The sequence below is a fragment of the Miniopterus schreibersii genome, assembly GCF_964146895.1.
Source record: "Miniopterus schreibersii genome assembly, chromosome: 16".
NCBI classification, from domain to species: Eukaryota; Metazoa; Chordata; class Mammalia; order Chiroptera; family Miniopteridae; genus Miniopterus; species Miniopterus schreibersii.
The window spans coordinates 12552572-12690618 of NC_138116.1; the positions used below are offsets into that span (position 1 = coordinate 12552572).

A 138047-nucleotide genomic window follows, 5' to 3' on the forward strand; every position below is an offset into this window, starting at 1 on the left:
GATAGAGTACTCAGCTGCCTGATGCTCTCTGGATGCAGGCTTTCCTGCACTCCAGGCTGTGACATGACCTCTGAGGGGGTCCTGCACCTATCCAGTCTCTCCTCTGTCCATAAACAACCCAGCATCAGGAGCCTTCTCACTCCACCTGGGGCAGCAGCAGGGCACCATCTTAGGGTTCCCTTCTGCAAGAGGGGCTGGGCTGCAGGACTGTAGCCCTGGCTCCTCCAGCTCAGTGAGGCGGGAGTCAGGCAGAGACCCAGGGAGCAGGAATAAGGGATTTCCTTGGCAATGGCCTCTCCCAAGTTGTTGGAAAATGGTGAGAAATCTATGAGCAGAGGGCCTGCTCCAACACCCTCTCTGAGGTGTGCCCAGCTGCCCTCCCCACAGGAATCTGCCATCCTGGGAGGGAAAAATCCATTGCCCAGTTTACTATCAGTTCCCGGAAGGTGTGGCCAGCTGGAGGGAGAGGGAGATGGCTAAAAGGAGGAAGTGGTAGTGGCAGTCTTGGCCCTGCTTTTGTCCACCCTTCTCTCTTGGTCTGTCTCCCTGAAGTAGGTGGGTTAGGGGTAGGATCACCAGACCTAGTACATACAAATACAGGACACCCAATTAAATGTCATTTTCAGATAAACAACAAATAATGTTTTAGTCTAAGTATGCGCCATGCAATTTGGGAGATATAGTTACACTAAAAATATTTGTTTAGCCCTGGCCAGTGTTGTTCATTTGGTTGAGTGTCATCCCATGCACCGAAAGGTCGCAGTTACCTTCCCGGAGGGGGGGTGGGGGGGTGTAGGAGGCAACCAATGTTTCTCTCTCTATAAAATCAATAAGAACATATTTTTGAGAAAAAAAGTTATTTATCTGAAATTGAAATTAATCTGGTAACCCTAGATGGGTGCAGATCTTGTGCTAGGCAGGGGAAGACTGCAGCAAATCCAGACCGTACAGGTCCACTGGCAGGGAGCCAGGGACACAGCCAGGGACGAAGAGAGGGACACATCGGAGGGCACACAGGAAACCTGCATCATCACAATGAGTGACCTTTCACTGAGCCTGGTGGCCAGACCAGCACAGCCAGCAGGAAGCTGACTCCACACTGCTATGTGGAATTTGGTGATAGTTTAAGTTCAGGAAGAGGGGAGAGGCTGGCCTGTGCTCCAAGATGAAGAAAGGGTTTCCTAGTAAACTATCAATGCAAAAAGGATTACAGGTGGAGTGTTCCACGCAAGTCTTTGCCAGGTGTATTTCTCATGTCACCACCTCCGAAAGGGTGTTGCCTGGACAGTGCAGCAGGCCCTTGATTTCAGCGTTTCTTTTTAAATCAGTTATGGAGTTTAGATTTTCCTCCAAATGTATACTGGTTATGTCCCCAGAATCCAAATTAGACAACTTTTCTCTCCTCTCTATTTCCCTTGTTCTTTCTTTCTCTCTCTCTCTCTCTCTCTGACATATATCAGCTTTGGATTGAGGCCTAGCATTTCCATTATCATCAAAAGGGAGAGATGAGAAAACCAAAGCTGGTTTCATAAAGCCTGGGGGAAGACAATGGCTGCCTCTTTGGGTCTCAGCACAGCCAGGAATGAATGGAAGGTAACTGAGGAGTCTGCCTGTTGTGTGATGGGCCTCTCATGATGGCCGGATGGACATGTGGTATTTGGTTTAGAGCCCGGGTTTATGGGAGCAAACACCTGGGTATAAACAGTCAAACTCAATTGTTATCCCTCCCTTCCCAGGGAAGGCCAGGAAAGATAAGGCCTCGGCTTAAGGGAGGAGGTATTGTCCTCAGTGGGTTAAACAACAGCAGGTAGCCCAGTCTGGCAGGGGGCCAGCAGGGAGCAAGGGAATCTCATGGCTGCTGTGACTGGTGGCGGCCTTCCCAAGAACAGCTCATTAAATCCTTTCCCACCTGGCCGGGCGTGGCTCAGCGGTTGAGCATCAACCTAGGATCCAGGCGATTGGGGTTCGGGTTCGATACCTAATCAGGGCACATGCCCAGGTTGCGGGCTCGATCCCCAGTGACTCTCTCATCACTGATGTCTCTCTCTCTCTCTCCCTCTCCTTTCCTCTCTCTGAAATCAATAAAGATATATTTAAATAAATAAATAAATAAATAAATCCTTTCCCATCCTACGTCTGGAACTACCATATCACAGTTAAATCCCTGATAAGATACTATTTTTAAAAAATGGAAGAGAGAAAAAATGATACTATCAGATACTTCAAAGTCCAGTTTGGAGCTAGAGGTCTTGACCTGACCCAAAGCCCTTTCTGTCACCCTTCCTAGTCCCACCTCCCCACCTCTGTCCAGCTCCTAAGGTCCCTGGGCCAACAGAAGTAAAAAGAACAAACCTAGGATGTTAGGAGATATATTTTTTTAAAAAATCATAACTACAAATTATTGAATACATCCCTTTGGCCAGGCATCTTGTTTCATCTTTACAACAATATTATGAGGTAAACACCATCATTGTCCCCACTTTACAGATGAGGAAACTGAGGCTTGGGTGAATTAAATTGCCAAAGGCACCTCACTAGCTAGTCAGAAGTGGGAGAGGATTCAAACCCAGGTGTGTGTGGTTCTGGGGCCCAGGCTCCAAGAGTAGCTGTGCCTCTCAGGCTTTTTTTTCATAAGCCTGGTACCACTGTGCCTTGCGTCTGCCCTTTGGTCAGGAGTCTTGCAGGAAGGGCACAGACTGGGATTTTTTTTGCCCTGAATCCTCAGTCCCTGGTACAGAGGAAATAATAGTGTTTGTTGAAAGACTAAATCTTGTTCCAAAATGTACCCAGATCCCTTCCCTGTTCTCTGTCCCTCTTCCTGTCCTCCCAGGCCTTGCAGTAGCCAACACTTGAAATATGAAGAGGCTTCTACGTGTCCAGTCTCAGCTGAAGCTAGGGCTCTGAGGAAGGAACTGGCTTGTAACTTCGTCTGTCCTGTGTAGCTCTCTGCTAAAGGAAGCCCCTCCCCAGGCAGGCGCCTGGGCCCTGGGACAAGTCCTTGGTCTCTAGAGGAGATAATGCCTTTGTCCCTTCTCAAATAAACAAACAGAGCCTGCTTGAAGTGTGTCGTGCAAGGTGCAGGAGCAGCGCCCCACCCGTGGAGATAGGCTTGGCCTTCCTCCCAAGGTCACGAGCTGGAGATGGGGCCAGCTAGGCTGTTAGATGCAGAGGGCACGCTTAGGCCATTGTGCAGGGAAGCCATGGCTCCATGCCTGCAAGGCCACCAACTTCCCTGCCTCTGCCCACCCACACCCCACACATGAGCACAGAGGCACACCACACAGGGTGCCAGTCACAGTGTGGTCTCTGTATAGGCACCTCCTGGAGTTTTATGACAGTGGCTTTTACAGGTACATGTGTGCATGTGCACCCATTACCACCACCACCCATGACCCTGGACCCCTATAGACCCTTACACTCTTCCTTTCCCCTCCCTTTCCCTGCCCCTGCACTGTCAGATCAGAGCCACAGGAAGCAGGGCCAGCAAGTGTGCAACCCAAGAACCAAGATGGGGCAGTTTATTTTCCAAGAATCATCTAAACACACAGGGAGTACTTTCAGGCCCTGGCTCCCACCCAGATGCCAAATCTAAACTGGGGGCCAGAAGACTGCCCTCTGGGGACACAGATCAGCCAGTGGAGACAGGGTGGGACAGGGCACTGCAGACCCCACCTTGCCCTTGGTCCTGTGTCCCTAGGATAACTGCCAAAGGCGAAGCCTGGCCCTGGGAGCCAAGTTGGTGCAGAGAAATGACTGGAGGTAGGCCCTCTTTCTGAACAAGGGGCCACTGGTAGTCCCCTATCATCTCTGTGTCAGAAGCCAGAGGGGGTCTGCTGAGGGTGGTGGGGAGCACAGAGGGGGTGAATTTACTTAGAAGAGGCGGCTCTCAAGACCACACACAGAAGGGCTGCCCATCAGTCTCAGTCTCCAGGGTGCGGGGGCCAATTCCAGTGGGGTTGGCTGCCCACCCCTGGGGTGACTGGCCCGGAGTGACCTTGCTTTGCGTGGTGTGCTGCCAGCACCTGCTCCAGTCTCCAGGCGCAGGGAGGGCAGGTGGAATGCTGGGAGGAGGCCTGAGCCCTGGGCCTCGGACAAGCTGTGCCCATTCTGGCCCCCACTGGCCAGGTTTATTATTGTTTATTATTGTGGGGTCAGGGGGATGGGGGAGGGTGGTGTGCCTTCTGCCTAGGGTTGGAGGCAAGTCTCCCCTAGTCTCTTGCAAAGAGCTGGGACTTCCTGGTTCTGCTGCCATTCACTGAATGTTGCCTTGAGGGCAAGGATGGGAGGTGGGAGTGCAGATGGGGGAAGGGGTGGTTTGGACTTCTGAGAGCCCTGAGCTGGGGGGGTGCAACTTAGATCTTAGATCCCCTGCAGGCTGCCGTGGGAACCAGAGAGAACAGGTTCAGTGTCCATATACCCCCTGCTGACGCAGGCTGCCTGCTGTTGCCATGGTGACGGCAATGCCAGTCTCCTCCCCGCAGCCACCTACAGCTGTGTGGTCACCAGTGAAAGGAGGGGGGTGCTTATTCTTGGTCATGAAGGGCAAAAGGAAGGGGGAAGCTAGTATGGAGGGGGAGCAGCCCTTTCTCCCTCTTCCCAGGCTTAGCTGGGAGCAGTCAGGGACTGAGGGCATCTGGGTAGGAGAGGGCTTAGAGGACACCTCCCCCAAACAGCTCCCCTTCAAGACCACAGCAGCCAGCACTTCTCACACTGGGTAATGAAATCCCTGTGTGCTGCCCAGCTCATGTATCTCCATGTGGGAAGTTTATCACCTCCAGACAGTAGAGCCTGTAGGTTGGTCCCACCGCACTTGGCCCTGGCCCTTGGGACACCTCTTCACCCAGCAAGGCCCGTTCTTGTCTCCTTCCCCTGCATCTCAAGGCCCAGTCTTCAAAACCCAGCCCTTCCCTGAATGATGAGGTATGAGAGCCTGGGGCCCCTCAAATCCTGGATCTGGGGGCCTGGCAGGGCTTGGGTCCCACCAGTGGGGCCCTTATTTCCTTCTCCCTTAGTTTTCTACCCACCCCCTCCTAGTCTCTCTTTCCCCTTGGGCCCTGGAGAGAAAAATCATCAGAGACACAGGAGTGGGGAGGGGGAGTTGGGGGACGGGGGCTTCACAGCTCCCAAGTACAAGGGCCAGAGTCCTTGGATTAACCTGTGACTCCTGCTTCTCTCACATCCATTTCTGACCCATCAGTTCCTGGACCATTGCAGCATCCCCCAACTGCTCCCCCTGCAGCCCCTGCTCCACAAAGCAAAGACCCTCTGGTGGTTCCCAGTCTCTCATGCCCCAAACCATCATCCCTACAAGGTCCTACTTCGAGGCCCCCCCACCCCTACACACACAGCCTCTCCCCTGCCCCTCTCCTTTCCTCCTCCCTGAACACTGGCTGGCACCAGATGGCCTCGTCCCTGGCCTTCTCCAAGTCTCCCAGATGTCCCTTCCCGATGAGGCCTTCCCTGCCCACCTTCCCTTCTGGCAGCTTTCTCCATAGCACTTACTGTCTTCTGAGACATTGTACAATGTGTCTATTTTATTGATGGGAACTCCAGGCTCAGGAAATTTTGTCTCCTTCCCTGCCATATCCCCAGTGTCTAGAATATAGACACTCCAGAAATATTTCAGCAAATAAATGAACTTGTCGAAGCCACACGTAACCCTCACTCTCCACCCCCAGTACAGAGGAGAAGGCGCTGGCTAAGGTCTTGGTCAGCTCTGCCATGGCCTCTCCGTGTGGCCTCCACCCAGCCTCTGTCCTTTCACTGTGCTGGGGCTCCAAGGTGCCTTCGCATCTCTCCACGTGGCGGGTTGACAGGGAGTTCACAACCGTGAGGGCGAGGAACTTGTGGTACCTGTTCCAAAGAAATCTCCAGGCTTTAAGGTCCCTACCCTGGAACGGGGCAGGGGTAGCTGTGGGAACTGAAAACAGACTTGAGAAAGGTTTCTCCAAAAAAATACCCGTAATTCCATCATCATCGAAGTGCAACCTGGGAAGCCCGACGAAGGGAGGCCCTAGCCTTCTGAGGGCCGAGGTCAGAAGTCAAGCTTCCAGAAGCGACCCATCACTGGAGGAAGCCAGCCAGCAGGCAGGTAAGTGCGGGGGCTAGCAGAGCGGGCAATGGCAAGGGCAGCAGTGGTCCCGGGGCCCCGGATCGGAACACCACGCGCTTCCCCCGGCGCTGCAAGGGCCTCACATTGTCTTCCATCTTCTGTCTCTTCTCCTTGTCATAGTACAGCTTCTCAGAGAACGCAAGGATCTGCAGGGGGACAGGGCTCAGCTGGGGTGGGGGACAGGTGGAGCTGGACTCCCTGCGGCGTGACCCCAGGCCAGTCCCCTTGCTTTTCTGAGCCCTCATTAGGGAAGGGGCTCGGAATCCCTACCTCTCAGGTTTCCTTGTGGATGTAAAGAATGGAAAGTGCTGGGCATTGGTGGGCACTCGATCCCCATTAGCTTCCCTTAGCCAAGTGGACAGCTTTGAGGGCCTATGCTTATCACCGCTGTCACTGCGGTTACCATAGAACAATGGTCCTCACACTTGAGCATGAGTGAATGGCATGTGGGGGGCTGGCTTGCTGGGACCCAGACTGCCAGGCCCCACCCCCAGACTTTCTGATTCAGTAGGTCAGGGGTGAGGCCTGAGAATCTGAATGTCTAGCAAGTTCCCAGATGATGTTGATGCCACTGGTCCAGGGACCACTCTTTGAGAACCACTGTCCCGGAACAAAATGCCACAAGGGCAGGGATTGACTCACTGCTGTATCCCCAGACTCTAGTGTGTTATAAGGACTTGAGGATCGTTTGTGGAATGAATGACCTGTTTTCCTACTGTGGCTACACTGACGCTCTCTCAGCTGCTCCTGGTCAGCCTGGGTCCTCCCATGCAGGCACCTCTCCCCAGGATACAAGTCCCCTGCCTTCAGCTGGCTGATTCCCACCTTCCCACCTACTTTTCAGGGTGCAGCCTTGAAGCCTTTTTCTGCCACCCCTACCACAGCCTCCCTTCCAGCCCTTAACCCAGAGATGGGACAGCTGGGACCTTTCTTGTCAGTTTCCCGCAGGGAGTGTCTGCAGATTCAACCAACAGGCCCTCAGCTCCCTGGGGCGCCCCAGCCCAGCCCAGAGGACCTCTGGGGGGATCCAGTTTGGAGAAACCGTTTCCCTGCAGCTGGGCAGGGGGAGGCTGGGCCCTGTGTACCTGGTCCTTGTGGAGTTGAATGGGGTCTGCAAATACAGTCCAGACAACCTTCTCCTCACAGCCCGGCGTGGTGAGCGAGCCCAGGTAGCGGAAATAGTGCCTCAGTTTCTCCTCCTCAGGGAGCAGGTCTGACAGGCTGATGCTCTTTTTCACCGTGGTGCTCATCGCTGGTGGGGTGGGTAAAGGGTACTGTCAGTGGAGGGGGGATCTCTGAGCCGCTGATCCCCCCTCACACACCTCACTCTGAGAGCCCAGCCCCCCTTAGTAGGAAGAAGTCTCCACCCTCCCATCACCCCCCCAGCCTCCCGCTTCTGGTCATCCTGACTCACTGGGTGTGGGGACATCAGACAGCGCCTCCACCAGGGGCTGGAAGCCATCATTCTTGGACCCAGCCTGGAACAGGAGGGAAGGGGGCTTGTGAGGGGCTTGTGGGGGCTGGTGGTGACCACCAATTCGTTCTCTGGGTCTGGGAAAGAGAGCGTAGGCAGCTCTGGTCTGAGACCCTGAGAGACTCTGAGCTCTCCACCCAGGGTATACAGTTCACTGAGAAACAGAAATTGGGGCCTCCCCAGCCCCTTCCTGTCTTGCTGGAATCCAGGGTCTCTGGCAGCCCCTCAGACCCTGGGGGATGGGGGTCCCACCTCTACCAGGAAGGCCAGCACTGCGATCTCATCTTTGGGGTCCTGGGCTTCTTTCCTGTTCTCTTTCTCATGTACTATGTGCATCTGGTGGGGGGTGAGAGAGGAGAGAGAACTTGTGGGGGCTGGGCCACCCTTCCTGCCTAAGGCAGGTACACTCAGAGCCCAGCCAAGGCACTAACCCAGGAGGGGGCCACTCACCTCCATGGCAAAGCGATCCCCATCCAGGCTGTGCTCTGACCCTGCATCCAGCACCGTGGACCAGTGCAGGTGCAGCTGCTTGGCCCGGTACCGGGAGGCCAGTCCTCCTCCAGCAATTGTGGACTCGTTCCCCAGCAACACCATCACTGAAAGGCACAGGAGGGGGCAGATCCTCGCACCCACCTCCCCTAGCCTCTGCAACCACTCTTCCCAGCTCCACCTAGGCAAGACCTCTCCTACCTCCCACCCTCCATGGGCTGTGGGTGACCTGGAGGGAGGGGACAAGATGGGAGGTGCAGCCTCAGACCTTTCCCTGGCCCCTTACTGGCCTCCCCACCTGCCTCTCCCTCTGCCCCAAACATGAAACTTGGTCGTCCCTCACCTGCTCCAGCCCCCCTCTGTGGTGCCCTGGCATCCTCAGGGGAATATCCAGCTCCTCATCCCTTGGTGATCTGCCCCTGGGCCCTCCCCGGCCTGCTGGCTGGCGGCTGGCGGCTGGGCTGGCTCAGCCCCTGCCACGGTCACTCTCTGTCCTCCATCCACACACAGGCACGTGCAGTTCCCTGAACACCCTGAGCTGTTTCATGCCTCCACACCTTTGCACATGTCCTTCCTTCGTCCTAGAACGTCCCCTCTCCAATCAACCCCAGACTGATCTGATGACAGTACTGAAAATGCTGCTGGAGTGTTCCCTGCTTTCCAAAGCCCTTTCTGTCTGCCCTCCCCTCCCCTGCACTGAGTTTCCAGCTCCTCAGCAAAGGTGGACCTGGGCTTGTGTGTCCTGCTAGTCCTCAGGGGACTCAGGGGTCCCTGGACCGAATGTCCATGCCTGCCCAGGTCCTCCAGCCTCCCCACCTGGACGCACCTGAGTGCCCATTGTTTTCGACAGACCACTTTTGCTTCTTGTCATAGCCAGAGAAGGAGAAGGGTCCCAGGTTTTCGTTCAGCTGTGCCTTTGCCGTGACAATGTTGATGGGGGACTGTCGGTCCTTCTGGCACTGTTGACCCCACTGGTCCGGCCCTGGGCAGGGAGAGAAGGTGGGCTGAGCCAGGGGTGCCTGGTGCCAAGGTGTGGCCCCCTCTGCGCCACAGAGGTCAGGCACAAGCACCCAGCTCACATGTGGCAAGGTCTTGGGATGGCTGGCAGGCTGTGTCGCAAGGGCCTTCCTGCTCAGATATGCACACAGTCACGCACACACACACACACACACACACACACGCTCACACTCACAGGCAAAGATAGCAGGTCTGCGAGCTCTGGGGAAGGGGACAACTTCATGATGCAATCCCTGGAGGAACCTACTTCCCAAACCCTGGTGACTCGTGGGCAGCCCTGTCCAGCCACCAGACAGCACTGGCAGGAAGAAAGCAGGCTTCAGGGAAATCAGTGAGCATTTGAATAGAAAGTGCAAGTCTCCATTTTGTTATGTGAAAGAGCAAAATGTACCTCCATTTGGTGCTGATGATATCATAGAGGACTTTCCTTCTTGGTGACAGTGATGGTCACTCAGGTCACTACACTCCGTCCCCTCAGCTCCAGGAGTGTGTATGTGCATGTGTGCATGTGTGCATGTGTGTGTGTTAAGAGCAGATGTGTGACTAGGGGGCACCATTATCCATCATCCTTCCCACCGTCCTTGTGTCTCCATTTCAACCTGGGCGGCCCCACCATGCGACAAGGCCTTTCTCTAAAACTCACTGGACTTACCCATGCAGTCTTTGTTGAACCTGGCTTGAATCTCGTAGCACCAGTGTGACTCTGGAGCAGAGAGAGACAGGATGTGAGGTCTGTGCCTACGTATGTACCTGTATCTGTGCACACACATCTCTATGCGCACACATGCACTGTGTGCACACAACCCACACTGTGTGTGTGTGTGTGTACACAGCAAGTCAGAGGCTGGGAATGTCCCTGAGTCAGAGACTCCCTTGCGTTGGGGTGGAGTGCACTTGGGGTCTGGGAGAGGAGACTTAAGAAGAAAGTGGGGATGGGGATGGGGGAGGGAGGCAGGACAAGCAGTTGTGACTAATCTGCTGGTCATCCCACCTGTGGCACCATTCCTGGGGCAGGCAGGGCAAACTGTCACCAGCCTCTGAGGGGGCTCCTCTGAGGCCACCCCAGGGTCTGGCCTTCACACTCCCCATTTGTTGCTCATCAGCCTCCCCCTCCCTCCTCCAACCCAACGCTGGAAGGGAGACTCCAGTGAGGGAGGAGGGGGGAGGGGGGAGGAGGGGATTAAGGCCTGACCTCCGCTCCTGGGACAGCAGAGCTGAGTTCAACCTGGCTGCCTTCCCGGAGCTGATCAGGGGGGTGATAGAGGAGATTAGGCTGGCCCTTCCCTCTTGTGTTCTTAAGATTCATTCGTGGCTAAACTTTCACAGCCCCACAGCAAGGAAGACCGCCCCCCCCCCGCCCCAGTCCTGGTGTTTGGGACCAGACAGACTCAGCTTCTAATCCTGGCTCTGCCTCAGGGTAGTAGAACCAGCATCTCTGAAAAAGGCTGCACCACACGAATGCAGGATGTTAATAGTAGGGAAGACTGTGCAGGGGCAGAGGGGCACATGAGCCCTCTGCTTTCTGCCCAGTTTTCCTGTAAACCTAAACCTGTTCTGATTAAAGTCTATTGATTTTTTTTTTTTTTAAAGGCTGGATCAGCAGGGTGGACAAAGCATTTGATCTGGAGCTGGAATTCTGGCTGAGGAGCTATGGATTTAGGAGCAAGTCACTTAATCTCTCTAAGCCTCAGTTTTATCATCTGTGAAATGGAACTAATACCGCCCACCTCACTGGGCTATGGGGAGAATTAAATGAGGTGATAGCAGTGTCCCAGGGAGCCTGGAACTGAGTAAAGTCCTGATGAGCCCTTCCCTTCCCTTTATCGCCCTCCCTCTGGCCTCCTATCAGCACACAGATGGCAAAAGCCAAGCTGGAGAGAATTCAGGGGTGAGGAAATTTCTAAGAAAAGCATAGCTTCCCACTCAGACTGAGCTCAGTCCTCTGAGCATATGTGCCTTCCCCTCGCCTTCTTGCCTGGGCTGCCCCCATCCAAACCCACGGCCTCTGGGGTCCCTGGATTGGGGACAGGGTGGGGAGGGAGCCATTCGAAGGTCAGGATCTCAGTAGGGGTGTAAGGAAGGAGTTGAGGCCAGGAGTGAGCACCCACAGAAAATTGGGTACCCTCTTGCTCTGGGTTCCCTCAGAGCCACTTTGGGTGTGTGAGTTTCCCAGATCTGGATCAAATACGTCACCTACCCTGCTCACACAGCCTCTTTCAGAGATGGACAAGCCCTGAGGGTCTTCCCCATGATAGTCCACTGCCCTGGACAGGGCCCTGCCGCCCCTAGGAGTTGCTGCATCTGGGAACCTGGAATATGGGTCAACTCTGCAGGGAGAGCGGCAACTCTCCAGAGAGCGCCCGCTCCCCTGGCTTCCTCTGCCTCTCACTTAGCGTCTGCAGGCAGGTTCGCTGACCTTCCTGAGCCCCACATCCTTTCTCAGGCAGAGGAGCTGGTGGCGTCTGAGAAGACAGCCTGCAATTCATTATACTCCTCCTGTGTCTGCACCTCTCAGAGGTCCTGAAGGCAGGAGGGGCCTCCAAGGCCAAGCTGGACTGGAGGCCCCAGGGAAAGCCCCCCCAGGGGAAGCCTTACTTAAACCAGAGTCCTGGGAAGCCAGCGGCAAAGGGTGGAATTCCCACTGAGCATCCCCACCCTATTTGGGTCAGGCCAAGCTTTTCCTAGGAATTTGCTCTTTCCTGTCAGCTACGGCTTTTGCGTTTGTGATGGTAACCTCTGATCCACTGTCTTAATCACAGAGACTTTTGACCTGCTTGGATGAATGCTCTTGTAACTACCTCTTCAGGAGGCAGGAGCCAGGAAAACACAATGTTGATGAGGCCAAGGCCAGGGGTCAGGTCTGTGTGTGGGCTGAGGGTAGGGAGCTGGCTTTTAGGCAAGAGGTGGCAGGTGACACACCAGCTCAGGTTGCTGCATTCATTCACAAGAGGGCTGCTCTTGCAAATGGTTACCAGCCCTCTGTCTCAGGCTACCTCCAAGAGGGCCTGGGGAGGAGAGAGGCTACCCACACATAGGTCTTGGCTCCAAGCTCCAGGTTCCACCTAGTCTACCTGCCCTAACCAGAAGTGGAGCAAGAGACCTAACAACCATTGCCAATCACCCAGCCACCGTTCCCCACTCTTGACTTTCCACCCCTCCTTCTTTTGAGATGGCTGAAGAATCTCCCTCTGATGGACCTTGGTCAACCCACCCTCCCACTCTGGGGGGAGGAAGGAATCCTGGAAACCAGCTCAGCGAAACCCAAATATGTTCTGGGCAAAGTCTCAGCAAGTTCTGGCCAGGAGTCTGAGATTCTGAAGGGGCCCAGTATCCTTTCCCCTCCTCTTATGGCAGCAGATGCTCTGGGGACTTCAATGTGCAGCCCTGTAGTTCTCCAGCCTCAGGTTCCCTAGGGGATGAAATGGGTGCAGGTAGACAGGGCCCAGGACTTATAAGGAGCAGTTTGTGTGAGGAGGCAGCTGAGATAAATTCCTGGTTGGCTGGCCCCAGGCCAGTGGTAGAGCCACAAAGCCATCTCACATGGAGCTCCCGCCACGTGTCACATAGCACCACACAAAGCACACCCCCTACCTTATGTGAATCCTAAACCCCACCTGAAGTTAATTACTATCCCTCTTTTGTAAATGAGAAAACAGAGTGACTTACCTAAGGCCACACACTTACAAAGCATCCAAATTAACTGCAAAACCTTTCTCTTTCTACTAAGCCCAGCTGCTTAAGTAGGTTTCAAAAGTCCAACTCTATAAATAAAAATTTTCACATCCTACTATGGGGGGGAGGAAGGGCATTTCCTCTACCCTTCTAGGATCTCTCGGCTGTCTAATAAATAGACATGAGACAGATTAACAAGAGAACATGCCCCCCCCAAAAAAAAGAGAATATGCCCAAATTTAATTACATACGTATGTGTGGGAACCCCACATACATAAGTCAGAGAGGGAAATGGAAAATGGGGGATCTATGGCTTTCTGAGCTAAGGCACTGGGGCTTCAGAGGGGAGAAAGGTGATCATGAAACAGTAAGAAGAGCAGATACTCAGTAATTAGAAGTCTGCCCTGCCTTATAGATAGGTCATCAAAAGTTAATAAAAGATAACTCTTATTATTGGCAAGGTCCCTGACTTAAATTCTTTAAGGAAGAGGTTAAGTTTTTCGATTGACTTCAGCTCAAAATAATTCACGAGCCAAAGTGCTGCATCTTGAGAAGTCCTGCACCCCTTCACTGCCTTTTTTCTTCCCTTCCCATGAGAGTTGGGCAAGTTTCCCCTCCTTCCGCCCCCCTCCCGCAACCGGCCAGCTGCGTCTGTGCTGCGACCCGCACCCACTCCCTCCTCCGCTGCTGCGGTGCCCTCACCCCGAGCTCTAAGGGCGGAGCATCTAGCTTTGGAAAAGAGGCTGGGTCGGATGGACCCAAGGGCCACGGGAGCGGCAGCTGAGCTGGGGACTGGCGGCCGGGGGCTCCCAGCGCTGGAGCTGGACCCCCGCCCCGCCGCGAGGTCGCAGAACCGGCGCTGCCCGGGTCCCTGTGCCCAGCCGTTGGAAGCACCTTCAGTTCCTTATCAAATATTAACACGTTTCTCCTGCCACCTCCCACCTCGGAGAATAATTAAGAGCTTGGCCTCACCATTAATCTTTAAACGAAAATCACTCTGGCCGGAAAGACCGGCTCAACCGGGGACCTCGGGTCTCCGGGTGCCCCCGGCCAGGCCCCCAGGACGGCGCCGGGGGCTGGCGCGGAGGCGAAGGAAGGCGGCAGCCCCCAGGGACAGGGAACGGAGGGTGGGGCCAGGGGACGCCGGGCGCCCACCACGCCCGCTGCGCCGCCCCCGCCCCAGCCCCAGCCCCAGCGGGGCGGACAGCGACCCACGGACACCCGGGGAGGACCCGCAGCCGCGCGCGGCGCCAGAAAGGGCGAGAAGCAGGCGCGCGCCAGGGCGGGCGGGAAGCGCATCCCTCTCCCAGGCTCGCGCGCTCGTCTCGCCGACGGCCGCCACGCACACGCGTGCGCACGCTTCCCCCGCACCGCACGTGTGCGCACAGGGGCTCCTCGCGCCCGCCCGCCCGCCCGCCCCCTCGGCGCGCGCGCAGCCGGGACGGGCGCGCAGCCGGCGCGCGCTGGCGGCCGGGGGCGCATCGCGCGCAGCGCGTGCGGGCCTTGGGGCGCGGGGCCGAAGCCCAGGCGTTCACCTGCGCGGGCCGAGGGCCGGGAGGCGGCGAGGGCCAGGAGCGCCAGCAGCAGCCGCATCCTGCGCACGAGCAAAGGCGCCGCGGAGCCGGGGGTCGCACGCCGAGGAGGCGCTGTGGGTGCCGCGGTCATGCGGGCCGGGGTTTTATAGCGAAGCGGGGAAGGGAGGGAGCCCCGACCCGCGGGACGCGGGTAGCGGCTCCTCCCCCTGGCGGAGCGTCCCCTCCCTCGTCCTGAAATCCACCCCCACTCCCCTCACCGACCGCGCGTCCTCTCCTCGCAGAGGGGCGCTCCCCGCCCCCACCCACTTCCACACCGCGACAGGGTAGCAACAGCGCGAGGCACTTGAGCCACACGGGGGTGGGTGCCCGGGTTCCTGCTTGGGTCGTTTTGGCCACTGAGCAACCCGAAGGGGCCTTGGGGTGCCTAGGATTGGGGGTGGGCGCTGGAGAGAGCCTTGGAGGGATGACGGCGTCCAGGGATGCTCCGCGGTGTTTGTTGAATCCGGTGTCCCCAGGTGGAGGGTGTGCGTCTTCCTCAGGCAGTGGCCGCTGATTCTCTGTCCCATTTGTTTTTCTCTTTCCTCCCAGGCTGCTCCAAACGTAATTTCCAAGCAGATCAAAAACCCTTCTTTCAACATAGCGTTAAGACGCCCCTAAATTACTGTGAGTGTTTATGTGCCGGCCAGAGCAGGGAGGGTTGAGGGGGCAGAACTGAGAAATGAACTGCAAAGGGGCTCCATGGGAGAGAAGCCCGTGGGGTCAGAGGGGGGGGGCTGGGTCCTGTTGAGCGCCCCCTCCACCCCTGTGATGAGATGGGAGGAAAAGTGATGGTGACTGAATGGACCCCTACTTCTTTCATGTGCCATGGTCTTCAGATGAGTTTAGGGAAAGAAAAATTCCCTCGAAGGAGGTCCTAGCATTTGGGGTAGTGGGATGGGGGAGCACAGAGAGGGAGCTGCCTCTGGTCTCGGGAGGGGTGCTGAGCTGCCCCCGCCCCCACCTGCTGCGGTGCCCCTAGTCTCCATGGCTAGAGGCATCGCTGCCCTGTACCTTGGGCAGCTTCCCACATGGGGCGCAGGCTTCCATGGGAGTTTGGGAAGTTCAGATTTGGGTGAGGAAGAGGGATGGGGAACCAGGCAGTGGACCTGGGTCCCCTCCATCAACAGGAAGCCCCCTGTTTTCTGTTCTAATCGCTTCCCCATCTGCTGCCAACCTCTCAGCTCCCACCAGCCTTTGAACCTGGGCTAGGGACCTCTGAAAAGGGATTGCCTCCCCAAGAATTACCTGGGTAAAGGGGCTTCCTCCTTGGTGTAGAGTCTTGGCTGACTCCCCTCTGCCTCGGACCTCCTGGCTCAGGATCACACAGCCCAAGGAGCAGCTTTGATCTTATAGAGGCAGAAGGGACCTCATGAGGCGTAGGGCCCTATTGTCTACAGTGCTTTAGACTTTAATCACCAGCTGGGGACTGTTACAGTCAGGGGAGGGATTCCACACCCCAGGGCCTTTTACTGGGGAAGTGGATTTATCTTCACAGGGTTGTAAAATAAATCTTTCAGGACTGGGGACAGGTAGGGGAGGGTTGGAAGAAGCCCATTCCTAGGAATGAAGTCCACTTCAGAGGGTCCCTATGACCCCAGGCCAGCCTCACCCCCCCAACAACTGTCAGGAGAGAGACTTGGAAACCTTTGGTGGGGTTAAGGGGCTATGACTTTCAGATTCACTTCAAAGTCCAATGCATTGGGCCCCCCAGGAGAGAGGAGCGAGGTATAGGGGGTCCTTCTGAGGCTTGGGGCAGGGGAGGAGGTGAAGGGTGGGCATCACTACCCTGTCTGGGTAGCTCAGTTGGTTAGAGCATCCTCCTGACCCCTGCTCTTCCCCTAACTCAGGGATAACCTTGGGTAATTTCCTTACCCCTCTCATTTTGAAATTTCCTCATGTCTAAGGTGGGGATGGTAATCTTTGCCTTTCTGACCTCTGCCAATAAACAGTTATTGGGCTTGCTGTGAGCAAGCCTCTGCCCAGCCCAGACTTTCACAACCAACCTCCCAGTTCCTGGGTGTCACACTGACCCATTGCAAGTACAGAGGTGAATCAATAGTTCTCATTATCTGGGGATCTGTACTCAGAAGCCCATCCTGGAAAAGGAAGGAGGCACTGGGCAAAGCAAAGGGCTTCGAGGTCAGACAACCCTGGGGTCACTTCTTGTTTCACCCACTTGCTCTGTGATGTCAGCAGAGCCTCAGTTTCCCTTATCTGTAAAATGAAAATCACACTCCTACCTTCCCTGTAGGTTACTGTGAAAATTCAGTGAGCTAAAGCCTGAGGAGGGCTGGTCCAGGCTGGGCACATTGGTACACATGACCATGACCTCTAAGTGGAGGTCCCTTTACCTGGATTAAACCTGACTCTAGGCAGGTGTGGATGTGATATCAGGTGGCAGGGGACACTGGACTAAGCCCAGGGAGGGGCTCTGGCATAATGGCTCTTCCTGGACTCGCAAGACCTGGGGAGGAACAAGGAAGGCTAAAGGGCAAAAGGAAGCCCCAACTGCATATGAGATTCGGATTCAGCCTTTCCTGGGACTCCGATTGGCAGACTGGGGCAGAGGCACCCATCTCAACACTGTGCTCCTGGTGTTCATAGGTGAGAGGAAGACCTAGAACACATCTCTAAACAGAAAACTGTGCCTGTGTTCAGGGGTGAGGTGGGCAGACAGAGTACAGAGCAGATGATTCCAATGGGCTTTGGAATGACACTGCTCCTGGGTTCACATCCCAACCTCCACACTTGCCCTTCACCTCCCTTAGGTCAGTGATCAGGGACATGGGGATAAAGACAGCACCACCCTCCCATGGGTATGGTTAGGACTCAACTAGGTGACGCTAGGTAAAGGGCCTGGTAGAGGGCCAGGCACTTAATAAGTGCTCACTAAACCTCAGCCATAATTACTAGCTGTCGAGGGGCAACAATGGCACATGCCCATGATATTATAGCTCAGGGGAGTGAGTGGCACCTAGCCCAGCAAGTAGGTGAGGAATCCTAGAAAGCTTCCTGGAGGAGGTGAGCTGAGTATTAGAAGACAAAGAAGGGAAATCCAAGCAGAGGAAACAATGGGAAAAGTCATAGAGGTGGCATGGGTGGATAGGAGCACCAAGTGAGAGGCAAGGGTGCTAAGATGAAACTGGAGAGGTATTTGGCACCAGATGGATAGGATTTGTTTGTTGGGATTAGAAGGTTGGACTGATCTTTCCATTGATGAGGAATAGATATCAAGATCCTGATTTGCTGGGCTGGTGTGGCTCAGTGGTTGAGTGTCAACCCATGAACCAGGAGGTTGAGGTTCGATTCCAGGTCAGGACACATGCCAGTGGGGGCGTGCAGGAGGCAGCTGATAAATGACTCTATCATCATTGATGTTTCTATTTCTCTCTCCCTTTCCCTTCCTCTCTCTGAAATCAATAAAAATATATTTTTTTAAAATCCTGATTTTATAGGCCAGGACACATCCTCAGTCAGTGGACCCTAGAAAGAGACAGGGATCCTCAACTACTCCTTTGAGTTACAGAAGAGGCCCTGAGACTCAGAGAGGGCAGTGACTCGCCCAAGTTGCGCAGCAAGGAGAGAGCAGAGCAGGCATTTGAACTCTGGTCTTTCCCCCCCACCATGTCCTTCCCATGCCACCTCATTTCACCCACAACACACACACCTTCCTCCCATTGGGACACCCAGCCTCCATCTCCCCTTGCTTTCTGCAGTCTCCCCTTGTTAGTAGATGAGTAGGTTTACAGAGACTGCAGTTTTCGCATCCATGGATGTCAAGATTAAACCCACATGCAGAACAAGGTTTAACCAACAGCCTCAGCTCCACCCCTCCGCAACCTGCCATATTCTAGCAGAGACAAGAAAGCTCCGTTCCTGCCAGCATCTGTGGAGGCTGCAGCCCCTCTCCCCTCACCTTTGCATCTCCCCTATTTCTCTGATCTGTAGAGAGAATTCTGGAGGAGCGGAAAGGGGGGACAGAGAGAGTGAGAGAGCTGGGATTTGTCATGGGAGGACAGGGGCTTCCTTATTAGCGGGGTTGGCAGGAACGTCTTCCCCTGAACATTTTGAAATAACAGCAGTAACAAGCATGGAATAATCCAGCACTGGAGATGACATATGTTATGTTCCTGCCCTGCAGCGTTCAGGAAAACCCCCCCATGGCTCTCCCTCCCCTCCCCGAGTCTCAGCCACAGGAGCCCAGGTTCAGCACAGGAGGAGGCTGAGATCAGACAGCGCTCCCTTGGATTTTCCTTGTGTGTTCACTTGCACTCTGGGTCGCAGTGGAAGCACCTCTGAAGAGCGAGATGAAGGTGGGACCAGGTGGGGAGAAAAAGGGAAGAGCCATCCAGGCGGCCTTGGGGGAGAGGGAACGGTCCCCACCCCATGAGTGCTGTGGCAACAACCTGTGTGTGTGTGTGTGGGGGGGGGAGGTGGTGATGTAACTTCTTCTCTGATTATCCAGATAATACCTACTCAATGTAGAATATTTGGAAAGAAGCAGGGGGGGAAAGTCACCGATAACCGTATCTTCTGAAGGCAACCATTTTATAATTTGATCTAGTTTTAAGAAAAAAAATTGTAAGGAAATAATCAACCACCCCACCTTAATTCATCTGTTTAATTTTTCCAGCTTTCTTTTTAGTCTTTACCTATATGCAAAACACTATTGAATAGCCCTTGGACACGGACAATAGTGTGGTGAAGGCCTGGGGGGGGGCAGTGTGGAGGGGGTCAATGGGGGGGAAGAAAGGGGGATATCTGTAATACTTTAAACAATAAAGATAAATTAAAAAAAAAAAAAACACACCGCACTATTGACATAGTGAACAACTTGGTGTTCTGCTTTTTAACCACATTTTACTGTAAACATGAGTCCTGTTACCTCACAGCTTTCACAAATGTCACCTTGCGGCTCCACGGTGTACCCAGTGTTAAGAAACAAAGTTGAAACAAACAAACAAAAAGAACAGAAACGAAATTCACCTGAGTAAATTTGAAGGTCTAATGGGCTTTATTAAGCAATTCATGAACTAAACTTTAAAAAAAAACACCAACCCTCCCCCACTCCCTCCCTTTGGCAACCATCAGCTTGCTCTCTGTATCTATACAGCTGTTTGTTTGTTTATTTATTTATTTTAGATTCCACATATAAGTGAGATCGTATGGAATTTGTCTTTGACTTATTTCACTTAGCATAATACGCTCTAGGTCCATCCATGCTGTCGCAAAGGGCAAGGTTTTTTTTACTGCTGAATAATATTCCATTGTATATATGTATAACCTGTTTGTTCTTTCATCTGTTGATGGACATCTAGGTTGCTTCATATCTTGGATTACTAGTAATGCTGGAGTGAACACAGGGGTACATATATCTTTCCAAATTAATGTAATTTTTTTTTCTTTTTTCTTTTAAAAATATGTCTTTATTGATTTCAGAGAGAAGAAGGGAGAGGGAGGGAGAGAGAAACATCAGTGATGAAAGAGTCATTGATCGGCTGCCTCCTGCCCGCCCTCTAACCCGGGCATGTGTCCTGATCGGGAATCAAACCTCGATCTCCTGGATCCTAGGTCGATGCTCAACTGCTGAGCCACACCAGCCAGGCTATCCAGTTATTTAGATTGTTGAATTTTGGGGGGATATAATTGCATAGTATCCTTTAATGCTTTTAAAAATTTTATTTCTGTGCTGTCTGTTGTAACTTCTTTTTCATTATGATTTTAAATGAAATCTCTTCTTTCATGATGAATTTGGCTAAAGGTTTACCTATTTTATTTATCTTTTCAAAGAACCAGCTTTTAGTTTTACTGATATTTTCTATTGTTTTTTTAGATACCTATTTTGTTTATTTTTGCTCCGATCTTAAGTATTTCCTTCCTCCTGTTTACGTTGGGTTTTGTTTGTTCTTTTTCTGATTCCTTTAGGTGTAGTTAGGTCATTTGGGATTTTTCTTGTTTCTTAAGGGAGGCCTGTATAGCGCTGAACTTCCCTCTTAGAACTGCTTTTGCTGCATCCTGTACATTTTGAAAAGTTGTGTTTTCATTTTCATTCATTCAAGACAGTTTTTCGGTTCTTGTTTGATTTCCACTTTGATCCATTGGTGGTTTAGTAGCATGTTGTTTAGTCTCCACATTTTCATGTTTTTTCATGCTGTTATAATAGAAAAGGATGCTTGATAGGGTTTCCATCTGCTTGAATTTATTGAGGCTAGTTTTGTGGCCTAAATCAGGTGTGTTAAGTAAATGACTTTGAAGATCTAATTGTCTTTATTAAGTAATTTATTGATTGGACAGCATCCCATCTAACAACTAGAAAGGTACTCTGAGGGGCTGTACAAAATGGAAGGTTTTTGTAGGAAGAAGGATAGGGCAAGGGAGCTATTAACAAAATAAAAGAGGATTATTTTGGGGCCAGGACTTTTTTTTTTTTTTTTGGTTGGGGAGAGCCTTACTGGTGCTTGACCAGAAAATTCCAGACTAGTTGATTAATATTACATTCCTGTGAGACGTTGAAACTGCACTTAGATCAGGTACTACATCTAGGTTTGGTTATAATGGGCATTATAACCCATTGATGGCATTTTGGGCCTGTGATTTTCTCTTTAGGAGGCATTCTCCCATCTAGCGAGTAGAAAGGAAGGCACTCCAGTGAGTTGTACAGTGTGGAAGGTTTTTGTAAGCAGAAAGAGGTGGGACTAAGTTAAGAGTGGATTATTTCAGGTAGGAGGCTTATGCAGATTATCTCACAAGTGTCTAATCAGGAAATTCCAGGGTGATTGGTTTAAAATTCTACTCCTGGAAGAGGCTGAAACTGAATTAGGTTAGTTATTAAGTTTTGGTTTAATGATATGGCTTTGCAAAAGTGACTGCATTTGTCCCACTTCCCCCTCCCCTCCCTCCCTCCCTCCCTCCCTCCCTCCCTCCCTCCCTCCCTCCCTCCCTCCCTCCCTCCCTCCCTCTCTTTCTTCCTTTCTTTCTTTCTTTCTTTCTTTCTTTCTTTCTTTCTTTCTTTCTTTCTTTCTTTCTTTCTTTCTTTCTTTCTTTTTCTTCTTTCTTTCTTCTTTCTTCTTTCTTTCTTCTTTCAATTGTGTCATCAGCTTACTTGCCATTGCAAATGACACTGCAGGGAACATCTTCCCAATGGAGGGGCAGGGCCACAGGCTGGGGAAGGAAACTGGGGTCCCAGCTTCTCTTCCCAGCTCCTTACTGACCAGAACTACCATTAGTTCATGGAAATTGTTTGGAGGTGGGGTAAGGCTTAAGGCAAAAGATTTGTGAGCCCCCCCCCCCCCCCCCCGCCCAGGGATCCTCAGAGGCCAGTTGGAGAATCTGAACCTGGAGTTCTAACTCTTTGATCTCTGATGTCCCTGTAAAACAGGGAATGTGGGGTGGGGGGAGTTAGGGGGGTGTTTCTGTGTAGATTTGTAGGGTAGAGATGTCACTGGAAGGGGACCGGCTGGGAGTGGGTCTCCTCAGGCCTGCTGGTAGTGTGTGGATCCTTGACTTTATGCAGGAAAGACTTCATAATATGAGTCCAGGTGATTTTGAGGGTACATTTATGAAATCTGGGAACAGTGAAACAAGGAGTTGCTTAAGATATAAGAAGCAACAGGAGAGCCCAGCTGGGCGTGGCTCAGCGGTTGAGCCGAGCCCAGCTGGGCGTGGCTCAGCGGTTGAGCATTGACCTAGGATCCAGGAGATCGGGGTTTGATTCCCGGTCAGGGCACATGCCCGGGTTGCGGGCTGCAGCCGATCAATGACTTTCTCATCATTGATGTTTCTGTCTCTCTCCCTCCCTCTCACTTCCTCTCTCTGAAATCAATAAAGATATATTTTTTAAAAAAAAAGCAACAGGAGAGAGCCTAGGTGGTGGTGCCCTTCTTTGGCTCTCTAGAAATGTCACAGGAAAGAAGTGAGCCACAGTGGGGCTGGTGTCAGAGAAAAGGGGGCCTTGGAGACAGGTTCAGGGATAACCCTGGAATGAGCCGATGCTGCCCATTGCTCCCTTGGTTGCAAGTCTCATGGGGACTTTTAGAGTTTAGGAGAAAAAAGTAAAGCTGCATACCTGAGAGGGAAGAAAGACATGAGTGTGCTCCAGAGAGAGATCTTTGCCTTTTTAAAAAATTTTTAAATATCTTTATTGATTTCAGAGAGAGGGAGATAGAAACATCAGTGATGAGAGAGTTGTCATTGATCAGCTGCCTCCTGCACGCCCCCAACTGGAGATGGAGCCCGCAACCCGGGGATGTGCCCTAACCCGGAATCGAACCGTGGTCTCCTAGATCCTAGGCCTATGCTGAACCTCTGAGCCACACCCGGCTGGGCTAGATCTTTGTCTTGAGGGTTCTTATTTGTTTTCTAAAGGCGGGGATTTTAGGGAAGGTCTTAGGGGAGAATCTCAATAGAATGTTCATAAGCTTTATGCCCAAGTGCCAAAATGAGATTTATTCCCCTGATTTAATCTGACCTTGGGTGTGGTTGGCAAGTGGCACTAGTTGTTATCTGTTATCTGTTTCCCTGAGTGGGGTGATTTAAGCTATCTTCTGGTTGGAGAGGAGAAGTGCAAACCATTTACCCTTAGTGTGCCTGCTTAAGGAAGATAAGATTTTGTGATTTACTAGATGGCAGTAAACTGCTTGTCCTTTTAATTATCTGTTTCAGTTTTCCTATTCCGCTTGTCCTGGCTCACTGACCTTGTCTGGAGAGGGTGTGAGACAAACGAGTGCCTGTGGGGACCTCCTCCCATGACTGTATTTGCACAATGGCGCCCTCTGCTGTCCCTGCTTTTCCAGCGGCTCAGGACCTTAGAGTTTGGAAGTTCTTCCCCCTGCCAGTCCTTACTTAGTGTTTCAGTTGTGGGGAAGGCATCACTTACTGATAATAAAATAGCATTCAGAGAATAGAAAAACAACTCTCTAGGTCCACTCCATACCTGATACCAAGAACTGTAGCTCATTTCCAGAGACGTTCCACTATGACTACCACATGCAACCTCTTTTAAGACCTGAACTACTGTCTCATAGATATCAGAAGGGAAATGGACACAAGCAACTGAGAATGTGTCAGAAAATCCTCTCATGACTCCACCATACCTACCTCTTCCAGGTGTGACTGTGCCTCCCCCATGCCCTGGGGAAGGATGGAGATGTCAGAGCTGCAGGAAGAAGCTGAGATTTAGCAGGGCTGCGTAGATAGCTCGCTTCCTGCTTCTGTAGGTCCTGTGCGATGGCGAGATCAATCTGCCCTGCCTCTTCCCTTATCCTGGCAAACCAGGAGGTGGGGGGCAGTGGCTCTGCCATAGTAAGTAACCCCCGAAGTTAACCTGAAATGTAGTTAAAGCCTAATAAGACCTGTATGGGATTGGGTGGGCGTCCTGGCTGTGGAAATCATGCAGTCTCCATTAGCACCAGCTCCTTGGTGAATGACGTGGAGAACAAGGGACAGGAAGGAGGATGTTGGAGTGAGCTGAACACCAGAAGTTGATCTGTGGGATTTAGTGACATTCCCATGCCTTCTCAGGCCCTCTGTCTTCCCATCTGCCTAATGGACTTGCTAATATCCACTTTGCCATTTGGGGTCACTGTGATGCCCAGGGTGACACTAGTTATTAATCTATTGCCATGGGGACCACAGTATGGGGCTCGTGTGTTGGGGTGGGGTGGGGTTCGACCTTTTCATCTGGCAGTGGACCGTCCACTACTGCCCCACACAGGTGTGTTTCTTCAACAGGCTGAGCAGTACTGCCCATCTTCAGACACCCAGGGTGCACCAGCAGGCACCCTGGGTAAGGAGAGGGGACAGGCTTCAAGAGTCAAGCAACATGATTCCCTATGCACCCTTTTGCCTCCACTGGTACCTCATCTCTCTCCCAGTCTGAACTGAGGTTGGACTGATGCTAAGGAGGTACGACTGCGCCCTGAGCTGCCATGATGGTCACCTGTGGAGTTCTGGGGTGAGCCAGGACATGGTAGGTCCAGTGTGGGCTTGGTTCTTGGCACCAGTGTAGCCACCTGGCTGCTCCTTCTGGTGTCCCACCAGCCCCTCTTTTCTGGACTAGTTTCTGCCCCAGGGGCTTTACCTAACTTCTTCATGCTGCCCAACATCACTACCATCACGATTATGATCAACTCACTGGGCATCCGTGTCATTTACTCCTTCAAAGGCAAGATTCTAGACTCCAAGTTGCAGAGCCCTTCCCTGGGGACACCTGATCTCCCCTGCCTGCCTGGATGTGGGGGGGGGGCAGTTGTGGGCATCTATGAAAATTGGGGGGGCATCCAGAGTGGAGAGAGAGGCATCTTTACTGCAAGGAATGTGTATGGGAGGAGTCCCAGGGATTGTTTCAACGCCCCCTTCAGGAAGCCTGCTAGTTTGGATGCAGGTGGGAAGAATTGAGTTCCTGGAAAGTGAGTGGGCCTTCCCCAGTTTCCCCACACAACTCATAGGACAAGTCTGGAGGGGGCAGTGGAGATGCTCATAGTGAGTGAATGTCTAGAGCTTCCAGAATGGAGCACAGGAATCGAGTACTGCCCACTCCCCTGAGCCCTGTGGCCCCTGGACAGACACTGGCATTCCCTGGGCCTCTTCAGGAAAGGTCAGATCTCCGGGGCAGTTCCAGTTTAAACCTGCTGAGGCAGACAAGCATCTTTAAGGATTCATAGGCCAGTCTGGACGATGCTCGGGTTAGGAATGGCCGCTGCAGGCGAGGACTGCTCTGTCCTCTGGCGGCAGGGCCCAGGACGCTTCAGCACCACGGGCTGGACAGCGCCCTGGGCGGGCTTGCTCTCCTCACCTACCTCAGCCAGAACGACTCAGGGTGGGCAGGGGTTTCTGACCCGGCAAAGAAGGGTAGGCTTTTAGAGACAGCTGTGATTTGTGGTCCTGAGAGGGCGAGCACACGTGGCGTGAAAATCCTTAACAGTTTGGGATCCCCTCTGGGGCCGAGATGAGGTGCAGGGCTGTGTTAAAGTGAGACTTGGTCTCTATGTAACGCCCCATCTCCTGATTCTGGCCTCTCAAGACGGGTCGCAACCCGCCCAGAACCTCTTGCGCTGGGTCTGCCTAGCTTGGCGACCCTCATTCTGGGCCCCAGTCCCTTGGTGCAGAGGTCACTGGCAGGTCACTGGTTTCTGCCCTGCTCAGTCTCCCCACCGCCACCCCCAGGAAGGGCACAGATCTGCTTCTCCCTGTGGCCCCAACACCTGCTCAGTGCTGGGCACACAGTAAAAGCAGCTCCATAACTATTTGTCAGGGGATGAGCCTTGTCTTTCTTTTCTCAGCAAGACAAGAATCGCTTGGGCTGGAAAGCAGGGCAGGAGGGCAGGTTCCTGCTCAAATCAAGGCTGATGGTGTTGAGAGGCATTTGTCACATGACCCAGCCTGCGGTGCAGACCTGCCTTTGGCCAGGGTAGACAACGTTAAACTTTAAGCCTTGAGAATAATCCTCTTTGGCTTAAATCTCTGCCCTTTAGACCCACTGGGGCAATGTGCTCTCCTCCATGGCTCTTTGGGCTAATACTGTGTCTTCCAGGACCACTAGGGTGGTAGTGTCATCCCCAGAGCTCAGAAGATAGTGGCTCTCTGCCTGTGCCCTGTGACACCTCTGGGCTTGGCTGTGTGTGTGTGTGTGCATGGGAGGGTGGCACCCCTGAGGCATGGGTGGGGGCATTCTGATCCACCGAACCAGAGAGGCAGCCATACCCTTTGTAACTGTGTGTCCTGAGGGGACTTGTGCTCTGGGCCTGTGGTGGGAGTGGCATCCCTGAGGATCTCTGAATAGCTTTTGGGGTCATTCTTCCCCTATGTCTTGAAGAATAGTGCCTGGCTTCTCCTGAGATGGCAGATCCATACTAATCTGATTGAATGGTCACTTGGCCACACCACTAGTATTTTCATTTTTTGCAATATGGATAGGCTGAGAATCTTTAAGTCATGATTCCTTTTTGCTTAGAAGCTTTAATTTTTGCTTCTCTTTTAAGAATTCTGCCAGGGAGTGTGGGGCCATGGTCCCTGGAGAACTGCCCCTGGACAGCCAGTTGCATTTGGAGCCCTCGCTCGCGTCAGCCTTGTTTTGTCGAGGAGACGCTTCTGTCCATCGGTCGCCTGCTTCCTCACCGCGCTTTGGGCTCTGCTTCTCGCCACTCGGTGATGTGGGTTCGAGGTGCGGCCCGGCGTCTGAACTTACACCTGGCTGCCAGGTGAGACAGCCTCGTCTTCCGCCCAAGGCCGCGCACAGCGTGGTCATCGCCACCCGGAGCGCCCTCTGGCGGCGATGCGCACCGGGCCGAGCGTCTCTCGTCTTTGGAGGTAGCCCCAGGCTCCGGCCGCCTGGAATGTGCTGGACAGCGCCGGCCGGGCGGCGGACTCTGAAAACACTGCATGTTCGACACTGCACAGTCTGACCCCAAGGAGGCGCGAGACAGCAGCTAGGATGGGCATGGTGGGGGTCCAGGGAGAGCCAGGGTGCCGCCATGGGCGTCTGCATGAGTGTGGACGTCAGTGTGGACGTTGCTGGGGCTCGAGTCATACTTGTCATTCTTCAATGAGCTAACCCCCGCCCAGAGGAGTTGGACTGGTCTTCCGTGGCTTCTTGGTGTTCCTCAACCTCATCGCCATCACAGCTGGGCCACCTTCTATCCTAGACATTGGAGCAGGAGGGGTGAGGCTGTCCATGGAAGCTGGGGGTCTCCCAGAGTAGAAGGAGGGCTGTTTTTTTACTACCTAGAAAGTGCGTGGGAGAAATTCCAGGAATTTTTTTCTTCCTGGAGTCACCATCTCTGGACCCGAAGTTAGGGGAGTCAGTGCAGTTTGGATGTGGGTGGGGTGGGGCTGAGCCCCTGAAAATTGTGGAGACGCTCTGTGGCCTTAGCCTCCAAACACAACTCACAAGAAAAATCTGGAGAGGGCAGTGGTGATGCCCATAGTGGGCAAATTTCTACCAGTGCTAGACGGGGCACAGGATTCAAGTGTGGCCTGACAAGTCACTCACCTTCTCTGGCCTTCCCAGGTAAGCACGGACCTTCTGATTGAAACCAGCTGGGGTCACAACTGTTGAGAAATACAGGGAACACTGCCGATTTTTGCATCATTGGATTTTGCCCTGGAGTCTGGAGGTAAGGGCAGCTACATGCTGGAGCAGGTAGGCAGCCAGAGGGGACCTGCCACTTCTGCACTGAAGACTGGACAGCATCCTTGGGACAGCCTGGCAAAGCCAAAGGAGGGATGAATAGTCACTCATGCCCAGCCCCAGCACAGCTCACAGAGGCTGATGGCAGAACCCCGGGGCTTGGGACCTGGGACCTATGTTCATGGGGTCTGAACTAGAAATCCAGGAGAATTACAGAAACTTTTTAGATGTCATTTAAATAACTTTGTAGCGCTTCAGATTACAAACCTTTTTGTACATGGTCCTCTCTGCCTCACAATAGCTAGGGAACCTTGGTCTGAACACCCACTCTAATAGATGACGATAACTAGGGTGAGGATAATGGATTAGGAGAGAGTAACTAATCTCTTCAAGTCACACAGCCAGGGAGGGGTTTGAGCTAAGACTTGAATGGCTGCCTTCGTTGTAGCAGATTCATTCTACAGATGATAGCAGTCACAGGGGGCCCTTGTATTGGGAATCTTAGGGCTGATGGGCCAACAAAAGGGGGAGGCACTTGAAGTGAGGGTAACATATGGCCCTAAGAGGGCACTGCTCATGTGGGGTGGGACCTCTGGTTAGGCTGGGCAATGCCCAGGGCTTCCAGAAGAAGGGGGGCTCCCAATAAAGTGTGACTTTATCTATTCCTAAAGCCTGCGGTGGCACTCAAGGGCCATCAGAGTCCACCCACCTGGACCCAGGAGGCTACGATCCCCACCTTTGGGCCAGAAGTCACCCTTCTCTTCCCTGGCTAATCTGTCCCACCCAGGGCTGGGACTAGGGTGAGGCGAGTGAGGAATCAAGGGTGCAAAAATTAAGGAGGCACACTCTCAGGGACATGCAAGTGCAGGCTAGTGTCAGTATGACCCTAAAACTGAATCTCTTTTCTCCAACTCTCCCTCCTTCCTTCACTCTGAGTCTCTTTTCTCCAACTCTCCCTCCTTCCTTCCCTCTAAGCCTTAAGCTCCCAGAGGCCAGAGAGAACCTTTGATAATCCCGGGTGTCCCCAGCCCGGCATCTGGTCAGTGAAGCGCTCATAGTTGGATTCAATAAACGTTTGGCAGTGGCCAAAGCTCATCTTTCCTTCCTGTGAGAGAAATGGCCTAGGCTGGGAAGGGCACTGTGTGTCACGTGATCTAACCGAGGTTTGGCCTGTGGCCGGACTCCTTGTTTACTGGAGGGAAGCAAACGACAAGTAGGGAAAGGACCCAATGCCTGTGCAAGATTCAGAAAGTTCAAGCCAGAAAATGAAGGAAATTTACATGTGGGAAACAGAACTGGAGAGTGACGATGACTTGCTCCAAGTCACACGGCCCCGTAGGGAGAGAGACAGGGCTACTTGACAAGTTCTTCGAAGATGTAACTCAATCCGGGAAAACCCCTGGTGCAGTTACTGGATGCTCATCGAGTATATCGACTTTCTGCTTATCAGGCCTGCAACAGTGAGCAGGATCCATCCATTGCTTTTGACTGCCGGTAAGTGCTGCGCGCTGATTGGTCCCCGCCAAGAGGCGGAGGAACGGGCGTGCGCGTGGGGCCCGCGGCCGGAGAGGCGCGCGCCGTGGGTGGGAGAAAGTCGCCTGAGAGGCCATGGCGTCTCTCAGTGCTAGCACCGTCGTCTGCGCGGTCTGCTTGGAGAAGCCCAAATACCGCTGCCCCACCTGCCGCGTGCCCTAGTAAGCGCCGGAGGTCGTCGGGGAGGGGTCCGGGGGCGCCGGGCGCGGGGATGGGGGGCGGGAGCCGGGAGCCTGGCGGGGGGCTGCGGGAGGGTCTGCTAGGCCTCGGGCTGAGGTGCCCTGTGGGTTCTGTTGTTACAGCTGCTCCGTGACCTGTTTCCGGAAGCACAGAGGTAAGGCCCCGCGCCCCCGCCTCGGCCCCGGCCTCCCTCCTCGTGCGGGGCAGCTCCTATGTCCCGCCGCCGTCTCCCCCGGGCCTCGTCGCGCCCCGTCCTGCCGGGTCTCCTCTGCCTGTGAATGCCTCACCAGGTTTTGAACAGTCAAAACCCTTCTTCTGCTCTGCCTATTTTCTACGTGCTACCCTTTTTTTCTTTAAAAACAGTCGACCGTCTCTGCCGGAAATGCCAACCCAGCGATTTCACCTTCCGTATTCCGACGGAGCCCCTCATCTTTTGGCACAAGTTGCGCTGGCTAAGAACATTCTTTCTTATCTTGTTAGAAACAATGAGATCTGTTTATAAATCAGGAGCTACGCCCGTGGCTGTTAATTGTTGGCAGGTTTACATTTTAACTTTCCCCAATCTGGCTCCTCTTCTCAGCCCTCAGGGACCCTTTCCCACGACATCCTGTTTGGTTGACTCAATTGTTAAAGTTCTTCGATAGTTGTTTGCCTCTCCTTTTATCCCCTCTCAGGAGTATGTTTCATGCCTTCCCTCCCACCCCCACCCCCCTGCTATCTGGAGCATTTCAAAAGAAACCTTTCAGCTAAATAGACAGGAAAGAAGTAAAACTTTTTCTGGAAATAGGGTTGGAGAGCTGGGTCCCCCAGAGCACTTCCCTCTCACCCTGCATCCCTGTGAGGCCCCTCTAAGAACCCAATCAGGAGCTCTTATCTGTGCAGCCCTACTGCCAGGGTGAGTTTTCTGAAATGTAAATTTGAGCAATTCACTGCCTTGTTGAAAAGTCCAGTCTCTAGCACAGGTCAGTTTTTTGGTTGTTTTTTTTTCATTGATTTTTGAGAGAGGGGAAGGGAGAGAGAAACATCAATTTGTTGTTCCACTTATGCATTCATTGGTTGGTTGCTTGTATGTGCCCTGACCCGGGATTCAGCCCACAACCTTAGTGTATCAGGAAGGTGCTCTAACCAATGAACTACATGGCCAGGGCAAGTCAGTGGTTCTTAACCTGGTTATTGCTTTCCCTAGGGAGATACCTCATCACAATGTTTTTGTTGTTACGGTAGCTGAGGAGGGGTTAGCGGTACTTCTGTTGATTTTAATAAACATCTTGTGGTGTGTGAGACTATGTTACAGCATTAAAGACCTTCCCACTCTGAACATAATAGCACCCTTACTGAGAGACACCTCTCTTGGGAAGTGAACAGCCCGTGTGTAGCATTCTTTTGCTCCTGCTTTCTCTACTTGTGCCCAGCTACCGATCTGCTGGCATTTGCTTGTCACCATCTCTTTGCATCTAACCCTGTTTTAAGGGTCGTGTCTAGCCATAGGCCTTTCCTCTGCCAAAAATGCTCTTTCACCTGGCAGCACCTCCCCCTTCAAGACTCCTCTTGGTCTTGTCTCCCAGCCCTTTCAGGTGACTTAGATCAGCAGACCCTTTGCATCTTTTTAGCTGTCATCCCTAAGACTAAACTCCTCTGGGGTGGACCTGATGACTTTCATCTATGTATGCCCAGTTGCATGTGTACATGCAAATTTGGTGTCTGAGACTCCTGAGAAAACAGTTTGATGTTAATTGAAGTCAGTGTACCACTTAATTGTAATGAAAGCCCTGTAAGATTAGGCAAGGCAAGGCAAGGATGGATCCAGACAGGTCCTAGGGGTCCATGAGGTCTTCTGCCAGATTCACTGTTGCTTGTTTTCGTTATACTGTCTCTTGACCTGATCTCTCATTTCCTCTACATCCATCTCCACCACCACCCACATCCCTTACTCCATGTATGTGCTTCCCACCTAGATGCTGGCTTGGTGGGAGGTGCAGCCTTTTCACTAAAATGGAGATGATGTGCTCCTGAAATTTGTGTCTCTTTCAGAGCAGTGCAATCCTGAAACTCGTCCTGCTGAGAAAAAAATAAGATCAGGTGTTACTGCAAAAATGCCTGTGGAAAACAAAGGTGGGTTAGTTGACTTCAAACAAACCTAGAAAGGGGTTTTAAATAGAATAAGTTGAAAGGAAAGAAGAGACTTGGGCTAGGGCAGGAGTCAAGAACTGTGTCTTCATTAGGGAGGAGTCAAGAACTGTGTCTTCATTAGGGAGAAGCAGCTGCCTTAGCCCAGAGCACCAGGTGTGGGGACACATGTTGTCACAGGTGATATAGAGCAGCCTGAAGACATCGTTCAGGACAAGAAAAATAGGAGCAAGAGGCAGAGGGGAGAAAGACCGTAGGTATGGCTTGGGGGTGAGGGAGCCTTTTGTAGTGACGGCTTCAGTCTCCCCCCCATGGGCCTGACTGGGGCTGTCAGGTCACCTGAGCTGGGCCTAGGTGGGAGGCTGCCTTTGGTCTAGGTTAACTTGCTGCTGCTGGGGCTCCTCACAGCTTACAGTGGTAGTGGGCTGTCATCCCAGCCAGCCAGCCTTAATACCTCCTGGGTGTCATGCAGCATGACAGCTCTGAAAGCAGCCCCTCCTGGTGCCATCAAAGACGTATTGAACATTCACAGCAAGGAGATGGCCCATTTCTGCCCTTGGAGAAACTTCCCTGTTGGGTTCAGGCAATGCCAGCAATTTCTGCCCATGAGGGAATTCACATTAGCAGGTTTTTATGGAGCATATCTACTTTATTGGCCTATCATAGGGCTGGAGCCATGGTGAGGAGAGATGGCGTGATAAGAATTGGAAAATTGGCCTCCAAGCCTAATGACCACAGGGAAACACGTAGACTAAGTGTGAACACTAGGATGCATTTGTTAAAGTCAGCAGTTTTTCATTTTCCTTCCCTTTCCTAAAAGAGGAGTCACAAATCCCAGAGAAGAGGTTTTGCCTAGACCTACTTGGATGCCGTCGTTAAAATCTGGCTTTGTTTAGGAGTTGGTCTTGTTCTGTGTCCCTTAGATGATGACGACGATGCTATAGCTGATTTTCTCAATAGTGATGAGGAAGAGGACAGAGTTGCTTTGCAGAACTTAAAGAACTTAGGTAAGTCTGTGCTGTGCTTACTGAGATACATTCAGTCTGTTGCCTAGAATGTTATTTTTTATTTACTGATTTTGAGAGAGAGGAAGGTGGGGGAGAGAGAGAAACATTGATTGCTGTTCCACTTATTTATGCATCATTGGTTGCTTCGTGTATGTGCCCTGACCAGGGATCAAACGTGCAACCTTGGCGTTATCAGGACGATGCTCTAGCCAACTGAGCTACCCGGCCAGGGCCAGAATGTGATTTTTAAAGTTATTAAATACTTTAGCATGGCATGCAGAACCCTTCATCCAGCCACACGGTTCTATAAACAACATGAGGACCTCCCAGCCTATCTGCAAGACGGTTGGCCTGGAGTCATACTGGCTTTGTGGGTTGGTAGAATTCTGTTCCTCCTTCAAGGCTTTGTTCAAGTGTCCTGTCCTCGGTTAAACTTTCCTTGACCTTTGACTCTCTCAGAATTAGACACTTTTTCATATTCCCATGGTACCTTGTAATACGCCACTCACTGAGTTTTATGGTAATTTGTTTCACACCAGTCTGTAGGGGAGGGACCTGCATTTATTCCCATATTCCTAGTGCTCCATTTACATCCAGCCATTAATGCAGACTGGGTAATCCCAGGACTTGATTTTTTTAAAGAGAGGTGTGGGTGTTAATAATGCCCAGTATTTTTGTAGGACTTCTCCTACAGTCCCGTTACCTATATAATTAATGGGCCAGGGTAGTTCCTACAGGTGTTTTCATTCCCATTTCAGAGTCAGCCTGACAGGTGGTGCTTTGCACCCAGTTCCATGGCTGTGATGAGTTACATTGAGGTTGGAGCTGAGCTGGGGATAGGTGTGAACAGTTCTGTAATCTGTAAAGCACCAGACAGATATTAGAGTCAGTTCACTGTTACTGACCCTGCCTCATGCTGGATCGAGTGCTTGTTTAAGCATCATTCAGAGTATTCGGTGTAACTGTCCTTGCCAACAAGCTAATTCTGTTCTGGTTTTGTGGTAGTGAAATATTTTTTCGTAGCTGAAGTGGCATGAAATTATTTACAAAGATACCAGGTTCAGTAATCTGATAGCATTTAACTTGGAAATCATTTGATGTGCTTACCTCACCTTGTTTATGTAAAGCATTGGGGCTAATTTTTGGGTTTCAAGGTTAAGGGGATGCAATATTTATCACATTTGAAGCATTTAGCTTTCAGCCATCTCCACCTGTTCCCCCTTCAACTCAGATTGGTTTTCCTAATTTTTTTCTTATTTTTAAGGTGAGTCTGCAGCATTAAGAAGCTTACTGCTCAATCCACACCTTAGACAGTTGATGGTCAGCCTAGATCAGGGGGATGACAAGGCCAAGCTCATGAGAGCCTGCATGCAGGAGCCCTTGTTTGTGGAGTTTGCTGACTGCTGTTTAAGGATCGTGGAACCCCCCCAGAATGAGGATTCTTAAAATGGACTATCGTGCTACTTGCTCCTTCCAGGAGACCAGCTAATGTGAGGCCCTAAGCAAGGGCAGTGATTTCCAGGACGCAGACCGGCTGACGTAGGGTAGGTCACTCGAGTCTTCACCTCCATCGCTGTGGGCTTGGGTGTCAAGCAGATGGGGGCAGTCAAGGTAGCACACATTCAAATGGTTGTTTTAAAGTTATTTATTTTTGGTACAGTTAAGGTAGATATCATAAGTGATATAATTTATCAAGTTTCACACTCATTTGAGTGAAAACTTGCTCAGTGTTAATAAAATCAAGAAGTGGTTCTGTGGTATATTACATTGTTTATCATCCTTGGTTCATAATCTAATTGCTTGAAATTAAATAAATCAGCAGTATATTAAATAGTAAGGTTTTATTCCTTTTTAAGGAACTAAACGCAGCATTTCCCCAGCCAGAATTTTGGAGCTGATATCAAGCTGCCTGTTCTGTTTGTGGGGAATTGGTGGGGGGTGCCCATTGTAGTGACAGACAACTCTCAATCTTGTTTGATTGCTGTTGGCTCCACGAAGGTAGTTAAAATGTGAATGCCCTGCTGTTTCTTAATCTTGGTTTGGTAACTGCTAACCCTGACACCTGTCAATGCTTAAGATGGAGGGTGGAGCCCCAGGCCCCAGTGGTGGATTGACTGCTGCAGCCCTGGTTCACAGGCAGGCTGGAGCTGTCACTCTCACAGGCCTGGGAATCACTGTGGGAGTAGTTTGGCACCTGTGTGTTGATTAAATGTCTTTGGCAAGGCAGTTGGCAGGAAAAGGAATTGTAGAAACAAAGGCACCACGAATTGCCCAGCCAGGTGAGGATAGAAGGTGAGACGAGATCACACGTGGCCCAGCCTGTGTCTTTCCAGCAGAATCTGATTAAAGCCAGTAACACTGTAGGACGAAGGTTCAGGGCAGATATCAGCATAGCGCAGCGGAGACTTTCTGCAGTGAAACTTGATCGAGCCCTAGGGAGAGAGAGATGCAGCTTAAGTGCAGCTCCCAGGAAAGCCAGGGCCCTAAAGGACCTTACAGAGCAAATGCTAGGAATGCAGGGGAGTGTGGACCAGTAAGTGCTGGCATGGGAGTCACGGCAGTAGCAGGACTGAACTAACCATTTTTTTCTCCTTTTTCTAGAACAGTGGTAAAGTCCAGAGTGGTATTAGAATATAAAAGTTCACATCCCTTCAGTGTGAGACATGAGGGAACAGTAGGAGAGAGCTCTCCCTTCCTAGGATATCACCTGTCTCATCCCTAAGACTGCTTAAAGCTGGAAGATAAAACAGTTAGATTTCTGTTTATACTCTGGCTAGCCTGTGTGTGGTCTTGGGAGATTTTCCCCAGATTCTGGCCTACAGTAATTCTTCTGGTAGGAAAGTCACTGTTTCCTTCCTTCTGCCTTGTTGATGTCTCTTAATCCTTGAGTATTTACCTATTTTATACGCTGGCTGTCTTTTTCCTGTGGCTGCCCTTAATGTAAAAACACAGGGCACTCAGACCAATGACTCACCTGCTTGTCATTTCCTTAGCTGTAAAACCAAGTAACATAATTTGGGGAAAACATGGTAGCAAGTTCAGTGCCACTGGAGGGAATAAGCTGTCATCACAACCCAAGTTTTTTGAAAGCGGGACTAATTAAAAGGCGACGCTGGAACACTTAGAGGCGGTTTCTAAAAGGTGATGAAAAGGGTGTGGAAAAGTGTGAGTTGTAACTGCAGCCAGTTGGGAAGCTTAGGCTCTGGTTCCCCAGCAGGGTTAGGACAGCTTTGGTCCTAGCCTTGGTCCTGCTCCTGCTGTGGATTCCTAGGCCTTGCCTCCTGCCCTTTACAGTGAGATGTGAGGGACTCAGAGCTGTTGTGGACAGGACTACCACCCACCCCATCATAGCTTACCTGAGGCAGCGCTCGGATGGATGTGACACCATCTTGCTCTTGTGCTGTCTGGACGGTGTGGCTACTGGGGCTGCTGGTGGGGAGCTGGAGACAGGCCCAGACCACCAGTTTCCTCTGAAAGCCGCCTGCACCCATGGCCGCGTTGGCCAGGACCAGTCCCAGGGGCCAGAGGCGGATTATTGCCCCCAGGAGCCATGTCTGTGCCTGGGGCAGCGGGAAGGAGCTTGGGGAGCGAGGGGCTTGAGACAAGTATTTTTCTTCCACACCATCCAGTTCTTTAGAAGCAAGGAAGGCCATTCTGATCTTAGAAAGAGAACACCACTTTATAGCTTTTATCAGCTCTTAATGGAAAATAGAAACCAAAACTATCCTTAATAAGTCAGCTTAACAAGGTGAAATAAGGGCACCTGGCTGTGAACAGTAGGATGCCTTCAACCAGACTGGCTGTGTGTGGCAGAACTTTAGACCCAAGGCAGTTGGGTTTAGGCCTTATATATGCTACTTTAAAAACTAGCCATATTGAGATCTAATCGATATAAAATCCACCCCTTTAAAGTTTACAGTTCCATGGTGTTTAGCATGTTCCCAGTTGCTTATGCCACTCTTGACCACCACAAGCACCCTGCAGTATAGGTGGGGCGTGCCTATTTTGTGCCTGAAGAACACGAGGCCGCCTATTTTTCAGTGGCACGCCAGCATTCCAACCCAGTCCATTTAGTACTGAAACATCCACTGGCACCCCTGACTCCTAGGGTCGGATACTCACTCGCCACTTGTGCCACGCACGCTTGATGACTGTGGCAGCTGTGTGCAGCCTCAGGATGTGTTTCCGAGTTAACCAGGAACGAATGGCTGAGGGGTTGCCCAGAAACAGGAAAGAGTACAGTGCTCATTACAACAATTGGTAACCTGGCTGTGCAGCAGCACCAGAGCTGCCGTAAAAGTTGGAAATGGGTATTTTTTAGTCGGTGGCTATCTTGTACACTCCTTAAGGTAAGGTACTAAAGTCATTACATGAATCAAAATTGGCCTTCACACGGCCCACAGACTTGGGAGTGCCTATACCTTGAAGGGACAGTTGGGAGCACGGTCACCTCCCACCTCAGGCTCAGTCTGGGACAGTTCCCAGGGAATCAGAGGGGTCTGAATTGCCTGCATCTTTTAGAATTAGTTCTATTTTTTGGAAACCGTTCAGTTTAAGTTGCTTGCTTGATGAATCCATGAATGCCACCACCAGACACCCACATGCTGGTAAAGGTAATAACTACTGGCTGGTGGACTGATCATGATACTTTCTTCTTGAAATTTCAGCATTTTTGATTCGTTTTGGTAAAATAATATTCAGAGAAAGGACTATACCATTAAATATGAATACATTTGGATTCTAGAAAACTAAAATGTTTAAAGACATATAAAAGTCAGCTGTTATCAGATTTTCCTTACGCATCTTTTTCATGCTAATACAGACGTGCACCTTATGAAAGTGGCATCACTCTTGTGCAGTTTGGCACCAAGGTTTGAACATAATATTGGAAGTGGTTTTCCCTTAAATTTAAAATAACCTTTAAAAAGCCTTCTTAGCTACGTCATAAGGATGGCCCATAACATAGCCATGATTCTTCCACTCAAATATTTGGATGGTTTCTAGTATTTTTATTTTAAAAAATGAGACTGCAGCGAATATGGTTCATACATTTCTTCCTTTGATGAACCAAAATCTTGTCAGGTTTTACCTTAAGCTCATCAAAAGCCCTGGAGCCGGGCAGGTAATGATTTGAGTTGTCATGAAGGGAAAGAAAGATGGTACAAATAGCTACCTAGGTCTTGGAAAGGGGAATTAAAAACAAGTTTTTAGCTTCCACTACCTATAAAGCACCCTTATTTGTGGTGTGACCTGATTTCCACTGAACTGGAGAGATGCTCTGGGTGAGGTGGATGGGAACGTGAATCCCAGTGCACCATGGGACATGCCACCAACACCTAAAGGCTGGGACACTCAGCTTTGGTACATGAGGACTCAAAGAGCAGCATTTCAAAGGAACAGATATGTGGGTCTGCAATCGCTCACAGTAGCTGCACTTAAGCCTGGAATGAGGCTATGTGCCCAGGGCCCCAGTCCTACCTGCCTGGATGAGCACAGCAGCCCGCCTCTGCCTTTCCTGCTTGCGGTGCTGGTGTCGCCTCCAGCCCCCCTGGATGCAGCGGGCACACTGCTCCAGCACGTGGGCACGCCCATGTTCCAGGAGCTCCAGCTGGGAGAAGGGGCATCCACTGAGGTCCTCTGTCAACCCACCCCCTGCCCCAAGGAGGACCCAGGCCCTATCCTGCTGAGAGCATATAGTTGGTTCTGTAACCTCTGCTCCTCAGCTAAAACCAGCTTACCGTGGAGTCAGTCATGAACACCTTGGTCCTGCCACAGTGCACTGGGGCTGGCATGGCCTCAGCTGGGTCACCAGGTGTGGCTGCTGCCTGAGTTAGAGTGGGCAGAGTACGGAGGATGTCTTGGAGCAGAGGCTGCAGCGTGGCCTCTTCAGCTTGCGGATTCCATTCTAAGGGGTGGAAGACAGGTCCCATCAGTGCTTCATCATCCACGTACTCCTGTGGCCTTATGAAACTGGTTCTGGTCTCCCCCACATTTTACAGGCTTCTTTTCTGTTCTTGCCTCTAGCCATTTCTACCTTTTTTGGGGGGGAGACCAGGGCAGCCCCTCTATTGTCCCTCAGGCCCCTGGCTGTTCTGAGGAGTCTTGGAATCCCACTGTGGCTGTGCCCTGGACCAGCCTGCAGCCTCTACTCCTGTGGGTCCCCTTGGGCAGGTAGCAAAGGCACTTGGTGCCTGGACTCCAACCTGGAATCCCACACTGTTCAGCCAGTGTTTGTTTGCAGCCCCAAACATGCTGAGGGCCAAACAGGGCAGCTGGGCCACCCCCTCTACCCCGACACCTCACTCCCTGACATGGAACAGAAAAGGAACAAATCCCAGGCCTGTGTAGGCCCAGCGGGTCCCCCTGCCAGCCTCCTACAACATTGGGCTGACTCCAGCAGAGGGAGGGTTTACCTGAGGGCTCTGACCACCTTTAGCTGCCCAGTGCCTCTCTGGAGACAGAGGCTGCCAAAGAAGATGCAAGACGCCACAGACGAAAAACGGCAGCGAAATCAACCAGGGGCCAGGGGACTTGGGCAAGAGACAGAGCAGTAGAGCAGACCGTGGAGAGAGGAGAAAGAGAGGTGGGGAGAAAGGTGAAAGGAAAGTGACAAACTGCCCAAGACAGGAGAAAAAGAATTGTCCCAGCTGGGTTTGGTGGGCCCCAGGGTAAGGCTGTGTGGTTGGGGTGAGCAGCTGCTGCTGGGCTGGGGTCCTACTGGGTGGAAGCCTCACACCCCATATGTGGCCTCTTTTCCTCCACCTGTGCCGGGGTCACAGCCTCAGTGATAGCCACATTCCCACAAACCCCAAATTGGGGCCACAGGCTAGAACTTTCCCTTGAGATCAAGCTTTGCTGAGTGCCCTGGCTGGCTACTCCTGCCAAATTAACAGCCATGGCCTGCCACGTGGCCTCCACAGTGGTCTCCAGGAAGCATGAGGCTGACATGACTACCTTCTTCCCTGGAAGTGCCCCCCATCTACCCAGAGAATAAAGTCCAGCTTCCGTGACTGGGCCCCACCTGTCACCCCAGCCTCACCTCCCACCACTCTCTGCCCTTATGAGCAAACAAGGAGTTTGGTAGACTGGTTGAACAAATGACTAACAGATGGGCCCCACTCACCTGAGCGCCCTTCGTTAGGAGACCGGCTTTGGGTGCCAGAGGTTGTACGAGGACAGAGCCTCCTAAGTAACGCATATCGTTCCACAAAGTTCTGGTGAGAGACCCTGGAAGCCAAAGTGGGTGGAAGAAGGGAGTGAAGTGACTTCATCCGTGGTCACAGCACTCGGGGTGCAACAGGAGTTAATGTATTTAATCTGCCTAACAACCCAGTGAGGTGCTGCCCTGACTGCCCACTGCATGGACGAGGTTGAAGCTCTGGAGAGATTACTAGGGTCACTCAGCAGGAAGCCCACAGAGACCATTTTAAATAGTCTGCTCTTCCCGTGCCCCTTCAGTAGGACTTGCTGCCTGCCTTCTTCCAAAGGGCATGCAGGCCTCCCCCGGACAACTGGACATCCCACTCCTACCTCGCACCAGTGCCTGGCTGCGTCTCCTGCCCGTCTCTGACCCACAGCCTCCTCCACTTGTCCTGATTTCTCTGCTCCCCTTTATGGCAGCCTCTCTAAACAGCTGGTGACATCGGATATCTGCACTTCCTCTGAGTTTGGCTTCTGTCCCCAACATTGCACCAATGTGGCTCTTGTCACAGCCTTCACCAAACACGCTGCCACTAACCCCTGTGGTCGGTGGCATGATCCTGGCTTCCCCCTTCCAAGTTATTGTTGCTCGTTTCTGATCATCCTCCCTCTCAAAACGTAAGCATTCCTCAGGGATGGCCCTGACCTCTCCTCTTCACCCTGGGATTTCCTCCTTGTTCTTAGAGCTCTGCTGAGTGCAAGCCTGTCTCACATTTCAAACCTGACCCTCCCTCCCTGCAAGCTGGGCCTTCCTCACACCATCCTGCCTTGGGGAACTGTCCCCCGATTCATGCATTTGCCTCAGACGGAAGCCTGGAAGTTGACTACTCCCCTGCCCAATACCCTACGGTCAGTCACTCCACAGTCCTCTCCCTGTCACAAGCTGTACTCCAATTTTACCCACTTCTCTCGTTTTCACTGCTGCCACCCCCATCGGGGACGCCATCTCACCTGTACAGCTATGACAGCCTTTCACTCATCTCCTTCTCTCCTGACCCTACATCCAACTTCCACATGGCAGCCGTGGGATATGAATGAGGTCCCAGAGGCTTCCACAGCCCTTCTCGAAGTCCTTGCCTGGCCTGCAAGGCCCTTCAGGCCTGGCTCCTGCCCCTCCCTCCCCCCTCCCAGTTCTCTGTGCTCCAGTCACTTTAGCATCTCAGTTCCTAACCTGTCCCCTCAGTCTGGAATGCCCTCCTCCCCCACACCCAACATCTTCCTAGGCTGGTCCTTTCCTTCCCATAGGCTGAGCTGCCCAGAGGGCCCCTCCTCGACCAGCCCAAGGATCCCCTTCCCCGTTAGTTTACCTAATAGCAATTTTTGTTTCTTTCCTAGAACTGATTAACTTTATACTTCCTGTTTCCACAGGAATATGCCCCAAGAGGGCAGACTCAACCTTCCTATTCACTGATATATACCAGAAACAGTGCCTTGTCCAAAATAGTGCACAGAAAGTGAATGGATCAATGATGAGCGTAGCCCCTTGAGTTCCAGGCTGACACCTGCAGACCTGCCTCTTTTTCTTCATCTCTGTATCCCAATCTGGGCTGGGCAGGCTCCTCCTGGCTGAGTCTCAAGCTCCGCCCTGTCACTGCCCCTGCCCCTACTGCTGCCGTGATTGGCCCACTCACCGGATGGGGAAACCAGCAGCACTGATATGGATGGTCTCCACGAGACCACAGGCCTCCAGCTGGGTCAGGACCTGCAAGGGTAGGGGGAGAGGGTAGCACCTGCAGCAAGGGGCCAGCAGGCCAGAGATGGCACTCCTGCGGCCAGCGTGAACCTGCAGGGTCTCCTGAGGCTCTGCTGATGGAGGTATACTCTCTGGGGCAGTGAGGAATTAACAGATACCTCCCTGCCAGAAAGGGTCCTGGGGACCCCAGGTCCCCTGTGTACTGCATGGTTTCTGATACAGCTGAGGAAGCTGCTGACAGAGGTGCTCTGCCTCGCACGCAGCCCAACCCCATTTCTGTTTTTTATTTTATTTTTGGTAGGCAATCAAGTGAGTCACAGCTGAGGTGCACAGGAGGTTATATTGTGAAGAGCCTTCTGGGACCTGAACCAAGGTCTTTACCATAGAGCAATAAACCTTGTCTATAAACCCTAAGGTCATATCTACCAGCTGACTATGGGACACTCTCCCCCATGGTTCAATATCACACCTCATCCACATCCCTCCCCCGGTACCCAGAGCAAAGGGCAACTGCTGGCCACAGAGAGCTCTATGCAAATTAAAAAAACAATCTAGATTGTAAGCTAAGACAGACTTGCAGCTAATTACAAAAAACACCCATGCCTCTGGACAGCTTGTTTCTCCTTGGGGTACGTGGCTGGATGAGAAGAGAGCAAGAGGCACCGGGAGCCCCTACTTGCTTCCTTGGCTAGGTCACTGTGCAGTGCAGATCACACAACCCTACACTACTGTCCTGCCAGAACTGGGGAGATAAGCCCTCCCTAATGTCAGGCTCAGCCTGAGAGATGCCTCAGGTCACCCCACTTGGAGCAGATGCCCTGCCCTTCACCCCTGTAGGGCCTTGGCCAGATGGGGCTCTCTGCAAAGCGGCTTTGGCCCAGTGTGAATTACCTCCTCCTGGAGAAAGGTCTGCGCCTGGCCCTGGCTGTTGGGTTTGATGCAGCGAATGTAGTGGGGCGTGGTGCTGTGTAGGACCTGCAGAAGCTGCTCCAGGGAGGCCTGCAGAGGGAATGGGAGTCAGGCAGAGATTGGAGCTGGGGGGGGGCATCAGCTGGGCCCTGTCTAGAGACTGCATCAAACACCTCTAGCAGCCCTCCCAGCCCCGAGACCAGGCTCCTCATGTGCCCTGGGATGACTACTGGAGGCTCTCACTGACTGTACCCAAGCATACTCCTTCCCTGACCTCCCCACTGCTCCTCACCTCTGCCTCCAGGGACCTGTCTTGACCTGTGACCCTCCACCTGGTCAGTCTCTCTGCAGCTGGTCTCAGCAACCCCCCACCCCCCTCCAGCAATCTTAGAACAACCCCCTGCCATTCATTCAAGCAACAGCTGTTATTAAGACAAAGCCTGTCCTATGTGCAGGAAACTGATAGGGCTATGACCTGGGGTCTAATGAGCCACACACACACATACTGGACGGGCACCCTCAGTGGTGTGTCTGAAGCTGGACAGGAATGTGCTAATCAAACCTGAGCTCCCCTGGGTGCCTCCCCTGGGAGGTGATGATAACGCAGAGGTTTGAAGAATGAGAAGGAATAAAAGGCATGGAGGGTGGGAGTGAGGGTGGGAGTGAGGGTGGAGTGGAGAGGCCGTGGTGAGGAGCAGAGTTTGCTGAGAGACAGTAGGAAGGTATGGGAGGAGACAAACCTGCTCTGGCCAAGCATAAAGTCTGAGCAGAGTGCTGGAGAACTGGGAATGGGCCGGGTCACAGAGGTGCAAGTAACTATTGCTCTCCCACAATCCCCCATAAGCAGTGGGTGAGAGACCCCACTGCGCCACCCCCAGGCCCCAAGGCTTCCCCTCGTGTCAGTTGTACCCACAGTCTATTTGTCTGTTTTCTGCCTGTCTTCCACAAGGGACTTTCAACTCCATGCGGACCTGGACCCCGTCTACTTGACTCATCAATGCCCCCCAGGAAACAGCACCAATCCTGGGAAGTGCTCAGTAAACATTTCAGACTGAGGAGTGAACCAAGCACGTCCCATAGGTACTGCCCGACCCACCTTGAATTTGGACACCACGGTTAACACAGGGGCCCTGTTCTGGGGCTCCTCCCGGGACTTCTCTTCGAGGTCAGTAGGAAACAACACCTTGAGCAGGGGGTCATGGGATTGCTGCAGGAGCCTGGTCAGCTCAGGGGGGACAGGGTCCTGTTGAGAGAGGACAAGGGCAGTGGGTGAGGGCAGGTGGAGTGCTACTGGGGCTGTCCACGGGCCTGCCAGCCTGCTCACCTGGGCACCAGAGCATGGGCTTCCTGGGAAGGGCAGGCCCCGAGTCTGAGAGACATGCTGTCACCTGAACCAGCAGACCCAGTGTGACATGGGTCATTTCTGGGTAGGTTATGCCTGATTAACGGAGACCTCAGGCAGATGGCCCAGAGGTGACCCTGGGTTCTGGGAAGATGTTCAGAGGGGAGGACATACAACAGGAAGCTACAGTGTATGGCAGCAATGACTCAGCGCTGTTTTACACAGGCCCCCAGGGGCCATGGCCCAGCCTCACCTTGTTCTTCTCCACCAGGCCTGCAGTATGGTACCGCACAGGCCCCGCATAATGCACCACAGTGAAGCTGGGCTCCCTGCTGAGCTTGTCTCGGCCCAGGCAGGGGCTGCTGGCCAGGGCACTTTCAATGCGAGTCTGGAGCTGGGCTGCACTGCTGGGCCGGTTAAGGCGGCATTCCTGCGTGGGTGGGATGGGCAGTCAGCCACAAAAGTGAGAGGGCTCACAACACCCTCACAGCCCCTACCCCATCGCCCCCATGGTAGCAGAGTTGTCACACAGGCAGTATAGTGACCCTGAGAGTGAAGGAGTATAGGGATTAGCAAACCCGTTTGGCAGATGGGGAGACAGAGGCACAGAGAGGGCATAGAATAGTTTTCAAGGCCCCAGAAAAGCCCAAAGCCCAGCCCTGGTGCTCAGCACACTTAGCTGACCCTCCCCACCTCGTTTATGAGGGAGCAGATGCTGATGGGGCTCCCCTCGATGAGATCCAAACAGGTTTGGTTGTCCTGGTAGTTGACAAATGACCACTCCAGGCCCTCAATTGCATATTCCTCCTAGAGGGCAAGGTGACGGGGCATAGAAGGCAGCTATGGTCTGTGGCCCAGAAGGCCACCCTATGGCTGACTCAGCAGCACCACATAATTCAGAACAGCATCAAAGAAAGAACTAAAGTTAGGTCCTGGGGGCCATGAAGGTATAGAGGGTCCAGGAGAAGGTCTGCCCCACCCTGTCACACTCTCACCTGCTGAGCCCTTAGGTAGTGAGCCACAAAGTGCTGTTGCAGCTTCTCGTTGGCATAGTTGATGCACAGCTGTTCCAGACTGTTGTTGGGAAATGACTCAAAGCCGTACACATCCAGCAGGCCTGGGGGGAGGAGGGGAGAACCCGTGGGGCCACTGCAGGGGCCTACAGGAGCCCAAGGTGGCGCCTCATCCTTGGCAGCGTGGGGATGAGGCTGAGTGAACATGACACCCACAGTGGGCAGAGCACCCTACCCCACCCCAGGGTTCCCATCTCTACCTCTCGCCCCCTCAGAACTCAGAGCAGGAAGAGAGGCCGAATGAGGTGTGAGGGGCAGCCCAGGGCACCAGGTCCACTTCTGAGACTGAATCCTTAGGTCCTGGGAGGCCCCTCCTGTGAGGGGACGCGGTCCCATTTTCTGCATCCAACCCAGTGTGGAGGGCCTGGGTCTCACCAGCCCAGTTGGTGTCTAGAATGCCACCATTCTGTGAAGAAACTTCACTGATGCCTCTGAGCTTTACTGCCTCCCCACCTGACAGTCCTACCCAGGATCCAACGATGTTAACTGTCACTCATCCCCACCACTCTCCTAGACTGGAGCTGGGTCTCTGGGGGGAGAAGGGCGCTCACAAACAAGACGCCATCTGAGTCTGCCTGGTGAGCTACAGATGAGTAGATAAGGGGAAGTAGAGATGCCCTCACCCAAACGCTCGTGGAAAGACGAGGAGATGGGGATGCAAGGAAGGGAAAGGAGCTGCCCAGAGTTAACACGGTGGACCCAGAGCTCCCCTGCTACCTATGAAAGTGGTCCAGGAGTCAGGGCCTGCACAGATGCTGCTGTTGATCACCGATACCAGCCAGTCGAACAGCCTGTTGGGGCCGGAGAAGAGTGGACTCTGGTGAGAGAGGGTCGGGCTGAGCCTGAGGGGTGGCAAAGTTGTTCCTCCAGCCAGGGTGCCACACCCTGGAGGGCTCCAGTTCCCATAAGCACATGGACACGTACACACACATGTTCTGTCCCTTAATTTCAAAGGATTTGGGCCCCTTGACATCCTTACATGGCACCGTGGAGGTTCTCAGAACTCAGGGTGAGAAAGTACCCTTAACCACATGGCCAGAGGGTGGACATGCCCATATAACCCACTAGGAACGGCAAGGACCCTGCCCTACCCTGTCTGGGCTCCCACTTGCTACATGCTGTGTTGCCTAGCACTTTGGGCGAAGCGTCTGGCTCTACCGCCATCTATCACATTCCCCAGGTGCCTACAAAGAAACAAGAGCACATGGAGAAAGAGGATCCTGTTCGCCCAGGGGTCTACACCTGGAACTCTGAGGGCCCCAGATCACATCTGGGGCTTGCCTTGCCTGCGGAGAGCTGGGCAGGCTTTCCTCGCCTATCACCAAGGTCAAGGCAGGCTCCTGTACTTTAATAATGAGCTGGATCTAGGCCCGGCTATGGCAACTTTCCCATGCAGAATACTCCGGAATTGAGGCCAAGGGCCTTGCTCAAGGAAATCCCAGGAGCTATTCTCTGCTGCCCCAAGGATCTGGGGAGTGGGGAGAGAAAGTGTCTACTTTATCTGGCAGCCCTCACCCTGGGCCTGGGCCTATTGCATGACGTGTCTGGTTCAACTCCAGAGAGAGTTGGGAGGAGACAGGCCCAGAGTGCTCACCGTGCGTAGATGAGTTTGGCCAGACAGTCTCTGCGGGTGTCACACTCGGCACGGGAGCAGGGCTTCCGGAATACCTGCTGCTGCCTGCCCGCCCTGATGGTTCTAATCCTCAGTGTCTCCAGCAGTGGGTCCTCTGGGAGCCACAGCAGCGAGGCCGATGTCCTGACAGAGCCTGGGAGGGACAAACCTTCCGTTCAAACAGCCCTCTTCACAAGGCAGTGAAGTCAGTGGAACCATGACCCACCCAGATGAACAAAGGAGAAGAGACCTGCTGAAGGCAGAGGCAAGACATGAACCCAGGACTTCATTGTCTCAGTCCACGTTGCCATGTGTGGGACAAATTACTTTATAAACCCTCTGACTCTTGTTTGCTATCTGTAAAATGGGGACAGTGCTGCCTGTTTCAGAGATGGGGTGAGGAGTAACCTATCCAGGGCAGGGCCATACAGCTGATGGTTTTATCAAGGGCATCGGTTCCAAATTTTACCCTCTGGCCTCCTACCCAACTCCACCGATATTGGCTCGTTTCTGGGCAGGACCTGCCCTGCTCTCTGGGTATGTGACCAAAGCCTAAGGACAGCTCCCACCACCCTTGCTCTCACACTTGGCATCATCCATCAGCTGGCAGGGCTGGGCTTCATCCTCGGAGTCAGCAAACCGGATGTTGCCGAGATGCAGCAGTCCAGCCAGGACCTGAGTGGGCAGCAGAAAGGAGAGACAGGGTGGGCACCTTGTCAAGGGCTGGAGCCTAGCCTGGGAAGGGCCTCTCTCCTGCTGAATCCTAGCAGAAGAATAGCAGCAGCTCCCAATTACTGCCCACTTGCTACATGACTCTGCCTGACACGATTCTATACACACTACGTGCATCATCTTGGTTAATCTTTTCAACATCAGAGAGGCATGTCCTGCAATGATTCCCATGATGGAGATGAGAAGGGCACAGGTTAAATGTGAACAATGGGCAGTCTAACTTCAGAAGCCTCCCAGGGCAGCCTGTGGGGCCCCCATGTCACCCACAATCTGTCCTTCTGCTTCCCCCTCTCCAGGAGCTCTGTCAAATGTAAGTGCCATGGCGCTTCTTCTGACCTTAAAGATGTCGTTCTGGGTGGGGGTGTCGATGCCCAGATGAAGCATGGCCTCTCTGGTCACCTCGAAACAATCCTCTGGAAAGACATCCAAGTCACAGCCCAGTGTCAGGACCAGAGGTCAGCAGGGGTGGTGAGGGGTGAGGGAGGCAGGCCGTGAGCAGAGGGTGAGTGGGTGCTGGGCCAGCCCAGCATGCTGGGTAAGGCTTCCCCTACCTTCCAAGGTCCTCTCTGGGTTGGGCAGCCAGAAGAAGGTGGCTCCCTTGGGGAGGTGCCACTGGAGCCTCTCATCTGCACTGGCTCCTTTGCAGACCTGGGGGGTAGAGACAGGTGGCTGAGCTGGGGGTGCGAGGGAAGCCCAGGCCTGCATGGGCCTGGGGTCAAGATAAAAGGAGTGAGAAATGGCAGTGACATCAGAAGGCTGAGAAGTCCCTGTGGAGCATCCAGGACAGGCATGGGCAAAAGCAGCAGCAAACAGTCCTGGATGTCCCCAACCGAATGCCAAACACCTTCTGAGGAGGCCTGTGGTCTGAGGAGGAAAGTACAACTCCTGTCTGGGGAGCCCCCAGGCTCAACCTGAGAGCAGGAAACATACTATCCATGTTTTGGGGGACCACCTGTCTGATGAAAGAGGCACAGCTCTGGGGAAGTCCTTGTCCTTGTTCTGTGTGGAGGAGACAGTGCCATTCTAAGGAGAGTCCTCAGCATCACCTGGTTTGATAGAGTAGGTAATACACATCCCCATGCCCAAACCATCCTGGGAGCCAAGGTCCAGTGTGAGGCAGTGCCGCATAGTTTGGAGTAAGTGATGGCATCACAGGAAGCCAGGTGAAGAGGCAGGCGTGAGGTGGGGCAGGGCAGGAGGGAGAGTTAGTCACAGGCCCACCTCTGCCTTGCATCTGGGCAGTTGTGGGGCCCCACCTGGCACAGACCTGGTAGAAGATGTGGAAGTTCCTTTCACTGGATGCTTGGCAGGCCACTCGAGTTTTCTCTAGGAGGTAGGTCTGGACTGCAGCTCCAGTCATCTGATGGGCCCTGGGCACAGCAGGCCAGCGCCCATTAGCCATTAGTTGCCCATTCACTTCAGAGGCATTTACTGTGTGCCAGGCTGCAACCTTGCAAGTCCCCTCCCCTCTAAGCTCTTCCACTTAGCCAATGGGGGTCATGAGGACTAGGGGCTACTCAGCAGGCCCTTGAGTGGTGTGAGACATTGTCCTGCAACCAGCTCAGGCACAGGGGCTGAGACCTCTGTAAGTCGTCATGCCCCATCCCAAGGCAGGAGCAGAAGCCCTGCCAGCTTTAAGCTCAGGGGTGGCTGTTTAACTAGACGTTCCCAAGCAAGGATAGAAGCCAGAAGGAACACAAAGGATGGGACAAGCACACCGCCCCAGGGTCCCCAAGGCTGGAGTAACTACAGTTCTCTAGATTCAAAGACCACCCTCAGGGTTCACTGACCCTAATAAATCCCATATACGTGCATGCCAGGAGGAGCAGGGTTCTGCCTACAGGGGTGGTCCAGGCTAGAGATGGTTCCAGCCACTTGTGGACTCCCTGCCCCGTCCTCCCATCAGCCAGGGCGGCAGCAGCGACTACCTGTTCAGCTGGAGCTGGATGAACTTCCCAAAGCGGCTGCTGTTGCTGTTCCTCAGCGTGCGCGCATTCCCTGCAGATTACACCTCTGTTCATACCGCTCCCTGTCTACAGAGCCCTCATGGACCAAGGTGGCTGCAGGCCTGCTGGGGCCATGTCTTATCCTCAAGTCATCTAAAGGCTCCTTTTTGTTTCCATGTCACAGGGACAGGACTAAGGAAAGGGCACTCGGCTTTCAGCAAGTGTGATTCAGGAGTTAGAAGACCTTCCTGGCAATGAATTAAAATGAGCAAGTCCCGGCAGCCAGGGACTGTCTTCTTTGAAGGGAAAGAATAAAAAACAACAGGCTGTCACTATTGAGTTAGACAGTAAGACACAACATCTAGAGTCCCAACATGGACACTAATTGTTGTACATCCTCAGACAAGTCCCCCTTTCCTCTGAATCATTAGGAAACTGTAATGAAGGACAGGGTCTGGACTAGAGCCACAAGGTCCTCTCCATCACCACTGTTACATCCGCCTAGGCTGGAGGGAGGAGATGACTGGCTGGTGGCACCTCTATTGGAAAGAGGCTAAGCGTACCTGGGAGGAGGTTGGGAGTTCAAGAAGGCATATGATAAACTCATCCTCTCACCCCCAAAGAGAGGGTCTTACTCTCCTCTCCCTGGAAGGTGGCAAATCCTAGAGAACATGGGACTGAGGGGCTGTGCAGAGGACACTGAGCTCACCAAAAGCTTCCATGACAGGGTTGGAGTTCAAGATTCGCTGCTCGATTCTCTCTGCAATCTTGTGGCTCTCCCAGGATGTGGGCGAGGCGGCCACCACGGCGTAGAACTTCATCAGGCAACGGGATGTCCATGTCTGCGGCAGAAACAGCCCTGTGGCAGCGGTGTCCGAGTTCCCTCCCACGTCTGAGCCTGCCCGAGGGACTGGTGCCCACTAGCACAGTCTTCTCCACACGCGTGGTGCTAACTAAATTTGTGAGTGCTGAATTCAGTTGGGTTCTTGGGCGAGGCACTTCCCCTCTGTGAAATGGGGAGTGGTTATTTCTGCTTCTGGCTCCAGAGGATGCATTTAAGAAACGAGGGGGCCTGGGGCAGAGAAGGGACAACATACCCTGACCGCAGCAGGCTACTGTGTCTCTGAGGACTCACAGCTAATATTGATTACTCTGAGTTAAGGAGACTTTCCATGCATCTTCTTACCAATCATAGATGCAGGTGCAATGATACCTGTTTTCAAAATGATGGAACTGAGCCACAGGGAAATTTTAAGTTTTATTGAAGATCACATATTTAGTAAATGATAGGGCTCTGATTTATACCCAGGCAATCTCATTATAAAATTCTTACTGTTTTGTTTTTAATCAACTGTTTGTTGGTAGGACATAGAAATACAATTGATTTTTATATATTGACTCTGTACCTGTCACCTTACTAAACTCTCTACACCTCACTACAACTTTTTAGTTGTAGTAGCTTTTTTATAAATTCGCTAGTAGGTCTATGAGGTGTGAGATGTTCCCCCTTCCCTATTTTCTTTCTTTCTTTCTTTTTTTTTTTTATATATCTTTATTGATTTCAGAGAGAGGAAAGGAGAGGGAGAGAGAGAGATAGAAACATCAATGATGAGAGTCATTGATCGAGCCCGCAACCCGGGCATGTGCCCTGACCAGGAATCGAACCCTGATCGCCTGGATCCCAGGTGGACGCTCAACCACTGAGCCATGCTCGGCCGGGCTCCCCTTTCCTATTTTCTGAAAGTATTAGTAACATTACTTCCTTAAATACTTGATAGAATTCACAAGTGAAGCCACCCGGGCCTACAGCTTTCTTTGTGGAAAGGTTTTAAACTACCATTCAGGTTATATATCTTTTCTTGTTTGAGCTTCCATAGTTTGTGTATTTCAAATACTTCTCTATTTCATCTAAATTGTAGAATTTATTGGAATTAAGTTGTTCATAATAATTTCTTATCAATCTGCAGGATCTTTATCTATAGACTGATATCTATGATGTCAATTCTTTTATTTCTGACATTGGCAGTTTGTTCCTTTTTCTTTCTTTCATCTCGCGCAGTGTTTCCTGAACATCCAGGATCCGTGCTTGCTATCTTTTGTTAATTTTGAAAGGTATTACAGTATTACTTCTGACTTGTGTCCTCTTCTGAGACACCAATTACAAGTACTGTACCACAGCTCCTGGATGTGCCTTTTTGTCTTTCAACTTGGACTATTTCTGTTGACCTACTGTCAAGTTCACTGATGTCTTCTTTTCCATGTCTGTATGCTGATAAGCATGGAGAAATTGTTTATCATGTTTAAAATTTTTATCATTTCCATTGCATTCTTTATAGTTCATGTTTCTCTGATGAAGAGATTAGAAAAATCTTTTCTAGAGACACTGATAAGCTCATGAGGAAAATTATAAGTATTCATGTTCCCACAAGTTTAGAAAGCTACCTATAATGAGGCCTCCTGTCCGTAAACACAGAGATCCTAATCAGTTGCTTAATGCTTTATTCTTAAGTATGAACAAATATTCAAGGACCATTAACTATTTGGTAAACTTCTTTTACATGAATGACAAATATAACAACAAATGGAGGAAAAGAAACTAGAAGGAAACAGAGTCAATGCAAGGAGCACAAGTAAAAATCATGATATATCCTCAATCATAGAAGATGTTGAACCTATGAAATAAGACCAAGATATTGAGGGGAAAATAATATTCAGAGAACAAGAAAGTATTCTTAGAATTAAAAATTTTAACAAAGATTCAGAATTCAAAAGAATTTAAAGGTATTAAAATAGGGGGAAGCAAAAAATAAAATAAAAAATTGGAAAGGTAAAGTAGGGACTATCTTCTAGAAGATAAAACAAATGTTGAGATGGAAGAATAGGTGAGAAAAATAAGAATATTAGACAATTAATTAAAAGTTACTAGTAGGAGCTCCAGAAAGAGAAAACAGAGGGGAATAAATTATTATACTACCAAAATATTTCCCTAAACAAAAAAACACGAGTTTCCAAGTTAAAAAGACCCATGCGAAGTATCCAACATAGAAAGTAAAAACAAAGACCATGCCAAGATACTCCACTGGGAGTTTTAATACCTACAGATAAGAAAGACCCTAAAAACTTTTAGAAAGAAAAAACAAAACACCATTTATAGTTTGGGACCCTCAAAAGAATATATAAGAGCCCAGCCGGCGTGGCTCAGCAATTGAGCACCAACATAGGATCCAGGAGATCGCAGTTCGATTCCTGGTCAGGGCACATGCCCGGGTTTCGGGCTCAATCCCCAGTCAGGGGGGTGCAGGAGGCAGCTGATCAATGCCTCTCTCATCATTGATGTTTCTGTCTCTCCCTTCTTCTCTCTAAAATCAATAAAGATATATTAAAAAAAAAAAAAAAAAAAAAAATATATATATATATATATATATATATATATATATATGAAAAAACTTCTAGCCCTAGCAGGTTTTCTCAGTGGTTAGAGTATGGGTCCTCGGCCTGGAGGGTCCCGGGTTCGATTCTAGCCAAGAGCATGTAAAAAAAAAAAAAAAAAAGAAAAGAAAAAACTTCTAAATTTGGAAAGACAATTGTTTCTAACCTGAAATTATAAAACCCAGTCAACGTGTCCAATTTGAGGCAGAATAAACATTTTCAGATGTGCAACAACTCAAAAATTTGCCGTCCATTTACCACCCTTTTCAGGAAGGTACTAAAGAATGTGCTCCATAAAAACAAGGCAGTAAAGGAAGATGGAAGCCCTGGAATATTCCAGCAACAGGGATTTATGATAGGACAGAGGGCAACCTGGACCCCCAGAGTGAGGCAGAGAACTCCCAGGTATAGCCGTAGGCAGCCACCAGTCCAGATGGGAGCAGATCTGAGAGCTCTGGGAAGGGCACCACAGAGGAAGAAAAGAAAGAGGTGCACTTGCCAGTTGAACAGGCTGGAAAAGCTGTGGTGACAAGTTTGGTAATAATTTAATAATAGGCATGTAGAAACTAAACAAGTGGGAAAATGGGTTAATTACATGAGGGAAAGTAAAAACTATACAAGGAAGTATAATCATAGATTACATGGTTATAATATAAGTACTGTATATTAACTTAATTAGAAATCATGATAAAATTACATATGTGTTTGGGGACAGGGAAATAGGACTAAGTCCTCAACAAAGTAGGAAATGAAAAGATTAGGTCCAAAGCTGAAAAAATCAGTAACTAACAATATAAGCATGTCAGTTAGAAATATGATAAAAAAAACAAATAAACTGCTACAAGGTGTGAAAGTGGCCAGAGGGTTGAGAGATATGGGGCAGGGTTGCCGTTTGTCTTTGGAAGTCTTGTAGTATTGCTTGATTTTTGAACTATGCTATTTGTTAAAAATAAATGTAAAAAACATGCCAGGCCCAGCCCATGACCACAGCAGCTGCTCAATGATGGGTTACTGAGCTCTGGTTGCATGAGTCTCAAGCCTCAGCTCCCCAGAGGGACAGTGGGCTTCATTCAGGAGCAGGACATGTGCCATTGCACTAGCCACCTTGATATAGCTCTCGAAGATCCCGCCTCACCCAAGTCCAAGTTCTCATCTCTGCAGCTTACTGTCTTCATCTGTTTCCTTGTCTATCTTTCCCAGTGGACTAAGTGCCCCCTGAAAGCCAGACGTTGCATTTTACATCTCTGTTCCTCCCCCTGCCACTCCTCAGTAGCTAGCCCAGGGCCTAGAATCTGGCAGATACTCAGTGCTCAGCAATTCTCTCATATGTGAGAGTATATAGAGGGAGTTTATGGCGCAAAGAATCCCTTATGAATGTAAGTTTAGCAGAAAGGGTGGGGTGGCTGGGTGAGATCTGGCAAGAAGGCGGCAAAGCCTGGGCCAGTAGCCTCCTCTGACTAGCTGTGCAACTCCTCACCCATCCTTGTGCAACATTCAGTCTCACCTATTGTGGTTCTGCCACCCAGGGAATCACATGACCACACCAGGAGCTTCTGGTCCAAGGCCCTGCCCTTGTCATCATGGGCAACATAGAGGATACAGGTGGGCTACTCCAATAAACCCTTTCCCTCAAGTAACCCCAGCTACTTTCAGTGTCTTTGTGCACTGGTTCATTTAACTCTCACAGAAGTCCCATGAATTCGGTGTCGGTCCTCCCCTCCTTGCCATTTTACAGGTGAGGTTTGCAGAAGCTAAATATCTTTCTGATGTGCTCTGAACCACTATGCTGGGATCCCCAATAGCTACCTTTTGTTTCCATTGGTATCAGAGCTGGGAGGGACCTTTGATAAGAAAACGAAGGCTTGGGGAGGGAGTATCTCACCTAGAGTTACATCGGAGCTGGTGGAAGAGCCTGGACTAGAATCCTGTCTCTTGATTTCCTTTCCAGCTTGCCCACCACTACACACTGACTCCCTGCTTAAGCCGGCCTATCTGGGAATGACTAGGTAGCATACGGCTCCACATGGAATGACCCCTTGCCTCTCTGCCCACCCAGCCAGTCACGAAGTAGACAGGGTGGGAAAGATGCCCTCCTACCTTTCCAGCACCACTCTCTCCACTGACAACGATAGACTGGTTGACCGGCTCAATCAGGCTCTTGACGTTCCTGTAGGTCTGTTCACCCACAGTGAAGATGTGGGGCTTCAGTTTCTGAAACATCAAGGGGTGAAAGGTCATGCAAAGGAATGCCTGTTTTCAAGGAATGGCTGATCCAATGATGGCTGAGATGAGGAGCCCACCAACAGCAGTGCTCTAGAAAAATTTCCTAGATGTGTGTCAGGCCCAACTGTGGGATCCCCCTGGTGGCTTTCCCACCCACCTGAGTCTGGAAGCATAGCTAGCCTTGAGCATTTTGTTCTCCCATTTCATCTTAATTGTCTTCATCTGCTCTTTATTATTTTGTTATTGTATTTTGCAGTTTGTAAAGAACTTTCTTTCCAGTTACTGCCTAAGAAGTCTGCATTAGTCAGACAGCTAACCTTATTTTATAGATGAGAAATCTGAGGTTCGGAGGGGTTAAATAACCTTCCCAAGGCCACTCAGCAAGTAAGTGCAACCATCTGATTTGCGCCCCAAGGCCACTACTCTCCTTTCCGTCACCAAATATTAATTGTCCTCAATGTGCTAGGCATCATGGTGGGCACTGGGGAAATGGGGTCGTGACATGGCTTTTGCCTTTGAGGAGGCAGACGATCAGTGAGATATGGGATCTCAGGACAGACTTCACATGATTTCACTTGGACACTTAACCATGCGTGAGTTCCTGGAGGGCCAGCCCATCTGCACGATGCCTAGCCAGCCCAGCACTGCCCACCCCACAGCGATCACCTACCCACAGCTTCCTGAAGGGAGAAGGCACAGTTTTGGATGGTCTCAGAGCTGTCCCTCTCTCCATCTGCTCTTGCCCCAGTCACTTCTCACCTGGACTATTACAAAGTCTCCAACTGTTCTCCCTGCCTCCTGTCTCACCTTCCTTAACACAACTCTCCCAACTTTCAGAGTAATTATCCCCACAGTGGGCTCCTTCCAGTCCTACCCCCGCTCCTGGGAAGCGGCCTTGTGGACTCTGCCTCAGACCCTTCCCCACCAGCCTCAGCTCATCTCTCTCCTTACCTCATCTACTGCCTTTCTGCCTAAGAGCTCCTTCCTGCCAAGCCTGCTCTTGCCTCTCCCTGAACACGATGCACTTTAACACCAGCTAGTCTATCCCCTGCCTGCACTGCCCCCGCCCATCCCTGTAAGAATGCACTGTGCTCAGAGATGAACGCGCTGCTGAATTTTCTAGGGTAATCCTCAGCACATGTAACGTTATCCTTTTCCCAGACAGCGGTTTGTTAAATACGCAAATATACCTTTGTAAATCCTTCCCTGTTCATAAATCCACAAATAAGAAAAAAATACTTGGTCCTATGTCACTATTTAATGACCCAAACTCACTTAAACAGATCTTTATCTCCCACTTTGTACCACTATCATGTGTCCAAAATTCCTTGAGCTCCTGGTGGGCAGGGCTGTGGCACCAGCAGAATTTGAATGACTGCACGGCTGATGAAGAGATGTAAAGACAGGGAAGCTGCAAGGAGGCCTCAGGGAGGTAGGGGGGGCCTGAGGCCCGGGAAGTGGTGAGTCTTACCTGGGGCTGAGGAGCAGCGTGGTACTCTCTCATCAACTCTGGTGAGTAGAGCTGAGGGACGGGCTTGAAGGGGTTCAGAGCCACCAGGGTGCAGCCAGCATTGGTGTAGAATGTATCTGCCATATACCGGGCCTGCAAACACCTCAGGACTGAGGCAGAAGTGTTTTGCAAACTCTGGCTCAAATGCAGACACAAGCACACACCAACATCCACCTAACAGCGCTCCCTCTGTAATTAGCCAACAGCCATTATATCCCAGCAAGCTCCCTGATGAATAGGTACAAGATCTAATTAAGATGAGTGCCAAATGTGGAGCAAAGTCTGTGCTGGGGAGCCCAGGTACAGCTGCCAGCAGGTCTGAAGCAGTGTATCTGGCTCCAGGTCAGGAGTCCTGCCTGCCTTGGTCTGGCCAGGGGAACCTGAGCTTAATACCCACACCAAACCTCTACACTCTTGAGGAAAGGGAGGCTCATACCTGTCTCCAGCGTTACAGGATTCACCTTGGTGAGGTCATCCAGCAGGTGCAGTGGGGCCTCCTGGCCCAGGAACTCCTGCAGGTCTTCTCTGAGGGCTTCCCCACCATGGGCATCAGGGCCTGAACTATGGCCATTCACCTGGGAGGGAATAACAGGGCCAGGAGAGGTGGGACTCAGGCCAGCTGGCGGCTATGTAGGGTGGAGGCCTGTACAGTGGAAAGAGAACTGGCTTCCAGTAGCATAGTCTGCTTGGGTTCAAATTTCAGTTCTGCCACCTGTTAGGTGTGAGAGCCTGGTTAAGTTACTTAACCTCTCTGAGCCATAGTTTATTTGTAAGTAAAAGAAAATAAAACCCAGTCCACAGGGCTATTGGGAAGAAAAAGAAGTGATATACAAAGCACTTAGTTTTTGGCACACAGTGTATACTCAATAAATCAACAAATGCTATCCCATCTCCTATGCCATGAGCTCCAGCTTCCAGGCTGGCGAGCTACTAGCCTTACTGGGCCTGGAGGGGTTGGAGACCATGGCTATAGGAGTGTCGCAAAGGAAAAGAACCATGCTTGGGCCTTTTTTGAAAGAAACCATTCCACTTGAGATAAAAAAATCAGTTGTGATGTAGCTCCATGCCTTCATCAGTTGCCTCTTGGGGCTTAAATTTAGTCTGGCTAATCACACAGTTTCCTTTGCCCTGGGTCTACTTAAGAGGCTCAGAAGTCAGATGAGGTAAAAAATGGGCACCAAGGGAAACAGGCCCTTTCTCCTCCCTCACCTATGTGTGATGCCAACACTTTCCACATGTTTCTTCTCCCCATTTTTCCTGCTGTCTCTCTGCAGGGTGCAGGAAGATGGGGTGAGGAGTAGGAGAAGACAGTAACCTGGCTGAAATCTGCTTTTGGAGGAAGGGGTCTGTGATATGACATGTGTGGGTTTCCAATGAGAACAGTGAACCCTACAAATTCAAACCCCACAAGCCCAGGTGGCAAGTGTCATCTGAGAGACCCAGGAACACACTTCTTTCCAAAGATGTTGCCTCTTCTCTGAACTTAGGCCCACCATGATGCACAACGATTCCCTTAACCACCCCAGGGAAAAGAGCTATAAGCTACAACAGGAGAGATTCAAATTAGGTATCAGGAAGAACTTCTTAACAGCAGGTGAAAGGTGTTGGAATAACTACTTGAAGAGAGAAAAGAAGAAAGACCTTTAAGGGGTTTTTTCCTTCCTTCCGAGACAGGGCAGTGAAATTGCATTTAGACAAGCAAAAGATGCAAAGGTGCTTCAGGTGCTTCAGGGCCTGGGTTATCTAGGGGTGAGGTTTACCTGCTGGAGCATCCTGCTTCAGAGTGGTCAGCCAGGGTTCTGGGTCCCAGGCACAAGGAGGGCTATCCGCCTAGTCATGAGGACACAGGCTGGGGCATCGGTCCAGCAAAGGGCTCAGTTCGGGAGGAATCTGAGATGAGTCACTCCAGAGCCTATGGCATGAGAGAGAAGACAAGGACCACACACAGGTGAGCACTTCTCCAGGGTGACTCACTCCTCATACTAAGCAGAGGAGCCAAAATGAGAACCAGAGTGAGCAGGGGCACAGAGGGAGTCTTTTCTGTTCCCTGCCAATTAGGGAATGGGAAACTTTCACAAGAGCTTCTGGAGGCTCTCTGTGCTCCTTCAGAGCTAGTTGTACTATGGGGGTTTGGGGTGGGGCTGCAAATCTTCTGGGTCAGTGTGATATGGAGGGCGAAGACACTGGGAGACAGAGTAACCTGGTGCCCTGTCCTCTCCGCTAGACAGAAATATCCTATTTTAGTATAGCCAGTAGTTCATGGGTGGGAGGCTGAAGTAAACTAGATGCTCCAGGAAGAGAAATGAGGGAGAGCAATCACGGCTCGTTCACTGGTCAGTCATATCACCTTCCTGGTCCACTTTGATTCCTCATCTTGCAAATGGAGATAGTAAAATCTACCTCAAATGGAGTGGTTGTGAAGGTCAGTGAGGTCATGGATTGAAAGCACCCCTCAAAGTACAAATTTGAATATCCACTCAGAGGGGGAATACTGCTAGTAAAATTAACGATATTTGGGGGCACTAATCAGGTGAAACGCTCCAATGTCAACTTTAAAAAGATGAAAATTTCAGAGGAGGGGAAGCCATCTGAAAGAGGGGGTGTTGTGAGGCTGGGCCTAGGCCAATCTCTGGAAAAACTCTTAAGTGACCCTCAGACTCAGAATTTCCCAGGCTGGCCCAGCCGGGCATGGCTCAGCAGCTGAGCATCGGCCTAGGATCCAGGCGATCAGGGTTCGATTCCTGGTCAGGGCACATGCCCGGATTGTGGGCTCGATCCCCTCGATCCCCAGTCAGGGGTGTGCAGGAGGCAGCCGATCAATGACTCTTATCATAGATGTTTCTATCTCTCCCTCTCCTTTCCTCTCTCTGAAATCAATAAAGATATATTAAAAAAAAAAAAAAAAAGAATTTCCCAGGCCGGTGGAGCCTTTCTTGAGGCTCTGAATACATCTTAGCTTTTGAAAGAACTCAGGAATATAACTTCCATGGAAACTTGAAAATGAACAATTCAGGCAGAGAAGGGCATCAAGACTGTGTTGGACACATTCACTGTGGACACTGACTGTATCTGGTCCAAGGGACAGCTCTGGAAACTCAAGAACAAAACTCCCTCAACTGGAAGCTCATCTTAGGCTCAGAGGCCGAGTGCAAGAGGTTGTGGGGGTTAGAACCCAAAGCCCACGTCCCCCGGATGCAGATCACTAGAGTTCTCTAAACTTTGTCTTCATTTGCAACCTTCACAACCACTCCTTTTGAGGTAGGTTTTACTATCTCCATTTGCAAGATAAGGAATCAGAGTGGGCCGGGAAGGTGATGTGACCGACCAGTGAATGACTGAGCTGTGATTTCTCTCCCACGTTTCTCTTCCTGGAGCATCTAGCTGAGCTCAGCCTCCCACCCATGAACTACTGGCTATAGGAAAATAGGATATTTCTGTCTAGCAGAGACGATGGAGCAGGAGGCTTCTCTGTCTCCTGGAGTCTTCACCCTCCACATCACACTGACCCAGAAGGTTTGCAGCCCCACCCCAAGCCCCTGAAGTTTGCGAAAAGGAATAGTAACTACCCAGACCTGGCAGTGCAGAGTTCAGGATCAAATGGGTGGCGGTACCTGTGAGAGCTCTCTGCAAACGCTGGTTACTATGTGCAGCGTCAGCTCCCAGCCAGAGTCAAGCCAGAGCGGTTTTCTCCAGTCCTCCCGGCTCTGGCTCCCGGTCGACTTCGTGGTTACCGGCCAAGAAGTTCTGGAAAGGGTGTGACCACCGTGGGCAGGAGGGAGCGGGTAGTGAAGACATGGAACACCCCGCCTAGGCGCGGCGAGCTCGCCCGACCGCCAGCTCCTCCTCCTCCCAGCCCCGGCTCCCGGCGCGGGGGCGGGGGGCGGGCAGAGTAGAAAAGCCGGGTGAGGGTCCGCGAGCCGCGCCGGCCCCGCCCAGAGGTTCCCGGCGGGAACCCGGGGCTCCCGGTCCTGGCGAGGAGCCCGCCGGGCCCAGCGCGGGGATGCCGCTTCTTAGGCACCTGGCACGGGAGAGTCCGTCCTTCCCGGGAAGGTGGACGTGACCCCAGCCAAGGGCGCGGCCGCCCTGACGCCTCCCGGGGCAGCCGCCCCCTCCAGGGTCCCTCAGGAGAGGAGCAGGGGCGGGGACCCCGCCTGCCAACTGGGACGTTCCCCTTCCCGCGGGTCGCCCGCAGCCCGCAAGGTGGAGAGGTGGAGGGCGACCATGAAAGGTCCTTGTTCAGGGAAAGTCCTGGCAAGAGCCAGGAGCCAGGCTACCTCCTCCCGGGACACGGGAGGGTCAAAAGGAAAGGGGAAAGGGCAGGGGAAAGCGCTCTGGAGAGGGGAGGCGCCCCCTTCTTCCTCAGCGCTCGGGGGCGCCCCGGCCCCCCTGCCCCGTCGGGGTCGCTGAAGGGCTTCAGACCCGGGCTGGGGGTGGCACTCACCGATCCCGCGGCCTGAGCGTGCGGCCCCCGCCGGGCCCGACTGGAAAGGCGGGAGCGCAGGGAGGGGCGGCGGGAGGAGCCGGGCGAGCGGAGGGAAGAGGAGGGGCGGGAGCGAACCGGAGAGAGGAGCTGCGGGCTCGCACCCGCCGCAGCCGCTCTGGCCGAGCGGCCGGGCCCGCCGGCTCCTCCCCGGGGCGGGGCGCGCACACGCGGCGCGGGGCGCACGTGGCCCGCTCGGGATGCGGGGATCGGGAGTTGCGGTCTCCGCTTGGGACCACGTATTTTGAGAGTCTGGGGTAAGACGGGAGTGCAAGGGAGGCCTCGGGAGTTCCGGCGGGAGAGGCGCGGGAGGCAGGGCTTGCTGGGTCTCCGGGCCCGCACTGGGCTCGGCGTTATCACAGGGGCCGCCATGGCCGAATGCCGCGCCGGGGCCTCGGACTGTCGCCCCGATAGGCCTCGCCGCGGGGGCTGAGCGGTGGTGCGGCGCGTGACGCGCCTTTCCCGCGCCGGGCCCCTCTGCGGGACCGGCCCTGGGCCAGACCCGAGGACCTGGGCTGCGCCGCCCCTTGACAGGCGGCGTGGGAAACGGGCGCCAGCCGCGGCCGGGCGCGCGCCAACCCGCCGGCCCGGAAGCGCGCGCCGCCCCCCGCTGGCCGGAAGCGGGGCTCGGGAGGCGGAAGCCGCCGGTGTGGCGGTAGCCGGACGAGCAGACCGAGGTGGATGGCCCTCTGCCGGGACGGCTCCCGACACCAGCCGGAGCACGGGACGTGCCAGGAAGGGCCCGACGCGGTGGTGGAAAAGGACTCTTATTTTTAAAGGCCAGCCGATCGGTTTCTCACCGCGAAGAACTGTTGCTGGGCTCAGACCTTCGTGCATTCATTTATTCAACGTGGTTCTTCTTTGGCCAACAAATGTGTTCTTCGTGTGTGCCACTTTTCAGACATTGACATGTGGCAGAGAGGCGTTTTATTTATTATTTGAGAGGCGTTTTATATCCTTTTAAAACAATATGTGCTATACCCCCCCCCCCCCCATTACCATTCATTCTGCCTACCGGTACCCAATGTGAAATTTGGCTCTCTGTAAATGTCAGGAGCAGTCTGCGGCTCAGGAGGTCACTGGAGGACTCATATGCTTGTACTAGAGGCAGTAGTTTCAGAGGGGCTCCGAACCGAAACCAAGGTGCCCACCTCTAACGTGTACTTGAATACTTCCTCTGCCCCTGTCCCTCTTCCCCTCTGTCTCGGATTTGACTTAAAGTCATTAGTTCTGTGTATTCGGTTTTCATTACATAGTCTTCATGACATATACTATGTTCTGTAATAGGAATTTCTAGCCGTCTGTGGTTCCATTCTCAGGCTTTATATCCCAAATGGACTTTCTTCCTGAGTCTGCCTTATACTGAAGATAGCTAAAGCTTTTTAACCAATAATTTCACACCATTAGTGTGACATTCTTATCCTAATGTATAAGTGTTAGGCTTCTTCCCACAATCCTTGGGGGGCGGTGGTCACAAGTCCTAGGTTCTATTCTTGAAACAAGGGTAAGAATAAAAGCAAGACAGGTGCATGTATATGCCACTTGCACAAGGACATTGCTGTTGATTTCCACGAATGCATTCCTTTGCTCTTGTTTTCACAGGCAGAAGAAAAAATGTCTCAGAAGCAGATGAAGGAAGCTTTTGTCAGTAACCACAATGGAACCAGCGTGCTGGAAATTACCCAGGGCTTGTGCTTGCCTGGACTGTGTATCCTGTGCAGAGGGCTCCTGCTTGTTCTCTCGCAGCGCTTGTGTTCTTTTTCACATACCCCGAGAACGCGATTCTTCATTGACTTTGTTTTCCTGATAGTTCCCCAGGTGACCACTTTGACCATTTTGTCTTCATTTGTCTACCTTGAGTACCTCACTGTAATTGTCTTTGGAGCAGGGCTGTTCTATCAAATATACTGCCGGAGAACTTGCTATGCCAGAATGCCTGTCCAGAAAATCCTTGAAAAATTCTTAAAAATTAGTGTAGAATCAGAATACATTCCAGCCATTTCCTGTTTCCGTGTAATTAACAGTGCATTTACTGCTGTTGCCATTTTGGCTGTGGACTTCCCACTTTTTCCCAGAAGATTTGCCAAAACTGAGCTCTATGGGACAGGAGCAATGGATTTTGGAGTAGGAGGCTTTGTTTTTGGGACTGCAATGGTTTGTCCAGAGATTAGGAGAAAATGTATGGAAGGGTCCAGGTTTGATTATTTCCTAAAGTCATTGTACTCTGTTCGGCCATTAGTCTTCCTAGGAATGGGACGATTAATCATTATAAAATCCATAGGCTATCAGGAACATTTAACTGAGTATGGAGTTCACTGGAACTTTTTCTTTACCTTAATAGTTGTGAAATTGATAACATCACTGATTTTGATGTTTTTCCCCCCAAATAAATCTTGGATTGTGGCCATCAGCATTACCGTATTATACCAGCTAGCCCTGGACTTTACCCCATTGAAAAGGTTAATTTTGTATGGCACTGATGGCAGTGGCACAAGGGTTGGTTTATTAAATGCCAACCGAGAAGGAATAATATCTACCTTGGGGTATGTGGCAATACACATGGCTGGTGTGCAGACAGGGTCATATGTGCTTAAAAAAAGATCACATATCAAAGACTGGATAAAAGTAGCATACTGTATTCTACTGACAGCTATTAGCCTCTTTGTATCTCTTTACATAGTTCAGGTAAATGTAGAAGTAGCATCTCGAAGAATGGCCAATTTAGCCTTTTGTATTTGGATAGTTGCTTCTAGCCTGATTCTTCTGAGTAGTTTATTACTGGGCGATATAATTTTGAGTTTTGCCAAATTTCTAATTCAAGGGGCTCTAGTACCATGTTCTTGGAAACTTATCCAGTCTCCTGCTACAAATAAAAAGCATGCAGAATCTCTAGTCTCTGAAGCTAAAAGAAAGAAATCCAGTCTTTGTTTAATCACAGCTTTAAACAGAAACCAGTTGATATTTTTCTTGCTGTCAAATATAACAACTGGCCTAATCAACCTGTTGGTAGATACATTGCACAGCAGTACCTTGTGGGCCTTATCGGTGCTCAATCTCTATATGTTTACCAACTGTTTAATTATATATATGCTACACTTACAAGATAAGACTATAAAATTTTGATGATCAGTAGGGTTTGGATGTGTGTATCTGAGCTATTAATGAGGAAGAATAAATATTAAATGTAAAGAAAACAGGCTGTGGCAATCCAGTGTTAACGATATTTTATTATAAAATTAACTGTTTCAATCCTCTATAACAGTAGGAAGGCTTAATATTTTAATGCTATCTCTGCATTATGTAAAACAAACCAATAGAGAAGAAACAAGGCCTTGTGACTTGTTAGAATATTAAATTTCAGTATTTTAAAGAAACTTGTATTTATAGTTGTGACACTGGAAGGTTGGAGACTGGGGAGAAGGGTTTTTACTTATATCACCTTATACCATTATGTATTTTTTATTATATGTCTTTTTAATATATACAGTAAAGCATAGTGTGAATTGTGAAATTGTCAATACTTTTTTTACAAATTTTATTTAACTTTAAAATTTTTAAAATTTTTATTGATTTCAGAGAGAGGGAGAGATAGAACCATCAATGATGAGTCATTGATAGGCTGCCTCCTGTATGCCCCCTACAAGGGATCGAGCCCGAAACCTTGGCATATGCCCTGACTAGGAATCGAACAAGACCTCCTGGATCATAGGTCGATGCTCAACCACTGAGCCATGCCTCCCGGGCTGTCAATACTTCTTTATTGCTTAATTTTAATGTTTTAAAAAAGCGTAAATATGAGAAAGCAAGTTTTTAAAATCAAATCCTGTACTAATATACTATAAAGTCAGAAAACAGTTAAATGCTCCAAAGAATAGACAGAATTGTATGATTTAGTTAACACAATTAATAAGTACGAGACAATAGTTTTGCCTGGTGACTAATTTGACAGGGGATCGAACCTGCAACCTGGGTATGTGTCCTGACCAGGGATCAAACCCATGATCCTTCAAGTGCATGGGAGGATGCTCTAACCGGTAAGCACACTGGCCAGGCAAAAGCTTGAGTCTTTTAAAAACTCTAAGCTGAGCTTTGAAGCTGCTGTTCAAAATCTAAGATTAAAAAAAAAATTTTAGCCCGGCTGGGCGTGGCTCAGCAGTTGAATGTCGACCTAGGATCCAGGCGATCGGGGCTCGATTCCCGGTCAGGGTACATGCCCGGGTTGTGGGCTCAATCAATGACTCTCTCATCATTGATGTTTCTATCTCTCTCCCTCTCCTTTCCTCTCCCTGAAATCAATAAAGATAAATTTATAAAAATTAAAAAATTTTAGTTTCGAATTCTAAATTAGTTCAAAATTAATTTTATTCCCATTTGTTAGATATGACTATTATACTAATTAGTTTACTTAAGTATGTTACTTACTTTGCTGATGGCTAATGTAGAGTTTATGTGCCATTTTATATTTGCTAACTACAATAAATTATATTTGGAGGTAATCTCTTACTGGAAGGAATTTCCCCCTCAAATCAGTGTGTTGAATGGTTGGTTATACAGCTATAAAAACAAAAATTAGATTTTACTTTCAATGAAAAAGGAAGACTTGAAATTTAATAAGAATATAGTATGTAAACTAAGCATGACTAGGAAAGGTGATTGGTTTTCCTGCTCTGTCACAGTGCTAATCCCCCACAACTTACCTGCTCAAAGCCTTCAGAAGGGGGCTGAGAGGTCCTCCATGTTCTCTCGTTTAAAAAAAGGTAATTTACTGGATGACTTAATGCGCATGTGGTCTACCTGGTCCGCTGCTGCTTGACTGTAACTGCTCCGTCATCCTTTTCTAGGTCGTAAATCTCTCTCAGAATTTTATGTCTCACAATTACAGATAATGAATCATAACGTAAAAGAACCACCTGTACTGTGTGTGTGTTTTCCACCTCCAATTATGATATTCATGTAAGAAAGCTAATGAAATAGCTTCATAACAAGAATTAGTAAAAAAGATCATTCTGACTTGATTCTACTTTACAGAAGAGAAAAAGACCATTCAACAAAGATTGATTGAGCTCCAATGTACCAGGTACAGGTAGGTGTGCCAGAGAAACAACAGAAAATAAGACAAAGTCCCTGCCTTCAAGGCGCTTACATTTTAACTTGTGGCCATTATTTTCCCTTTAAGAAAATGTAAGTGGGGAAAGTATGTCTCTATTTTTGACAGACAACAGACCACTGTTAACTCATGAAAAAGAAAACCCAATTTACAAATTTGGACAACCATGGAAATTTATGTACTTATTTAAATTATTTTTTATTTTATTTTATTGTTGACAGTATTACAGATGTTCCCCAATTCCCCACCCCTCAACCATGGTAATTTAAATAACATTCTGCTGTTGATTTTACCACATAAAACAGCATAGTGCTGATTATGATTAACTTACTTTTCTTTTCAGCTATCAATATTTGAGGACAGAGAAGGGACGGGGAAAGAGAAGAAAAAATAATATAATCTGGTCTAAGCCCTTATCCTATCAGTGATCTTCAGAAAGTAGTCATTCCCATGACTTTAATTTTACACAGTTATAAACTGGGGATATCTGCCACATATGTATCAGCTTTGTGTTTAGAAGATGACAACCAGTTTTATTTTTATTGAACATTATAAATCATACAAAAACACACTTTGCTCCTTCGGAGTTTATGTATAGTTTATGAAGATAAATAAGGAATATATCTGTAGTCTTTCTTTTAAACCTCGGTAGCTTGGAGAACAGTCATATCTCATTTGTGCCTGATTTTTGTAGCTGGCCCTCACACATTGGGGACCTAAGAAGAAAAATAATGGCATTCTGCTGATAATTTATCACATCTCTTTTACTTCAAGTGTTCTCTTTATTAGGTACCAGCAAAATGTCCTCTGCTGTTGATTGCTTTCTGCTTCCTGGCATTTCAAATCCCTCGACCTTGCCCTTCACAAGGCCAATATTGAAATTTAAAAATAGGCAACAATTGGCTTTTTTATATAGTAATCACTTATTTTGTCAATTAGAGATAAGCTCTCTAAAGGCAGGTATTTAGTCATGAAATATCTGCTGCAGCACTTCTGGTTATAGCTGAAGATAGACTAACTGAAAATAAAAATGAGTGCCTGCTCTAAAACTAAGAAGACACATAGTTAAAACTTCTAGAAATTGTTTTGCAGTGAAATAATTTGCTAAACATTTCCCCTCAATATGATTTTAACATATTTGTAGCACCCAGGCTATGTCCTTACCTCAAGAAAGAGCAACTTATTTAGCAAATTATCCATCTTTTTAGCTTTATTGTATTTGTTGAATACCTATAGTAAGGAAACATTGTCCAAAGATGGTAAGCAATGTGCTCAGTAGACCTAAAAGACAAATCCAAATCAGGTAATCTCAGATGGAAAGAGATTGTTGTCCTTATGTTTTATATTTGTATTTTAAAACCTTTTCTAACTAAGATTTAAATCCCCATTTACATACTCTGTTCTTTGCAGGTACCAGTGTGTACTCAGTTACAAAAGTTATTAAAATTAGCACCTATATATTGAGCTTGTTACTTTCAATGTCCTTTACTAACCATAATTCAGAGAAAGTTTAAAAGGTATAAAGTACTTATATTATTGATACAGCCTTCACAGGAGCCCCTTTATATCTTAAACAACAAAACTCCACAGTATTCTTTTTTCCTTATGATTGTTTTTACATAAAACAGAAGGTCCTCTAAAAATGTCCACATTTTGGCTATGTAGTCTAACCTGTCAGAAACTGCATGCACATCCTAGATGCCCACTGGATTTACGCAAACAACCACACTGTTTTGCTCTCCTAACATGGCCAAGAGACCTAAGCACTTACTGGAAAATCACACTTTGGGGACTGAACAATGGTTCTTCCAGTTTATTATGTCACCTGCCCTAACAGTGACCACACAATGTCATAAGGCAACATGGCTAAGGATGCACCATGGAGTTTTGTTGTGAATCTCTAAGACTGCATGTGATGATCAACGTATTTTTTAAAGGTCAGTATCACAGCTCTAGCCTATTTTCCCCAAAAGACTGACCTGTCATCAATATTAGTCAGTTGTAAGAGCAGCAAATGGGTTTATCCTTAAAATCGGGAAGACTTTCCCTAGGCAAAATACTTCCCAACAATTATTTTGGCTTTACAACAGGCCTTCAAAGCCTTCCCGGCAGGAACTGAGTCCATGGTGGCACGCAGTGTAGGTGAAGTTTTAAAGGCAGCTCCGCTTCTCAGGGGAGGGTGAGAGGGGAGGGCCTTTGGCCAGCACCAGTACTTTGCCCAAGGGAACTGGTGTCCTGTTGAGTCCCGGAGTTAATATTAACCCAGCCCAAGAAGTTTCTCTGGCCAGAACGCATACACAAGCCACTCTCCCTATAGTCTTCTATTTGCCTCTAAGTGGAAAAATGATAAGAAAAAACTGTCAGCACTAATTGTCGGCCTCCTTAGCGGCATCTCAACGCAGTCTGGGTTTGGGGAGCAGTGAGCGGCTGGCTCCCGGTTCATCGGGGTGTCTGGGGAAGCGACGTCAAGTATCTAGAAACCAAGCCCAGAGCGTGTCTCTTACCCACAGATGCTCGTCTCCCCGTACTCCAGCCTTTCGCTGTCACTGATTTCGAAAGCCTCAGCTCCTCCCCATTCACCCGGGTCCTCACCGGGCCTCGACGCGCAGGGGGCCCTGAGTCAGCGGGGCTCGGCTCCCTTCGCCCCTGCGCCTAGAGAGCGGGGCCAGGCCCGCGCGTCGGGGGACCGAGGTTTAGGCCCACTCGCTCATTCCCGGCAGTCCGGTTTCAGATCGATTTGAGTAGCTAGACTCGGGGGAGGGCGCCGGCCGCCAAGCTTGAGACTGCCTGGGGCGTATCCCACCCCCGCCACTAGGGTTTTGAAAGGGGAGACGGGGCCGCGGAGGTCTCCAGTCTCGCGAGAGGAGGCGGAGCCCCGCCCGGCGTACCCGCCCCTCCCTGCCCCACCCTCCTCTAGGCTTCCGCCCTCCCTCCCCCACTCCCCGTGGCGCGAGCGGCTGATACCGGAGAGGAAACGGCATTCGGCGCCGCACTCCCGCCCAGGCTGGTCCTGACGCGGGCCTCGTCAGCCGGTAACGGGGAGCAAAGGTGGGGGTCAGGGAGGCGACCACTAAAACGGTGAAGGTCAAAGCCGAGAGGCCTTTTCCGAGAACGGTGAGGAAAGGGTCTGAGCCTTCCCTTCGGACTCCGCAGAGCCGAGGCGGGGTCTACCCCTCCCAGGGGCGGGGTCGCGCCCAGCAACTGCAGCCCAGGGGACTCACTGGGCGGGGCGCGCCTAGCAGGGGGGAGAAAGGTGTCAGCTGTGGGCTCCCGGGCGGCGGGAAGTGGGCAGTGGGTTGTGGTCCTGGAGCCCGGACTTCGGCGACGGGCTGGGGAAGCCCCGGGACCTCAGGGTCCCTTCCGCCTCGCCTTTGGACCCTGACTGGAGGCCGGCCGCGGTGGGGGCTGGGGAGGGCCAGCGGCGCGAGGGGGCGGGTCCCGTCGCCGCCCGGCGCTGATTGGCTGAGCGTGTGTGGAATCGGGTGATAGGAAACGCTGCTTGACTCGCCAGTCCCCTCTTGCTTTCTCCCCCCGGCCCCCCCCCGTGGCGAATGTGCTCCGCGGCGGCGGGTGCTTAAGCTCGCGGCGTTTGGCTGTTGCAGGCTGGAGCTGGGAGGAGGCGGCAGCAGCAGGAGCGGCGGCGGCGGCGGCGGCAGCAGCAGCAGCAGCAGCTGGGAGGAGGTGGTGACGGTGGCAACGACAGCGTCGGCGACGATGGCGCGACTGGTGGCAGTGTGCAGGGACGGGGAAGAGGAGTTCCCTTTCGAGAGGAGGCAGATTCCCCTCTACATAGACGACACTCTCACGGTGAGCGGGCCGGGCCGGGCTCGCCGCTCCCCTGGCAGCTGTTTCCCTCCTCCCCCTCCCCCAGGCCGAGCGCTGCGCACTGGAGAAAGAGTGTGTTGCAACTCCTAGGCGAGGCCTTTCTCCGGCAGGCCCCACAAACTCGCCTTTGCAGTGGGTTGCTCGGTAACCTCTGCGGGCCCCTAGCTCTCCGTACCCACTTTGAGCCCCTCTCCCCAGGCTTTCCTTCCTTTTCGAACCGTTTTCCTTTACCCTTTCCCTTTAGGAGACGCTGCTTTTGCCAAAGCACGCGCCTCGGAGAGGGGTTGAAGGATCTTGGGCGTTTAGGGCCTATGCCTTACAGAAACCACCTACCCTCAGGGAGGCTTAATTATCTGGAAATGTCGCAGCTACACTGCTACCTGTATATTGTCTATCTTAATACTAATACAGCTCTCACTACATAAGTATAATTACTGAGGGCACAGTGACATGCTCTTGCACAGTAAAAATTCCACTCAAGTGATTTGATTTCGTTGTAAATAGTCTCGTATTGTTAGTACATTAAAACTCAGAAATGTTTTTATTGCTAGGCAATGACTCTTCAAAACGAGCTTTCTTGGCATTATTCTTTAATTTACAGGTAGCTCTCTCCCCCCCCTTTTTTTTAAGAAAGAAAAATTATTGAATGTGTAAAAGCATTATAAAAAGCTGATTGTTCGTCTTGAATGTCAAAACCCAGTTCTGGGTAGTTTTCGTTTTTAGATATGGTGATAGTACAGTTTTACCCTCTGCCCTGTGTTCTGTAGTATTTCCTTTAAAAGGAAATGGCAGAAATTTGAATTGAATCTGAACAGGAAGTGAGTGCATTGCTTGCCACTATTTCCTAAGAAATGAAATGAACCTATTCACAATATCTTCTGAAATCTATTTTGGTGATGCTGAAGCCTAATAACCTATTTTGATAAGGTGTAACTAAGTCTCTTCATTCTCTTGTCTTTGGCTTTTTTGCTTTTCAAAGGCAGTTGATCTGTTTTGTTCCTGAATTTTTTTGCTGTTGCAAATATCTACTTTTTTTCAAATTTTATATAAAATGCAAGTCATTGTAGATATGCCACTCTATGCCTTTCTGTTTGCCAATCTCAATTAAGACTTGATTGAGCTGCAGTACTTCTAAAGGGATTAAAAGAGCTATTGAATGACTTAATTTGTTAGAACTTTTTAAAATTGAATTTATTGGGGTGATACTGGTTAATAGGGTCATATAGGTTTCAAGTTGGTACACCTTTTTAAGTGAAAGCATCCATAATTACCTCAGATAATTTTTTTTTCCTTTGGAAAAAGATAGATTTGGCCTGCTATGAGGTAAATAGAATTTATGTTGATGTATTAGAAAATACTTCTATGCCTTGGTTATGCTTTTAGCACTTCTTACATTAAAAGTATATTGGACTTGTATTTTAAGTAGTTAAAAAAATTAGCACTGATCAAATTAAATGGTGCATATCTCAATTTGAAAATACCTAATAATAGTTCATTTGTCAATAATTTCCTTTTCTCCCCCTCCAACACACTTTTCTGGCACACATAGTTTAGATCAGCCTTTTATGTTTATTGTCCCAGAATGCCTTTGAAGTTTAAAAAATATCCTTTGGGTTTGGACATAAGAATACTGAGGAAATCAACATAAATTTGAGTATTTACAAAATTTTAATAGAGACTGATTTCTTTCCTTATGACCACATAACCACCTTTAATACAGCATTGATATATCTGATATGTAGCACATTAAAAGACAACTTTGGGGTGTTTTTATACTCTGTACAATGATACTAGTTTCCAGACTTTTCCATAGAAAAACCTTGCACTGTGATGTATTATTGTACTTATTTTTCCAGAGAAGTTGGGATTTGAATGAACTTGGTGGTTGAGTTTTGCTTTTATTGCATTGTGAGCTTCTGACCAAGGCAAATAAAATTTATACTTACTAAATTAAATATCTCAAAATAGCATTTTATTTGGGAAAAGGCACCATTTTTCTTTGCCTTGGAAGGATTTTTATCAGTAGGGAACGAGTGGGACTATTTACTGTTTTGTCTTGAACTTCTGCACAGTCATTGAATGCTAGTTAGTGAAAATTCTTGTCAACAATGCATTATATTTAGGGAAACAAGTTTGTTTCAGAACCATTCTACCAAATACTACTTAAAGGAAGAATGCAAAGCAAACACCTGTTGGGGAAGAGGGGGGAAGAGCAGAGGTTTATGCTCTACACACTGGTCCATTGATAGTGACAGCAGTGTATTGCTGAAGTTAATGTTGGGTTTTGTATTTGTTCCTAGGGTTTATAGGTAAGGCATGAAGAAAATATTGTATTATCTTTATTTCCAGTAGTCTTAGAGTCTTGTTAGCTCCTAGATGTTAAGTCTAGGTACAGTCAGTCACAAATGTTTATCATTTTAGTAACAGAAGCTGAAACCTCTAGCCTTAGCTAAACTGTCTATTTTAAATTGTACTTGTAAAACGAAATTAAGGAGCTTATATGTGAGGAAGTAGTCTACCCTTTTATGTGATATGTTATATCCACATTTAAAAGACTTGTGGTAGTTTAGTGGGTTTGAATACTTGAGTTCAGTACTAATGTAGGAGTATTTGAGAAAATCCCAAGTAAGTAAGCTGGTGGAATGTTTAGGAAAGTGGCATGCTATGTGGCCAAAATGCTTTTCAGTGTTATTAGAATTATAAAATAGCAGATGGATGGAAAACATTATTGTAGAGACATCTTTGAAAAATTACAATTTTTAAGTGAGTAGTTCTTTTAAAAAATAATAGAGTGAAAATATATACTTTGTATAGTAATCTTGAAAAATAGCCACAAAACAAAGAAATTATTCTTAATGGGAGATGACTAAGGTTATAGCAACATTTGATGTAATTCCAGTTACAGACACACACAGAGATACAGAGTTGAGATGTTTTCTCAACATTTTATATCTTGCTGTTTTTCACTAAATGTAATATTGAGAACATTTTCTCTTGTTATTCTTAGACAACTATAACGGCCATGTAATACTTCGTTGTGAGAACCCATAATTTAATCATTTTTTGTTGGACATAGAGGTGGTTCTAGTTTTTGCTGTAATACGATAATATAAATAATGCATAAATCTTTGCATTAAATTTTTTTTCTCAGGCTTTTAGAAGTACAATTATGGATCAAAGGATAAGAACCTTTTATAAAGTTCTTGATACATAACTGTCAAATTGCTACAATATTTCTGGAACACAATTTACCCTCCTAATTCAAACCAATCTAAATGCACTAGAAACCCTGATAAGGGTTTTTAACTGAGACTTTAAAAAAGGTAACAAATGGTAGGCATATCCACTTGGGGATTAGGTGTTTAGCATTTGTTAAAAGTTTAGTATTGTTTTCTTTCAACTCTTGATTAAATAATTTTACTAAATATTACTAAAGGTGATAGGTGTTACAAATAGTTGTGAGGACGAAGAAGTAAAAAAACTGAAGTGACAATGATTTATTTTTTTTAACTTTTTATTGTTATTGTTATTTTTTTTAAAACCTTGCCTGAGGCCATGCCTGGGGGGGGGAGAGGGAGAGAAACATCAATCAGTTGCCTTCTGTATGGTCCCTAACTGGGGATCAAATCCACAACCCAGGTATGGGCCCTGGCTGGGAATTGAACTGGCAGCCGTTTGGTGCATGGGATGATGCTCAACCAACTGAGCCACTGTCGCCAGGTGACAGTGATTTTTAATAAATACAAACTCAATATTGTTAATTAGAGCTTATGAGAATGCTCCAAAAAACATTATTTGTGGTCAGGTGAAACCAGTACAGATACTTAAAAGTGAAAGTGAGTAATGGATTCAATAAACTTTATAAAGCAATAATTGCAGGACAATGACTCCTTCTTGTTTTGGCTAGGTAGGGATAGGCAACCTCATCATGAAGCAGAACACTAATGATTCCTCTTTGAAGCCATGCCTGAAATATTTTACATGACTGTCTTCCTTTGGGTAACCTAGAATCTGAAGATTTAAGTCAAGGAAGTAGTTTTAAAGAATGGGGGAAAATAGTGCAACTATCCTCTGTCTCCGTTTCCCGTTTTTTTATTGTCATCTCTCAATGTTAAGTATATAGTGATTGGCCAGAAAACTTGCAAGGTAAAAAATCCATTGTCCTGAATGTTTGAAAGGCAAGCACAGAGTATTTATTATGAATGCAGAGTAAGTACAAGAGAAAATGTAGTGTTATCCACGCCAGTGAAACCTAGGAAAGATACAGTAATTGGGTCTATTTGCTCTGCTTGAGTGGCTCAGTAGGTTGAGTGTTGTCCTGTGCTCTGAAAAGTTGCCAGTTCAGTTCCTGATCAAAGAACTGAGTATTTCTTAAATTGATAGCTTTGATCTTAAAATAGTGTAGGTAATTTTCTTAATTTTTTTTTTTATGGTAGCAGTTGATATGCGGTGAAGTGTGTATCTGTATCAAGCAAAGTGAAAATGCAAATCAAGGTGTTAGTTGCTTAAATGGTTGATTTGGAATGATTTGCACTGTTTTGTTACATGGCTTTAAAAGTTTATCTTACACCTTTTTTACGACTTGACAGTTAAATTTATTTGTGTTTTAAACCATGTGGTGATTTGAGAAAACAATGAGTTAATGTACTATTAACTATTTTTATTTTTTCTTAATTTTTATTTATTGATTGATTTTTAGAGAAGAAGGGGAAGACAGAGAGAAACATCAGTTTGTTGTTCCACTTATGTATGCATTCATTGTTTGATTCTTTTTAAAAATTTTATTGCTTTTTAGAGAGTGGAGGAGGGGAGAGAGAAAAACATCGATGTGAGAGACAAACATTGATCATTTGCCTCCCTCATGCGCCCCAACTGGGGGTCGAACCCACAACCTGGGTATGTGCCCTGATCAGGAATCAAACGCACCACCTTTTAGTGTTCAGGATGACAGTCCAACCAACTGAGCCGCACAAGCCAGGGCCATCAGTTGATTCTTGTATATGCCTTGGCCGGGGATGGAACCTGCAGCCGTGGTGTGTTGGGACAACACTCTAACCAAAACAGCTACCTGGCCAGGGCTATTTTTCTTCTATCAGTTTTCATGAGCCAGGATTTCTAATACCAGAATTATTGTTTTTTTAAAAATTTGAGTAGGCTCTGCTAAATACAGTAAATGCTATGGGCAGTAAGGATCATTAGATATTTTGCCCATTTACTTCAGCCATCCTCATCAGTTCGGTTAGAACTGCATTATTGAGATGGGCCAGTAACTAATTTTACTTTGTACTGTTGGTAAAGTTAATATATGAAAGTACTTAGAACAATGCCTAGTATATATGAAGTTACATTAAATTTCTTTATTATCACCACTCTTTGAAAATATTAATAAGAAGACTATGAGAGGGAAAACGAGAGAGAAGTCGATAAACCTGAAAATTGGACAATTGATCCTTGAAACTGTGAGCTTTGGACATACAGTCTATATGTATGGAAGAGGAAACTTCCAGAAGAATAAAAGCTATTGAGATGAAAACATGTCTCTGAACATGGTATAGTGTACATAGAATTGGAAGCAAGGGACACTAACTTTTGCCCTAGATATTAAGTAGTATGTATGCGTTGTAAAAAATTTGGAAAAGATATGAACATATAAAGAAAAAAGTCATCAACCTTCTCACTGACTAGAGATAGTCATATCCAATATATTACTTATTTTCTTCCCCTGTAAAAAAAATATACACATACATTTGAATCATATTGTACATGTGTTTTGGTTCTTTGAAATACAGCGAAGTCCTCTGGATTGTTTACATCCAGAGGATGGTGGTGTTTACATCATTGTCCATCCTTAGCCTCTTCTTTGTGTCTGCCTCACATGTCTGGTATTTCCCCCTTTTCAAATTAAGAAAAGGTCTTATATATATGGCTTACACTTGCCTTAGTTGTTCAGGCCTCAGTTTATTGTTAGAACAAGCATCTTTAAGGCTCTCTTTTCTAATATGGAGGGAAAAGAATGGTCATCTCCATTAAAGAAGCAGGTCTTTGCATTGCTGGTTGGTGAAAGGAAGAATCATTTTAAGATCACATTCAACTGGGTGGGGTTTTTTAGTGTTTTGTTTTTGCCTCAAATGGGTCTCTTTAAACCTGACTTCACTCTTTGGATGTGTAGGAGTTTGTGGCCCTGGTCATCTGGAAATAGAAGTTTGTTCTAGCACAGTATGTTTGATATCCTTAACAGTGTTTTAATTAAGATATAAATGTGTTACTTTATTTCATTGTCTTGAAGGCAAACTCTTTTTTTCATATTTTTAACAACTCTGAAATTGGGTTGCTTCTTTCATTGTGTTATATCCTAGTTATAATAGCTGTTTCCTAGTGGTACATAACTACTACTAAATGTCAGTGCTGTCACAGATCAGTGAAATGTGTTAATTACTAATTCCCCATTATCTGACATTCTGAAACATCCTTAAACTTTCTTATATTTCTCTTCCTCTGGAGTGAGTTTTGATAACTGAATAAATACCCCAGTGTATCCTTTTTGTTCATAATTAGAGCAAACATTTACTATGTGCCAAGTCCTATTCTGAGTACTCCTCATTTATGTATGATCTGTGTATTACATATATGGTTATTTACACAATAAGATTTACTGTATTCCATAGGTAAGAGGAATAACTAAAAAGTCAGGATATTTAACATAAAATATCAGGTTAAATGCTATTATGGGCCACCGCAACAAACACTTTAAAATATAATTTAATTCTCACAACCCACTGTGTGAAAGATATTAAAATTTATTATGTAATCTCATTTGACAAATGGGGAAAGCTGAAAATCAGACAGGTTAAGTAACTTGCCTGGAGTTATGACATAGATTATAAGTGACAGAGCCAGGGTTTGAACTCATGTATGCCTGACTTCAGTGTTCTTGCTCCTAATGGCTATACTATGCTGGCTTTAGAAACTTGTATAAATTGGATTTTTAAAAAAAAACTTTTTTTGGCCCAGCCGGGCATGGCTCAGCGGTTGGGCGTCGACCTAGGGTCCAGGCGATCGGGGTTCGATTCCCAGTTAGGGCACATGCCTGGATTGCATGCTCGATCCCCAGCAGGGGCTCGCAGGAGGCAGCTGATTGATCAGTTACGACTCATCATTGATGTTTCTCTCTCTCTCCCTCTCCTTTCCTCTCTCTGAAATCAATAAAGACATATTTTTAAAAACAAAACAACAAAAAACTTTTTTTGGCAGAGGGCAGGATGGCAGGTGAGGGAATCTGGCTTTGGGGGTCTGTTGCTGTCCTGAGAGTTTGTAAAATAGTCTGTAATGTGTTCAAAGAAGATAAAATAATTGATTTTTATTCTTTTGCATGTTAAGATGGTGATGGAATTTCCTGACAATGTGTTAAATCTTGATGGCCATCAAAATAATGGTGCACAACTAAAGCAGTTCATTCAGGTAATAGTTTTAAAACTCAGTATTTTAAGTTGTGTGCGTGTGTGTGTGTGTTTTAAAGAGATTGAAAATTTTAGCTGTAAGTATTAATTTTTTTACCTAGGGCTCTCTACATCTTAAGATTGCACTGAAGTTGCTTTCTTTTATTGCTACAGTGCATATATTTATATACCTTTCATGTGAGAGAGATTTGGTTGTGGTGTATTATCATTTTACATGTCTGTAAAGCTTTAATTTCACCAAGTCATCTTTCCTGTTTTAAAGATAAGGTATACAACTTTTCATTGAGAACTTATTGGTTTTCTTATATAGTAATAGTTGATTATTCAAGTAAAAAAAAATTTGATCCTGTGTTGTGAACTTTCTGAATTTTATTTAATTCTTATGCAGTATGGGACTTTATAGTACACTATATATAATTAAGATAATGAAGGATAAATTATTACTTTATTTCAGAATTCTGTTTCTACCTTTGGGGAAAAGTTTGAATGATTGGTTAATAGTAAATGTGAGAAAAATTCATTTTGGGTGTTAACTTACTTTTCTGTCTGTTTTTAGTAAAGCTGGAGGCCTTACTTGTAGTGTAACTTGTAATTCCACCAAGGTAGAAGTTATTTACTAGTTTTACCCATTTCTCTACAGCTGTGGTTCTCAGTCATTTTTCAACCTTGTCATAGCCAACAGATAACATTCATATGCACCAGCACATTAGTTGTTCATTGCAGGCTCCTACATAGGTAAAGTAGGGATTGTTCTCGCCCACTAATCCATAACACACCTGTCCATACCTTCAGGTTGAGAATTGCTCTCCAGGATCACCATCCTATCTTGACTCCTATGGCTAAACATAGCGTGTTGTTAAAAGTTAAGATAACATGGTAAAGCTGCATTGTGTCTTTATTTTTAATTTTTTTTATTTTAAGCTTAATACTCATTGAATAAATACTAAATTTCCAGACGCAGGGCTTCTTTTTGCTATGCTGGGGCAAATCCTATGCAGAGTTTTTTATATTCTAGATTCTACAAAGGGGAGTTCGTGCAGCAAACTCAGTGTAGTATAGACAAGCCAACTACCTTGCCTTTTTGTCTCAGTTGCACATAGAGATGGTAAGCCTTGCCCAGGTTGTACTTAATGCACAAGGATAGGAACCAGAAGTAGTAGTGAAAGTAATTTTATGTGTTCCTTAAGGACTCTTTTATTTGCCTTTCTCTCTTTCTCTCAGCGACATAGTATGCTTAAGCAACAAGATCTAAGTATCGCCATGGTGGTGACATCACGTGAAGTCTTGAGTGCACTTTCTCAGCTTGTCCCATGTGTTGGTTGTCGTCGCAGTGTGGAGCGCCTCTTTTCTCAGCTTGTAGAGTCTGGAAATCCTGCCCTTGAACCCCTGACAATAGGGCCCAAGGGAGTCCTATCTGTAACTCGAAGCTGTATGACTGATGCAAAGAAGCTTTATACATTATTTTATGTACATGGGTAAGTATAATCAATTAGGAAAAAATGGGTTTGTTAAATTTTTTAACTTGGCCACAGTGGTAGCTTTTATTCTAAATTTGGTTGGAGCAAAACTTAGTTTCAAGTCAGTAATTTTATTGAATATCTTATATGTGCCAGTGACTATAAAATTTCTGTTTTCATGTAGGGAGAGGCAGGCCATAAGCAAATACATAATTTGTCAGGTATGATATTGCAGAGAAAAATCAGTAAGGAAGATAGAGAATGAATGGGTAGAATTAATATGGATGATGGTTAGGGAAGACCTCTGGTAAAATGTCATTGAATATAGACTGAACCATCTAAATATCTGAGGAAAGAGAAGGAACAACAAGTGTAAAGGTTCAGAGGTTGGAGGTTTCCTGGCACACTTGAAAAACAGCAAGGAAGCCTTTGTGGCTGGAGCTGGATGAATGAAGAGAACTGTAATAAAAGATGAGGTCAGAGGGGTAATAAAAGGCCCAATTATGTAGTGCCATCCTGAGGTCTTTTTTTACTCTAGTAAGATGGAAATACTTGGGAGGGTCTTGAGCAGAGTCGTGACAAGGTCTGATTTGAAGTTTTGTTTACTTTGACCTCTGTGTTGAGAATAAATGGAAGGATGGAGGAAGGACAGGGAAACACACTGTTTAATAATCCATGTGAGAGAAAGCAGTATGGTGGCCACAGAGGTAAATGAAAAATAGTTAGACCCTGGATATATTTTGAGGAATGAGCCAAAGGATTTTTGGATAGATTGGATGTGGAGGAAGGCATCAAGTATGATTCTCAGATTAGGACAAATGGTTTCTATTTTCTGAGATGGATAAGACTGGGAGGAGCAATTTTGCTGAGCTCACTTTTGGATGTGTTAAGTAGGACGTAAGTTTTATGTGATAGGGGAGCCTTTATAAGGAAATAAGGACCCAAAGAAGTGGTTATGCTTGAACACTTTTTTTTTTTTTTTTTTTACTTTATTGATTTGAGAGAAAGAAATGTTGATTTATTGTTCCACTTATTTGTGCATTCATTGGTTGATTCTTGTATGTGCCCTAATTGGGATTGAACCCACAACCTTGGCATATCAGGACTATGCTCTAACTAACGGAGCTACCCAGCCAGGGCTGGCTCTGTTAAGTTTGAGATGCCAATGTGGCATCCAAGTAGAGTTCAGAGAGCTTGGCTGAGAGAGGTGAATTTGTGTAATCAGCCTATGTGTGTGTGTGTGTATATATGTGTAGTATTTAAACTATAAGTATAATATTTAAACTACATATATAGTATATAAATATATATGGTATATTACACACACACACAAAATTTAAACCCATGAGATGAGATGTGATCATCAAAGAGTGTGTATAAATAGGAAAAGAGAAGAGGTCTAAAGACCAAACCTGTTGAGAGGGGTGGTGGTAGACACTTTGGATTTTTATTCTCAGAGAAGCTTTGGAGGATTTTTGAACAGAGAAATAACACAATGTGATTTTTGTTTTGAAAAGATCATTCTAGCTGCTAAGTGAAGCCTTCGAATGTAAAGGCAAAGGGTGGAAGCAAGGAGACCATTTGGGAGGCCAGCTGTTGCCATTGTCTAAGCTAGAGAGGAGGAGTTGGGCAAGGGTAATCATGGTGGAGGTGATGAGAAGTGACTTGACTCTGGATATATTTAAGAGAGTTTACAGGCTTACTTGATTAGTTGGATGTAGGGTATCGATATTAGCTGTACATGTTTCTGTATTTGCATAAAATTTCTGGTGATGGCTCTTTATCAAGGATAGTGTGTATTTAGATAATGTTTGGACAAGGGAAGATGGCTGAGAGTCAGGAGCAATCAAATAAAATACTTGAGTTCCAGGCACACTGCTAGACCAAGTACAGATGCAGGGGTGAATGACATAGATGCAGTCTGGGGGAAAGAGTATGTTGAATAAAGCAGGTCTCTCAACATTTTGACAGATTGAGAATGGAATGGGAAGAGTAGTGTACAGACTTTTTCTGGTTAGAATTTGTTTGATGAGAAATTTTCAAAGTGATGTGTCTATAATACTTTAAATGTACTAAAAGATAGTAAATAGGTATTTTAAAAAATTTAAAAATATATTTTAAAATATTTTTATTGTTATTTTAGAGAGAGGAGGGGGAGAGAGAGGAACATTGATTTGTTGTTTCACTTATTTATGCATTTATTGGTTGATTCTTGTATGTGCCCTGACCAGGGATAAAACCCGCAACCTTGGAGTATTGGGACGATGCTCTAACCAACTGAGCTACCCGGCCAGGGCAAGAAAAAATAAATATTAATCAAACCTTTAATGGTTTATTTTTAATTAGGTCCAAACTAAATGACATGATAGATGCTATTCCAAAAAGTAAAAAGAACAAGAGATGTCAGTTGCACTCCTTAGATACGCACAAACCAAAACCTTTGGGGTAAGTAGAATTGAATATCAAGATACTTTGTCATTGTTAAGATTATAAATGTTGATTAAGTTCAGTAAAGAGAAAAAACGCTTTGGGTTTTATTTAATTGGTTACACTATAACAAAAGGTCAAAATAAATGTCTCCTACTTATGTAGGCCTTTTTGATACTATTCAGGCTCTCAATATAGGTTTGATTTTTTTAAAAAGTTTTCTTATATAAAATGTTTCAGAGGAAAGAGGTGGAGATGTTTGTGGAAATTTATGTAACCAATATTGTTTTTCAAAGTAGTGATACCATTCTTTGATTTATTTAATATTCATAATATATAAATTACTTTGTCTTTCTTATCTCTAGGTCTCCCTAATAATTTATTAAGGATTTAAAAAAGGGCTTGAATTAGTTTTAGCAATGTTTCTGTAACTAATTTGCAGTTTTCTTCTTGGTTAGGTACTACAATGCCCAAGGCTGCTTCTGCCTTCATCTCCCAGCACAGTATCACATTTGCCCCCTACAAAGTTGCTTGGGGGTTGTTGTGGGTGGTAAGGAGAAGCCATGGAATTTGAAGAGTTTCTAAGAAGTAATTTTTGTTTTGGAAAGAATTGGATAATGTAAAAACTATACTTATGAATTAATTTTAAAAATTAGTTTTGAATATCTCCTTAGTAGTCGATTTTTAAAAAATATGTTTTTGTTGATTTCCAGAGAGGGGAAGAAGAGAGAGAAACATCAATGAGGAGAAAGTCATTGATCGGCTGCCTCCTGCATGCCCCCTACTGGGGTGCACGCCCCCTACTGGGGATAGAGCACACAACCTGGGCCTGTATAGACATTTTCCTCCTTGATAAAGACACAAGTGACTGGGTGGTTGTGTGTTAATAATCTAGTAACAAGATTTTTTTCTGTAATCAGAAGCAAACATTTTAAAACATTTTTATTATGGAAACTGTCAAATGCATAGAAAAGTAGACTACAAGGATCTCCTTTCCTCCAAATACCTTTACCCAGATTCAGTAGTAGTTACCAAGATTTGCCACATTTATTTTGCTTATCCACCTTTTTCTTTGCTGAAGTATTTGAAAACAAGTGTCAGGTCTCGTGTTTTACTCCTGCACATTTCCACATGTATCTGTAAATATAAGGATATTTTCTTTCATAGCAACAATGCCGTTATATAACACCCCCAAAAATTAACTATTATAATCCAATTCCCAGTTTATAATCAGATTTTTATTTTGTCTCAAAAAGTGTCTTTTTACATTGATTTGCTAAAATCAGGACCCAAACAAAAGTCACATGTTACATGATGTCTAAATGTTAAAGTTCTCTGAATCCAGTGAAGTTCTACATAACCTAAAGTGTTTACCTAAGGATAATTGTTATTTCACATAACCTGGTTTAACAATATCTTTAGAGAATTCCTGACTTTGTGAATGCAGAATTCAGTCTGATTTTCTCATTAGACAATGACCTTTACTGGCCTGTTGGCTAAAGCTACAGAATGATATGGTATAATAAAAAGCTTGCTGTCTGTCTGCTGTTGTTGTACATATTCATTGAGGAACTAAAATGCAACAGGTACCCCAATATCTTACACATCTGTGCTCATTGCCACCTTCCTTCAAATACCATTTCTTCCACTTTTGCTCTGGATTCCATCTCTTGTTCTCAATGACTTTGCATCATTAATAAGAGTTACCTACTTTTATTAAGTTGACATACAGTTCTGTTTTCCTTCTTTTGGCTAAGACAAAACAAACCTCCACAGACTTCATATCCCCCTTCAGCTACAGCCCCACTACATGGGATGCCAAGTGTTTTAGAACATTGTTTGCTGAGTTACGGAATAGTATGAATGGAATTAGTTGATCTTAAGCTTCAGTTATTTGCTCATGACATATGGAGAGCAGATCAGGGAGTACAGCGTGCTTAGCCGAGACTCCCTCTCTTCCACTTTGGATGTCACTGCCGTTGTATACTACTGTGATTCTCCATTTTATATATTTCCACTGTTCTCCTCTTCTCTGTTTAGATTTTATCCAGGGAAAGTATAACCCAATAGATGAGGTTTCAGCCTAATCAATTGCAACAATCCAGTTCAGCCTTCCTGAGAGTATTCTCATATCCTTGCAAGTAAACTCAGATTTTTTTCTGTCTAGGAGTAAGTTGGAGATATAAAAGAAAGGTCTAGGCCAGAGTTATAGGCCTGTGGCTAATGATCGAAGGTTACCTTAGTGAGTGATACATAAGGTCACCAAGAGAAAGAACAGAATAAGAGAAGAATGCTGAGGAATTCAATGTAATAGAGAAGTCAGTAAAGAACCTTGACAAAGAATGGCCGGAGAGGTCAGAGGAAGCCAAGGACAAGGAGTGTGTTAGGAGGGTCTAGTCAGCTGTGTTGAATGCTGCTTGAGTCATCCAGAACCTAAAAGTGTCCATTGGCTGTAGCAAAGCTGACATCGTTGGTGACCTTGATGAGGAGCTCCGGTTGAGTGGAAGCAGAATCCAGATTGGAATGGGTAGAAAAGTGAATGCAGTTGTAAGGTGGTAATGGATTAAACTGAGGGTGGAAAGTTCGGGAGTAGAACAAGGAAGTGGAAAGACTTTTTCAAAAAGTTTCATCTTGAAGGGAAGGAGTGATGTAAAAACATTTGGTCTAGAGAGCTTATGGATATAATCTTGATTTGAGCTGTATAAATTTTTAAAAAAGCTTTTTTAAGAATAATGCTTTCATATCTCGATGTAGAATAGTCATTTCGCATCTCTGATTTCATGAACCTTTTCCTTAATTATGAGAACTTGAGTTTAAGAGTTATTTCATTTTAAGAGATTGTGGAACAGTCAAGCATAATTAGGAAAAGAGGAAATATGGGAGTTGAGAGAAGAAGGATGTAACACGGGAGGCAGAGCAGAAGTTGAAGTTGTTTCAGAAATAAGGAGAGCTGACCCTTGACCTGAACCCTTATGAGAGGGAATAGGGAGCTGAGTTATATATATGACCTTATATGGTGAGAGGGGGTTGAAAAATACCTATTTAGCTATATGGAGTAGGTTAAGTAAAGATTTGGAGGTTTTTTTCATCTCAAGCATCCAAAGAAATTAATTTTTAGGACTGTAGTGAGACCTGCAGAAAAACAGGCAGCCAGTTCTTCAGAATTATGAAAAATTAAGACTATCATTATGAAATACACACATTTCTCTTGGAATGCACACTGCAATTAAGCAAAATGAATGACCACCACATCGAAACCCGTCGGGGAGGGAGAGTCTGGGAAAATTTTAATAAGTTTTTAAAAAGTTATTTGTATAGGACTTACTACAAATTTAGGCTGTGTAAAGTATTTGTCTTAGTATGCTACTTTTATTTTAGTAAGTATAAAAAGATTAATCTGTGACTTTCCCAGCTATTGAAAATGTGAAGGTAGATAAGAATTTTCTTGTCATGGACTAGCTATAAAATTACACTGAGTAGATCAAAACTTGTTATAATTTTCAGTTTGTGGAATATTGATCTATGTTTATAGGTGAAAATAGAATTTCTGCCAGCCCTTTTCACTTTAAAACATTCCAAGTACATTTACTCATAAAATGCTTAGTATATTAAACAGTTGCTATCTTGATAAATATAAATGTTAAATTGTATCAGGTAAATTTAATAGTTGAGCGGAAGTTTTTATATAAAGATATGAGCACATGTTTAATATTTTCGTATGGTTAAAAGGAATATGTAATATATACAAATTTGCACACTTACCCTATTATTTTAATTTATTAAAGAGTTCATGATTTTAATATAGACTATAGAAATTATTCCTTCAGATAATCTCAGTGTCACTAAGCTTTGTACTATACTGTACTACAGTGAAGGGAGCAGTAGCAGTGTCAGTTCAGAGAAGTTAAGTACAGATAAGAGAAGTAGTGAAGACCACAGGAAGGACAGCAAGTGTAGGATCATTTTGCATTATGGACCTTTCCAGGGAACAGCCAGGTAAAATCAAGCAATCTTTTACTCTGCTTTTTAAAATGTTTTTACCCTTATATATTTCTTCTTCTTACTAATATTTCTTTTTTCCTGCAGAGGTTGTTGGATGGACGTATGGGAACTAATGTCCCAAGAATGCAGGGATGAAGTAGTTTTAATTGACTCTAGTTGTCTTTTAGAAACACTAGAAACATATCTGCGAAAACACAGGTATGTGTAAAGGTCATCACTGTATAGTTGAAAGATGCCTTAGCTCTCTGTCATCCAGAGTAAGCTGTCACTGACCTCTATAGAATAGACTTGCAGCCTTTCCTTTAATGCCCACGTTAAGGGAGACAGTTCCTTTATGGATGACTCTGTGTTAGCCTTTGTGTTGAGCCACCACCTCCTTTTTTTGGTAATTTTTATCTGTTGGTTCCATGTCAGCCTTTCAAGAAACAGAATGACTGAACTGAGTAAAGTATACTTAATTTTGGAAATGCCAGTGCTCTTTGTTTTTATGATAGCATTTCATGATGTCATTTTCAAAATTAAAGTTAAATTAGCAGCTTTCACTTAGTAATATTTTGAATTTTTTTCTTCTATATAGTAATATTTCTTCTATAATTTTTTTGTCAAAAGCTAAATATAGAGTTGGAATTTGTGTGCTTCTATGTACTGTAAAAGTACAGATTTTTTTTTTAAAAGAATACTACTTTACAAAGGAATTTTCTAAATGTCATAACATTTGGAAATTTGTAGGGAGGGAGGGAAGAGTGCAGTAGGAAAGAAAACGTAAGGGAGCTGTCTAGAGATGGTGTTCTTGCAGGGGAGTTTTACTGGTTTAGTATAAATTTGTCACGTTGGGTTTTTGGTTGTGTGTTCTTTGACCTTGGGACAAATATACACACTTCCTTTGGGGACACTTCTAGAAAATACACATGAATGATAAAAACTGGCATTATCAAGGTTGGTGTTCATATGGCAATGAACTAATGACTCAACCTTGCATACTAAGTTTGTTAGGTTTTTTTTCAATTACAAACTTTATTGATTTTAAGAGAAAAACATCAATTTGTTGTTCCACTTTATTTATGCATTCATTGGTTGATTCCTGTATGTGCCCTGACCAGGGATCGAAAATGCAACCTTGGCCTATTGGGACGACAGTCTAACCAACTGAGCTACCAACTGGGCTGCAAACTTTATTTGCTTTTTCAGTTGATTATACCTAAGAGAGTAGAGAATGTATCGATTGTTTGGGGTCCACTTTTAGATTCCTTCCTCTTTTCATTGTGAATTGATCCTTATATTCAGTATGAATTGGTCTATCAAAAGATAGCTTTTGTGGGGGGGTGATAAATTACTAGTTACCAGAACTAATATTTTGAGGTTTCCTATAATGGATGTAGATATTTTATGTGTTTGGGGGCAATATTTCATATTTATAAGAAGGTAGAGTCCATTTTATAAATATCTTAAGGGTGGGGAGAAGTACAGTTAAGAGAGTAAGAGAGAGTGCGTTGGAGTCAGATAGGCCCAAGGCACTTCTGGAAGCAACATCACCATGGCTGCTCAAAGAGAACCTCAAGTTCAGTTCACATGTATATTGGTTGGTGATGGTGGGACTGGGAACTTGAGTGTTGTGTTTTCAGTTCTATAGGATATGTACTCAGAAGTGGGATTGCTGGGTCATAATGGTAGTTCTATTTTTAATTTTCTGAGGAAATGCCATACTACGTGCCATACTGGCAGTGCTATTTTACAATCCCACAAGGGTTTTAATTTCTCCACATCCTTGCCAACACTACTTCTTTGATATTTTTTTATAGTGGCCATACTGACATATATGAGCTGCTGTTGCATGGTTTTGATTTGCATTTCCCTGATTAGTGATATTGAGCATCTTTTCATATGCTTGTTAGCCATTTGTATATCTTTGGAGAAAGGTTTGCTTATATCCTTTGCCCATTTTTTAATTGGAATTTTTTTGTGTGTGTGTTTTGTTTTTTTATTTTTTAATCCTCACCCGAGGATATGTGATTGCCTCCCGAGGATATTTGGTTGCCTCCCACACGTGCTCCGCCGGGCCAGGGTTGAGCCTGCAATTGAGGTACATGCCCTTGACCGTAATCAAACCCATAACCCTTCAGTCCTTGGGCCAACGCTCTAACCACTGAGCCAAACCACCTAGGGCAATTGGGTTTGTTATTGAGTTGTAGGAGTCGTTTATATATTCTGGATATTAACCCCCATCCATTTTCAAATATTCCATAGGTTGCCTTTCACTGGGTTGATTCCTTTGCTACACAGAAGCTTTTAAGTTTGATGTCTTATTTGTCTATTTTTGCTTTTATCCCCCTGTGCTTTTGATATATTTAAGAAATTAATGGCCTCTTCCAGTGTCAATGAAATTTTTCACCCCTCTGTTTTCTTTTAGGATTTTTATAGTTTCAGGTCTTAATGTTTAGGTCTTTCACCCATTATGAGTTAATTTTTTAATTTTACTTGTCAGCATTATTGCCTCTGTTTACTAAGTGGGCTTAGAGCCTCTATTTCAACATAAATTCATTTCAGGAAACATAGTTTTTTTACTGTGGGGCCAGAAAGATTTGTGTATCAAACTAATGCTTGGCAGCATTAGGGTAAATACTATATTAAGAAGTGTAAATCAAATAAAAACAGAGGAAGGTTGAATTCTAGTTATGGGAATTGCAGAAGGCTTCTTTAAGCATGGACATGATTAGGCAAATGGAGATCTAGCTGTATTCATGTAATCTCTAAACTTGTATTTACCTTACATGTGTATGTTTTCCATTGTGTATGGAGGCTTTTTAAAAAATGCTATACATGAGAGGGCATTACATAGCCAGTTCTTAATCTTGAGGTTTTTCTTCTCAACAGATTTTGCACTGATTGCAAAAATAAAGTTCTCCGAGCATACAATATCCTTATTGGTGAACTTGATTGCAGCAAAGAGAAGGGCTACTGTGCTGCACTTTATGAAGGTTTGCGGTGCTGTCCACATGAACGACACATACATGTTTGCTGTGAAACAGACTTCATTGCACATCTTTTGGGTCGTGCTGAGCCAGAGTTCGCAGGAGGGTATGAGTATGTAATTTGCTAGAATGGGCTATCTAGCGCTTTGCTTCATTTTATTACTGAAAGTTTATTTTCATCATCTTCTGCCTCAGTACATATGACATGTATAAATAAAAGTGTGCCTGTAAAAATTTTGCTTTCTTTAAAATATGCATTTCTTAATTGACTAAGTAAAAATAGGGAGAAAGTGTTCTGTGGTGTTTGGTTCAGTCCTCTGCTCCTTGTTGCTTGAAGTAGGCAGGGGGTTTTTTTTTTGGCTTTCATTATAATAGATTATCATTTTGACTTGAAAATGATTAGAAGGGATATTTTTTCCTCCTTCATCCATGCATTTCCATATTTAAATTTTGTTCATAATGATGGTTTCTGCATAGAGAGTGAAGCCTTTGCAGCAGGGGGTTAAGAAGTACTTTATTAATGTGATTCATGAACTGTGTATATTATTATTAAATTTTATCTGTGGCTTTGTTGTGAAAATAATAATCAGAAAAAGTTTTTTATAGAATAAATGGAACCCATTTCCATTTGTGTTTTGTGTAGCAACTCTCACTTGAGTGCCTACTTTCTGCTAGGCATTTAGAATACAAAGACTTCTTTTATCAATGAAGTTCTGTGAATTACCAAAGACTGGCCTAGAGGGATTTTGCCTATGATTGAATCAGTTTGGTATTCCCTTTCTCCATTCACCCTCAAAAAAAGAAACAAAAACCAAATAGGCATTGGCTATAATTGGAAGGTTAGAGGAACTGTCATGCCTACTATGAGCTGGACACTTGTATGTGATTTCTGTGCCCCAAAACCACCTATTTAGGGCCAGTTCCTGAATTACCTCATTGTTAGCAATATTAGGACTGAGTTCTACCTGCATGTGTTTTTCTCATTGGTTATGTACATGTATGCTTGTGTATTTATGCATTAATTGAGTTTGAATGTATAACTGTCTTATTATTAGGTTGTTAATAGGTATGAAGATTGTGTTTAAAACCTGAACTTGCAGGTGTGTTATCCATCTTTCACTGTTTCAGTTAAAGGAATTATGTGTGATTTATTCTCCTTTATAGGCGAAGAGAAAGGCATGCTAAAACAATAGATATAGCTCAAGAAGAAGTTCTGACCTGCTTGGGAATTCATCTTTATGAAAGACTGCATCGGATCTGGCAAAAACTACGAGCAGAAGAGCAGACGTGGCAGATGCTTTTCTATCTTGGTGTTGATGCTTTACGCAAGAGTTTTGAGGTAAGAACAGTGGGCCGCTTCGGTGCCCAAGATTGCTTAGTCGAGTTATTGGACTGAATCTTAGTGTTAGCTACCAGTCTTACCTTGACTCAGAGGGCTGCAATCCACTGATACAGTGTAGTGGCTTTCTAGGGGAGAGATTTCCTGGGGAACTGGAATTTAGAAGAAGTTTTTGGATTTTTCTTTGTTTTTTAGTCCTGTTACTCTGCTTTTTAGACTTTCTCAGAGTAGAAAACTGACGGTGATTATTTAACAAGATGCTTCCATGAAACATAACTCATGAAAAGTTAAAAGCCACCCAAAAATAAGCAACAAAATTAGAAACCTTTAATGAGTCTCAGTTTGCTTGCTGATGTCCCATAATATGAAGTAAATGCTGTCGAAATGCCATAGTGTAAGAACTGCTACTTAGAAGTACACTGGAGGCTCTTTATAATGTTGGTACTGGGTTCAGTGCTTGTGATTTGGTAACCTTTTTTTTCATTTAAACACTGTAGAACATAAGTTTTTGGGTAGTAAACATTGTTATATTTTAGGACATGGTTGTAATCTTTTATCTGGTTCACCAGTCCCTTTTGAGAGTGGTATGAAAGCTGCAAGCCCTTTTTTCAGAAGCCTGTCATGAACTTAAAGCACTGTTCTGGGGAGTCTGCGGACATCTGTACTAGTTCTTGCCGAACACATTTCTTACTCCTTTTCTCTTTGTATGTTTGTATCTTCAAAATCTAGACTATCTAATGGGATGAAATAGTCTTCTCATTGTATGAAGAAATGAATGCTTATTTTGCTGTATTAAAATTCTGAAATTTGAAATTAAAATATGCTGGTTTGCAATAGGAGTGTGTATAAGTCTACCTTTCCCATAGGGATTAGTTGTATATTTACTTCTGTGTAGATTTTAAGACTGTCGTCACTTAAGGTATTAAATTTGAGATTTTTTGTGGGAATTATCTGACAGAATTGCAGCATGAAATAATCAGTTTCTGTGTTTGTGGTATCATTTAAAGTTAACAAATGAGAGTTTTCATGGATAAAAAGGAAGTTTTGACCAGTTACTCTCAACTTTGTTTTTGTAATAGGTGACTGTGGAAAAAGTACAAGGTATTAGCCGATTGGAACAACTTTGTGAAGAATTTTCAGAGGAGGAACGAGTAAGAGAACTCAAGCAAGAAAAGAAACGCCAAAAACGGAAGAATAGGCGAAAAAATAAATGTGTGTGTGACATTCCTACTCCCCTACAAGCAGCAGATGAAAAGGAAGTAAGCCGAGAGAAGGTAGTATTCCTTAATATTGACTCATGAAAACAGAGCATTGCTTTTTGATAGATTTGACATTTTTACTATGCTTTTTCCAGAATGTAAGCTCCTGCCTTTTTTCCTACTGTCATCTGTGTAAGCCAAATTTTTTAGTGTCATGTGTTTGTTTTATAAAGACAGTGTTGGATAGTTATCTTTTCCCTGACCTTGGTATGCTGTTAGATCAAAGTCCAAATGTGGAAAGTTAACTCCATATGTGACCTAGAACAGATCTCAACTTTTTGGACTTTTTGGGCTTTTTGGACTTTTTGGACTTGAGCTTTTATGTGGGTTGTATTTGTCAACATTTACTGTATTTGCAATTAAAATGGAGAAATTTAAAGTTATTAATTCTTTAAAAAAGATTAACCTTGCCCAGCTGGTGTTGCTCAGTGGTTGAGCATCAACCTATGCTCCAGGAGATGGAGGTTCAATTCCCAGTCAGGGCACATGCCCAGGTTTTGGGCTCAATCCCCAGTAGGGGGCATGCAGGAGGCAGCCCATCAATGACTCTCTCATCATTGATGTTTCTCTGTCTCCTTTTCCCTTTCTCTCGAATCAATAAAAACATATTAAAAGATAATAATTACTTCATTATGTGTTAACATGAATAACATTTTTTCTTTGTATCTTCACCCAAGGATGTTTTTATTGATTTTAGAGAGACGGGTGGCGGGGAAAGAGAGACAAACATTGATGTGAGAGAGAAGCAGCTATCTGTTGCCTCCCATATGTGCCCCGACTGGGGATTGAACCTGCAACCTAGGCACGTACTGAGGCTGGGAATCAAACCTGCCACCCTTTGGTGTATGACGTTCTAGTCAACTGAGCCACCCGTCCAGGGCTGAATAACATTTTTTGAAAAATAACTATTTTCAAAAGAAACGGTGAGATGGGTGGCATTATTTTGTAATTTTGCAAATCTCTTTAATATTTGGCTTAAAGGGAATCAGGTGGATTCTCATATCTGCTTCTGCATTCAATCTCTTTTCCTATGTTGCTTGGTTGAAGTGTATGAAGAAAGTCTCACAGGTATATATGGTAGGAAAAGGGAGGAGTATTTTAAGATAAACCTTGTAGATATTCTTTGGCATTACAGCTCAACAAATGGTAGTTTCTTAAAGATTAGCTGCAATGTGGAACCTGACACCTTATCAGTGACCTTTTTATACTCTGTTAAATTAAAATCCATTGTTCTGTGTTGCACTTTGAATAGATCTTTTTCATGCATGATTTTGTAACAATGCATAGGTTATTTGAAATATACTGGTTCACTGAGTATCTTCCCAGGTATTGACATTTCATTATATAATACCAGATAATCATGTAAAAACCACTACTGATCTCATCAGAAAGGTTTTTAAGTATAGGGAAGCTTCAAGCTCATTGTGCTTGCATATGCAAGTTTTCAGAATTCTGATTGTAGTTTGAAAGTTTGAGGTTTTCATTGACAACAAATACTGTTCATTGTTTTCCTTGAAGTGGTGGGCTGTTTTCATTCATTTTTGAATGAAAACATTCATTCATTCCTTTCATGTCTTTTAAATAGCCAAAGGCTGAGTAACCACAGTTAGTCTTCATTCTTTTTTTCAAGTGAAATTGATGATCCAGGAAAAATAGCAAGTAGTTCAGCTTGCAGTTCAAACAGTTGCACAAGTACTCTTCCTTGAGATTGTACTTTGGTGTACAGGAGAAGTACTTTAAGCATACTTCCCATTTGTCACATAGGCTCTTAAAAAGACATCTCATGCGTTCATATTTAATAAAATTAACATTTTTATTGCTTCAAGGACATTGATAAGTGAAATATTTGTCATCTATCTATCTGTCTCCTGAGAGTGCTTGACAAATGAAGGATATATGTTAGTACACTTTGGTTGCCACTGCTTTGATTTGTGTGCTAAATCCCCAGGCACTTTTTCCACTGTTGCTTTTGTACCATCAGTGTGTCAATACAGAGAAAAATTTTGTCAGATCACATCTTAGTATTATGATGAAAATAGTTTTGACCAAAGGAACCATTAACTCTGAACTTGCTTTTAGTTGGTTCAGAGTCTTGAAGTGAATTAATATGTTTTTTTAAGAAAAGTTTTTTATTGTGAACCTCATAACTCAGATTTAATTGGTTAATGTAAGTGTAGCCATGATGGACGTCAAGTTTTTTTAAACTGTCTCTTAATGTTGATCCTTAAAGGAAACAGACTTCATAGAAAACAGTTGTAAAGCCTGTGGCAGCACTGAAGATGGTAATAGTTGTGTAGAAGTAATTGTTACCAATGAAAATACATCATGTACCTGTCCTAGCAGTGGCAATCTTTTGGGGTCCCCTAAAATAAAGAAAGGTAAGTAAATACAGTTTCTTTTTAAAATTAACTCCTAAGTTTATTTTTTCTTTCTTTTAAATGTAAGAGCTTTTTGAGATGCTGTAACCTAGAATTTAAGAATTGCTTTATAGTACCAAGAGTATGATTTAGTCAGACATTTAATATTTCTTTTTTCTTTGTGGTGTTTGATTTGTTAGTATTTGATAAAAACAAAAATTGTAAATCCCTAATCATATTTTCATTATTTAATTTACTTTCTACTTTTAATAAACCATCAGTTTTGAAAATTTTCTGTGGTCCTTAGATGGTTCACTCTTTGTCTTAACATATTTATTGGTATGTTAATTGTAACTGTCACCTAATTAATTCTCAGGCTTATCTCCACACTGTAATGGTAGTGATTGTGGATATTCATCTAGCATGGAAGGGAGTGAAACAGGTTCCCGGGAGGGTTCAGATGTTGCCTGCACTGAAGGCATTTGTAATCATGATGAACACGGTAGGTTCAGATTAAGCTTCCCAATTATTTCTACTGTGTGGCTGATTTAAGCATATAAATAAGAGATTATTGATTTCTGCAGGTGATGACTCCTGTGTTCATCACTGTGAAGACAAGGAGGATGATGGTGATAGTTGTGTTGAATGTTGGGCAAATTCCGAAGAGAACACCACCAAAGGGAAAAACAAAAAGAAGAAAAAGAAGAGCAAGATCTTGAAATGTGATGAACATGTAAGTGTCATAACTTGCGATTCTTTTTTTCTTTTTTTCAAATATATCTTTATTGATTTCAGAGAGAGGAAGTGAGCGGGGGGGGAAGAGAGAGAGAACATCAATGATGAGAGAGTCATTGATCAGCTGCCTCCTGCACACCCCCCATTGGGGATCGAGCCTGCAACCCTGCATGTGTCCTGACTGGGAATCGAACCTTGATCCCCCTGGATCATAGGTCGATGCTCAACTGCTAGCCATGCCAGTCAGGCATAACTTGGAATTCTTAAGCCTTTGCTGTTGAGGGGAGTGGCAAGTTTGCAGCTTAGCTGCTAGGATTTATTTTAAGAATGAATATCATATGCAGTTCCATTGGTTGCTTATCTTGTGATGTGTGTGTGTCTGATGGGGTCATTTTTCCAACAGTCCATGAGAGTCATAAATGCAATTCATTTTTTTCATAATACTTTGAAAGTTTGCTTGATCTTAGTTTTTCCATCTGTAAAATGGAGATAAAGGTCCCTATCAGATTAAGTTATGTGAAGATGAAATGAGATTATATTGATGGATTAGCATAGTGCCTGGTATGCAGTATCTAATAAATTTCAGCTGCTGCTTTTATTTAGTATTCTTTAAAAAATTTTAATATGCTATCAGGGCATTTTTTTCTTTTCCTTTAAAGAATAATTGCTATTAGTCCCTGTTTTCTTACCTGGGAAATCCTTTGCTATGGTTTCAGATCCAAAAGCTTGGAAGCTGTATTACAGATCCAGGAAATCGAGAGACCTCAGGAAATACCGTGCACACAGTGTTTCACCGTGACAAGACCAAAGATGCGCATCCTGAAAGCTGTTGTAGCTCTGAAAAGGGTGGGCAGCCACTGCCTTGGTTTGAGCATAGGAAAAATGTACCACAGTTTGCAGAACCTACAGAAACGTCATTTGGTCCTGATTCTGGAAAAGGTGCCAAGAGCTTAGTTGAACTCCTTGTAAGTAAGCCGTGATGTCTTATTGTGGATAACTGATTGCTCATGAGCTAGATGTGGGAGGGGACAGTAGTTTTGAGGGTTTAAAGTTGGAAGTAGGGGAAATTAAGAAATTAAGGGCATTATTTCATTATTTTTTTGGTGACTTAATTTCTCTTCTTCCGCATGTGGTTTATGCAGCTACTCTGGAGCACATTTCCCTGTCCTCCTTTGTCTCAAAGGTAGAAGAGACTAGTTGGGAGAGAAGGGTAGTTAGCATTATGTCTAGGAATCTGCCCCCTTCAGGAGGAGGATATTGTAAGCAAACTGCCTTTCTGAGTGGCAATTTATAGTAGCCACCCTTCCAGAGCAGGAAAAAATACAGAATCTGAAGTAGAGCCCACTTTCTAGGCTGCTTCCTTTAGGCATCATGTAGGATAAAAGCAGAGCTGAACTTGGAAAACTTTTTGTAGTTGATTCCAGTTCCTGGTACTTGAGATGAAGTATATATGCCTGATTCCAAGTGATCCAGTGCATAGTTTGTGTGGGGCTTGGAAGGGAGGGAAGGAAGGAGAAGGCTGTGGTATCTTTTGTATAGTAATTAGGATCCTAATGGAACCAAATTCTCTAGAAGACTAGTTTTTTCTTTTTTATATGGTTATAAAGTTAAATGGTGTTGCTGTGTAACTTAAAAGATAAAAAGGTTACATTTTACTTAATTTGTAGAGAGAAAAGTTTCAACCTAGAATCAGTTAGAGATAAGTCTGGTTATTTAAAATTATTAGCTAGTTTTAACCATCTCTATTTAGTCACTTTTTAAAGCAGAAAGAAGGTATGTTGGTATCAGCTAGGTTAATATAGGCTTCTAGGACAAATGATAGATCCAGAGTTTCAAACCAAGTTGAGTTGGATTTTATTCTTATTTAGTACTTTTTAAGACAATGACATTATGCTTATTCTGTAAACATTCCAACTCAAGGCTTTATTTTACTGAATTGAAACTAAAAAGCCTAGACTGCTTTAATATTTAGTTGTCCTCCATCAGCATAGCATTTTGCATTCTTAATTTAAGTCATAGTCTTAACTATTGCTTTAATTTGCAGGATGAGTCTGAATGTACTTCAGATGAGGAAATCTTTATCTCACAAGATGAAATACAGTCATTTATGGCTAATAACCAGTCTTTCTACAGCAATAGAGAACAATACCGACAGCATCTGAAGGAGAAGTTTAATAAATACTGCCGCTTAAATGATCACAAGAGGCCCATTTGTAGTGGCTGGTTGACAACGGCTGGAGCAAATTAAATAAATAAAATAGCTCTGTCTTTCAATGAAACACTCAAGATGACTACTGCGCCTTCTCTTTCAAAAAAACCTCTTAATTTAGTGACTTACGGCAAAATTTTATCTTAAATCAATGTGATTCTTGTTTTGGGAGATGGTGGAGGTAACCTCATTAGTTTGTTCTTTCTTCAGGCTTGTGTCTTTAGTTGCCTGGCTGCACAGGCCTGCCATATGATTTAAGCCATCTCTTTTCATTAAATGTTTCTCTTCCTGTGAGACTTACTAAAGCAACTTAGTGGCAAAAAGTAATGTTGTACTTATACTTCTGTACAGAAATGACAATGAGCTGAATATATGGTTTTACAAAGTAGACATCCACTTGCAAAATGTTTGGATGTAATGTTAAAGCGCAATGTGCAAAATTTAAATAAAGAATATTTATTAATACGCACAGTAAAATTTGGTGTACATGTTTCTATTTAATGTGTGGCAGTATCTGAATACTTGCCACTTGTGGACTTCGTACTTGGCTAATGTGGATACTAGAGGGGATGAAGAGCAAATGAGGAGAGAGAGATTGTTGAAGACAGATTCTTACTTGATCAGAATTGACAGCTGAGAAAAGCAGTTTCCAGTCTTTTGTTTTGCTGCACTACCTTTAAATACTGGGCATCTTACTGTCTCGTGAGACTTGATTGAAAGTCCCTGATACATAACATAGCACCTTAAATTCAGAAGTTCATATTGAACTAGAAGAATGAAAAAACTTGGCAGAATTTCAAGCAAGGGTTGCCTGATAAGTAATTACTCAGTGGGTAGAACTGGGATCAGAAGGCTGCACTGAGAGCTAACCACATTGTGGTCAGTGTAAGTGCATGTTCTTACCTGATTTCCAACAAGAAAGTCACTATGGCAGTACAGTTGACTGCTTTCACAAGCCGTCTGTGAGTACTGAAGGAGAGAGTCCCCTAGGAGCACGTATGGCTGCCATTTAAAAGGTTGAATCAGCCTGGCCGGGTGTGGCTCAGCGGTTGAGCATCAACCTAGGATCCAGGTGATTGGGGTTCGATTCCTGGTCAGGTCACATGCCCGGGTTGTGGGCTCAACCAATGAGTCTCTCACTGATGTTTCTCTCTCTCTCCCCCTCTCCCTTCCTCTCTCTGAAACCAATAAAGATATATTAAAAAATAAAAAAAGGCTGAATCAGTAGTTCAATAAACACATGCTTAGAGCTTTGTGTCTACATGTTGATAATACTTGGTGGGCAGCAGACAGGTAGTGGCAGTCAGTACCTCTGTGCACTGGGGATGGAGTGAATTTTATGGGCTTTCTACTGCTTAATCAGATTGCAAGTGGGCAACAGCAGACAATGAGATTTAATTTTTGTAGTTGGTGGCATTTCTTTGATCCACCTCTTGTTTTTTCAAGTCTTAGTGTTGTATAGGGATTGGGGTAGAGGTAAAATGAGTCATGATGCCTCTCTGACCTTGTTGCTTTCATCCTGGAATGCATAAGAATTAACCAAGGGCCTCCCACAGCCCTTGACTTTGGGCCCAATCCCCTCTCCACCAGTTGCAGTCAAGTTTTGAGATCCCTAAAAGCAAGGGGGCTGGTTTTGTTTTAATCTTTACCCTTCTGGCCAAACATATGAGTGCTTGTTGAATGAATAAGCCAGCCGCATTCACTGCTAATTCCATTGCTTGCATCGGAGGGATTCCAGTAGTTAAACATGTTTTTTTATTAATCCTCACCTGAGGATATTTTTCCCATTGCTTATTCAGTGGGTGGGGGGAGGGAGAGAGGAGAGAGAGAAACATCAATGTGAGAGAAAAATCGATTGGTTGACTCCCTTGAGTACCCTGACCCTGGCTGGGGATCAAGACTGCAACCAAGGTACATGCCCTTGACTGACAAAGAACCCGGGACCCTTTGGTCCGTGGGCTGATGCTCTAACTACTGAGCAAAACCATCTAGGGCCAGAGAGATTTTTTCTTTGGAAGGATGGCTACATTAAGGTGGCAGAAGTGAGGTAGGTTTCAGTGCTTTGGTGAAATACATGCTAAGTAGCCAACCAACAACCCAGGAAGAGACAACAGGGAGAATGAATGGAGCACATCTTCTGGCCTGAGACGGAGCTGCTTGTGGTCCAAACCATGCTTTACCCCCTTCTGTCTTAGTTTAATAGGTACTATCTCATAAGGCTATTCTTAATATATTTCAAGTGCTTAAAAGTGCTTGTCACATCCTAAGTGCTCAATGTTAGCTACTGCTTTCATCTTTGGGATACGTCGTGATACATTTGCTGCAATGAGGGAGAGAGGGTCTAGGGCAATTGGAGACAGTCCATTGGGGTAGAATCCCCCAATACACGTGTACTTGGAGGTGGTTCCACTTTTAACCACTTGGTTAGTAGGACTGAGAGCCCCTCCCAAGGTCACCCAGTGTTGATGGCTGAGACACCCTGCCTTCTCTGGGCTGAGTTCTTCCCATCAGTCACCGGCTGACTTAGGGCGTTGGAGTCACCTTAAGTGCCCTTAATTTGTCTTCCTGGCCTTGGGTCCGGAACAGGGAAGGGCTACTGAGCAAGAGGCTAGGGTGCGTGCACCCTCGGACCTGGGGCGAACTCCTGCCAAACGGGTTTCCCTGTCCCAAGGGGAAGCGCTCACCCGGGAAGCAGGGCCCCTGGCTCCCAGGACCCTCCCGCGCTGGGCCGCCCCGCGGGAAGGGGCAGTTTCCCCACCCGGGACCGGGCGGGGCCGGAAAGGGCGGGGCCGTGCCCGCGAGGAGGGCGCGGGGGGCGGGGCCGTGCCCGCGAGGAGCGCGCGGGGGGCGGGACCGCCGGGCTGCTACCGCCCCCGGGCGGAATGTGGCCGACCGTGGCGGAGGCGCCGCTGGAGCCGGGGCCGCCGGCCCGCCAGGTTGGAGGCGGTTCCAGGCGTGGCACCGATGGAGGTCCGGGGGCGGCGGCTGCCGCGGCGGTAGGAGGCCGGCCCAGCCCCTGCGGCCTGGGGCGGAGCTCCGCTGATCCCGCGCTCGGCTCGGGCGCCGAGGGGGGCGGGCGCCTCGGGACTCTGCCCCCGGCCGGCATGGAGCGGTGGCGCGGCCGGCTGGCGCTCGTGACGGGAGCCTCGGGGGGCATCGGCGCGGCCGTGGCCCGGGCCCTGGTCCAGCAGGGACTGAAGGTGGTGGGTTGTGCCCGCACCGTGGGCAACATAGAGGTAAGGCCTGGCCGGGGAGCCGGTTGCCCGGGAGGCGTCGTTCTCGCCGGGGTAGGGTCCTGGTGGGGGCGGGGCAGTGGCCGGAGCCGGGCGGTGACGCTGCCCTCGCTTGCGGGCCACGCCGGGGCCATTTGCTGCGGGCTTAGGGACTGGAGAGGCCTCTCGGGTGCCTCAGGGCAGGCCTCTGCCGTCGCTTTTCCAAGTGCCCTCTTAGAAGGGGCCTTTTCCTCTGAAGCCCCACCCCACTGTACCAAAGGGCCGGCTCTGGCATCTTTCTCCCGCTCCCCTGCCTGCCTGCTCGGGCGGGCTGAGGAAAGGGGAACCAGAGACCTGGGAGGAGGGAAAGAGCTTTCTGGGCTCGGTGGCTAAGTTGGCGACTGGATTGGTTCCTCTGGTCCCCAGACTGAGCCCACAAAGCCAAGCAAAGAGCAGAAGCTAGAGGTTTTGATGGTGCTCTCCCCCCCCCATCTGAGGTTGGGGTTGAGGTGGGAGTGGAGTTTTTCTGCAAAACAAAAACAGGCTACCCTCCCTAGCCCCCCAAATCTGAGGGCTAACCCCCTACCCAGTGGGCATAAAGGGCTGACAATAGAATATTCACAGGTAGGCCTTTCTCCAATTTCCCTGTCCTGGGTGGGACTGAGCAGGTGAAGGAGGGCATTGAGCCCGCGAGCCTGGACGGGACAAAGCAATGTGGACAGGGAACTCCCGGTTTCCTCTAAAAGTGGGGCTGGGGATCAAGTTGTGAGCAACAGCTCAGAGACAAATGAAATGAAGTTGGCCACGTTGGAGCGTGGAAGGGGAGGAGAAATTTCCATCATAGTTCATTGCATTTGCCGGGCAATATCCCTCTCAGGGGTTGGGCTGGTGCTTAGCTCCAGGGCATTATCTTCACCAGCGGTCGACATCCCGGGGCAGGGAAAGGGTAAGGAGGCCTCAGGTGGGGGCAGAGGGAGGAGGAGTACAGGAAGGAGGGCTGTCCCCTCCCCTGCCGCTGACCAAAGGTATATTTTATAGCCTCCTACATAGTCCCAAGGTCACCTGGTTACACCATTGCCCCACTCTGCCCTTCCGTTTCTCCTGAAGTTTAGGAGCCTTGTAACCTAGAGGACTAGGCCAGGGATAAGACCAGTGGATTCCCTAATTCTAAAGCCACTCTTGCCTTCTCTCCCTACTGCCCCTCCCCAAAACTAGCCAGGAAAGGGGGCTCAGGAGCCCGAAGGGAATCCCCAAGCTGAACACTTAGCTCCATGGTGACTCCTTTAATGAGGAGAGAGTGCCTGTGCTGTGAGGAGACGGACATGATTTCAGGTCATTTTTGAGGACAGGTGGGGCAATCAGAAGGCAGTGACAGAGAGAAATACATTTTTCAGTCCCTCTATTCTGGCTTCCCTGTGGGGGCTTTGAGTCTGGAGGAGGAAGGGAAAATTGCCTGCCAGGTGGGGAGAATTCCAGGTTTCCTTGCCCACAGTCTGCTTTTATTGATGGATTGATCGATATTAAAAGTTTAAGTTCTGGCCTCCTACAGAGGGCAGCCCTATTTCCTGAGGTGGTTGCGTGTAAGTAAAATTGGGTGAAGGGGGGCTTCTGAGTCCCAGAAGACTATACCTTTTAAATTTGGAAAGTTAAAGCAGAAAAGAATTTCCTAGGTCACCTGATCCAGCCATTTATTCCCAGCTTGGTTTGGGGGGAGGGAGGCTGCAAGGCCAGGGCAGCTCGCCAAGCTGGCTTTCCTCTAGGGCACCCCACACCCTCAATCCTCTCCCTCCCACACATGTACATAGTCACCTTCATGAGACTCAGGTGCCCAGTCACTGGCCTCCAAGGCTACATGGCTTGTTTCTCCTTGCTTCTGAATGTCAGCTTTCCTTACAGTCATCTCAGTGGCTCTGCTTTCTCAGGTCTCTCTCTCTCTCTTGGGGCTCTTCAGTGTGTTGAGGACCCTGGCAATGCACAGGGGGTGCCAGTATCCCCTGCCACCCGACTTGCCTCATAGTCTCCAGAGAAACTTTCTCAGGACAGAGAAAGAATCTGTCCTGACTTCGTGACCCTTCCGATAGGTAGGGTGAAGGGAGACTGAAAAGTATGTGTGAGAACTCTGAGCCACTGGCTGCAATTTGTGGAGGGAGGGTGATAGTTCAGACATAAGCCCTCCTGGATGAGGTGATGGGAGAGAAGAGATGGAAGCCCTGGCATAACCAGCTTAGTGGTTCTTGGAACTGGCGGAAGAAGTATGGGGTGGGGTGGGGTACGTCTTACCTATGAGCAGAGAAGGTGTTCCTATTGGGGGAGAGGCAGAAAATAAATATCACTCCATTCCCAGGGTCCCTAGCCCCCTTCTTTGGCCCCCTCAGAGCTCCAGCCCTTCTTTCTTCTTAGAACTGAAGACTCGTTTATCTGTGAGGTTCCTCCGTGGATAATCTCAGCTTTCCCCTCCCTCACTCGAGCACTGTCATCCCCTGGACTTTGACCAAAGAGGACAAGCTTTGGGGATGGGCAGTCCCAACATCAGTGTGACCAAAAGGTGGCCACCAAATGAGAGAGTTCTATAAGTGGTGACAGTGGAGGGAGGTTGTCTCTGGCTGGGGAGGTGTGGGAGTGAGCAGCTCACCCCAGTTAGATCCCTGTTGGGTTTCATAGGAGCTGGCTGCCGAATGTAAGAGTGCAGGCTACCCCGGGACTTTGATCCCCTACAGATGTGACCTGTCAAATGAAGAGGACATCCTCTCTATGTTCTCGGCTGTCCGCTCTCAGCACAGCGGTGTGGACATCTGCATCAACAATGCTGGCTTGGCCCGGCCTGACACCCTGCTCTCGGGCAGCACCAGCGGTTGGAAGGACATGTTCAATGTAAGGGCTGCTGATCCGGAGTGGGGGCTGGGAGGATGGCAGGGAGTCAGGGGTTTGAGAACCAGAGCGCTGCTTGGGATAGGACAAGTAGCAAGAGGGAGCTTTGGGTTCCTACCTGGGACTGTCCCCTTGCTTCTTTCCCTGCCAGAGTGGACGAATGGCCATACCTTTTCCATTCTTTACTTTGAGGCCCTGGGCACAGATCTTAAAGTCTAGGCTGAGCCCTTCTATTGGAAGAGAGATCAGTAGGGGAGAGAGCTGCTGTTTATTGAATGTCCTCATATATCAGCGCAGTGTGGAGTGCTTGGGGACATGGTCTTATGGGAAGAAAAGGAACCAAGAGACAGGAGACGATGTTCTTACCCAGCCCTGCCAGTACCTGTGTGGCTTTAGGCAGGTGGTTACCCTTTCTGAGCTTCAGTTTTGTTACATTTAAGTGGGATGAACACACCTATACCATCAATATCTGGGGTCACAAACTCCAGTGTCTCCTGCGGCCAGATAGGTACATAAATGATGAGGCAGGTCAGGTAGGGTGTGCGGTAAGTGACAGAGCACACGGCCATGTACAGGGACAGCCACTGCTGAAGCCCAGTGTCACTGCTGTAGGGCAGTGCGTGGCCCAGTGTGGCCAGATCTTATTTCTCTGAGAGGAGAGGGGAGCCTGGATTTTTATGTGACACTCATCCCTCCCATTCACTGAAACTTCAGTTCCACGAGGGCAAGGACTTTGGTCTGTTTTATTCTCTTATAGCCTCAGCCTGGAAACACTCAATAGATATTTTTTGAGTGAATGAAACCTTGTAATGAATTTAAAATGCTTTAAAATGAAGTGTGGCCCAAACACACAGCCTGCAGGAACTGGGTTTTCAACTTCGGGACTGTATCATGGGGCAGTATTAGGGTGTGAAAGTATTCTGAGAAGTTGAAAGCAGTGTGTAAATGGGATGTGTCTTTCTCCCCACAACTGTTTTCATATCTGCTCACAGTAGCTTTAGCACCTAAGGGGTGCTTAGGCCAGGAAATGAAACATTGAAACAATGAACAGTGAAAGTGAAGCACTCTCCTTGCCCTCACTGAGCCTTCTGGAAGATCTGAGTTGTGGTCCTCACCTGCAGTGGGTGGGTCTCTCACCCCAAAGAAACATTGATGTGAGAGAGACACGTCTTATAGATGGAATTTCAGCTTGCCTGTCTATAAAGTGAGGGCCTTGTATTAAATCCCCAAGGCCCCATTCACCTTGAACATTATGTAATTCTATTGGGATCATCCTATGAGGCATCTTCTCCACTCCCGTCCCTAACCCCCAGACCTAGATTTTACTCTGCCGACCTCAAGGGATCTGTTTCTCCTGCTCCTTCTGTCCTCAGGAGCTGACTTCTCTGCCCCACAAAGCCACCTTGCTAAGAGGGCCAGAAACAGGGCTGAAAGCCTCCTGTGTCCTTCTGTGAATGCCAAGGCAGGTTCACACCCAGGGTGTTCTGTCCCGATGCCTGGCTCCGACACCTGATAAAGAGAAACATCTAATCTCCCAGCCAGTCCTCTCTCTTCTGGAGAGGCGAGACAGGAAGACCTGCTAAAAGCTTTATCTCTGCTTGTCCTCCTGGGTAAAGCTAAGGGGTGGGGCTGGGCAGGAGCTTTAGAGTAGGAACACTTCTTCAGGCCTCAGTTCCATGAAAGGTAGGGATTTGGGGCCACCTCTGCTGAGCAAGTAGGAGTGGGCAGAGAGGGGCCAAGGAAGGCAGAGGCCCCCACACCCTTGGGAGGTCCCCTGCCGTCCTGTGACAAGTTACTTCACCCTCTTAAGAGTCTCTGTGCCTAGTCCTGTAGATGGGACAAAGCTTGAAGGAGAGTCAGGCCTTCTCTACTGGTAGTCTCAAGGGAGGGGACGGGACAGGAACAAATAGCGGAGTAAGGTGGGGAGAGGCTAAGGTCTGCTTGAGGAGAGAGATTTTTAAAGCCATTGTAGGAAGTTTAGGCTGTTTAGAAGAGAGCAGGACCAGGGCACTGTCCCAGAGAAGAGGAGGGTATTTGGGGAAGAAAAGGAGACGGTTCCCTGAGGCAGATTCTACTGTTTGCAGTGGAGGCAGCCAAGACATGGAGGGTTCCTGGGTCATGGGTGGGGCTTGGGGGATTTCCATGCCTGTTTGCAGGAAGTTGGGGGTCACCCAGGGAGAGAAGCTGCCTCTGATGCCCGCTGGGGCTGGTGGCTTTGGGGAAGGGACACCTCTACAGCAAGGTGCCCTGAGTCCGTTGTTGGTCTCTGGTAGGACCTAGACACTGTTTTGGAATGCCCCCCAGGGGTTCTCTGTGGCTCCATCACCTGCTCAGATGGGCCCAAGCTGGAGACACCCCATTGCCCCCCTGGCCTGCAGGTGAATGTGCTGGCCCTCAGCATCTGCACGCGGGAAGCCTACAAGTCCATGAAGGAGCGGAAGGTGGACGACGGGCACATCATTAACATCAATAGGTGAGACAGCTGGCCGAGGGCTAGCGCGCAGATCAGCACTCACCCTCCAAGCGGGTGATCTGCTGTAGCTCATTTGACCTCTTGGGACCCGTTTCTTTGGTAAAGTAGAGATTTAATACTCAGTTAACACCCAATGGCATGATTACGGTGAGGGAAAGAATAGTGTATGTCAAGTGCCAGCCCTGGTTGGCTGGAATGAGCGGCTCAGCCCCTTGTCTTTGCACCAGAAGCCTGGGGGCTCTCCTGGCACTGAGGTTCTCCATTCCTCAGGTCCTGGAATGAACCCCACCTTGTGGTACAAAGAAAGACTACACAGTACCATTGTGATACTCTGAGCAGGAGGACATGGTCCCTGCCCCCAGAGATGGTCCAATTGAACCATACCAATGGACGTGCAGAGGAAATCGAGAGATTTTTGACAGCCTGCATGACCAAGAGAGTGGATTCTGTGGTCGGTGTAGGGAAGATGCCTAGAAGAGTAGGGTTTTCAGGAGCTGCTTGAATAACAGAAGCTAGATTAGTGGGCCGCAAGGATGGCCTCCAGAGGTCCCCTTTTGGAGGCTTCCCTGTAGCATCTAGATGGTGGGGTTGACTAGTACAGCAGGGGTCACTCCTGGTCTCTTGGGAGCATCACTCTCTTCTTTCCCCTTCCCTCCCTCTACCCAGCATGTCTGGCCACCGAGTGTCGCCCCAGTCTGTGGTCCATTTCTATAGTGCTACCAAGTACGCCGTCACTGCACTGACAGAGGGACTGAGGCAAGAGCTTCGGGAGGCCCAGTCCCACATCCGAGCCACGGTGAGGGTGTGGCCTGGCCCTGGTGGGATGGGATAGGCACAGGCGCTCTCCACCCCCACACATACTGCCCAGGGAGCCCATGTCCAGGGTATGCCGCTTAGAACCCCTGCCAGCATACTGGCATAGAGCTCCTGGTCTTTGCCGCTACTTGCATGGCCCTGCTCAGTACTTGAGTCTCCTATTTCAGTGACTTTGAGGTAGGAGGGGGCTGGCAAGAGATTGTGGGAAACCAGCACAATGGCTGGAAACCACACTCTGGGTTCTTTCCTTGAAGGACAAATGACCTTGGGCAACTTATTCAACCTCTCCACGCCTCAGTCTTATTTGTAAAATGGAGATGATGATAATTTATCAGGTTATAAGAGAACATTTTGTAAAACATTTACCTGGCTTATAGTAAGGGCTCTGTAGATGGTAGATATCATTGTGATCATCACCAGTGGCAGCTTTGGAGCAAGGAGGCAGCTGTTGGACATGGGGCAGCCATCCCTGTGAAGCTGGGGCCCTGTGGCTTCCATCCTTTCTCTCCAACCTCCCGAAGGCCTGGCCTCTGATTGGGGTGGGGTTGGGGCAAAGCTCAGCTCCTGAGCAGGCCCTCTCTGTTGGCCCAGTGCATCTCTCCAGGATTGGTGGAGACACAATTCGCCTTCAAACTTCATGACAAGGACCCTGAGAAGGCAGCTGCCACCTATGAAAACATAAAGGTGGGGCCTACCTCTGGGCTTGGCAAAGCCGCTCATTCTAAATGAGGGCAGAGGGAAAAGAACCCTGGCCTTCAGACCCCATCCTTTTGGCCAGCCTGTTGCCCCTCCTGGAGGGTTGGGGTGGGAATGTGGAGGCTGGAGAGGACCTCAGTGGTGGGAGGGAACTTGGATTCATTCTGTCCTCATGTCAATCCTCCTTTCCCCTGGTGCTCTCAGTGTCTCAAACCTGAAGATGTGGCTGAGGCTGTCATCTATGTCCTCAGCACCCCTCCACATGTCCAGGTAAGTCTGGCATTGGCTGTCTATCCCATGGAGAAGCCCAACCATTCCCAGAGGAGGAGACCAGGGAGGCCTTAAAGGGGGCGGACAGAGTGTCCTGGCTGCCTCAAGCCTTTGTGCCTTCTGCAGATCGGAGACATCCAGATGAGGCCCACGGAGCAGGTGACCTAGTTTCCTGTGGGGAGCTCCTTCTTCCCTCCTGACCCTCACGGCTTGGTTTAGGCCTCTGGGTTGTAGGTGTTAATTTCTGGACTCCTGGACTCCACTTCCTTTCTCCACCCCTACCAGGGGTTTGAAAATTTGCCTTAAGTCTTTTTTTAACTTGTCCATTTGTTTCCACCACAAATGTGAAAAGTCGACTGGGGAGAGGAGGTGGTGTTCCTAATTATTTCACCGGTTAACTCATTCTTGGTCCCCTTTTTGGGCTCCTTGGCCTTTGAGTGCCATCCTTGGTCTCTTCCCTTTGACTTGGGGAAGGGCCTTTGGCCTGAAGGGTGGCTCCCCCTATCTTCTTGCACTCCACCCCCTGTCACTCAGGGGTGAGGTAGCAGAGGGAAACCCTCACTTTTTATCTGAGTGGTTATCCAGGGCTCCAGCTTCCTCTGCTCCCTGCCCCACTGCCTCCACCATCCCTTCTCTTCCCTCATCCCAGTTCTCCAGCCTAACTGTGGCTTCTTGGCCCCTGGTGGGGGTCATCACTCTACTCTGTCTGTGGCAGCACAACACCAGGACCTGCCTCCCGAGTGGATTTCAGTGTGATAATTAAAAAAGAAAAATTGTAACAACTGACCTTGGCTTCATGGATGTCTTTCAGTTCTTCTCCTTTCTCTGTGATCAGGGGTGGTTGTGTTAGAATTTCTCCCAGGTCAGTGGGAAGTGGGCAAATTTAGAGCCTCACTCCTGGAGTGTGAGTTACCTTAGGTAGCAGGTGTGGGCTTGGGTTGGGTCCTGGAAATGGTAGGAGTTTGCCAGCCAGAAAAGAAGAGATGTTCGGGGCTCAGAGGCCAGAAAGAGCATACAGTGTGGGAACGGCATAGAACTTAGTGCAGAAGTGAGATGGGGCTGAAGAGCCTGGATCCCTGGGGTCTGAGTGCTGAGCAAGGAGTCTGGCCATTACCTGTGGGCCAGGGGCATCAGTCGGCTTGTCAGCAGGTGCAAGGCAGGCACAGAGCAGTCCCTCAGAGAATCAGCCACCGCAGGATAGGAAATTATTGCTGAGTACTGCTAACTGGTACTGAGGGTTTGACAAGGCAGAAGTGCAGGGGAGGGGCTGGATGCAGGAGAAGCTTCTGAGGAAAATCAGCATCCGATGGGGAGAGAAGCACCACGACTGACCTGGTTGAACACATCCCCTTAAAGTGTTCTTAGCAGGTGCCTGGGTGAATGCGACCTTCCAGCTTCCTGGGACCTCGGAAGGGCACAGAATGGAGGCCGGAGCAGGGTCAGCTCAGCTCTGACCGCCGCCTTCCGTGCGGCGGCGGTCTCTGCCCAGCCAGCCCTGCAGGCGGCGCTGTAGGACTGCCTGGCAGCCGAGCATGCGCGACGTGTCGCAGGGCAGGGGGCGGGGTCGCACGAACCCGGAAGCGGAGCGGCCCACGTGGGGGTCAGGAAGGAGGCGCTGGTGGGCCCGCTGCCTGGTTTTAGGCGATCTTCAAGCTGCGAGTCCGGGCTGTGCATTTCTCTGAGGAGGCGGGGTGGGTGCGGCCGTGGGGTCCCCGTAACCTGTGTTCGGGGCCTGGCAGCAGGCCCCGCCTGGAGGGACAGCTCTTGAGGACGTAGCGGGGGGCTTCGGCCATGGCGCTGCTGTCGGCCCTCAGGGGCGCGACCGGGCGCTGCTCCGGTCACTTCGCGCGTCATTCCGGCCAAACGGCACGACCCGGCGGAGAGGAGCTGAGCCGCCTGCGACTGGATGACCTGGCGCCCGCCCCGCGGCCCGCCGGGGGACTGGAACTTCTGTTCGGCCTGTCCCCGTGTCTCCTGGCGCTGCGCGCCGCCCGCCGCCGCGTGGCGCGGGTCCTGCTGCAGGCCGGCGAGTCCGGGGCGCAGGGAGAGCGGGCCGAGCTGCTGCGCGCGGCCGAGGCGCGGGGCATTCCGGTGCTGCGGCCCCGACGGCGGAAGCTGGACGCCCTGTGCCGCCACCAGGTCCACCAGGGCGTCTGCATGGAGGTGAGCCCGCTGCGGCCCCGGCCCTGGACAGAGGCTGGCGAGGCAAGGCCAGGAGATGACCCCCAGCAGTTGTGGCTCGTCCTCGAGGGGCTCCAGGACCCCCGGAATCTTGGGGCCGTGCTGCGCTCGGCTCACTTCCTCGGCGTGGACAAGGTCATCACCAGCCGCAGAAACAGGCACGAACGTTCCTTATTTCCCGTGTGCCCCAATTTCGAGGCGAGTTTTTAAGCACCTTGACCCTTTGGTAATCCCTCAGTCGGGCCTCCCTATCGCCAGAATTCTCCTCTCTAACCCATGGGGGCTGAGGGAAGGTAGGGCACCGGGCTTGACATTACGCAGCCTTACACGGGGCATGGGGTGACTTGCAGCTGCCCGCTCACTCCGGTTGTCAGCAAGGCCAGCGCGGGGGCGATGGAGGTGATGGATGTGTTCTGCACTGATGACCTGGACGGTTTTTTAAAGGTAAGGGCCCGGGGGTGGGGGTGGGGGTGGGGGTGGTGTGTGTGTGTGTGTGTGTGTGTGTGTGTGTGTAAAAGAGCAGAAATGAGCCAAGTGTGTGTGTGTGTGTATAAAAGAGCAGAAATGAGCCAAGCTCAGCCTCTCAGGGCACTTAGCCAGCAACTGATGGAGGAAGGGGGAGAAGAGAGCATGTTGGCATCACTTCCTTTGTCTCCCTAAATCTCTGGGAAGAGGGAAGGATCCCACAATTTTTAAAACCGTAACTGGAGCAGAATCTGAAGTTGGAAACTTTCTAGCATCAGTCCCTTTACTGCACTTCTCCAGGCATATCTCTTTACCCCTGCTGCAAGTCTACCACAGGCCTCATTACCTACTAAGTAGGTCTTCAGTAAACGTGTCCTGGGTTCCTCCAGTAGGGGCATGGCTTGAAAGGCTCTTTGAACAAGGACTAGCCTGTGCCTTTCCCCTTTTCCCTCTCACACACACAAAACAACCCCCCAAAACCCCCCAAAAACAACTACCCTCACCACCAAAAAACCTAAATTTGGGGGGCAAGCCTAAGTAAAGAAACCCCTCTGCTGTGCTTCTCTTGCCGGACACAAGGGGGCAGTATTGCCCTGCATTTGGCAGCTCTCCTAACCATCCCCCAGGTCTCCCAAGTCTCAGTCCTTGGATCTCTTTTCTATACACACACACACACACATATAAACACACACACATATATACTTATTTATTTTTGGTCTCATCCACTCTCATGGCTTTAAGTAGCATCTATATTTGAGTGCCTCCCAAAGGTATATCCTAGGATGAATCTCGCTCCTAAACCCCAGAATCACGTATCTAGTTGCCGCCTCAACAGCTCTCTTTTAAAACAACTAGCAACACTGGTGTCAAAAAAGCAATGTAAATTATAGTTGATGGAATTTTACAAAGCTACTCAATGTCCTCAACCCAGAGTGATTCCAATATGAATAAATAAAAGCATCTCAAAGGGGTTATAAAACAAAGCAGCTCTCTTTTGCTGTCTAATGGGCATTTCAAACTGAACATTTCCATAGCTAAGCACCTGTTCCTTCTGCAGACCCAGCTCAGTCGATGGCAACTCCATGCTTTCAGTTGGTGATGCCAGAAACCTTGGCATCATCCTTGGTTCTTCCTGCTCTCACACCCATTCCCATCTGTCAGTGCTTCCTTTTGGTTTTACCCTAAAGTTATTTCCATATTCTCACCATTTCTTCCTATCTCCACTGCTACCACTCTGGTCCAAGCCACCATCATCTCTTGCCTGTATTATTGTGAAACCTCCTAACTGGTCTTGTGTCTGCTATTGGCTGTGAACACAGCAGGCAGAGGGATCCTGCTGCAACAGAAGTCAGACCATATTATTGTTCTGCTCAGAACTTTTCAAAGCCTTTGCAGTTTCTCTCAGTATAAACCAGAGTCCTTCCAGCGGCTTTTGAGGTTCTACCTTATGTGGCCCTTTGTTCCCTCTCCTGTCTCTGGCTCCCTTCCTTCCCACTGGCCACCTTGCTGTTCTGTGGTTCTTTCACACACCAGGTAGGCAGCCACCCCTCAGCCTTCACACATACCGATCCCTGACTCGAATATTGTTCCCCCAGCCAGATGTCTACACAGTGCTTCCTCATCTTCCTACACTCAGTGGTTGCTTCAGTGAGGCCCTCCCTTGGACGAGGCTGAGATTTGGGCCTCTTTTTTTCATTGCCCTAGCTCCAGTGCCTAAGACAGAGCCTGCCCATTCTAGGTGCTTCATAACTTTTGACTGAACTGAATGGCTCAGTGAGGGAATGAATACAGGATGGGGCAAAAGTAGGATTATAGATCATGTGGAAAATAATACAGTAATTAATAAGTAATGATACAAGGATAAACTTTTGTTTTGCATACTCACAACTGTAAACCTGCTTTTGCCCCACCCTGTAATAGGCAAGGTTGGGCTCCTCCTTGGCCAGGGCTCTGATGGAGGTTTGGTGAGCTAGAATATGATTTCTTCTTTCCCCTTTCAGGCCAAAGCCCGGCAGGGCTGGCTCGTGGCTGGCACCGTGGGCTGCTCTGGGCCTGAGATTTCCCGGTCCTCTGAGATCCCCATCACTAGTTGCTTGGAGTTCCTCTGGGACCAGCCTACTCTCCTAGTGCTGGGTAGGTAGATGTTCCTGCTTTTCTGTGCTCAGACGTTCATTTCCTGAGTGCCTGCCTGTCCAGCTGTGGCGTCCCTAATCCTCTGCCCCCATGCTCTGTAGGGAACGAGGGCTCCGGCCTGTCCCCGAAGGTGCAGGCCTCCTGCCAGCTCCTCCTCACCATCCTGCCCGGCCGGCAGCTGCCTCCTGGACTGGAGTCCTTGAATGTCTCCGTGGCTGCAGGTGAGTTTACTCTCCCTTCTCTTTCTCTGATCACACGTGTTGCTGATTCATCCTCAACAAGTGTCTCAGTCATTCTGCATCTCCATTGCTTTCTGTGCCAAAGGTGGAAAGTACATTCTTTTGAGGATGAAATGATGGAATGCCTGGCACATGGTCCTTCCTCTCCTCGCTTCTCTTCCCTATGTCGTTCTTTCTGCCTTTGCAGGAATTTTTCTTCACTCCATTTGCAGCCAGAGGAAGGGTTTCCCTGAAGAGAGGAAGAGAGCGCAACATCTCCAAGATCCCCGAGAACTCTCAGCCATGGCTCAAGGGCCCAGATTGCCTCAGCACCCGGGACTGTCCTCAGGATGAGAAAAAGAGAGGCTAGACGGGGCTGACTTGGACTGTTCGAGATGTGTGTGCTGGATGGCAGGGGATAGGTTGCCCATACATCCACACGTTCCAATATGCCCGACCCTCCTGCCTGAGTGTGCAGGCTCTGCCTATTAGTCACTGTCTTGGGAAGCAGTGAGCTTTGCCATGGAGACCAGAGGAAGTCGGCCTCCTGTTTTGAGTTTGGACTTATAGTTGGAAATGGTAGCCTGTTAATTTCTAGGATGTGCTAGTTCAGAGATTCTGTCCGTTTCCTCCCAGGTCCTGCCTCCATCCTCAAGGCCAGGTCCGGATGAAGCCGGGAGGAGGGACATCAAGGGGAAGTCTAAACATCAAAGGGAAATTGGGTAGCTCTGTCCAGGGATCCTGTTCCTCTTGAACCAGTGTAAGAATGTAGAGGGAGGCCCGGGGCTCTTTGTGGGCCAGAAAGGTGCAAATCCAGGCTCAAACCCTGCCCCACTGCGGGGTGTGGGGATATGTGGGGAGCCTTCAGCGCTTGGCTTCATCTTTAGGTGCCTCAGGGCTGTTGTGGGCTCCTCCCTTTCAGGGTTTTTGTGAGACTCAAATAAAACCTCACCTGATCTCCAGCAGGCACTCAACCGGTGGGCTATTCTGTTGATTCTTCCACTAGGTGGCAGCCTTGCCCTTTGGTCCACAGTCTCTTCAGGAAGCTCTTGTAGCTACCTGGGGAGATTGGCTATGGCCCCCAAGAGGCAAGGGAAAAATTATTAAACACTTCCCACCCCACTGGTCCTCCAGTCCCCCTGACTGGTGAGTTATCAGTGAGTCCACCTACAGGGAAGGAATCAGTGAAACCTTTGCTTTGGGTGCATGTCTGAAAGCACACACCAGGCGACCTTTCACCTGTCCCTAACGTTCTTTAGAAAATGCTGGTTCCAGCCCTGGCTCCATGGCTTCCTACCTATGTGGCTTCTCAGTCTCCATACCTATAAAATGGGGATGGTGCCATTGACACCCCCTCCAACTGTCTCTTCCCCAGCAGAGAAGTTGTAAAATAAGATGAAAGCATGTCAGGAAGTGTTCTGTAAACTAAAGAACTGCACCCAGGACTAGCACAAAAAAAAAACCTGCTGTGATGGTTCAGTTTATGCATCAACTTGACTGGGCCATGGTGCCCCGATATTTGGTCAGATATTCTGGGTGTGTCTTTGAGGATGATTTGGGGTGAGATTAACATTTAAATTGGTAGACTGAGTGAAGCAGATTGCCCTCAATGTGGGTGGGCCTCATCCAATCAGTTGAAGGCCTAAAAAGAACAAAAAGCATGACTCCCATAGAGAATCCTTCCTGTCTTTTGGAACTGAAACATGGGTTCTTCTGGGGCCTCTAGCCTGCTGGCCTTCAGGTGGGAATGACAGCATTGGACTCCAGCATGCAGACTCCTCCTGCAGATTGTGGAATGCCAGCCTCCATAGTATGTATATGTGTGTGTGTCTATCTCCCAATGGTTGTTTCTCTGGAGAATCCAGACTAACAGACTTGATGAAAATAAACTCGGGTTTCCTGGAGTTCCTTCCATGTAGGGGCACAGAATGGAGTTTGGCTCTCTAGGACCAAACCCAGCATGGAAACTAGAATTTAGGGTTGGGGGTACTCAGGACCCAGAGCCCCCTCTCCTGCCCACAGACTCATCTGTGGTGTCTGGAAACCTATCTGACCTGCTTTGGGCATGTTACTCATCAGCTTCCTGGGTCCCTGTGCTCTGGGCCATATAGAGGGGTCACTCTCCCGGGCTAACAGCCAGGCACAGGGGCTCCTCCCTGCCTCATCCCCTGGGCAGCAGGCTGACTGGCTTCTGGGGAGACAGGTTCACTTGAATCAGAGGGAACTGAGGCTGTAATTACCTGCCATGCACACACAGGTATGTATGTATGTCTGTAGCTAATGTCATGCAAACCAGGCATCCTTAAGACAAAGAGGAAACACCTGAGGTCCTAAGGCCAAGAATGAGGTTGATTCTCCTTGGAGTGGCCTCTGGTGCCTGATGCCACTCCAAGATTGTTCCCCAAGTGTGGTCAAGTTCACAGGAGCTGCAGTGGCTGCGACTGGGGTGTGAAGGAGCTGGGTGGGGTCCATCCCCTGTAAGGCAGGGTCAGGATGAAGCCAGGAGGAGGGAATGGTGGTAGAGAGCACGGCCCTGGCTGTTAAGCAGTCTCTGTGCCTTGCTGATGGTGTAAATGTGAACATGTCCCTTAGCTTTTCCAAGTCTTATTTTCCTCACCTATAAAATGGGGATAGCCATGCTGTCCACTTCCGAGGATGGTGGTGCAGATTAAATGAGATGCATGTGAAGCCCTCAGCTGGTGCCGGGAGGGTGGCAGCTGCTCTCACAGCACCCAGGGGCAGGCCCAGAGGTCAGGGCACCGCGCTCTGCTCTCCTACGAACCTGGCCTCAATTTCCCCATAGGCTCTAGGGCCCCTTTCAGCGGCAACATGCAGTGATTTACCTCTGAGAACCGCTGGAGGGATTTGGAGAGAGGAGGGTTGAAATGACATTTGCAGGGTCCTCCTCTGGCGGGGCTCCAGCCAAGAGGGGAAGGTTCTCTGAAGGATTGGTGGCTGGCTTGATATTTCCAGGGCAGCTGAATTGTGGCCAGCACGCCTGCCATTTTTTTTGGCAGGAGGCTAAATTGCCAGTTTCCCCCCAAGGCTGGGGTCCTAAACTAGACACCCCCTCCCTCTCCTGCAGGGCCCGGCGTCAGGGGGGCCTCACAGTTTGTAAATGTAATCAACCTTGAGGTCTCGCCTTCCACAGGTGCAATTAGCAAGCCCATCTGCTAATCCCTGATTAATGATGTTTACAAACACGGGCTCCGCTCGGGACGCTCAGCCGCTCCCTCCCAGGCCAGGAGGCCGGGTCTTCCTAGCACACCCCAAATGTACTCCCTCAGTCCTCCCAGCCAACCCCCTCTGCTCCCCCTTCCCAGGCCGCCGGCAGAGCTGGAGGCCCCTCCCTGGAGCCCCCGCCCCACTCATTGCACCCGGGGAAGGAAACGCAGGGAGCACACAGGGAGACTGCGAGGCGGCGGGAGGGCTAGGACCCTGCCCTTCCCTCTCAGTTCTGAACTTCCAGGACCGTGTGGGCTGGGAGTGCTTTATTCACCCTGCCAGCTGCAGCCCGGGTGACACACACGCCTCCCTTTGTGGAGGTGTGTGCCCACCCCTAGGGTCCCCAGGGTTGGGCTCCTGGACCCATCCCCAGATGCGAACATTTGCACCCCACCTACCTTCCTGAGGACCTCGGTGGGTCCATGTTAGAGGCACAGGAGCACAAGCATTAACAGAGACTTGAGTTGGACAGTGCCAGGTCGAAATGTTAGCTCTGCCTCAGGCTGCTTAATCTGATTGAGCCTCAGTTTCTTCAACTGTAAAATGGAGATAAGAGCACTTAGCACAGTGCCTGGGACACAGTAGGTGCTCAATAAATGTGAGTTTTTTTATTGCTGTGAAAATGATGATGATGAAAGGAGGCATCTGAAGCTACAAAGATGCCCAAGGATTTCCCCTCCTCTCCACCCCACCCCCACCCCCTCTCTGGGGAGGAGGGCAGGTCCCAGCTCATTACTGGTGGGGCTGGGGTAGAGGTGTCAGATTGGAATCACTCCTGGGTCTGTTCGCAGCTTCCCTGTTTCATTAACACCTCCCTGCTTGGTCTTCAACTCATCCTGCTGGGGGAGGTGCTCCAGAAAGTTCTGACTACCTCCTTTCCAGCCCAGAGCTCAGTGCTCCTCCTAGGTTTGAGCTCAGAGTGCCCACAGAGAGGGTTTTATGTGGGGAGAAGTAGCCACTGGCCAGGAGGATATCGCTGTCCCCTGTCCCCAGGGTTGGTCCTGGAAGCCTGGTCAGGTGGCATAACACCTGGGCTATGTCTGGCTTTCCCCTCCCCGGTCAACCTCACCCAGAGGTTCCAGACGCCTGTCCCCACTGCTTCCCAGCCTGGCTGCCTCCTCCCCTTCAAGTCAGCCTGACCAGCACGGTCAGCTCTAGCCCTGACCCACCTCTTCCCAGCTGGATGACCAAAGCAAGTCGCTTGTCTAGGATACTCAGTTGCCTCTTTGGGGCTGGGGATGCCGCTACCTAAGCAGCATAGCCCAGGGCCCGGTAACCTGTAAACCCGGCCACGGAGCTATTGTTGTCATTTTACAGACACAACTGCTCTCAATTATCTTTTTAAACCACAGAACCTTGTTTAACCAACAGGGGTCGGGGAGCAGGCCAGAGCCCCAGGACCAGTCGCAAGTTCAGAGAAGCAGGTAAGGGCGTGAGCTCTGCGTGTTAATTGTCCCAGTTTCTTCCCCAGTCTGGGAGAAGGAGCAGGGCTGGTCGCTGAATTACGACCGTGAGGTTTTATACCTCGGGCTCTGCAGGGCTGCTTCTACGCGGGGTTCCCCTCCACGGCGCTCCAGGAAGCGTTCTTATGGAAATGCCTTGTCCTGCGCCCGTCCCTGCCGAGGTGCCCTCTCTGTCACAGTATTCCATTTCAGAGGACACCCTTCACCAGCTGCCGCGGGGCAGGGAGGAGGGGCTGTGCCCAGGCCCCTTCGCCCCACCTGGTTCAGCTGCCCAAACTCGCCTCTCTCTGCCTTCTCCCTCCACCTCTGCACCCCTATTCCTCAGGCTCCCTGCTTTTTTGCTGAAGTTTGTAGCGTCAGAAGGGAGACTCCAGGAAAAGCGGCACCTTCTGTGGTTTATCTGCAACTCAAAAAAAATATCAATGGGCCAAACAATTTCCTTTAGAAAAAAGAAACCAAGGCAGAAATCAGCAGATGAGGGAGGTGGTCAGATGCTGGGCGGGGTCCCTTCTTGCAAGTAGCCTTCTGGCCCCCTGCCCCTTCACCTTCCCCTTGGCCCCCACGGGCCTCTGCAGGCACATATGCCCCATCCCCCTCTTTTAGACGATCAGGGTGTGAATTAGCTTGACTCATTTTATATTCCCAGGTCCCAGCACAGAGCCAGGCACATCCTGAGTGTTTAAAAAGGGTGAATGAACAGCACAGCGAATGGGCCCTGAGGTTGGAGACTAATTGCCTCCCCCTCCTCTTCACTGTAGTGGGCTGGAGGGGCGAATCTCTCAGCACATTTCCAGCTGGCCCTGACCTTCAGCTTTCCGAGGAGGCAGGACACAGATGATCCCCCAGCCACAGCTGCTCTTGATTCTCTGAAACAAAGGAGCTAATGGAGGGCTGAGAGGCTGCTCCGGAGAACCCATCGGCCCTCACCCTGCTGAGGCCCATCTGCATCCAGGCCTTGCACAGATGCCCCTCCTACAGATGGGGGTACTAGCCACAGGCCAGGCACGGCAAGGGGCTGGATCTTGTTTAAATCGGAGCCCTGGGACTGACACACACAGTCTCACTGTGGTGGGTGTGAGTCCCAGAAGCTGTGTGCTTGGAGCAGGGTGCTGCTGCTGGTACTAACATTTATTATGACTTATCACGTGCTAATAGTTGTACATGGCTCATCTCATATAATTCTTACGATACTTTGGGGTAGGCACTGTTATTACCGTTGGCTTAGGGATAGGAATCAGAGGCTAAGAGGGGTTGAGTAACTTGTCCAAGGTCATGCTGTGGCAATCGGAAGGGTTTGGGAGGGAGGGAGGAGAGAGAGAGGGTGGGGAGCTGGGTTTGGAGGAAGGGAACCTCTAGTCCAGGAACTGGGAGACCTGCTGAAAAGGCCCAGCCACATCTGCACCCCCACCCATCTCCCTACTCCTCTCCTGAAGCATCTAGGTAAGCTCTTAGTGGGCATCCCGGGGGGGCACCTCTACCTGCTCCCCACTCAGCTGTGGGTGGTGTGCCCAGGTTGGGAGGCCAGGGTGACAGCTCAGGGCTGCTGTGGGATCCAGCAAAGGGCCTTACCTCTCAGAACACCAGACTGGGTTTAAATCCTGGCTCTGCTCCCACGTCTAAAGTCTCAGGCCTTGGTCAAGTTTTTTAACCTCTGAGCTTAGTTTCTTTCTTGTAAAATGGTGCCCAAACCCTCTTCTTCCCAGAACTGTGCCTGCCTCTTCCTTCTGTCTTCCTCAGGGGCCTCCTCTGTGTCTGTTGCCCCTTTGCCCTTCCTACTCGGGTCCGGTGCCTCCTCTCCCTCTCTATTCTGCCTCTGTTTTCTGTTTATCTCTGTCCTGCCTGCCTGCTGTGGCCGGGTCACTGGGGGCTCCCTGTTGCTCCTCCCTTTCTGGGGCCGGGTCCCCACAGCCTGTTCTGTCCCTCACCTTGCCTCTCCCCTGGCTCCTGATACCCCAGGGGCTGATCGATGGCAGCCGCTGGTTATCGATTGCGGTGGGCATTCAAGTGTGGCTGCCGGAGGCCGATATTGACCGACAGAATTGGTGCCCAGGCCAGATGCAGTGGCAGTTGGGGAGCCTGGGGCTGCTGCTGGGGAAGTGGGCTCCCCTCTCTTCTGCCAGGACCCGAGAGTGGACACTGCTACAGATGAAAGTGGGGGTGGGCCAGAGGGCCTCTGAGGACAGAAGGCCAAGGCTTAGTTCATGCTGTCATTTAACAAGTATTTATTTAGCACCTACTATATGCCAGCTGGGGATATAGCAGTGAGCGAGTTACAAAAATCAATGAGAAAATGCTCACGGCAAACTTGTGAGTCAGAGTCTGTCATTTCCTTGTTGTAGAGTTGGGGAGACTGAGGCTTGGAGACATTTGCCCCAAGTCTGTAGAGTTGGGACTCAAACCCAATTCTCTCTGACTCCAAAATCATTGCTTTTTCCTTCTTATTGGTTGCTGTCAACCATTTTTAAGTACAGTGCAGTAGCTAAGTATATCCCCATTGCTGTGTAACAGATCTGCAGGTCTTTTTCATCTTACAAACCTGAAACTCTAGACCCACTAAGCAACAACTCCCCATTCCTCTCCTGGAGCCCCTGACAACCACCATAGCCTCACCAGGGAAACAGAGGGGCGCGAGGCTGGCAGCCAGCGTGGAGGGGGAGAGGGCTGGGGGAGCTGCCTGCTGGAGTGCCCAGCCTGCTCTGGCTCTTCAGCATGGCAAGACTCTGGATATGCCACTGATTTCTGGGGAGTGAGCAATTCCCTATCTTGCTGCCTCCACCTCCTACAGGACTTGGACAGAGGGGTGTGTGTTTCTTTTTTTTAAATTCTCACTCGAGGATAGTTTTTTATTGCTTTTCAGAGAGCGAGGGTGAGAAACATGGATGCAAAAGAGACATCGATTGGTTGCCTCTGGCACGAGCCCCAGCCAGGGCCGAGGATTGAGCTTGCAACCAAGGTATGTGCCCTTGGCTGGAATCGAACCCGAGACCCTTCAGTCCACAGGCCAACACTCTAACCACTCAGCCAAACTGATCAGGGCATGGGGTGTGTGTTTCTGTGTGTATGTCTGTCTTTGTATGTCTGATTTCGTGTGTCCATGTGACCATGGGTGTCAGTGGTATGTCTGTGTGCATCTGTGTCTATTTGTCTCTGTATGTATGTATGTCTAAGTGTGTGTGTGTGTGTGTGTGCATGTGTGTGTTTGCATGAATGCAGTGCAGGGGTGGTGGTGCTTGCCTTGCAGTTGAGCTCTGGAAAGGGCTTGATTTGGGATAAACCCAAGATACAGTTGTCTTCCAAAGGGCCAAGGGCTAGGTAGGCCCTGGAGGAGCACAGGCTTCCCTGCCCTCTCCCATCCGCTCTGCCCCCCTTCGTCATTGTGAAAGTGGACACCTTGCTGACTTTGTTGGGCTGTTAGATTTGGGGTTTTGGGAGCTGGTGGAAAAGATTTGCAACCTGATGTTGGGGTGGTGGGGCATGAACTCCTCCCCTGCCTCCAGTCTCAACTAAGAGCCCCAGGTGGCTGTGTTTAGGGTTGAATGGACATATCTTCACCTGTGAGTCTGGAGAGAGTGGGCTGGGAGAGAGGATTGGGCAGGGAGGGTGCCAGGGAGGGTGTGGCATGGAGGGAATTCCCGTCTGCCTGGGCCACGTTCCTAGAGTAATGTCAAACAGCAAGATCAGCCTCAAGGGGCAGAAAAGTGACAAATGGGCCCTTTGGCCTTTGTGGGGTGAAGTGGCTTACGGCCTGGTTGTAGGCCTGGCCACTTGCTTCTAGCCTACAGGACCCGCCTTCTAAGCTCTGGGACATAGCTGAGGTGCCCCAGGGAGCGGCCTTGATGGAGCCCCCCACAAATGTGGGGGTGGATGCTCTCTAGGTATGTGGCCTCGATGAAGCCTCACCCACTACCCCCCCACCCCTGCACAGGCGTGTCACATAAGCTCACGGATGTGCATGCCTGTTCTCCCGAAGGCCTCTGCTGGGGAGCTGGGAGCAGCTCCCCGGGTTCTGGGGACAGGCCAGATTTATGGCACTGGGAGAAATATTTAGGCCTGAGACAGTTTGGTTGTGTTAATTATGGAAATCTAAAGATAATCTATATTTAATGCTGAATTTTGTCAAATTTGCTAAAGAATTAGGGGCGCGTGTGCAAACAGTGACACTTCAATGAAGAACAAGGTGCAATTAAACCCTGAAATTTACGGTGGAGTAACTGGAGAGCATGACAAATACAGTTGTCAGCGGCAACTAATTAGGGGTCTGCTCGAGGTTTCTGGGCTTGATTAATCTCGCCTGGATGCTAACAGGCTGCGGGCGGCTGAGAGCCGAGCCCCTCCTCCTTCCCCCCTCCCCGGAGCACTGGGGGGTGCGGGTGGGACCCATGGTCCACCCTCTGTGCGGCCTGGTCTGAAGGGGGACGGGGCACCACAGCTCCTTCGCTGGGACCCTCCCCTACCAAACACGGCGTGAACCCCTTGAGCCGCCCATCCTGGGGTCTCACTGGTTGGCAAGCTCTTCTTGGGGTCTCACTGAGGCTTGTTGGGATTGGGGGAGGGAAGATTGGAGGCTGAGATCTGGGGTGTAGCTGAGCCTCAGTGGTCAGGTTTGTTCCTTGACTGTTGACGTAGCTCAGCCAGACTCCCACCGCCAGGCCTGTGAGAAGGGGCTCAGAAAGCCCCTGCTCTGACCCGAGGTGGGCCCCATGCACACCCCTCCTTGGCCACCCCCCCCTCCTCCTTCCCTCCCAGGCCTCTGCTGATCTGTGGCCAGGCCTTAGCACCCTTGATTCAAGTTTAGGCCTGAGTTGGGCTGTTACCTGGCTAGAGTGTGGCCAGCACCCTGGGCACTGCTTGCCGGGCTCAGCTGTGAAACTACAACCACCCTTTCCTCTGTCTGTCTGTCCGTCCCAGGAGGCTTCCTCAGACCTGCTGCCCTTGTCATCTTGAGGAGGGGTCTCTGTATGACTAACCAAGAGAAGGGAGTGAACCCCCCCAGGAATGCTCCCCTCCACTGCCCACCCTCTCCTCAGAAGCTCTCCTGCCTGGCAGATCCCCCACCTGGGGTCACCTGGGGCAGTGGGGCATGGACCTGTCCTGAGCAGATCCTCTGTTGTCTCTTGCCTTTGCTCAATGTCATCTGGCACAGGACACAGAGGCTCTGATTGGCAGCCTCAGATGAGGTTGGTGGATCTAAAACGGGAAGTTAGCTGACCTGCTTTTTGTGAATGTCTTAGAAACATCAGAACTCTCAAAGCACAAGTGCATGTGAGTGTGTGTGATGCGAGGCTGGGCCCTTGATGTGGCTGGTCAAGAGGACTGCTGGGAGGGGGACAGGGGCCTCCAGAATGCCTCTTGTGGTATCCGAGACAGAGAGTTTCACCTCCTGGGGGAAGGTGGCGCTGCTTCCTTGAGGCCTCAGTTTCTCTTCCCACTTGTGGCCCGAGTTTCTTTGGAGTCAGACACACCTGGACCTGTGTCCTGGCCCTGGGGATCCTGGGCTGTTCTGGGTCAAGTCTTGGTTTCCTTCTTGTGGAACAGGGAGAATTACTTCAGGTTGCTTGCCTCCACTGTCACGAGGACCTCCTAAAGGGCTAGGAGCTGAGCAGGCCCTCAGTAAAGGGAGCTTTTTCCCTGCCCCCTCTTCCCCTCCCTTCCAGTCACCCCCCCCCCTCACCGTTTCAGGGCACTTGTATACTTTTTAAAAAATCAGTTTGAAGGCTTTTATTGAGGCCATTTCCATGGTCTGAAATGCCTTCTCCCCCACTCCCATCCCCATGTTCACTTTCCGGGAGACTCAGCTTAAGTCTCACCACCTCCCGAAGATCCCCCTGATGCTCCTGGTGGCACCTGGAGGACCCCCCCACCCGGTCTGAATTCCCTCCTGTTGCACAGTTGTCCCTTGTGGCTGTGTCATGCTCCTCCACCAGAGGGCAATAGATACCGTAGGCACCAGCATTGGCTGCACCCCTCCTTGGGCCTTCCTCTGCCACGCAGTCTTCAGGACTCTGGGGTTGGAGGATTTTGGGGTCAGAGAGTGCTTTGCTCCCTTTTCTGCAGAGCTCACACCCTTTGAAATTAGGATAAAAATGGCAGAGCTAGTGTCTTACATTTGGACACTGCAGCAAGTTTACCAGTCACCATTGGCATCCCGGGTCCCCGGGGCAAGGCCCATTTTACAGATGGAGAGGCACATGTTGGTCACTGCACAATCTTGCGCAGACTGCAAGTCACTGGTGTAGGATGCATGGGACAAACTGAGGTTTGGAGCAGATTTGCTGAGGGTGACGAGGCCTGAGAGGGGGGAAGTTGGGACTCAGCCCCAGGCCTTTCTGACTTCTAGGTTAGCAATTTTTCCTTCACAGCAGTTTTTCTGATGAATCAAGACCCTGGTCTAGTCTCTCCCTGTCCTTGTCACAGCCCCTGGCTCTGATGTAACTCCAAATGGTGCCTCAGGCTTTAGACCGCAGCCCCCAAATCCTCAAGTGTTGTGTGTCTGTGGACAGATCACTAGCCCCTTTGAGCTACATCTTGCCGTCAAATGGTCGGCAGACACTTAGTCCCTTCTTTGCAGGGTTATGATGGGATGAAATGAGATGGTGAATGCAGAAACCCCTCTCACCTACAATGGACCCCCTGAGAACTTGGGCTGGGGTCCCCCAGGGACTCTTGGTCTGCCACTCGGAGCTCAGAGGGGGAGTACAAACACCCGGAGGTCCCCTTCAGCCCCTCTGGGGGAAGGAGAGAGATCTGGGGGTCTCCTTTCTCAGGAGCCTCCAGCCCTTGCTGCTGCTGGAAGTGATCGGCCCCGTCTCCATGGCAACATGGGCAGGCCGCCTGCAGGGCCTTTCGTGCCGGTGCCATTGACCTCACTTAGGATGATTACCTTTTGGCAAATAAAATAATTGTGTTAATAAAGAGGCTGTTCGTCCCTCATCCCCCACCTGATTGGCCTGTTCCCCATCCCTACCCTGGAGGAAAGAGATGTCCCCCTCCTCAATTACCCCTGGCTCTTGGATGCCTTACTCTTAAATAAGTTGTTGACTGAGACCCTGACTGGCTTTTAATTTTTCCCAATTTTAACCATCTCCCATCTCCCATCTCCCCATCTTGCCTTCTGCCTCCCTGCCCCAGTGTCTTTGTTGAAGTTGCACAATTGGGATGATATTGCTCTTCCTGGCTTCCTCCAACATGGCTTCAGACACCCATTGGGCCTCCCGGGCTGTCCTAATAAATTCTGTTTATTGAGGTCCCACTGTGTGTTACACCCTTTACAAGTGTCTTCAAAAATGTCCTTTCTTGCCTGGCCGGTGTGGCTCAGCAGTTGAGCATCAACCTATGATCCAGGAGATCTTGGTTCATGTTCGATTCCTGGTCAGGGCACATGCCGGGGTTTTGAGCTTGATCCCCAGCAGGGGGCGTGCAGGAGGCACCTGATCCATGACTCTCTCGTCACTGATGTTTCTATTTCTCTCTCCCTCCCTCTCCCTTCCTCTCTCTGAAATCAATAAAGACATATATTTTTAAAACAATGTCCTGTCTTTAGTCCTTGTAATAACTGTGCAAATTAGGAGCTTCAATACCACTTTACAGAGCAGGAGACTGAGGCGCTGAGAGAGAACATGCATTTAGTCAGGGCTAGGGACCTGGGGTGGGCCAGCCTCTGGTCTGGAGAATGGGCTCTCCTGACAGGTGTGTCTGTTTGACCTGGGACCTGTAGTTTAGCTGTTTGGTCAATACCCACTGGCCGTTGGCTTGGCACTGGGCTGGGCTTCCAGAGAGGAACAGGGCCCCGGGTTGGGGGGAGGAGATGGACATAGCCACAGAAAACGGACATGCAAGATGCAGTGTGACCAGTGTTCTGAGACCAAAGATAGGATGGAGACCGGCTCAAGGTGCTGTGGAAGCAGATCCCACCCCAGGCGGTTACGGGGCCTCTGGGAAGCAGCTGACGCTTTGCTGAGTGCCTCACGTGTTCTCTCATGATGCTCATTACAACCCCATTTTACAGATGAGCAAAGTAAGGCCCAGAAAGCTTCGGTGAATTTTTCAAGGTCATACAGCTGGTATGGAGCAAGGCTTCAAACCCAGGTTTGTCAGACATCCCTGCCCACCCTCAGTGTCTGTTTGACTTTGTCAGGCTGCCTTCCAGGTCATGGATGGACAGGAACAGAGAGGAGGGAGAGAGAAAACCAGGGAATAGGAGTGCAGGCTCTGGACACAGAGGTCTGACAATGCCTTAGCCACATCTCATTATCTGAGGCCCTTGTTAAAAATAGGCTTGCCACCCGGCCGGGCGTGGCTCAGCGGTTGAGCATCGACCGAGGATCCAGGAGATCAAGGTTTGATTCCCGGTCAGGGCACATGCCTGGGTTGCGGGCTCGATCCCCAATGACTCTCTCATCATTGATGTTTCTGTCTGTCCCTCTCTCCCTCTCCTTTCCTCTCTCTGAAATCAGTAAAGATATATTAAAAAGAAAAAAAATAGGCTTACCAAAGAGGGGTTACCGAAATTGTGGCTAATTTAGGAAGTTTTACTTTTTACCAATGAACACAGAAAATAATGCAACGTGAAAAGGCTATTTGAAAGCTCATTTTAAGCCTCACAATGATTAAGTCAGGCTTCTGCAGGCAGTGATAGGGCAAAGCTTTCAAATTGTGAAGGACTGTCCTCACTGGACTCCGGGGTCTCCCTGTGGCTGGAGGAATATTGTGACCCGGACATAACATCAGCAGTCTGGATCTGAGGCCCTTTGGAGATGAGCCCCGGGCTAGAGGCCCTGGTTTGTCTTCCCCCCATCCCCGGAGAGGCCCTGCCCCAGACAAAGTGACTGGACAGAGCAGGGCCAGGCAGGGGCTGGCGTGCCCACCCGGCCCACTAGGTGGCGCTCTGATATTGCTCAATTCTCTGAGCACCAGGCTGTGCAGTGGCTGGAGGGCCTGGTGGGAGTGACTTTGAAGGGAAGCCGGTCTCACTGGACCTGACACCTGGGGCTAGGGCTAAGCAAGGGGGCACTGGAGATGTCAGAAGTCAGGCTGGGGAGCAGGAGCACTGTTGCTCCCACTCGTGACTCCTGGTCATCCATGGGCTCCCAAGCAGTGGGGGCTGAAACTGCAGTTGCTGGAGGGACAGAGACCAGAGGTGCTGTGTTGGGGTGGAGGTGAGGGGGCCAGGGAAGAGTAGCCCAGCAGTATGTGGTTGACACTGAGCCAGGTGACACGGGAGGGCTGTCCTCCTGTTGACCATTAAAGAAAGCCCAGGGCTCTAAACCCAGGGCCCACCTGGAGGTGGGGCTTGCCCACTTACCTACCCTTGGACCCCGGGGCAAGTAGGTGGCTGGGGAGGGGGAGGTGTGTGTAATGCCTCCAGTTATTATTGAAAGAAGCTGTGGGAGGTGTCAGCGGAGGGAACAGCTTTGCTCTAAGGGCAAGAGGCAGGCACATGACCCAAGGCCAAGGATCCTTGTCCCTGTTTAACTGTGTCCTAGCTGTGTGGCCGTGGGCAAGTCGCTCAGGCCTCTGCTCTATTCTCTGTGAGTGAGAGGCACTCAGTACGCCTGACATGAGGCATGTCTCTTGTCCCGTTTGCAGAGTGGCATCTTGTGTCTCTTCCCAGCCTGCAGACCCAGTAACTCTCAGTGCTGTGGACTGATTAATGGGGGGGTGGGGGATGGGGGTGGTGGAGGCAGCTAGTGTTGGCAGTGTTCCAAAGGGGCCTTCAAAACCTCACCCTGTGGGGGACCATGCCTGAGAGCTCTGCCCTCAGATTTCAGCATTTCCCGTGTTTAGACATGTACACCTTGGAGCTGGGCCTGATCACTCCACACACCTGTCCTGTGCCCTACCTCTTGCAGGCCCTCTGTGTATATCTGGGGCTCTACTGGATCTAGAGAGAAAGAAGGGCCCCAGCGTCCCCTTGGGGTAGAAGGAAGTAGAGGGGCAAACCTGCCCAGGGCCTCTTCCAGCAGTCTGCTTGCCTACTTCCCTTATATCTGATACAGGTGGGGAAACTGAGGCAAGGGGCACCATTGAGAGAAACCAGGAATCCCTGAATGCTAGGAGGTATAGGGAGTGAGGTGGTTAAATGACTTCCAGCCTCCTTGGAAGATCTAGGGGGTCTGTTACTCTGAACTCCTGGGGGGAGAGGTGTCAAATGGATGGCTGGAGACGTGCAAGGAGCTAGGAGAGAGAAGGGCGGGGATGGCCTAGGAGGAATAAGTAAGTCAAGAGCAAGGACAGTGGGGGCAGACTGACTTAATTGACATTCTACAAATATTTAGTGAGCATCGTATGGGAGCCAGGCACTGTCATAAGTGCTGGGGACCCAGGGGACCCAGGCAGACAAGGTCCCCACCCTGAGGGAGGGTCCATGGAGTCAGGATGCTTAGGGAGTGACTCCAAGTGGCTTCCTCAAATCGCCTAACATCTCTAAGTCTCTGTTTCATCATCTGTACTATGGGACACTAATGTCTCCTCATGGGACTGCTGTGAATGGTAGATGGGTGGGAAGTGCTTAGCACTGGGCCTGGCATTGAATGAATGAACTGCTGTGGGTTTGTCTGTATTACTGTGATCACTAGCTCTGGAGAGTGTGACCTTGGATAAATAGTTCTCCTTTCTTGAACCTTGGGTTCCTCATCTAAAAAATGGGTTCATAACATCCGCCCTGCCCACCTCACAGGACCCTGTTGTGAGCTTCAAACCAATTAAGATAATGCATGGGGAAGGGTCAATTTAAAGTGTGTGTGTGTGTGTGTGTGTGTGTGTGTCACAGACCCCAGCATTTGTACTCCCTCTATCCTGCAGGTGGCCTGAGCTCAGGTAAGCCGTCAGATGGACATGTGGTGCCCTGGCTGGTTATGTCAGGACATCTGTTCCTGGAGCCTTGGGGCTGGAATTTAGGCACTGGTGGAGGTGTGGAGATGAGGCCAGGTTGAGAATTGCAGCATTTCTCCAAAGGTCTGGGGAAATGAGAAATAAATCTCCCTGCTCAGCTCTGGCTGGAAGCTGGGCAGGGCTGTCTGCTGAGGTCAGGGGGTCCTCTGTCCCCTCTGTGAACACCTTCTTCCCTGTGAACCTCCCCTCCCCCCCAACCACTCCCTCCGGGTCCAATGCCTGCCTCCAAGCTACAGAATAATCTAGGGAAAAATAATCCAGTGGGGCTCTATCCCGGGGATTTTTTTTTTTAATCCCAGAGAGTTTTGATGTCTGCACCTTTCTAGGACATAGTCACCCCAACCCTGATCCACTCCACCTGCCCAAGCAACTGGCTGAGTGGTAGAGCGACCAGGGTTCAGCTTGGACAGGGGCAGAAGAGGCAAGGAACCGGGAGTGATGGCTCCCGTCTGGGAGAGTTTGAGTTGGGGACAGCTCCCTCTCCCAGGAAAAGAGCTGTGGGAGGCAGTGTGGTAGAGTGGAAAGAGCATGGGTGTTGGGGTCAGGCAGCCTGGGTTCCGATTCCCTACTAGCGAGACAGATGGCAATAGGAGCTGCTCTGTGGGGTGGACATGCAACTTTCATGGATAACCTGTGTGAGGTGCCTCAGACTTTGAATCCAAGCTTCGTCGATGGGTCAGTTAGCTGGGATCTGGGCAATTTCATGGCTTCCCATCCTCCTGCCCTGATTGCTTTGCTGAGCTCGTTGATTGATTGAGGAGGTGGAAAGGCAAGATGCCATTCAGTTGGGGGGTAGGCTGTGAGCAGAAAATCCCAGAGCCTATTTCCTTTCTAGGATAGCAGAGATTAAAAAAAAAGGAGCTTTTCTGGGGGAGATTCCAAGAAGGCCTCATAAAAGAGGAGGTGCTATTAAGTAGGGTTCTCAGCTGGCTGGCTGGCTGACAGGCGGGGAAGGGAAAGGGTACCCGATGGAAGGAGCGGCCTGGGTGAAGGCCTGGAGGCAGGAAGGCTGGGCACAGGCCCGTGAAACTGCAGACAGGCTGCTCTCCTAGAGCAGGGGTGAGTGAGAGAACTGGAAGGGAGTCCTCCCAATTCCACCCCCAAAGTGGGATGCATGGGAAGAAGTGGAATCATTTGCACACATCCTAACACGTGCTTTCAAACCCCTGGCTTTGCTCTGCTCCCTCAGGGGCCGCCTCCCTCGCCTTTCCTCTCCAGGATGCCAGGCTTGAAAAAGTGAAGGAAGATGTCCCTCCCCTCCCTCAGCTTCACGGGGCGTCCTTCACGTCATGCCCGCTCCTCGGAGAAAGAAGGTGGCGTAGGAGGGAGATGGGGGGGACAGGTGGTCCCCGACTGTCCTCAGATAATAGGAGGGATGGCCTGTGTTGGAGGTGTCCAGGCCACGGTTCATCCTTGGGTCCCCCAGGGCAGACACACACGGGGGAGGGTTCCGTTCTCTGCCAGGAATACTCACGTCGAGTGATTTACATTAAACCGGGCTCACGACCCTCTTCACTCTCCGGGTGGAGGCCAAAGGAAGGAGATGGTGTTTGGGCGGCAGAGACGGAAGAAGGAGAGGGAAGAGGCGAGGGGGCAAGAGGAGGAAGAAGAGGGGGAGGGGGCAAGAGGAGGGGGGGGAGGGGAGGGGAGGGGGCCAGCTGGCAGAGCTGCGCGTTTCCTTTTCTTGTTCCTGGAGCGGCCGGCAGAGCCGGTTCCTAACCGACAGCAGGCAGGAGGCAGGAGCGCGGCTGGGGAGGGCCTGGGGAGGAGACAACTTGGCGCTTCCCCTCCCTGCCCTGTCGGCCCCCTCTCTGTCTCTGCCCCTCTCCCCTTCTGTCTCCATGAGAGAATCCCAGGTGACCCCTTGGGCTCCTCTGGGAGCGGCACAGGGTGGGGATGGTTTTCTTTCCTTCTCATTTAGACTGAGCCTGGGGTCCTCCTGCTCGGGTACTGCGTGTGGCTTTGGTCCTTTCTGGGGGACAGGCAATGGGTGGAGCGCCCGCCTTTCTCTCTTCCTGCGTCTTCCAAAGCCCAGCCGGTCCTCAGTGGGCCGCCTGTCCTCCAGGGGGAGTCTTCAAAGCTAGTCCCCCCTTCCCAAACCATGTCCTGCCTTTTTTCTGAAATGGACTTACTCCAAAAAGGATCTAAAGAATTTTAAACATTCACATTCCAATCAACTCTTTTGATTTTTACTGCCTTCAGGGGCATTTAAAAAAATTTATCTTTATTGTTGAAAGTATTACAGATGTCCCCCTTCCCCCCCCATTGATCCCCTCCCCCCCAACCCCCAACCAGGCCGTTTCCACACTATTGTCTGTGTCCATGGGTTATGCTTCTATGCATGTAAGTTCTTTGATTACTCTCTCCACTCAGGGGCATTTTGGTAGTGAGTGCATGAGATGTCCTGAGCACTGTGAGCTGAGCTCGCCCCTCCCACAGCACTGGGATGGGGGCCCCTTGTACAAATGGAACCGCTGAAGCGCACGAATAGCATTAGCAGCCGAGCCCAGATGTGAACCCTGCTCTTCCCTTCGCGGGCTCAGGCTCCTTCCCAGAGCCGCGGGTCCTCCTGCCCTTGCGCTGCGTTTCCTGCTCTCACCCACCACCCACTCACATAGACCTCTTCAGGGTGGCAGAGCCCAGTCTTGTTATTCTAATGGCCACATGGTGTCCCATCATGTTGATGGATTGTCACTTTGTTTGGTCACCCCCTCATTGTTGGTTATGTGGGAGTGTCTAATTTCTTACTGTAATAAATGCAACTGCTGTGAGTATTTTGTTCAGATTATTTCCATTGCCTCCCTCATCCCTAGTATGTCCCACAAGTAGGCTCAGGAGTGGCACTCGCGGCTCCCTGCCCACCTGGGTTGGGTGGTGGTCAGGGCTTCCTATCTTGTTCCAGAGCATGGCCTATGTGGACATGGGGACAACCACCTCTTGTGGGTACAGGCCCTTCGGGAGCCGGCCTGTTGGTGTAGGGCAAACTCTGTGTGTGCAGGGAGGCCCGGCCCAGACCCACTCCGTCAGTACACACACGGCTCATCCTAGCATTGCTAGAGCTGCCGCCGCATCAAAAACCAAGGGCTGATGTGACCCGGAGTATAAATCTGCCTCAACCGCTGGCCAGGGAATTGAACGTGAGCCCAATGGCCATTGTTATCAACACTTGGCTTAACACGAAACTAATGCATTTCCCAAAACGGGTAACAAGATGTGAAGACTGAACATGGTTAAGTGGCATAACCGTAAGTTCAGGCTTTCGCCATCTATAACATATCTGTTTGGGGCAAAGCATACATTTTATGAGCAAGGTGGGCAATCCGAGGGAAAGGATCAGTGACAGGAAGAGACCCTATTTCAGTTCCAGTAGAAGGGAGGTCGGTGGCCCAGGTGGTGAATGCGGTTGGGAATTTAGATGGCCCTTGGGGTGGGGTGGGCATGTGTGAGGCTATCATGGGCTGACAAAAAAGAGGGACGCAGAGGGCATTGGTCACTGTACAGGGACGAGGAAGGGACAGACTTCCCAATCCAAGAGGAGGTGAAGACACAGAGCAGGAAGGGACATGCCCGGGGTCAGGACTGTGTTCCTGTGGAGTTCCAAGCGTCTGAGCCAAGCTGCCTCCTGGTTTTGCAGAGCATGGATATTAATAAGGGTGATTAGTAATCATGACGTGTGAATAATAAGGGGATGGTTAATTGTCCTGGTTATGATGAACAGCAGTCACTGGGAGAGGGTGGGAGAGTTGGGGTCCCCCCAACACACACACACACACACACACACTCTCACGTGTGAACTGCCCTTGGCTGCGGCTTATGAGACTGCAGAGCCAGCAAGCTAGAGGGTTACCAGTGTTTTAAAAGATTGAATCTAATATGGCAGAATTTTGAAATTCACTTATAATTTCCTTTTATACAATTATAAAAGGACACAGTTTCCCAGCAGAAAATTTGGAAAATACAAGCATATTAAGGAAGGAAACAAAAACCACTATAAATATTTTGATACATATCCTCTTAGTCTTCTATGTGTACATAAATATAGCCATAAACTATATTTAAAACAAAACATAACTAGGATTACATTCTGCACAGTATTTGGTAAGTATTTTTTTAATTTACAAATACTTCATGTCATTAAATAGTCTTTGAGAATATGATTTTTGATGAGCAGATCAATATCTTGGGCAAGGGGGAGCCCACGAGAAAAGAAGTCCATCCTTTCCTGCCTCCTCCTTGGAGAGGCCAGGGATCTTCAGGACTAGGCGAGGGCAATGCTGGGATGGGGTCGGGTAGCTCAGTGGGCCCCTGTGGAACAGAAAGTGCAGAAAGGAAGGGGGCAGGGCTGCACCAGATCCTGAGTTTCATGGAGGAAAGTATCTTCTGAGAACGTTTAAGTGTTGTTGTTTTTTTCCATACTCAGTTAAGGATAGACAAAAGCCAAATCCTTCACTGGGCACAACTAGAGCCCAATGCCACTGTTAGTACGTGGTCCTGGAGACATTTTGCACTCTTCTGAGCCTCAGTTTCCCCATCTGTATATAGAGGAAACAGCCCCTCCCTCTTGCCCACCTCCTGGAGGGCTATCACCAAGGGCTGAGACATAAGCCCATCTAGGAAGCTGATGAACATTGGCTCCCATCAAATGGAAAGAGAGCAAACCTCCAGGTTACGGAGGGATGTCCATTCTCTCTTTGTGAAGGTTAAAGCTGGAGCCACAGACCATCTGGCCATTGTGGAGAAAACATCTTCTGGTTTGATGGCAATGAGGAATTGACTGTTTCAGCCTTCCTAAAAATGGGAAAGCAATCACGCAACAGCGAATATTGGCTTGACCTCAAGGGCTTTCCCACCAACACAAGAAGCCTCAGCTCCACAGAGCTCTGAGGCCAGCTACTGCTGCTTCTTCATTGCTTGGCATCCCAAGCGGTCATGGACTGAGTGGGGAGGGGGCACCATGGCACCACGGACACTTGCATACTTGTCACTTTGCCAGTATTCTCACGTAATTTTCATTCACTCATTAATTCATCCCCTCAATAAATGAGAACGACTCACTATCTGTTTCACGCATAGCATTCCCACTACCTACAAGCTCTGTGATCGTGGGCAAGGTGCTTCACTTCTCTGTCCTCAGTGTTCTCATCTGTAAAATGGGGCTATTATAATATCCATCTCATAGTGTTGATGGGAGGAATAAAATGAAATAGTGCGCTTAGAACATAGTTGTGGCTCAGTGACGATTAGCTGTCATCATTGTCATCATCGTTGCTGCCAGTACTGTCCTGTGTCAGGCGCTGTGGATAAAGAGATGACTAAGAGGACTGAGACAGTTCCTGCTCTTGGGGAGCGCAAAGTCAGCTGCAGTAAGCCCCTAGGTCTGGACAATGTGCTATGGGAGCACAAAGAAAGGGGAACCTTTTTCTGGGTGAGTAGGATTTTAACAGGCAGCTTCCCCCACCCCTGACTGGGACTCCCCCAAGACCTGGCGCAGTGTGCAGCTCCTCCAGTCCTTAAAAAGCCAGGCCAGCCCCTCTCCCGTCCCCTCCCCCCTGCTGTGGCAGCACGCAGGCTGTTTGGAGAGGTGACAAAAAATTAAAATTAAAGCTAAATTAAAAAGAAGATTCCCATTTCCTCTCCCCATCGCACTTTCCACCTTAATTTTATCGCATCTTCCTTCTCGTTTTATTGACTTTTAGGAGCATTGCCACAAGATTTAGTGTGGAGCAGGAGGGGAGGCAGTAAATGTGGAACTCCTTTTGCCTCCAATTAATGCTGCCAGGGCCTGGGGCAGGTGGGGAGAAGGGGCAGCTACTGGATGTGAAGACCCAGGCAAGAGAGAAACTCCAAGACCACAGAAGTGGGAGAGGTACCCCAAGGTGAGGGCAACAGACCTGTTTCCCGGTGACTCAGAGAAAGAGAGTCAGTTCACACTATGCTAATCAGGCCAGAAAACAGGAATCAGAATTTACAGGCTCCCCGGTCTGGCTTTGCAAACAACTCCAGAACTCCCCCTCCCCAAACTCCACCCATATTTTCCGGGACAAAGATTCCCCACCCACCAAACAGATCTTTATTTAATTTTATTTTATTTTATGCTCTGTTGGTGCAGGGCAGCTTTCCCTCCTCTTCCCACCCTTGCTCCTTTCTTCCTCTATTTTTCTCTTCTGTCCCCCACCCCAATCTCTAATATCATTTTCACCCACCCACAGCGATGCGGCATGTTTGTAATTTTCTTCTGACCCTAATGGCTCCGGTTTCCCCTCAGTATTTAAGCGGAACAAGACAGAGGTAAGTGGCAAATAAACATTGGTTCCCATTTACCCTGCCAATTCCAGTTGATGGTGGGGAGAGAGGCTGCCTTGAACTGAACTCGGCTGCTGTCTGCTGCCGAGGGGTGTCTGCCAGGCCCCGAGGGCCGCCTGCGCCCTGCCGCCCACCCCAGCCCTCCGTTAGCAGCCCGGGTTCCCCTGGACGAGTGAGTGGGTGGGTGTGCAGAGCCGGGGCCCACAGCTCTCCTTAAGTCTTTTTTAAAAAACAGGCCCCACCCTCTTCTTGGCCTTGGCCTTTCGCCTCCATAGCCCAGTGGCTCTCCCAGCGTGGTTCCCTGGCTCACAGCATCGGCATCGCCTGGGCACTTGATAGAAATTCAGATTCTCACCAGGCCTGCGGGTCTCAGTGGCTGAGCATCGATCTATGTGTGATCCGGGAGATAGGGGTTTGATTCCAGGACAGGGCACATGCCAGCTCCATCCCCAGTAGGGGGCGTGCAGGAGGCAGCCGATCAATGACCCTCTCTCATCATTCATGTTTCTATCTCTCCTCCCTTCCTCTTTCTAAAATCAATAAAAACATTTAAAAATATATATATATGAAATTCAGATTCTCTGGCCATCCTAAACCTACTGAATCAGAAACTCTGGGGGCAGGAGCCAGCAATCTGTGTTTTTAAAAAACAACTTTATTGAGGGATAACTCACATTCCATAAAATTCACCCATTTTAAGCATACCATTCCATGGTTTTTTTAAGTAAATTTATCAAGTTGCAACCATCACCACAACCCAGTTATAGGCATTTCTATCACCCCAATAAGACCTCTGGTATTTACAGTTAATTTTCTCCCCACCCCCAGCCCTAGGCACCCGCTAGTCTACTTTCTGTCTCTATAGCTTTGGCTATTCTGGATGAGCTTCTGAGTATGGCTTCTTTTACTATTAGCATGTTTTGTTTTGTTAGCAGCTTTACTGAGATATAATTCACATACCGTACAATTCACTTATTTATAAAGTGTACAATTTGATGGATTTTGATATATTCACAGAGTTGTACAACCATTGCTACAATTTTAGTATATTTTTACTACCTCCCCACCCCACTGAAAACCCTGTACCTCTTAGCTGTCACCTCCAAATTCTCCTTTCCCTCAACTCTAGACAATCACTAACCTACTGTCTGTCTCGGATGGATTTGCCTGTTCTGTACAGTTCATATAAAGGGAATCATACACTGTGTGGGCCTTTGCGGCTGGCTTCTTTCACTTAACGTAGCATTTTCACAGCTTATCCGTGTTGTAGCATGTGTCAGTAGCCCAGTCCTTTCATTCCACAGTATGCATGTGCCATATTTTGCTTATCCATTCACCACTTGATGGGCATTTGGGTTGTCGCCACTTTTTGGCTACCATAATAATGCTATGAAAATTATGTACATAAAATCCTGTATGCGTGAACCTAAGAAATCCATATTTCAATCTAATCATGCTAAAAACTTGAGAACCCACTGCTGTAGGCTTCTTCCCCCATCTCCCTTCTAGATCCTTCCTTCATTCTCCCTCTTCCCACATACCGTCCTTTCTTCTTTCATCCTGTGAACAAACTAACGCAGCACTTGCTGTGTGTGCCAGATTCAGGTGTGTGTGGGGGGCACTGGGCACTGCCACTTCCCACCCGCCTTCCCCTCTTCCTCAGACACCCACACGGTCACTCAGAGAGAAGCCCTCCTGCCACCCAGCTCTGTCCACCCGCCCAGACTTGGTGGGAATCCGCCCCTTTCACAGCTCCCCAGATGAGCCAAGAGGCCTGGAGGCCCAGCGGCTGTGGAGTCTCACCCCCGGGCCTGACCTACTTCCCAGAGCGAGACTGTGGGCATTTCCTTGCCTCATGGCTGCCTTAGCTTTCCCGGCTGGTAAAGTGGGGTGATAACACTGACCTTCAGGAATGCCTGGAGCATCCCTGGGTGGCTGCGGATTCCACTGGCTCCCTACCCTCTCCCTCATTCCCTTTTCCGCTGAAGTAGTTTTGGGCACCAGGAGGCCACTTGGTTGACTTAAGCCCCTCCTGTTTCTGCATCCTGGCTTGTCGGCTGCCTTCCCTCCAGGAACCCAGGGCTCCCGCCTTCAGCACAGGGCCGAAGGGGGCCAGTGCCCCAGGGGCTTCTGGCTTCCTTTCCCACCCTTTCCAGGGGTGGCACCAGGCCTGGGCGCCTTAGGCTGTGGGCTATCCTCAGGAAGCTTTGAAAATGTAGGGGTTTTTGGAGGAAAAGGAGGGTCTTTTGGAGCCAACCCAGCTGTGTCCTAGGCGTACCAACCGAGTCCCAGCCTGGGGTGGGGCCAGGGCGCCCCCACTCACTGGTGCTTCAGGAGCCCAGGCCCCCACCCCAAATGTGAGTGTCCCGTTCTCTCTGGCAGCGTGGAACCGGGGTGCGTCCCACCCGCCGCCGCTGGGGGCAATGCCCGTGGGGCGCCCCCTGGGTCCCGGGCTGGCTCGCCCTCCGCGCGCTCCGCCCCGGGGGAGTCCTGGCCTTCGCCCCTCGCCCGTTGGTCTCCTTTGCTCCCCCTTTCCTTCCTCTCTTGCTCTTCTGCATCTCGGGGTTCCCTCCTTTTCCTCCCTAGCCTCCCCCCCCAACCCCTTCCTCCCCTCCTTCAGGCCACGCGCTGGGGGTCCCCCCACCCCCGCCACCAGCCCCCGAATGAAAGCAGCTCATTAGCGTGTTTGTTTTTATTGGACGCACAATAACCGTAATGGGCGCTGGGCGAGCTCTCTAATTACAGCTATGAATATTCATCGCTCAGGGGGGCTCTGGGCTCGGGGACGCCCCGGAGGGAGGCGCCTGGGGAGCAGGGGCGCGCTGGGCTCGGGGTCCTGGGCCCGGCGCCGGCTGCGGGGGGGACCGGCCGGGGGGGGGGGGGGGGGGGACCGGCGGGATCGCCGGCCCCGAGCGCACACCCAGCGCCCCCTGCAGGCTTCCCCCTGCCGTGCCCCCCTTTCCTCCCCTGTCCCCCTGACTCCTGGCACAGGGTCTGGGGCGTGAGCTGGGATCCAGCGGCGGGCGCACCGCCCAGGGCCGACTCCTCAGGGCTTCCCGGCCCTGTCTATCTGTCTGTCTGTCTCTCCCTTTCTCTCATCTTGGTCTCTTTTCTTTGTCTCCCCACCCAGGGCTCTCTGCCACGGAAAGTTCTGTTATTCCAACTCCTGGCGGGGACAACAGGGTTGGGCACCATAAAGGGGAGCGTGTTCCTTGTGAATTAAGAGGTTTAGTCACTTGTGGAATGACTTTATTTTATAGCGACTTCCTCCCCGACTGAGTGATGTTGCATGCATTGGTTGTATTTATAACTTAATAGCTTTTCTCAATTTTATGATACTTTTTACGATACTTGTGGCTTTATGGGACTTCATAATTTTTCTCAGATTCATTAAATTCAACTGCGGGCAGAACTAATGACAGGAGCAGGTACCTGGATGCCAGGATGGCAGGCCCCAGGTAGGGTCCCACCCCCATCCCCGGCCCCCTCAGGCACCAGGCCCTTGCTGACTGGCCGTGGTGGTGGAGATGTGCTCTCAGGCCATCCTGGCTTAGTTCTCTCAGCTGGGGCCTGGGATTTCTGGAGAGAACCTGCCTGAGAGAGTCCTCTCCAGTCACCCCACCTCTGGCCATGGACAGCGTCTGACCTGCAAGGCTTGTCCTCGGTCCTCTCTCATTCTTTCCAACATGAATTCCTAGAACCAGAGACACGTCCAGCCCAGACATCCAACCTCCTCATTGTACAGATGGGGAAACTGAGGCTCACCGAGAGGCCATTACAGAAGTAGGGACAGGCAGACCCCTGTCTTCTTACTCCCCGGCCAGACCTCTTTCTTCTGCCCTCTACTGACTCCCAGCAACAGATTTGTATCTTCAGCTTTGCCCCCGATTTCCCTCCTGCCCCCAAATTTCATGTCCTGTTAAGAGCCTTAGAGGGAGAGTGTAATCGTAATAGCTAACATTTACAGAACACATGCTTTCTCCCTTTAATCTTCACGGCAGCCCTGCTAGAGTAGCTACTTGTATTTATCTCCATTTTACAGATGTGGCAACTGAGGCACCATGAGATGAAACCACTTGCTCAGGGTCCTAGAGTAAGTGGCAGAGCTGAGGTACAGAGAGACTCAAGACTTTTGTACTTTTCAGTGACTGCGTCTATGCAGTCAAAGCTAAGTGGATGTTTTCTCTCTCCAGGAATTTTCTTTTGGCCCAGGGGGCAGTGGGGGGTGGGGGGAGGAGAGAGGTAGTGGGGTCAGAAGAGCGAATAATCTGTAGTATAAATCAGTCAGGGGCTCTTCATTCCAGAGCTGTGATCTGGGTTGAGAGAGGAGGTGGGAAAGCAGAAGAGGTGGGTCAGCTGCGAGTGGAGGGGATGGTGGGTGCCAGTGCCCTCCCCGCAGTGTCTCTGTCACCCTTGGAGCCTCTGGCATCCAGGAGGGCAGCCGCTACTGTTTGGTAGATGGATGGCTTTAATCGAGTGCTTTTCTGTGCCCTGTTCCAAGTCTCCTACGGGCCTGTAGGCCTCTACTACTTCTGAGGCTCAAATACATATAAAAATGAAGAAATGGGTTACCAAAATGTCATCTGATTTACATTCCACAAGTTAAGACTTTAACTCACAAACACAATGCATATAATTGTGCTGCTCACATCATTTCAAGACTGAGGAAATTATGAATGTACAATAAGCTCCGTGACGACAGGATTTCTCATCCCGTTTTGTTCCCTGCTGTGGCTCCAGCAGCCAGGGCACTGCTTGGCACACGGTAGGTGCCCCAGTGTCTTTGCGACTCCTCTGCTGAGTGAATGGTGTGAGGGCGGGTGAGACTCCAGTTTAAAGCTCTAAGAGAAGCACCTTCTTTTTTCAACCCCGTTGGAGTGTCCCCGTGGCTGTCAACATACCCCATTTTGGAGATCATGACAAAGTGTAAGTTGGAGCCTTTCGTGGCTGTGGGGCCAGAGTGCTGTGGCCATCCTGCTCCCCTCCCTCCCAACTCTTGCTCCATATCTGTGCTGGTGCTGCCACATGGCTTTCCTTCCCAGCCCTCTCAGGTTCTGCCTCCCTCAGGAAGTCTTCCTGGGCTGACCTTGCCAACCCATAACTTCCTGACCTTGTTGCTCAAAGGGCCTGTCTCAACCAGAGGCGCCTGGACCATTGGTGGGGGAGGGAGCCCTGGAATTCTTGCAAGGGGGTCTTCTGATCCCTATGTGTGCCTACCACTGCCACCAACA

The 138047-nt window shown here is 48.9% G+C and overlaps 7 protein-coding genes across 20 annotated transcripts; 5 read left to right on the forward strand and 2 right to left on the reverse strand.

Annotated features, from left to right (window-relative positions):
* Positions 1-5518: 5518 nt before the first annotated feature.
* CA4 (carbonic anhydrase 4) lies at positions 5519-14412 on the reverse strand. Of its 4 annotated transcripts, XM_081115905.1 has the most exons (9): positions 14300-14412; positions 9745-9795; positions 8902-9057; positions 8037-8182; positions 7839-7922; positions 7527-7590; positions 7198-7364; positions 6196-6258; positions 5519-5853 (listed from the first exon to the last, which is right to left on the reverse strand). In XM_081115905.1, the coding sequence occupies exons 1-9, from the start codon at positions 14355-14357 to the stop codon at positions 5761-5763; spliced, it is 882 nt and encodes a 293-aa protein (XP_080972031.1). In that variant the 5' UTR covers positions 14358-14412; the 3' UTR covers positions 5519-5760. The 4 variants fall into 4 exon arrangements, with proteins under 4 accessions (XP_080972031.1, XP_080972030.1, XP_080972033.1 ...); XM_081115904.1 differs by lacking the exon at positions 5519-5853 and having other exon boundaries at positions 5982-6258; XM_081115907.1 differs by lacking the exons at positions 5519-5853; positions 14300-14412 and adding an exon at positions 13737-13767 and having other exon boundaries at positions 5982-6258.
* A 14576-nt stretch (positions 14413-28988) lies between these two features.
* On the forward strand, positions 28989-34139 carry ZNHIT3 (zinc finger HIT-type containing 3). The gene is made up of 5 exons (XM_081115916.1): positions 28989-29158; positions 29300-29331; positions 31209-31289; positions 32228-32311; positions 33576-34139. Exons 1-5 carry the CDS (start codon positions 29073-29075, stop codon positions 33755-33757), a joined length of 465 nt encoding a protein of 154 aa, XP_080972042.1. The 5' UTR covers positions 28989-29072; the 3' UTR covers positions 33758-34139.
* MYO19 (myosin XIX) lies at positions 33941-60604 on the reverse strand. 2 transcript variants are annotated; one of them, XM_081115909.1, is made up of 26 exons: positions 60422-60604; positions 59592-59724; positions 57741-57892; positions 56417-56555; positions 55942-56090; positions 54345-54458; positions 49528-49660; positions 48801-48870; positions 48140-48242; positions 47424-47520; positions 47209-47285; positions 46725-46815; positions 46123-46294; positions 45246-45319; positions 44451-44572; positions 44149-44262; positions 43709-43885; positions 43210-43356; positions 42096-42203; positions 41143-41213; positions 39435-39538; positions 38050-38216; positions 37790-37919; positions 36434-36519; positions 35668-35970; positions 33941-34743 (listed from the first exon to the last, which is right to left on the reverse strand). In XM_081115909.1, exons 3-26 carry the CDS (start codon positions 57750-57752, stop codon positions 34615-34617), a joined length of 2889 nt encoding a protein of 962 aa, XP_080972035.1. In that variant the 5' UTR covers positions 57753-57892; positions 59592-59724; positions 60422-60604; the 3' UTR covers positions 33941-34614. The 2 variants fall into 2 exon arrangements, with proteins under 2 accessions (XP_080972035.1, XP_080972036.1); XM_081115910.1 differs by lacking the exon at positions 44149-44262 and having other exon boundaries at positions 60422-60580.
* On the forward strand, positions 60562-63962 carry PIGW (phosphatidylinositol glycan anchor biosynthesis class W). 3 transcript variants are annotated; one of them, XM_081115913.1, is made up of 3 exons: positions 60562-60717; positions 61515-61603; positions 62063-63962. In XM_081115913.1, the coding sequence occupies exons 2-3, from the start codon at positions 61553-61555 to the stop codon at positions 63581-63583; spliced, it is 1572 nt and encodes a 523-aa protein (XP_080972039.1). In that variant the 5' UTR covers positions 60562-60717; positions 61515-61552; the 3' UTR covers positions 63584-63962. The 3 variants fall into 3 exon arrangements, with proteins under 3 accessions (XP_080972039.1, XP_080972038.1, XP_080972037.1); XM_081115912.1 differs by lacking the exon at positions 61515-61603 and having other exon boundaries at positions 60639-60717; XM_081115911.1 differs by lacking the exon at positions 60562-60717 and having other exon boundaries at positions 61437-61603.
* Positions 63963-68472: 4510 nt separating this feature from the next.
* On the forward strand, positions 68473-96077 carry GGNBP2 (gametogenetin binding protein 2). 7 transcript variants are annotated; one of them, XM_081116040.1, is made up of 14 exons: positions 68473-68681; positions 69170-69374; positions 76770-76850; positions 78071-78324; positions 80653-80751; positions 84820-84933; positions 87607-87816; positions 88869-89043; positions 90123-90317; positions 92533-92680; positions 93036-93161; positions 93244-93392; positions 94111-94359; positions 95439-96077. In XM_081116040.1, exons 2-14 carry the CDS (start codon positions 69282-69284, stop codon positions 95640-95642), a joined length of 2097 nt encoding a protein of 698 aa, XP_080972166.1. In that variant the 5' UTR covers positions 68473-68681; positions 69170-69281; the 3' UTR covers positions 95643-96077. The 7 variants fall into 7 exon arrangements, with proteins under 7 accessions (XP_080972166.1, XP_080972168.1, XP_080972171.1 ...); XM_081116042.1 differs by having other exon boundaries at positions 87607-87810; XM_081116045.1 differs by having other exon boundaries at positions 68500-68615.
* Positions 96078-98453: 2376 nt separating this feature from the next.
* On the forward strand, positions 98454-106724 carry DHRS11 (dehydrogenase/reductase 11). 2 transcript variants are annotated; one of them, XM_081161533.1, is made up of 7 exons: positions 98454-98839; positions 101477-101686; positions 104062-104156; positions 104823-104952; positions 105564-105656; positions 105873-105938; positions 106065-106724. In XM_081161533.1, exons 1-7 carry the CDS (start codon positions 98486-98488, stop codon positions 106104-106106), a joined length of 990 nt encoding a protein of 329 aa, XP_081017659.1. In that variant the 5' UTR covers positions 98454-98485; the 3' UTR covers positions 106107-106724. The 2 variants fall into 2 exon arrangements, with proteins under 2 accessions (XP_081017659.1, XP_081017660.1); XM_081161534.1 differs by lacking the exon at positions 105564-105656.
* Positions 106725-107506: 782 nt separating this feature from the next.
* On the forward strand, positions 107507-112848 carry MRM1 (mitochondrial rRNA methyltransferase 1). Its single transcript, XM_081162423.1, has 5 exons — positions 107507-108277; positions 108470-108563; positions 110585-110717; positions 110819-110938; positions 111144-112848. The coding sequence occupies exons 1-5, from the start codon at positions 107730-107732 to the stop codon at positions 111287-111289; spliced, it is 1041 nt and encodes a 346-aa protein (XP_081018549.1). The 5' UTR covers positions 107507-107729; the 3' UTR covers positions 111290-112848.
* The last annotated feature ends 25199 nt before the right edge of the window (positions 112849-138047 follow it).

What these genes read in the sequence shown, in the direction of transcription:
- CA4 (XM_081115904.1), bottom strand. Translation starts at nt 14,357, where the DNA reads ATGCGGCTGCTGCTGGCGCTCCTGGCCCTCGCCGCCTCCCGGCCCTCG. An exon ending in CCGGCCCTCGGCCCGCGCAG is followed by an intron (nt 9,796 to 14,299) that starts GTGAACGCCTGG and finishes TCTCTGCTCCAG; the next exon opens with AGTCACACTGGTGCTACGAG. An exon ending in TGCTGGCCTTCCTGGTAGAG is followed by an intron (nt 7,591 to 7,838) that starts GTGGGACCCCCA and finishes CTCCTGTTCCAG; the next exon opens with GCTGGGTCCAAGAATGATGG.
- ZNHIT3 (XM_081115916.1), top strand. Translation starts at nt 29,073, where the DNA reads ATGGCGTCTCTCAGTGCTAGCACCGTCGTCTGCGCGGTCTGCTTGGAG. An exon ending in CCCACCTGCCGCGTGCCCTA is followed by an intron (nt 29,159 to 29,299) that starts GTAAGCGCCGGA and finishes CTGTTGTTACAG; the next exon opens with CTGCTCCGTGACCTGTTTCC. An exon ending in AATGCCTGTGGAAAACAAAG is followed by an intron (nt 31,290 to 32,227) that starts GTGGGTTAGTTG and finishes TGTGTCCCTTAG; the next exon opens with ATGATGACGACGATGCTATA.
- MYO19 (XM_081115909.1), bottom strand. An exon ending in GCTGATGGATGATGCCAAGT is followed by an intron (nt 46,295 to 46,724) that starts GTGAGAGCAAGG and finishes TGTCCCTCCCAG; the next exon opens with GCTCTGTCAGGACATCGGCC. An exon ending in TCTGCTCCCTCATAAACGAG is followed by an intron (nt 43,886 to 44,148) that starts GTGGGGAGGGTC and finishes CCACCCACGCAG; the next exon opens with GAATGCCGCCTTAACCGGCC.
- PIGW (XM_081115911.1), top strand. Translation starts at nt 61,508, where the DNA reads ATGTCAGGAGCAGTCTGCGGCTCAGGAGGTCACTGGAGGACTCATATG. An exon ending in GGCTCCGAACCGAAACCAAG is followed by an intron (nt 61,604 to 62,062) that starts GTGCCCACCTCT and finishes TTGTTTTCACAG; the next exon opens with GCAGAAGAAAAAATGTCTCA.
- GGNBP2 (XM_081116046.1), top strand. Translation starts at nt 69,282, where the DNA reads ATGGCGCGACTGGTGGCAGTGTGCAGGGACGGGGAAGAGGAGTTCCCT. An exon ending in CACAAACCAAAACCTTTGGG is followed by an intron (nt 80,752 to 84,603) that starts GTAAGTAGAATT and finishes ACTGTACTACAG; the next exon opens with TGAAGGGAGCAGTAGCAGTG. An exon ending in CCTTTCCAGGGAACAGCCAG is followed by an intron (nt 84,730 to 84,819) that starts GTAAAATCAAGC and finishes TTTTTCCTGCAG; the next exon opens with AGGTTGTTGGATGGACGTAT.
- DHRS11 (XM_081161533.1), top strand. Translation starts at nt 98,486, where the DNA reads ATGTGGCCGACCGTGGCGGAGGCGCCGCTGGAGCCGGGGCCGCCGGCC. An exon ending in AGTCCCACATCCGAGCCACG is followed by an intron (nt 104,953 to 105,563) that starts GTGAGGGTGTGG and finishes CTGTTGGCCCAG; the next exon opens with TGCATCTCTCCAGGATTGGT. An exon ending in CCACCTATGAAAACATAAAG is followed by an intron (nt 105,657 to 105,872) that starts GTGGGGCCTACC and finishes TGGTGCTCTCAG; the next exon opens with TGTCTCAAACCTGAAGATGT.
- MRM1 (XM_081162423.1), top strand. Translation starts at nt 107,730, where the DNA reads ATGGCGCTGCTGTCGGCCCTCAGGGGCGCGACCGGGCGCTGCTCCGGT. An exon ending in ACCTGGACGGTTTTTTAAAG is followed by an intron (nt 108,564 to 110,584) that starts GTAAGGGCCCGG and finishes TTCCCCTTTCAG; the next exon opens with GCCAAAGCCCGGCAGGGCTG. An exon ending in GAATGTCTCCGTGGCTGCAG is followed by an intron (nt 110,939 to 111,143) that starts GTGAGTTTACTC and finishes CTGCCTTTGCAG; the next exon opens with GAATTTTTCTTCACTCCATT.